This window comes from Oncorhynchus masou, chromosome 5 (assembly GCF_036934945.1).
Source record: "Oncorhynchus masou masou isolate Uvic2021 chromosome 5, UVic_Omas_1.1, whole genome shotgun sequence".
In the NCBI taxonomy this organism is placed as follows: domain Eukaryota; kingdom Metazoa; phylum Chordata; class Actinopteri; order Salmoniformes; family Salmonidae; genus Oncorhynchus; species Oncorhynchus masou.
Genome location: NC_088216.1, coordinates 20,393,200 through 20,503,334, shown reverse-complemented (window position 1 = coordinate 20,503,334; position 110,135 = coordinate 20,393,200). Strand labels below are relative to the sequence as shown.

The 110,135-nt window shown below is 44.1% G+C and overlaps 3 protein-coding genes across 7 annotated transcripts; 2 read left to right on the top strand and 1 right to left on the bottom strand.

Annotated features, from left to right (window-relative positions):
- The first annotated feature begins 4,545 nt into the window (after positions 1-4,545).
- LOC135536653 (germ cell-specific gene 1-like protein) lies at positions 4,546-24,127 on the top strand. The gene is made up of 5 exons (XM_064962914.1): positions 4,546-4,834; positions 9,530-9,577; positions 21,948-22,106; positions 22,698-22,809; positions 23,833-24,127. The coding sequence occupies exons 1-5, from the start codon at positions 4,546-4,548 to the stop codon at positions 24,125-24,127; spliced, it is 903 nt and encodes a 300-aa protein (XP_064818986.1).
- Positions 24,085-56,206, bottom strand: LOC135536595 (transmembrane channel-like protein 5). 5 transcript variants are annotated; one of them, XM_064962905.1, is made up of 21 exons: positions 55,923-56,206; positions 55,144-55,325; positions 54,335-54,591; positions 50,172-50,249; positions 48,560-48,676; positions 48,050-48,152; positions 45,670-45,751; positions 44,982-45,242; positions 44,644-44,792; positions 37,903-38,047; positions 36,922-37,074; positions 35,607-35,782; positions 34,051-34,126; positions 33,841-33,938; positions 33,581-33,676; positions 32,981-33,056; positions 29,885-30,018; positions 29,302-29,475; positions 27,314-27,392; positions 26,957-27,040; positions 24,085-26,613 (listed from the first exon to the last, which is right to left on the bottom strand). In XM_064962905.1, exons 2-21 carry the CDS (start codon positions 55,218-55,220, stop codon positions 25,924-25,926), a joined length of 3,105 nt encoding a protein of 1,034 aa, XP_064818977.1. In that variant the 5' UTR covers positions 55,221-55,325; positions 55,923-56,206; the 3' UTR covers positions 24,085-25,923. The 5 variants fall into 5 exon arrangements, with proteins under 5 accessions (XP_064818977.1, XP_064818956.1, XP_064818970.1 ...); XM_064962884.1 differs by having other exon boundaries at positions 55,144-55,318; XM_064962898.1 differs by having other exon boundaries at positions 55,144-55,315.
- Positions 56,207-56,762: 556 nt separating this feature from the next.
- On the top strand, positions 56,763-93,572 carry LOC135536664 (BOS complex subunit NOMO1-like). Its single transcript, XM_064962921.1, is given in 46 exon segments — positions 56,763-56,895; positions 57,519-57,786; positions 58,337-58,485; positions 58,799-58,954; positions 61,110-61,195; positions 61,328-61,473; positions 61,674-61,821; positions 62,110-62,286; positions 63,474-63,619; positions 63,873-63,987; positions 65,203-65,300; positions 65,379-65,562; positions 68,415-68,545; positions 68,848-69,003; positions 69,190-69,268; positions 69,451-69,644; positions 71,126-71,204; positions 71,207-71,365; positions 72,070-72,159; positions 73,027-73,072; positions 73,154-73,254; positions 73,659-73,765; positions 74,025-74,097; positions 74,330-74,482; positions 76,115-76,252; positions 76,546-76,635; positions 76,782-76,887; positions 77,080-77,230; positions 77,357-77,534; positions 77,852-77,993; positions 78,352-78,483; positions 78,794-78,930; positions 80,968-81,055; positions 81,247-81,310; positions 81,403-81,498; positions 81,680-81,981; positions 82,944-83,103; positions 83,455-83,581; positions 83,887-84,000; positions 84,223-84,350; positions 84,652-84,793; positions 85,022-85,216; positions 87,664-87,765; positions 91,435-91,554; positions 91,818-91,910; positions 92,098-93,572. Coding segments are annotated over 46 exon segments (5,994 nt in total). The 5' UTR covers positions 56,763-56,879; the 3' UTR covers positions 92,230-93,572.
- Positions 93,573-110,135: the final 16,563 nt, after the last annotated feature.

Below are 110,135 nucleotides of genomic sequence, written 5' to 3'. Positions count from 1 at the left end.
GCTAGGGGTCAAAGGGCAGCTGTCTGGTTCATGTTGTAGCTGACCCCTGATTCCTGTATCGACTCTGTTACCTGGTATCCGTTCTTAATGATCTGGCTAGTTCGTCTCATCCTCATTTTGTATTTATTTATTTTATACTTTTTTAAATTTAACTAGGCAAGTTAAGAACAAATTCTTATTTACAATGACGGCCTACCCCTGCCACCCAATGGGAATCCCAATCGCAGCCAGATGTGAGAGAGCCTGGATTCAAACCAGGGACCGTAGTGACGCCTCTTGCAGTAAGATGCAGTGCTTTAGACTGCTGCGCCACTCGGGAGCCTGGTCATTTACTTCAAAGGGACTTGATCAAATCAGTCGCTTCACTGGACAGTGAGCAATATGGATCTACATTCAATATTGGAAAAATAACTAGCACAAAAACATTTTTTTTTAAAACAGCAATTTCCACTCTCACACCCAATGTCCCACAGCACATTAAAACCCCATACACAATCCAATCAAAACACAACTGATCACCGATAACGATGAGAGTCTATAGGGAGGAGGTCAGAAACCTGGTCGTGTGGTGCCAGGACAACAACCTCTCCCTCAACGTGATCAAAGGAGATGATTGTGGACTACAGAAAATGGAGGACTGAGTACGCCCCCATTCTCATTGACGGGGCTGTAGTGGAACAGGTTGAGAGCTTCAAGTTCCTTGTTGTCCCCAACAAACTAGCATGGTCCAAACACACTAAGACAGTTGTGAAGAGGGCATGACAAAGCCTATCCCCCCTCAGGAAACTAAAAAGATTTGGCATGGGTCCTCAGATCCTCCAGAAGGTTCTACAGCTGCACCATCGAGAGCATCCTAACTGGTTGCATCACTGCCTGGTATGGCAACTGCTCGGCCTCCGACCGCAAGGCACTACAGAGGGTAGTGCGTACGGCCCAGTACAACACTGGGGCCAAGCTTCCTGCCATCCAGGACCTCTATCAGGCGGTGTCAGAGGAAGGCCCTAAAAATTGTCAAAGACTCCAGCCACCCTAGTCATAGACTTTTCTCTCTGCTACCGCACTGCAAGCGGTACTGGAGCGCCAAGTAGAGGTCCAAGAGGCTTCTTAAACAGCTTCTACCCCCAAGCCATAAGACTCCTGAAGGGCTACACAGACCCCTCTTTTATGCTGCTGCTACCCTCTGTTTAAAATCAATCCATAGTTAACTCTATCTACATGTACATATTACCTCAACTAACCGGTGCCTCCGCACATTGACTCTGTACTGGTACCACCCAGCATACCACTGCTGGCTTGCTTCTGAAGCTAAGCAGGGTTGGTCCTGGTCAGTTCCTGGGTGGGAGATCAGATGCTGCTGGAAGTGGTGTTGGAGGGCCAGTAGGAGGCACTCTTTCCTCTGGTCTAAAAATGAATAAATGCCCCAGGGCACACTGCCCTGTGTAGGGTGCCGTCTTTCGGATGGGACGTTAAGTGGGTGTCCTGACTCTCTGAGGTCATTAAAGATCCCATGGCACTTATTGTAAGAGTAGGGGCGTTAACCCCGGTGTCCTGGCTAAATTCTCAATCTGGCCCTCAAACCATCACGGTCACCTAATAATCCCCAGTTTACAATTGGCTCATTCATCCCCCTCCTCTCCCCTGTAACTATTCCCCAGGTCGTTGCTGCAAATGAGAACGTGTTCTCAGTCAATTTACCTGGTAAAATAACGGATAAATAAAAAATAGCAACGCTTGTTATTTTACTGCTGCTGTTGAATTATTTGTTACTTTTATTTTCAATTTTTTTTCTTAACATCTTAAAGCATTGTTGGTTAGGGGCTTGTAACTAAGCATTTCACTGTAAGTTCTACACCTGTTGTATTTGGCGCATGTGACAAATACAACTTGATTTGAACTCAACAATCAGCCTGTGACAAACGAACACTGCTCTAGAAGCTGATTCTAAAGCGCCCTGCACACCCAGTCAGACAGTTTGATTTCGAGGGTCTGGAAAGTGCAGATTATACTAATCCTTAGTCTCTATCTGTTGAGAGACTAATTCTCCTCCATCTATCAGCTTCAAACGGAAGTCACCAGCATCCAAACACAAGTGAAGTCCCATGTTTATGGCTGTGAACCAAAGGGCAATCTATTCCCTATGTCACGCACTGCTTTTGACCAGGGCCCATAGGGCTATGTAGGGAACAGGGTGCCATTTGGGATACATCTCATGTCCGTGCTTACGATGTTGCTCCTCTAACCTCTTTGGAAACACATGTGCTTTAAAAATAACGGCAGGGCTGGTGGATCCAAAAGATGTCATGCAATGTCATGATCTCTATGCAGTAATCCGCTTGTCATAGACACTCCTGCATAACATAACGGCCACCGCTTAAGCTCTTTTGTATGTGTGTGTGTGTGTGTGTCCATTTGTTGGGCTATAAATTGCATGGGTATTTAACGTGAGGTCTCAGGGTTGACAGCTGTTGACATGGATTGAGCATTACTCAACCGAATCATCATATTTCACTGCCTGATCTCCCCTGCGTCAATGTATCCATTTTGCAGTATATTTAAGCTTTGCATGTGTTGATGATTGATATTTGCGTGTCTAGGACATTTTGACCCTTTCTATCTTTATTGAAAATGTGTATCAAAGCTTAGAGCCAAACCTGTAAGAAAGCATTTTTGTCTTGTTATATGTGCAGTTTATTTGACCTCAATGGAAATATGAATCCATCCTGACACGTACAATTGGCCAATACATGTTCCATTTCAACGTATGTCCCTAACATGTTATGTAAGCAGAATGCATGGAATATGGGTTATACAACAAGGGGAGTAGGGTGACTGATGGGATGGAATACTAACCAAATCAGTTCTGTATGGAATGAATGACGAGTGCTTTGAACCAGTGGGCGTGGCTAGGACCTACAGTACCTACTGAATATAGGCTATGTACAAACCTGTCACTGACTGTCTAAACATTTACTCCACCACAGGAGGTTGGTGGCACCTTAATTGGGGAGGACGGGCTCATGGTAAAAGCTGGAGTGGAATAGTATCAAATATATTGAACACGTGGTTTCCAGGTGTTTGATGACATTCCATTTGCTCTTTCAGCCATTATGAGCTGTCCTCCTCTCAGCAACCTCCTGTGTACTCCGCCCTAACCCCAATCCACGTTTCCTTCCATTTGTCTGTCTGTTACAACTACTGTAAAGAGTCTATAATACCAAGCTAAGCCTTTTGAAATGTTGAAATAATGCCCCATGAGTACTGCAATCTAGATATCTCCCTCTGTCGTCAGTGGTGATGCTTCATGATCACAAATGTATCAGAAGAACTGTTGTGTCCCACCAACCTCACACACACACACACACACATTTTGGGTGAAGTATCCTGGCTTTCTGTTGTAGCTTATCCAATCGGAGTCTCATGTAAGCGTGCTGTCTCTCAAGCGTAGTAATGAGAAGAGCCGCTGTGCCACTGCCTCTACCAAACCCAGTATCCCAGATTATTGGGAAAACAAAATTGCTTATTGAACATTTGTGACAGGCACACGAAAAAAAGGAAGGAAGGAAGGAGGATGCATTATGACGAAAGAAAATCAAGTAATACACACATTGGACTTTTTCATGTCCAATAAGTAATTTGTGTCTATTTCACAATATGCTGTGATGGTATGTTGGCTTTTACACAGTCAGAGGGGAGAGGGAGATCGAGTGAGACGTTTGAGTGATTACCCAATTGCTGTCGATGTGGCCCTTCAATTAGAACAGAGCCCTCTTTGCAGAACATTATGGACTTTATGGCACCACGTAACTCGTTGACGTCTTCATGGGAACACTGAACAATGGCTATCTAGATAGTCTTTATGATAGGCTTGTCTTGTATGTTGTTTAGACTTGATCGTTTTGTCATTGCCAATGGAATAGTCCCAAAAGTGCTAATCCTACCCATCTGGCACTCCACCCCAGACAGGCACAGTCAAACAGTCCAAGTACTGTTCTGAAATATAAGAAATACTATTGATCCTATTCCCAGTCTGATGCTATGGTTTGATTATTGCTCACACAAAATGAAATATGCTATCAATGAACTGTAATCTCATCATCTCTGAGAGAGGGAAAAAAATAGAGAGAGGGAGAGAGAGAGCGGCTCATCACAGATTGAAGGCGAGCATCACCGATACAAATCCCACAGATTTTGTGCGAACAAGCTCTTCAAATCTTTTGACGTGACAATCCTTCACCGAATGGATGAGGGTCATTTCAGGGCGCTTCGTGTGAAAATGATCTAATGGCTAACGACTCGAACAGATGATAATGGTGGATTGAAGCTAAATTCAAACTCAGATTTTGCCGTCCCTCAAATCGGGTAGGGAGAGTAATTTCAATTCAACGGGTTGGAGTGCCAAATTATGTATTTTATTGCCGACATGTTGCACATCAGCTGAAACTTATTTTCGGTGGAGTTTGACCAGTTTTTCATTACCTGTTTTGATTCATATTGGATGGATGTTGAGTGGGTGAGTTATCTATTAAGTGCAGATATCTATGGACAATGAAGACCACTCGCAAGTGCAGGGCACTGCTGTCCGTTAGTATGAATCTTTTAGCACTATTTTTCTCAATAACTGCTTTCATCACAACATACTGGTGCGTCGGCACGCAGCGCGTCCCCAAGCCGAAGTGCACTAAACTTCGTACGCACAACTGCATCGATTATGGAGTGAACGAGACGGACCCCAAAGTAGTGGTGTACAGTTGGGAAACGGGGGACGACCGGTTCCTATTCAGACAGTTCCACACCGGGATCTGGTTCTCCTGTGCGGAGAATATCCATGATGAAGGTGAGGTGATGTGTTGTTGTTAAATTACGTTGTCCCGTCTAGTTGTCAATTAATTATAGTGAGGTCTCTGGAGTGTAAAATCTAAAATTATATGGATATTTACAGGAAGGAGGTTTGCAGGTTGTGTGTGTGTGTGTGTGTGTGTGTGTGTGTGTGTGTGTGTGTGTGTGTGTGTGTGTGTGTGTGTGTGTGTGTGTGTGTGTGTGTGTGTGTGTGTGTGTGTGTCAGTGCCATTCAAGAACACCCTATACATTCAGAAATAGACAAGGGTCTATAAAGGCTTGATTGGATTGTTACACACACACACACACACACACACACACACACACACACACACACAGTTATGTATAATTGCAGCTATTAAACTCTGCAGTCCTTGCTATAATTCCTTGGTTGTGTCATTATGGGAGCCATTCTCATGTGTCATCATCTTGTGTCACCATAGTAACTAAGCGTCAGTCTCCAGATGGGACAAAAACATACATATTATCTAAAAGTGCAAGCTAAGGATATTTACAAAGTTATGAGTTTTTTAGGGTAATCACCCCCAGTTTATGTAGGCAGACGCCACTAGTCAAAAATGGTATCTTGAAAAACGAGTTGTCCTCTCTGGCATGAAGTATTGGATAGCCTAAAGAGCAGGTTATCCCGGCATTAGAATCATTGGAACATGGGATGGTAGTTTCGAGTTATGGTACAGTGAACCCTTGGTAAGAAGCATAATGCTTTTAGAAAAGGTCCCTATTGGCTCTGCTAGTACTTCACCGTAGCATTTCTTTTCTTACAGGTCTATAGGGTACTAGTAATCTACCCAAGCAGTCTCTCTTCTTACAGGTCTATAGGGTACTAGTAATCTACCCAAGCAGTCTCTCTTCTTACAGGTCTATAGGGTACTAGTAATCTACCCTAGCAGTCTCTCTTCTTACAGGTCTATAGGGTACTATTAATCTACCCTAGCAGTCTCTCCTGACAGGTCAATAGTGTGTCAAGTAATCTAGCCTAGCGTTCTCTCTTCTTACAGGTCTATAGGATACTAGTAATCTACCCTAGCAGTCTCTCTTCTTACAGGTCTATAGGGTACTAATAGTCTACCCTAGCAGTCTCTCTCCCTACAGGTCTATAGGGTACTAATAGTCCACCCTAGCAGTCTCTCTCCCCACAGGTCTATAGGGTACTAATAGTCTACAGTAGCAGTCTCTCTCCCTACAGGTCTATAGGGTACTAATAGTCTACAGTAGCAGTCTCTCACCCTACAGGTCTATAGGGTACTAATAGTCTACAGTTGCAGTCTCTCTCCCTACAGGTCTATAGGGTACTAATAGTCTACAGTTGCAGTCTCTCTCCCCACAGGTCTATAGGGTACTAATAGTCAACAGTAACAGTCTCTCTCCCTACAGGTCTATAGGGTACTAATAGTCAACAGTAACAGTCTCTATCCCTACAGGTCTATAGGGTACTAATAGTCTACCCTAGCAGTCTCTCTCCCTACAGGTCTATAGGGTACTAATAGTCTACCCTAGCAGTCTCTCTCCCTACAGGTCTATAGGGTACTAATAGTCTACAGTAGCAGTCTCTCTCCCTACAGGTCTATAGGGTACTAATAGTCTACCCTAGCAGTCTCTCTCCCTCTATAGGGTACAGGTCTATCTATAGGGTACTAATAGTCTACAGTAGCAGTCTCTCTCCCTACAGGTCTATAGGGTACTAATAGTCTACAGTAGCAGTCTCTCTCCCTACAGGTCTATAGGGTACTAATAGTCTACCCTAGCAGTCTCTCTCCCTACAGGTCTATAGGGTACTAATAGTCTACAGTAGGTCAGTCTCTCTCCTCTACAGGTCTATAGGGTACTAATAGTCTACCCTAGGTCAGTCTCTCTCCCTACAGGTCTATAGGGTACAGGTAATAGTCTACCCTAGAAGTCTCTCTCCCTACAGGTCTAGGGTACTAATAGTCTACCCTAGCAGTCTCTCTCCCTACAGGTCTATAGGGTACTAATAGTCTACCCTCTCTCCCTACAGGTCTATAGGGTACTAATAGTCTACAGTAGCAGTCTCTCTCCCTACAGGTCTATAGGGTACTAATAGTCTACCCTAGCAGTCTCTCTCCCTACAGGTCTATAGGGTACTAATAGTCTACCCTAGCAGTCTCTCTCCCTACAGGTCTATAGGGTACTAATAGTCTACAGTAGCAGTCTCTCTCCCTACAGGTCTATAGGGTACTAATAGTCTACCCTAGCAGTCTCTCTCCCTACAGGTCTATAGGGTACTAATAGTCTACAGTAGGTCAGTCTAATAGTCTCTCCCTACATGTCTATAGGGTACTAATAGTCTACCCTAGCAGTCTCTCTCCCTACAGGTCTATAGGGTACTAATAGTCTACCCTAGCAGTCTCTCTCCCTACAGGTCTATAGGGTACTAATAGTCTACAGTAGCAGTCTCTCTCCCTACAGGTCTATAGGGTACTAATAGTCTACAGTAGCAGTCTCTCTCCCTACAGGTCTATAGGGTACTAATAGTCTACAGTAGCAGTCTCTCTCCCTACAGGTCTATAGGGTACTAATAGTCTACAGTTGCAGTCTCTCTCCCTACAGGTCTATAGGGTACTGTGAATGTCTGTAACAAGAAGTAAAATCGTCACACAGCTTTACTCTTGAGTCTAAACAAATGCACAAGGTGGAAGTGCAACAGCTGGATCTGATGACGTGCCCGCGTAAGCGTGGTTACCATGTTAATGACAACACCATTAAGTCAAAGGTGTCTCTGGAGATTATATACGTAGCTAGATTAGTTACACTGAGTCTGACTCAATCAAGAACATTTTGCAACATTCCCACCTTTAAAAGAGGGGAAATGGCAGCTTTCCCATCTCCAAACATCGGTCTTGACTTCCAGGTTCTCCAACAGTAGTGACATCAGGATCAGAGCCTCTGGTTGGAGACAGTAGACCTGGTCTGGTGATGGCATATTAAAGAGACATTAAGAACAGACATAAAGCGTCAGAGTTTATGTGAGAATAAATATTGGGAGCGTGTTGTCTCATCAGGCCTGGGTCTGGGACTGTACACACACACACAAACACACACAATCACACACACACACACACACACACACAGTTGAGTTGACTAATGAGGATTACATAACGCCCTTGATGAGTTTTTCCTCTAAACAGCTGTCACCATCTTCCTGATACCTGATTAAGTTTTAGATTTACGACAAATCCAGCAGCTGCAGCGGGCGGCTACAAGCGACAGCGGACGGAAGAATAAATCACGCCTGGAAGAGGGGAGGAAAGGAGGGAGAAAAAAGTGTATCATGTTATCACGTCTTGATCAAGGGACATAAGGTCTTATGGGGTCCCTGAAGGTCCCAGTAATGTCCAGGAAGAAGAAGTGCCAGAAGGATGTCATTTGGGAAGGATTGAACTGGAAGCTCTGTGGGGATGGTCAAGTCATTGACCTCTGTGACCTCCGGCTGCTTGTACTTGACCACGCTGTGCCTTTTCTCATGCAAAGGACACAATGGTTGAACTTTTAACCACCCACATGACCTCTAAAATAGCTTCTACCGATGCATTAGACTAGGATAGGCAATAAATCAAATGTATTTATAAAGCCCTTTTTACATCAGCCGATGTCACAAAGTGCTGTACAGAAACCCAGCCTAAAACCCCACACAGCAAGCAATGCAGATGTAGAAGCACAGTGGCTAGGAAAAACTCCCTAGAAAGGCAGGAACCTAGGAAGAAACCTAGAGAGGAACCAGGCTCTGAGGGGTGGACAGTCCTCTTCTGGCTGTGCCGGGTGGAGATTATAACAGTACATGGCCAAGTTGTTCAAACGTTCATAGATGACCAGGAGGGTCAAATAATAATAATCACAAGTGGTTGTGGAGGCAACACGTCAGCACCTCAGGAGTTCATTTCATTGTGACTCTCTCATGATCTTTTGCTTGTTTCTGACCTCTTGATTTGCAGTTTTGGCTCTTGGCTTTGCTCATGCTAAGCACACAATAGTATTTCTTCTTTTGAACAGCCCACAGGGCACTGATGTCATTTCAAAGTCTAGTTTTGATTGACATTTGGTTGAGTTGTCAGCTATTGTGAATTCCCTGTGAGATTAACAAAACATTTCACCATGACATTGGATTTAGGGTCAAAGTTGAAATTCCCTGACATTGATGACGTTCTGCAAATCCAATCAGTTTTCCACATAGATGTTTTGTTGCTGAAATGACTTTGACGCATTTATATTTTGTTGTTGAAATTACGGGGGAACAACGTTGATTCAGCCAGTTTTTGTCCAGCGGGTACTATCAAGTAGACCAAATAATCGGAATGACTTGTGTGTGCCTTGAAGCTGCTATTTAATCTCTATTGTATGCCAAGCTCGCAGTGTGTCTCTTCTTGAACTGTTGAACCTCACCTAAAATAGATTATACATTACTATCAAGTAGGCTAATAGATACTCTGAATGACTTGTGGCTAGAAATCAGTGAACTTTACTTCTATTTGATTTATGGGCTTTTCCCTTTTTCTATGCCAAGCACGCAATGTTTCTCTTCTTGAACTTTTGAACTTCCCCAAATCAGGAAAATCAAGTCGTCTAGACACGATACTCTGAGTGAATTGTGGCCCTGAAGAACCCATGCAAGGTATTACAGCTTGATGTGAAACTCCATTTTCTCCATTCGTTCCAGGTGAGAAATGCAGGAGCTTTATCGATCTGGCTCCGGCTTCGGAGAGAGGTGAGTGATCACTGCATACATCAGGAGGTAAACACATCTGCTATAGAGCTGTACATCACCCGTACCAGGAAGATTACTTGTAGAGGGAGAGCAGGGGCAGACTGGGACCAAAAATTGGCCCTGGCATTTCTAACACACCGGCCCATTTTCAGGCCCCCATTATTAGCCAGATAATAATCATTTTGTGAAAAGAAGAAAAAAAGTTAGACAGACCCACTTGACCCACTAGGCAAAAAATGCAAAAATGCCAGATGGCCAATCCACCCCTGGGGACAAGGATATTTTTATGACTACAGATAGCAACAATATAATAAACACATTTTCAATTACATGTCTACAGTAGAAAAGAAGAGAATATCTACTTTATTTGTCAACTCCTAATATTGAGCAAATTACACTCCTTGGAGCTAATTACAGTCACTGGAGTATCTGAGATAGGCTTTTGAAAAGGCTACCAGTGCAGCAAGTGCTGCTGGTAAGCTTTCTTGACTTGGACATTCACTTTTGCCAACACATGGCTAACCTTTGTTTAACCAGCTAAACAGCTCTTAGTCAAAATAATGAAAAACTATCTACCAAATCTATTCATCTTTTTTTTTTACTTCTCCTTGCCATTATCATTCCCCTAATGATAAGACAAGACAGCACATGTTTTGCTAACGTATGATGGGGGTCCCTGGGTCGCCGGTTTGCCTGGGAGGGGGTCCCTGGACAAAAAAAAGATTGAAGACCCCTGGTCTACAGGGTTGCATAAAGTATAAAAGGATGTTGAGCTATACTCTTGCAGTATGAAGGGGTCTGCATCCTGTCTCAAATGTCATCTTGAGTTGTTCAAATGTTATAACTGTCATATGACACCACCATAGAGGAGATGTTTGCAGGGTACAGTGGCTGTCATGACACCACCATACAGGAGATGTTTGCAGGGTGCAGTAGCTGTCATGACTCCACCATAGAGGAGATGTTTGCAGGATGACTCCACCATAGAGGAGATGTTTGCAGGGTGCAGTGGCTGTCATGACACCACCATACAGGAGATGTTTGCAGGGTTCAGATGCTGTCATGACACCACCATACAGGAGATGTTTGCAGGGTTCAGATGCTGTCATGACACCACCATACAGGAGATGTTTGCAGGGTTCAGATGCTGTCATGACACCACCATACAGGAGATGTTTGCAGGGTACAGTGGCTGTCATGACACCACCATACAGGAGATGTTTGCAGGGTGCAGTAGCTGTCATGACTCCACCATAGAGGAGATGTTTGCAGGGTGCATGACACCACCATAGGCTGTCATGACAGGGTGCAGTGGCTGTCATGACACCACCATACAGGAGATGTTTGCAGGGTGCAGTGGCTGTCATGACACCACCATACAGGAGATGTTTGCAGGGTGCAGTGGCTGTCATGACACCACCATACAGGAGATGTTTGCAGGATGCAGTGGCTGTTATGACACAACCATACAGGAGATGTTTGCAGGGTGCAGTGGTCATGACACCACCATAGAGGAGATGTTTGCTGCATGACACCACCATAGAGGAGATGTTTGCAGGATGCAATGGCTGTCATGACACAACCATAGAGGAGATGTTTGCAGGGTGCAGTGGCTGTCATGAGATGTTTGCACCACCATAGAGGAGATGTTTGCGGGAGATGTTTGCAGGGTGTTTGCAGGGTGCAGCTTTCATGACACCACCATAGAGATGTTTGCAGGGTGCAGTGGCTGTCATGACACCACCATACGGGAGATGTTTGCAGGGTGCAGTAGCTGTCAGGACATCACCATAGAGGAGATTTTTGCAGGGAGATGCAGTAGCTGTCATGACTCCACCATAGAGGAGATGTTTGCATAGATTTTGCAGATGTTCATGACACCATCATACAGGAGATGTTTGCAGGGTGTAGAGGCTGTCATGACACCATCATACAGGAGATGTTTGCAGGGTGTAGATGACTCCACCATAGCTGTCATGACACCACCATACAGGACAGATGTTTGCAGGGTTCAGATGCTGTCATGACACCACCATAGAGGAGGAGATGTTTGCAGGGTGTTTGCAGATGCTGTCATGACACCACCATAGAGGAGATGTTTGCAGGGTGCAGTGGCTGTCATGACACCACCATAGAGGAGATGTTTGCAGGGTGCAGTAGCTGTCATGACTCCACCATAGAGGAGATGTTTGCAGGGTGCAGTGGCTGTCATGACACCACCATACAGGAGATGTTTGCAGGGTTCAGATGCTGTCATGACACCACCATACAGGAGATGTTTGCAGGGTTCAGATGCTGTCATGACACCACCATACAGGAGATGTTTGCAGGATGCAGTGGCTGTTATGACACAACCATACAGGAGATGTTTGCAGGATGCAGTGGCTGCTATGACACCACCATAGAGGAGATGTTTGCAGGATGCAATGGCTGTCATGACACAACCATAGAGGAGATGTTTGCAGGGTGCAGTGGCTGTCATGACACCACCATACGGGAGATGTTTGCAGGGTGTAGAGGCTTTCATGACACCACCATAGAGATGTTTGCAGGGTGCAGTGGCTGTCATGACACCACCATACAGGAGATGTTTGCAGGGTGTAGAGGCTTTCATGACACCACCATAGAGGAGATGTTTGCAGGGTGCAGTAGCTGTCAGGACATCACCATAGAGGAGATTTTTGCAGGGCGCAGTAGCTGTCATGACTCCACCATAGATTAGATGTTTGCAGGGTGTAGAGGCTGTCATGACACCATCATACAGGAGATGTTTGCAGGGTGTAGAGGCTGTCATGACACCACCATAGAGGAGATGTTTTCAGGGTACAGTGGCTGTCATGACACCACCATAGAGGAGATGTTTGCAGGGTGCAGTGGCTGTCATGACACCACCATACAGGAGATGTTTGCAGTGTGTATAGGCTTTCATGACACCACCATAGAGGAGATGTTTGCAGGGTGCAGTAGCTGTCATGACTCAACCATAGAGTAGATGTTTGCAGGGTGTAGAGGCTGTCATGACACCACCATAGAGGAGATGTTTGCAGGGTACATTGGCTTACATGACACCACCATAGAGGAGATGTTTGCAGGGTGCAGTGGCTTACATGACACCACCATAGATGAGATGTTTGCAGGGTGCAGAGGCTGTCATGACACCACCATAGAGGAGATGTTTGCAGGGTACAGTGGCTGTCATGACACCACCATAGAGGAGATGTTTGCAGGGTGCAGTGGCTGTCATGACACCACTATAGAGGAGATGTTTTCAGGGTACATTGGCTTACATGACACCACCATAGAGGAGATGTTTGCAGGGTGCAGTGGCTGTCATGACACCACCATACAGGAGGTGTTTGCAGGGTGCAGTGGCTGTCATGACACCACCATACAGGAGATGTTTGCAGGGTACAGTGGCTGTCATGACACCACCATACAGGAGGTGTTTGCAGGGTGCAGTGGCTGTCATGACACCATCATACAGGAGATGTTTGCAGGGTGTAGAGGCTGTCATGACACCACCATAGAGGAGATGTTTGCAGGGTGTAGAGTCTTTCATGACACCACCATAGAGGAGATGTTTGCAGGGTGCAGTAGCTGTCATGACTCCACCATAGAGGAGATGTTTGCAGGGTGTAGAGGCTGTCATGACACCACCATACAGGAGATGTTTGCAGGGTGTAGAGGCTGTCACCACACCACCATACAGGAGATGTTTGCAGGGTGTTTGCAGTGGCTGTCATGACACCACCATACAGGAGATGTTTGCAGGGTGCAGTAGCTGTCATGACACCACCATAGAGGAGATGTTTGCAGGGTGCAGTGTGGCTGTCATGACACCACCATACAGGAGATGTTTGCAGTGTGCAGTGGCTGTCATGTCACCACCATAGAGGAGATGTTTGCAGGGTGTAGAGGCAGTGGCTGTCATGACACCACCATAGAGGAGATGTTTGCAGGGTACAGTGGCTGTCATGACACCACCATACAGGAGATGTTTGCAGGGTACAGTGGCTGTCATGACACCACCATACAGGAGATGTTTGCAGGGTGCAGTAGCTGTCATGACACCACCATAGAGGAGATGTTTGCAGGGTGCAGTGTGGCTGTCATGACACCACCATACAGGAGATGTTTGCAGTGTGCAGTGGCTGTCATGTCACCACCATAGAGGAGATGTTTGCAGGGTACAGTGGCTGTCATGACACCACCATAGAGGAGATGTTTGCAGGGTACAGTGGCTGTCATGACACCACCATAGAGGAGATGTTTGCAGGGTGCAGTGGCTGTCATGACACCACTATAGAGGAGATGTTTGCAGGGTACATTGGCTTACATGACACCACCATAGAGGAGATGTTTGCAGGGTGCAGTGGCTGTCATGACACCACCATACAGGAGGTGTTTGCAGGGTGCAGTGGCTGTCATGTCACCATCATACAGGAGATGTTTGCAGGGTGTAGAGGCTGTCATGACACCACCATAGAGGAGATGTTTGCAGGGTGCAGTGGCTGTCATGTGTTTGCAGGGTGCAGTCGCTGTCATGACACCACCATAGAGGAGATGTTTGCAGGGTGCAGTGGCTGTCATGACACCACCATACAGGAGGTGTTTGCAGGGTGCAGTGGCTGTCATGACAACATCATACAGGAGATGTTTGCAGGGTGTAGAGGCTGTCATGACACCACCATAGAGGAGATGTTTGCAGGGTGTAGAGTCTTTCATGACACCACCATAGAGGAGATGTTTGCAGGGTGCAGTAGCTGTCATGACTTCACCATAGAGGAGATGTTTGCAGGGTGTAGAGGCTGTCATGACACCACCATACAGGAGATGTTTGCAGGGTGTAGAGGCTGTCACCACACCACCATACAGGAGATGTTTGCAGGGTACAGTGGCTGTCATGACACCACCATACAGGAGATGTTTGCAGGGTGCAGTAGCTGTCATGACACCACCATAGAGGAGATGTTTGCAGGGTGCAGTGTGGCTGTCATGACACCACCATACAGGAGATGTTTGCAGTGTGCAGTGGCTGTCATGTCACCATCATAGAGGGGATGTTTGCAGGGTGCAGTGGCTGTCATGACACCACCATAGAGGAGATGTTTGCAGGGTACAGTGGCTGTCATGACACCACCATAGAGGAGATGTTTGCAGGGTACAGTGGCTGTCATGACACCACCATAGAGGAGATGTTTGCAGGGTGCATTGGCTGCCATGTCACCACCATAGAGGAGATGTTTGCAGGGTACAGTGGCTGTCATGACACCACCATAGAGGAGATGTTTGCAAGGTGCTGTGGCTGTCATGACACCACCATAGAGGGGATGTTTGCAGGGTACAGTGGCTGTCATGACACCACCATAAAGGGGATGTTTGCAGGGTGCAGTGGCTGTCATGACATCACCATAGAGGGGATGTTTGCAGGGTACAGTGGCTGTCATGACACCCCCATAGAGGAGATGTTTGCAGGGTGCAGTGGCTGCATCAAGTTTGAACTGCCTTCTGGTATTTAGTTACTTTGCTTGCCTTTGTTGTTCCAATTGAGGAAATGACATTATGACTCAATATTTTTTCCCCCTCATGTAAATTAAATATGAATGTACCACATCATTAAAGTTAAATTTGATGAACTTTAATTATGTCTGAATTTGGATATTACACAGTGCAGATAAAAAAAACAATATGAAGTGTTTAGCTGTTACCAATGTTGCAGATTGATGTAATGCATGGAGCAATAGGATTGGTGTAACTTTCTTTGTTAATATATTATAAAGTAAGGAAGGCAGAATAGGTTTAATTGAGCTTCGAAATGAAAAATCCATCCATATGCTTCTACTGATTGTTGTTAATGAAAATTCTGGAGAAAGTTATCCTGTGAGACTTATAACTACAGTGAATGCTTTTATATCGGATTGTCTATCTGTAGGCTTTGGTCTAGTTCTTACAACTTGTTCTGTATCTCTGGTATACCTTTTCCATATTCATTCAACCTGAACTTTGAGATCACAATAGTTGATTGATTTGTTGACTATATCAGCCTTCATGTACTGGAGGTAAAATAAACTCCCTATTCCAGACGTACTGTGGCTTATGTTCTCAAACAACCTTGGCATCATCCCCTGTGTTGTCAGGGACACATGATGTGGGGTTGCTATGGTCACACCCCACTCTGTCAAAGGAGAAGGTTATGATAACAGCTGTGAAATGATCCATGCGCAAATAATGCAGAATGACAACCTATCAAAACGAGATAGAAGCTCTCATACTTCCGCGAGTCATAATGTGTCTCCCCTAGAAAGTGTTTGCTAAACAACTCAATTGAAACAAAACAGAAAAATGACATGGATTGTACTGTAGTTCATATAGCCTACTTTATTTATTACCGTAGCAATAAGTACAACACTTACTACACTCTGCTCACAAGAATAGTTACACAGAACGCTGTACAGGGTTAATACTGTCTCCAAAGTTAAGTACCACCAAACCTTGTTCTAAAATTCCATTACGAAATAAGACACTGTCTCAGTCTCGGGACATTCCTCCCCCAACCGCATCCCCGCCACCGCCCCTGACCCTCCGTCCTATCCCGTTGAGAGCGTCTCAGGGGAAATACTGGCACCAGCCAATGTTCACTTCCTGCAAAGAAGTGTCAAGAAGGATTAATAGCAGACTGGCGAGGTAGGAAGAGATGTCTGACTCCAACCTCCCGTAACGAGACAGTGTGAGACGCTCTGGAAGGTCTGAGAAGATTCCTGAAACTTTTTGCGTCCGAGAAAAAATGACATGAATTGGTTTGGAGTGGCCTGTCGGTCCTGAGATATGTTATCAACAGGTCTGTTGTCAATATGGATGTCAGAAATGTTGTCAGAGATGTGAGATAGGCAGAGACCAAAAACACAAAAAATACAAATGTGTACCTGAGTTTAGGTTAAGTTCGGACACAATCATCAAACATGAGTAATTACTTTTTAGGGAATAAAACGTTTAGTGTCCATGACAGGACTTCAAATAGGTGTCATGTCTTGTTATGTCTGTTCCTGTCCTTTCTCTTCACTCTGTCTCTCTCTGCTGGTCTTTTTAGGTTACCTTCTCTGTCTCTCATTCTTCAGCTGTTCTACATCTCCCCTAACTAGCTCATTCACTCTTTCTCACCTGTTCTCTCTTCCCCCTCTGATTAGGTCTCTATTTCTCTCTCTGTTCCTGCTACTTTCAGTGTCTGATTCTTGTTTGTGTTTTTGATGCCAGAAGCAAGCTGTCGTCTCGTTTGCTTCCACCTTGTCCTATCCTGTCGGAGTCTGCCTGGCAGGTGCATCCTGCACTATACTACGTTCTTTTTGTTCCATTGTCAACGTTGGAAGAGGATTTATGCCATTCCTGTTTTTCATTAAAGAACTCTGTTTTCTGTTAAAACCGCTTTTGGGTCTTCACTCAAGTACATAACAGAAGAATCAGACCAAGAATGGACCCAGCGGCTCCGGACCCTTTTCACTCCGCCATCGAGATCCAGGGAGCGATGCTAGGCAGACACGAGGAGGAATTGTCTGCTGCTCGACATGCCGTTGAGACCCTGGCCGTCCAAGTCTCCGACCTCACAAGACAGGTTCACCAACTCCACCTCGATCCACCGCCCACTTCCAGGGTTTCCGAGTCTCCGGAGCCCAGGATCAACAACCCGCCCTGTTACTCTGGGGAGCCCACTGAGTGCCGCTCATTCCTCACTCAGTGTGATGTGGTGTTCTCTCTCCAGCCCAACACTTACTCCAGGAGCGCAGCCCGCATCGCCTACGTCATTTCTCTCCTTACCGGACGGGCGCGTGAGTGGGGCACGGCAATCTGGGAGGCGAGGGCTGAGTGTATTAACCAGTTTCAGGACTTTAAGGAGGAGATGATACGGGTCTTTGACCGTTCTGTTTTTGGGGAGGAGGCTTCCAGGGCCCTGTCTTCCCTATGTCAGGGGAATCGATCCATAACGGATTATTCTATTGAGTTTCGCACTCTCGCTGCCTCTAGTGACTGGAACGAGCCGGCTTTGCTCGCTCGTTTTCTGGAGGGTCTCCTCGTCGAGGTTAAGGATGAGATCCTCTCCCGGGAGGTTCCTTCCAGTCTGGACTCCTTAATAGCCCTCGCTATTCGCATAGAGCGACGGTTTGATCTTCGTCGCCGAGCTCGTGGAAAGTAGCTCGCGTTCTCCGTTGCTCCCCTCTCCACATCACTGCCACCTGCCGCATCACTGCCACCCTCCTCCGCCGGCTCGGATGCTGAGCCTATGCAGCTGGGGGTATCCGCATCTCGGCCAAGGAGAAGGAACGGAGAATCACCAATCGCCTCTGTCTCTACTGCGGCTCCGCTGGTCATTTTGTCACCTCATGTCCAGTAAAAGCCAGAGCTCATCAGTAAGGGGAGGGCTACTGGTGAGCGCAACTACTCAGGCCTCTCCTTCTGGATCACGCACTACCTTTCCGGTCCATCTCCGCTGGCCCGGTTCATCTGCTTCCTGCAGTGCCTTGATAGACTCTGGGGCGGAGGGCTGTTTTATGGACGAGACCTGGGCTCGGGAACATGACATTCCTCTCAGACAGTTAGGGAGCCCACGGCCTTGTTCGCTTTAGATGGTAGTTCTCTCCCCAAGATTCAGCGTGAGACGCTGCCTTTAACCCTCACTGTCTCTGGTAATCATAGCGAAACCATTTCTTTTTTAATTTTTCGTTCACCTTTTACACCTGTTGTTTTGGGTCATCCCTGGCTAGTGCGCCATAACCCTTCTATTAATTGGTCTAGTAATACTATCCTATCCTGGAATGTTTCTTGTCATGTGACCTGTTTAATGTCTGCTATCCCTCCTGTTTCCTCTGTCTCTTCTTCACAGGAGGAGCCTGGCGATTTGACAGGGGTGCCGGAGGAGTATCACGATCTGCGCACGGTGTTCAGTCGTTCCAAGGCCACTTCTCTCCCTCCACACCGGTCGTATGACTGTAGTATTGATCTCCTTCCGGGAACTACTCCCCCGGGGTAGATTATACTCTCTGTCGGCTCCCGAACGTAAGGCTCTCGAGGATTATTTGTCGGTTTCGCTCGACGCCGGTACCATAGTCTCCTCCTCCTCTCCCGCCGGAGCGGGGGTTTTTTTGTTCAGAAGAAGGACGGGTCCCTGCGCCCATGCGTGGATTATCGAGGGCTGAATGACATAACAGTTAAGAATCGTTATCCGCTTCCTCTTATGTCTTCAGCCTTCGAGATCCTGCAGGGAGCCAGGTTTTTCACCAAATTGGACCTTCGTAACGCCTACCATCTCGTGCGCATCAGGGAGGGGGACGAGTGGAAGACGGCGTTTAACACTCCGTTAGTGCACTTTGAATACCGGGTTCTTCCTTTCGGCCTCGTTAATGCTCCAGCTGTCTTTCAGGCACTAGTTAACGACGTCCTGAGAGACATGCTGAACATTTTTGTTTTCGTTTACATGGACGATATCCTGATTTTTTCACCGTCTCTCTCGATTCATGTTCAGCACGTGCGACGCGTCCTCCAGCGCCTTTTGGAGAACTGTCTTTATGTGAAGGCTGAGAAGTGCACTTTTCATGCCGCCTCTGTCCCTTTTCTCGGTTCCGTTATTTCCGCTGAGGGCATTAAGATGGATCCCGCTAAGGTCCAGGCTGTCATTGATTGGCCCGTTCCTAAGTCACGCGTCGAGCTGCAGCGCTTTCTGGGCTTCGCTAATTTCTATCGTCGTTTCATCCGTAATTTCGGTCAGGTGGCAGCTCCCCTCACAGCCCTTACTTCTGTTAAGACGTGCTTTAAGTGGTCCGTTTCCGCCCAGGGAGCTTTTGATCTTCTTAAGAATCGTTTTACATCCGCACCTATTCTTGTTACACCTGACATCTCTAGTCAGTTTGTTGTTGAGGTTGACGCGTCAGAGGTGGGCGTGGGAGCCATTCTTTCTCAGCGCTCTCTCTCTGACGGCAAGGTCCATCCTTGCGCGTTTTTCTCTCATCGCTTATCGCCGTCAGAACGTAACTATGATGTTGGTAATCGCGAACTGCTCGCCATCCGCTTAGCCCTAGGCGAATGGCGACAGTGGTTGGAGGGGGCGACCGTTCCTTTTGTCGTTTGGACTGACCATAGGAACCTTGAGTACATCCGTTCAGCCAAACGACTTAATGCGCGTCAGGCTCGTTTGGCTCTGTTTTTCGCTCGTTTCGAGTTTGTTATTTCTTATCGTCCGGGCTCAAAAACACCAAGCCTGATGCTTTATCTCGTCTCTTCAGTTCTTCTGAGGTCTCCACCGACCCCGAGGGGATTCTCCCTGAAGGGCGTGTTGTCGGGTTGACTGTCTGGGGAATTGAGAGGCAGGTAAAGCAAGCACTCGCTCACACTCCGTCGCCGCGAGCTTGTCCTAGGAACCTTCTGTTCGTTCCCGTTCCTACTCGTCCGGCCGTTCTTCAGTGGGCCCACTCTGCCAAGTTAGCCGGCCACCCCGGCGTTCGGGTACGCTCGCTTCCATTCGCCAGCGTTTCTGGTGGCCCACTCGGGAACGTGACGCGCGTCGATTTGTCGCCGCTTGTTCGGTCTGCGCGCAGACTAAATCTGGGAACTCTCCTCCTGCCGGCCGTCTCAGACCGCTTCCCATTCCCTCTCGACCGTGGTCTCACATCGCTTTAGATTTCATCACCGGACTGCCTTCATCAGCGGGGAAGACAGTTATTCTTACGGTTGTCGATAGATTCTCTAAGGCGGCTCATTTCATTCCTCTCGCTAAGCTCCCTTCTGCTAAGGAGACGGCTCAGATCATTATCGAGAATGTTTTCCGAATTCATGGCCTTCCGTCTGACGTCGTTTCCGACAGAGGCCCGCAGTTCACGTCTCAATTTTGGAGAGAGTTTTGCCGTTTGATTGGGGCTTCCGTCAGTCTCTCGTCCGGCTTTCATCCCCAGTCTAACGGTCAAGCCGAACGGGCCAATCAGACTGTTGGTCGCATTTTACGCAGTCTTTCTTTTCGTAACCCTGCGTCTTGGTCAGAACAGCTCCCTGGGCAGAGTACGCCCACAACTCGCTTCCCTCGTCTGCTACCGGTCTATCTCCTTTTCAGAGTAGCCTCGGGTACCAGCCTCCGCTGTTCTCATCTCAGCTCGCCGAGTCCTGCGTCCCCTCCGCTCAGGCTTTTGTCCAGCGTTGCGAGCGCACCTGGAAGGGGGTCAGGTCGGCACTTTGCCGTAATAGGGCGCAGACTGTGAGGGCCGCTAATAAGCGTAGGACCAAGAGTCCTAGATATTGTTGCGGTCAGAGAGTATGGCTCTCCACTCAGAACCTTCCCCTTAAGACAGCTTCTCGCAAGTTGGCCCCGCGGTTCATTGGTCCGTTCCGTATTTCCCAGGTCATTAATCCTGTCGCAGTGCGACTTCTTCTCCCGCTATCTTCGTCGCGTTCACCCGGTCTTCCATGTCTCCTGTGTTAAGCCCGTTCTTCGCGCCCCGCTCGTCCCTCCCCCCCATCCTTGTCGAGGGCGCACCCATCTACAGGGTTCGTAAGATTTTGGACATGCGCCCTCGGGGCCGTGGTCATCAGTACCTAGTGGATTGGGAGGGGTACGGTCCTGAGGAGAGGAGTTGGGTTCCCTCTCGGGACGTGCTGGACCGTTCGCTGATCGATGATTTCCTCCGTTGCCGCCAGGTTTCCTCCTCGAGTGCGCCAGGAGGCGCTCGGTGAGTGGGGGGGGTACTGTCATGTCTTGTTATGTCTGTTCCTGTCCTTTCTCTTCACTCTGTCTCTCTCTGCTGGTCTTTTTAGGTTACCTTCTCTGTCTCTCATTCTTCAGCTGTTCTACATCTCCCCTAACTAGCTCATTCAATATTTCTCACCTGTTCTCTCTTCCCCCTCTGATTAGGTCTCTATTTCTCTCTCTGTTCCTGCTACTTTCAGTGTCTGATTCTTGTTTGTGTTTTTGATGCCAGAAGCAAGCTGTCGTCTCGTTTGCTTCCACCTTGTCCTATCCTGTCGGAGTCTGCCTGGCAGGTGCATCCTGCACTATACTACGTTCTTTTTGTTCCATTGTCAACGTTGGAAGAGGATTTATGCCATTCCTGTTTTTCATTAAAGAACTCTGTTTTCTGTTAAAACCGCTTTTGGGTCTTCACTCAAGTACATAACAATAGGCACCTGCCAAATGCAGTCCTATGATTTATGGACGAACAGATGGGTGAAGCATATACACGATCAAAGAAATCAACCCTTTTCTCCACAACCATCACATATCCTTATGAAAATATGATCAGTGATTCAAATTCGACATCATATCGCGGTTATAGAAAAATCTCTCACTGATTTCCAATACCCTTAACAACTGTTAATGCTTTTGCTTTGTCTGTTGCAGGTGTCCTATGGCTGTCGGTGGTCTCTGAGATGCTCTACATAGTCCTGTTGATAGTGGGTTTCAGCCTGATGTGTCTAGAACTGGTTCACTCCAGCACCAGCAACATGATAGATGGACTGAAACTGAACGCCTTCGCTGCAATCTTCACCGTCCTCTCAGGTACAGAGGTTGAAAACCACCTCTACAAGACGGCACAAACAGATCTGGCACCCAGGCTATTGTTTCGTGTGTAAGGGTTGGGAGTTCTCCCAGGCCTCATGACCTGACCAGGAAAAACTCCATGGCGACCATAGAGCCCAGATTTCTTTCTGTTCATGATACATTTAGATTTTTGTTGAATTGCATAGATTACGTCATATGGCCAGGGGGAAAAACGCTGTTGAGTCTGGTCTGGGGAAAACTCCCGGACCTTTGTATGCCTAATTGGTGAAGCAAAGTAAAGAAATACATGTATACAGTACTATGCTGTTGCCACTAGTAGACATTGAACAAGTCTAACACGGTGGTGAACATGATGAAAAGCGAAGCTAGCAAGGAGAGAAGCTGGTTTTGTAGGTCTTGATCAGGAAATAAACTGCAGCCTCTCCCAATGAAGAAGCATCAGCTATCAGAGAGGGATTTTGAAAAGTTATCCTAGAGGTCCTAAGGTCCTAGTGTGTGTGTGTGTGTGTGTGTGTGTGTGTGTGTGTGTGTGTGTCTCTACATGTACACTCAACATCTAACTGTATACCGGTATCTGTGTATTTTTAGGGCTCCTGGGTATGGTGGCCCACATGATGTACACACAGGTGTTCCAGGTGACAGTCACCCTGGGCCCTGCAGACTGGAGGCCCTATAACTGGGACTACGGATGGTCCTTCTGGTAGGGAACACACACACACACACAATCCCACGTCACCCTTTGTAGCGTCACACTTCTCTAATGAAAACCCCAAAGCTCTCATGTTACCGGGCGGATTAGGCTTTGGTGTCCCAAAGCCCCAATATATATATATATGGTCGATGCGATTGGAAAATTGCATAAGGGGATCAAGGGTGAAGTGTAGCCCACAAAGACATATGTACACTGTATGTTCAGAATTTTAATCTTCCAGGCTGAACATCTTAAACCTTGTGACATAGCTCTGGATTATAACATGTGCAGTGAGTGAATATGGGAGCTACAGTGTATAGACTAATGTACAGTAGTGGCCTATTACATTGGGATCTACCCAGATTGACATTCCTACCCTGTCGGGACTGACGGATTGACAATAATCTTGCAAAGCTTCCATTTTTACACGGGAATAATAATATTTACAAAAAGTATGCCAGAAATCCCCAAACTCAAAGTGATTATATGTTTTTCGCAGTGTTTTGCAGTGTTTCATAAAAACATCCTATTTCTTAGTGTAGTACAGTGCCTTGCGAAAGTATTCGGCTCCCTTGAACTTTGTAACCTTTTGCCACATTTCAGGCTTCAAACATAAAGATATAAAGCTGTATTTTTTTGTGAAGAATCAACAACAAGTGGGACACAATCATGAAGTGGAACGACATTTATTGGATATTTCAAACTTTTTTAACAAATCAAAAACTGAAAAATTGGGCGTGCAAAATTATTCAGCCCCGGTATTTAACGTTTCTTAGCTTTTTTAGTTTCAAGCCATTTGTTTGTTTTAAACCATTTGTTTGTTTTAAAGCCACTTATCATTTGTTTTTCATTCAAAGAGCAGCCCTGTGAACTGACCATGAACAGCGAAAGGCCTAAATATGCAGACTGCACCTTCAATTGACTCCTCCTTGCCTTTTCCTCTCTCTGTCCCCATAATTTCCCTCTCCTCTATCTGTTGTGCCTATTTCCTCACTTCTCTCTCTTCTATCTTTTCCATTTCCTGTTTTCCAGCATGGCCTGGGCATCCTTCACTTGCTGCATGGGTGCATCAGTCACCACCCTCAACTCCTACACCAAGACTGTCATCGAGTTCCGACACAAACGCAAGACCTTCGTGCAGAGCATCCGAAAGGAGCAGGCGCGTCAGGCGTTGGGATACTACCGCGATCACTCCCTGCGCTCCATATCCCAAACCGTGGAGGTGTACACACAGACGCCGTATAGCAGTGGTATTAGGACGCACGTACCGGCCGCGTCGTTAGACCCGAGTGACGTATCAGAGACTCTGGGGGAAGACCAGTGCTGAAGGGAGGGATCCCAGCGGGGAAAAACTGGTTACAACTGGTTCACACGATGTCGCAGTTATGTCATTTTTAACCTGTTTCTGGTTGTGCTGATGTTATTTCATCGTCATTTCAACTCGTTTTGCTCACCAGGATGTGTCAAAAGTAAATGTATGAAGTCAGTGCTATCCAATTGTGGTCCGTCACCGGTGTTGGGTCTTTTGGGGATTCTGTAGAAACTGAATCCGTTCTGATTGAATTCATCACTGCCTTAATTGAGCCAGGATATTCACTCCCTTGTTCCCAGTTTGGGCGTTGATAGTCATGGAAAGACAGCCGTGTACACACTGATCATACAACTAGATGATCTGACACACAAGGAAAGCAGCAATCAATAACAATAGCGTTTCACCCTCCCCTGTTTCAGTTAAAAGCTGAGGAATCGAGCTGGAGAAATGTAACCACTCTCAAATTCAGAGACAGAACTATGGATGCAAGGACTGAATATCCATGATATTGACATTATAGTTTTAACCATGTTTTGAGGCTGTGTAGTGTTTGTTTACATTGACTTTGTTTACAAACATTGGAGTGAAACAAGCTTCTATTTTGGGTTCTAATGGGGTCAGACAGTTGAACTAAGCTGATGAGGCATTAATGTTATATTCTTCAAGAATTAATGGGTATATATCATTCATTTGTAGGTTCAAAAATGGACGCCCATTTAAACAAGATTTGTAACAAAATGCCCTCTGATTTTCCTGGGACACCATAGGACTGTTTATGCGATGTTTTTGCATGCTATTAGCCTTACTAAATTTGGAATTAGGAAGGGGGTGACAAACTGCATTTAACTTGTATTTTAAGAATGTGCACTGCAAAATATAGCTACAAGTGTTTGCAGCGTATACCGTGCCTATAACGCATAACTATATAAATGTAAATAAGTGTCACAAAGCAGAATGTTTTTGATCTGTGAAATCACTGTAAGATGTGTATTATTTTCCATTTGAAGTTACATATTGTTTGTTGCCTCAGTGGTGTGTTTACTGCACATTACTCAGTATCGGATAAAACAAAAACTGACCACTGGACACCAATGTTACTTGAGTACAATTATGACCAATGACTGTGTATTCTATTTAAAGTACTTTGTGCTTATAGGGATTAAGGATTCTGCAATGAATTACTCAATAAACAAATGTATTCCATAGCAAACTCAGAGTGTTTCATTTTGTACAGAAAATATTTGCTGTAGTTTCTTTCATTATGTTCTATATCTGTTTTTGCTTTGCTCTGAGAACAATAAGTGACTTGGATGTATTATCAAAGTATATATTTGATATCTACTCAAGTACCTATTCATTGATGAACATCTAGACCAGGTTCAATCCCTACCACTAGAGGACAGTGCTGTGCATAGAGTACCATACAATTTTATAGTATTTACAATTTAATACGGATGAGAATATTCCTACATTTATACAACATTCATCGACAGTATTTTACAGACTAAGCACATATAATGTATACATACAGTACACAAATATTTTAAATATTCAAACATTTTTTTTACAAAAACAATGTGTTCTTTTATCAAAAGGGAATACATATATCAGATGTATCTTTTCACACCCCATTGGCTACACTCTTTTATGGTCCAATAGAAACAGTCTACATAGAGGTGGTCCTGCCCTCTCTTGATGCCATTCAGAATCTTATTGCATTTCCTCTTACATTTCTCAGCTTTCTACAGCTGGTCACATTTCAATTTTGCCTGCCCCCCCCTCCCCCCAAGTGGTTCAGTTCTCGGTCATGCTTAGTATCTGTCACTGTACTCCTCCTCTACCTGTTGCCGGGCTAGCATGGCCTGTATCAGAGCACTACCGGTGCCTGACGCATCTGGGTGCTGTGAAGAAGCAGGCGCCCGGTAAAACTCGCTCTCCTCCTCCTCTGCTCTCTGCCTGGCCTGCATGACCTGCATCATCGCACTGGGTGTTGATGACACTGGGTGTTGATGACACTGGGTGTTGATGACACTGGGCGTTGATGACACTGGGTGTTCTGAATGAACTGGTGTCCGGTAAAACTCGTCCTCTTCCTGCTCTGACTCCGCCCTCTGCCTGGCTTGCATCACCTGTATCATCGCACTGGGTAACGCGTTTACTGGGTTCTGTGACTGGACTGGCGCCCGGTAAAACTCGTCCTCATTCTGTGACTCCGCCCTTTGCCTGGCTTGCATGGCCTGTATCAGTGCACTGGAGGGCGCAGGTGTTTGGTCTGCAGGAAATGGCACCCCGCGATAACTGGCTACATTCTGGTCCTCTGCGTATTGCCTGGCTAGCATGGCCTGCATCATAGCACTCGATGTCGTAGAGACTGAGTGGCCGGAAGGCATAGGCACACCGAAAGAGCTGCTGCTGTCACCATTCTCTTGCTCCAACCGCTGTCGGGCAATCAGAGCCTGGAGCATGCCAGTGGAGGATTCATTTTCCTGTCTTTTCCTGACCTGATTGAGAGAAAGGGTCATCGTTCAAGTATGCCATTTGAAATAACATTGGAGTTTAGCTATTTATTGTAAGTTAGATCGTCTCAAGGTTAAATACGATAGTCTCAAGGTTACGTTAGATCGTCTCAAGGTTAAATACGATAGTCTCAAGGTTACGTGCGATAGTCTCAAGGTTAAGTTAGATAGTCTCAAGGTTAAGTTAGATAGTCTCAAGGTTAAATACGATAGTCTCAAGGTTAAATACGATAGTCTCAAGGTTACGTTAGATAGTCTCAAGGTTAAATACGATAGTCTCAAGGTTAAATACGATAGTCTCAAGGTCATTTCTCTTTGATCCTCTCACCTGTTTTTTCTTTTTCTGTTTGTTCTGCTTGGATTTCTGAAGGTTCTGTAGCTTCTCCAACAAGAACGCCTTGTCCTTCCCTTCCTAATAAAGGGAGTGAGAGAGAGAGAGAGAGAGAGAGAGAGAGAGAGACAACCAGAGAGAGAGGGAGTGAAAGAGAGAGATAGAACGTTCTAGACAGTCAATACAATTCATAAAAACAACAAATGAACAACATCAACACTGCACATTCAAATGAAATCAGCTAAATATATTACTCCGGAACTTCAACAACATCATAACGTAGACACAACCACTTCAGACACAACAGCTCTGATGGACGAGACACGTCGGACCAGACAGCTCACTAGAACTCACATTAACAATCTGCTGTCTCAGTAGAATGATAAGCAGCTGGCGTCCCTGAGTGATCTGCCTGAAGATGTAAATGAAGACACTGTGGAAAGGAGGTCAGTCAGTGAGTTTGTATTACAGTATGTGAAAGGGCAAAGTAGGCACACATAAAGTGCCACTAGATTGTATTTGAAGGCTTGATCCGGTAGACAACGCTATAAAAGCTGAATGTATTGCTTGATAGGACTTCAGCGTTGGGCCAGTAACCGAAAGGTCGCCGAAAGGTCACTAAGCTGACTAGGTGAAAAATCGACCGATGTGCCCTTGAGCAAGGCACTTCACCCTAAGTGCTCCTGTAAGTCTATGGAAAAGAGTGACTAGCAAAATGTACAAATCAATCTTTTGACAAACAGCTCAAACGATCAATAATTTCTAGGAATCATGATCAAGTTAAGTTTACGACTTATATGCCTTATATCACGTTTTCAAGACAACTGTCACTTTACCGTAAGACTGTGCTTTAAAACCTGTTAAGGCTCGGGACAATACTGCCCCCTTTGGATGAATTGCGTGCCCATAGTAAACTGAAAAAAATCTGTCCAAAATTGCTAATATATGCATATAATAATTATTATTGGATAGAAAACACTCTAAAGCTTCTAAAACCATTTGAATTATGTCTGTAAGTATTGCAGAACTCACAGGGCAGCCAATCTCCCAAACTAGTTTTGGAAACATGAAAGTTGGGCCAACTTTGACGTCATTGCCCCCACCATTCCCAACCAGCTATGGATCTGGAAACACTTTCTATGTCTTCCACTAGATGTCCTCATTCAGTAGAGTGTTTAATTGTGCAAACCCCGCGAGCTTTGACCCTTTGGGAGGCAAAAGAGTGGGTGTTGCAAGAAAATACATCCGCGTTCGGGCGCGAATTGTACACAGTCATTCCTCTGTTCCAGATTGTCTGAGAAGAATTGCTTTTGTCCGGTTGAATCGCCAATTGTTTTGTACGTTTATAACATCCTAAAGCTTGATTCTGCACTTAGTTTGACCAGTTTAGTCGACATATAATATGTAATTTTGAAGTTTTGATGCGCAACTGTTCGGGACCAGAAGTCATTTTGGATGCATTTCAGCTGATAGTGGTAGTATATGCTAATACAAAGACACACGACTTGAAACAAAACGATGTATTGGGTAAGTATGACTCCTTCCACTACATTCTGATCGAAGACCATCAAAGGTAAGGGAATATTTATGTTGTAATTTTGTATTTCTGTTGACTCCAACATAGTGGAGAAATATTGCTTACGTCTGAGCGCCGCCTCAGATTATTGCATAGTGAGTGATTTCTTTAACGTTAAAAATAAATGTGACAAAGCGGTTGCATTAAGAAGCAGTGTATCTTTCTAACTATATGTAGAACATGTATATTTAGTCAAAGTTTATGATGTGTATTTCTGTTATCTGGCGGAGCTATCTATAATTTCTCCGGACATTTTTGAGGATTTTCTGAACATGGCGTCAATGTAAACGGAGATTTATGGATATAAATTGCATATTATTGAAAAAAAAACATAAATGTACTGTGTAACATGTCCTATTACTGTCATCTGATGAAGATTTTCAAAAGGTTAGTGAATTATTTTTCTTTTAATCCTGCGTTTGTGATTGCATCTTTTGTTCGACAAAATGGCTGTCTATCGTCTGTGTCTTTGTGGTGTTTTGACATAAATATGTGCTATGTTTTCGCCGTAAAACATTTTAGAAATCTGACTCGCTGGGTAGATGAACAAGGTGTTTATCTTTCATTTGAGCCATTGGACTTGTTAATGTGTGGAGGTTAAATATTTCTAAGAATATTTTTGCATTCTGTGCGCCACCTTTTGAGTTGAGCGGGGGGGGTGCCCTTGGGGAACCTGTACCGTGAACACGTTAAAACTACTTGTTACCTTCATAAACACAACTTTAACCCAACATAACCACCTCAACATGAACAAAGAGGAACTCACAGGATGATGAGAGAGACCAGGAAGTAGAATATCTCACTCCTGATGACGTGCTGGTAGATCCAGACAGTCCACTGAAACGCATCCACCCTGTTCAAATCGTCCATCCAGATCTGTATTGCACTGAAGGTGGTGTTGAGGCCCCTGAAGGGCCCACACTTGTCTGAGGGGGGCAGACTGGGGGAGGGATCAGGGGAGACATGGCAGTTTGAAATGCTTAGGTCAGAGAAAAGGAGCCAAAGTCAACCAACTTTCAATCATCCAACTTTCAGCACATTTTCAACTTTCTTACTAGAAGGTTTAAGTATAGTGTCATGCTTTTGAATAGCTGCTAATCAAACTGCATGATTCCACGGACTATCTCAGCCCCTAAAATTAAACCAAATCTGAATCAAGTTTAGATCTTGGTTATCAATTAATGACAGACTCCAGTTCTTCTGAACAAGCCATATTTATCCAGAACTAGATGGAATCTGAACCACTCCATATATCTACAGGTGTTTGTTTGGCCTTGCCTTAATCTATGACAGCCTTAACATAACATAAATCCCTAGATTAGCCTCGCCCTGACCGCTCATACACCTACGTCCACACGGTGTAGGCCACCATGGATAGAGCCCCCACGAAGGAAGGGAAGAAGAGGATAGCGATGAAGATGGTTTGCATCTGAGCCGCCCTGCCGGCTCGCCTGGGGGGCTGGCAGTTCTGGGTCAGGCTGACCTGGAGGACACAAAGTATAGACAGGGCATTACAGAGCTGGAGAGGGAGATAGAGAGAGGAGGAGCCTGGTGACGGTGTCTTGGCAACGGCACGATTTGATGAACAGGTAAACAAACAATGACCTTTGACAATAAGGGAGAACTGAGAGTAACAATTAACCTGCACCTTAACCAGGAATAAAGTAATTATTAATTTGTCAGGGAGGTATTTATTTGTATTTTATTTCACCTTTATTTAAAGTTACCTCTCTGGACTTCATGTTACACATAACATGTATGTTTTGTTCAATAAAGTTCATATTTATATCCAAAAACCTCAGTTTACATTGGCACGTTACGTTCAGTAATGTTTTGTTTCCAAAACATCCGGTGATTTTGCAGAGAGCCACATCAATTTACAGAAATACTCATCATAAATGTTGATGAAAATACAAGTGTTATGCATGGAACTTTAGATAAACTTCTCCTTAACGCAACCACTGTGTCAGATTTCAAGAAAGCTTTACCGGAAAAGCACACCATGCAATAATCTGAGTACAGCGCTCAGGCAACAAAACAAGCCATACAGATATCCGCCATGTTGTGGAGTCAACAGAAGTCAGAAATAGCATTATAAATATTCACTTACCTTTGATGATCTTCATCAGAATGCACTCCCAGGAATCCCAGTTCCACAATAAATGTTTGATTTGTTCGATAAAGTCCATCATTTATGTCCAAATACCTCCTTTTTGTTCGCGCCTTTAGTACACAATCCAAACTCACAAGGCGCGGGCAAGTCCAGGCGAAAGTTCAGACGAAAAGTCATACTGCAGTTCGTAGAAACATGTCAAACGATGTTTAGAATCAATTTTTAGGATGTTTTTAAAATAAATATCCAATAATGTTCCAACCGGAGAATTCATTTGTCTGTAGAAATGCGATGGATGCAGGTCGCTCTCACATGACCGCGCGTGATCAGCTCATGTCACTCTGGCAGATGTCTGACTCATTCAGCTCTCATTCCCCCCTCCTTCACAGTAGATGCATCAAACAAGGTTCTAAAGACTGTTGACATCTAGTGGAAGCCTTATTAGGAAGTGCAATATAACCCCATAGACACTGTATATTCGATAGCAATGACTTGAAAAACTACAAACCTCAGATTTCCCACTTACTGGTTGGATTTTTTTCTCGGGTTTTTGCCTGCCATATGAGTTCTGTTATACTCACAGACATCATTCAAACAGTTTTAGAAACTTCAGAGTGTTTTCTATCCAAATCTACTAATAATATGCATATATTAGCAACTGGGCATGAGTAGCAGGCAGTTTTCTCTGGGCACTCTGGGCACCTTATTCATCCAAGCTACTCAATAATACTCAATATTTACAATGACGGCCTACCAAAAGGCAAAAGGTCTCCTGCGGGGACGAGGGGCTTGGATTAAAAATAATAATAAATATAGGACAAAACACACATCACAAGAGAGACAACACAACACTACATAAGAGACCTAAGACAACAACAAAGCAAGGCAGCAACACATGTCAACACAACATGGTACCAACAACATAGTAGCAGTACAAAACATGGGAGAAACATTATTGGGCACAGAACAACAGAACAAAGGGCAAGAAGGTAGAGACAACATTACATCGCGCAAAGCAGCTACAACTGTCAGTAAGAGTGTCCATGATCGAGTCTTTGAATGAAGAGATTGAGATAAGACTGTCCAGTTTGAGTGTTTGTTGTAGCTTGTTCCAGTCGCTAGCTGCAGCAAACTAAAAAGATGATTGACCCAGGGATGTGTGTGCTTTGGGGACCTTTAACAGGTATCATGTTATTGTATTTGATCAACTAAATCCTTTATTGCAGACACCTTCCACTTGTAGTTTTCTTTCTTCAGATGAATTGATGAACATGTAATGATTTCCCTGTATATACCACAGGGGAAACAACCTCTTAATTTCCAGGACACTCATATATGTTTCCTCATTGTATTGGAAAATCCTAGTGACCATCGCTACCATCTATAAATAGAGCTAATTCCATGCCATTCAACCGTGTCATGAAACATTCAGCACCCTCTTCAGAAAAGAGTAACACGAGCCTGGCCCATTCTGCTATGGCATGGTATTTAGGGCAGTGAATCAACACCAAGGTTCAGCTTACTGTCACCTGAGTCAGCCATGGTCCTGTGTGGCTCAGTTGGTTGGAGTGCTGCGCTAGCAATAACAATTCCTGCAGGGGTCACTTGCCATACTAAAATGTACTCACTCTCTGTACTATAAAATACTTTTTTCACTGTACTGAATATGTACTCACTGCTTTGGATAAGAAGTGTCTGCTAAGGGGCCTATATTATCTACCATAATGAACAGGTTACCTTCTTTAGGTAGAAGAACCATACTGAACAGGTTACATTCTTTTGGAAGAAGAACCGTACTGAACAGGTTACCTTCTTTAGGAAGAAGAACCGTACTGAACAGGTTACCTTCTTTAGGTAGAAGAACCGTACTGAACAGGTTACCTTCTTTAGGTAGAAGAACCGTACTGAACAGGTTACCTTCTTTAGGAAGAAGAACCGTACTGAACAGGTTACCTTCTTTAGGTAGAAGAACCGTACTGAACAGGTTACCTTCTTTAGGTAGAAGAACATTCTTTTGGAAGAATAATCGTACTGAACAGGTTACCTTCTTTAGGTAGAAGAACCGTACTGAACAGGTTACCTTCTTTAGGTAGAAGAACCGTACTGAACAGGTTACCTTCTTTAGGTAGAAGAACCATACTGAACAGGTTACATTCTTTTGGAAGAATAATCGTACTGAACAGGTTACCTTCTTTAGGTAGAAGAACCGTACTGAACAGGTTACCTTCTTTAGGTAGAAGAACCGTACTGAACAGGTTACCTTCTTTAGGTAGAAGAACCGTACTGAACAGGTTACCTTCTTTAGGTAGAAGAACCGTACTGAACAGGTTACCTTCTTTAGGTAGAAGAGGATGAAGAACTTGATTATCTGTATCACTGGGAGGAGGGGAGAGAAGTAGATTCCGATCCTGCAGACAGAAAAACACGGTTATAAGAATTGACCATATCTCATCCACAGTACTGTGTTATGTTTTACTATGAAAATAGATGGAGCTATAGATGAACAGAGATTAGAGTCGAGGACAGCACAGTTCAGTACAGTAGAGTACATTAGAGCACAGTACAGTAGAGTACAGTAGAGTACAGTAGAGTACATTAGAGCACAGTAGAGTACAGTAGAGTACAGTATAGTAGAGTCCAGTAGAGTACAGTACAGTAGAGTACAGTAGAGTACAGTAGAGTATACAGTAGAGCACAGTACAGTAGAGTACAGTAGAGTACAGTAGAGTACATTAGAGCACAGTAGAGTACAGTAGAGTACAGTATAGTAGAGTCCAGTAGAGTACAGTACAGTAGAGTACAGTAGAGTACAGTAGAGTATACAGTAGAGCACAGTACATTAGAGCACAGTACAGTACAGTAGAGTACAGTACAGTAGAGTCCAGTAGAGTACAGTCCAGTAGAGTACAGTGTAATGAAATAACGTCAGTACCATGCCAGGGTCTGTGCATAGATCAGGTCAAGGACATTCCTGGCAACGTCAAACTCTGGAACTCCCAGGCTCTGTATGCATTTAGTCCCAATGACACTGGTGGAGAAAAGAACAAAGGAGTTACAGAAGAGCATTTTTCACTGAAACCTTCCCTCCAAACAGAAAGATGAGTTACAGTATAGAATTCTACTGCATACTGTAGCATGTTTAGCTTTAAGTGAACACGTTATGGGAACATGTGTTTTGAAAATGCCACTCACTTGCTCAAGAACTCTCCAAAGAAGGATCCTAACATTATGAAGAGGAAGTCCATAATAACCAGTCTGTACAAGGCTTGTCCTACGATGGACTCCCAGCACTAAGACAAACGATTGGAAACACAGTGGTGAATGAACACACAGTACATATCAGTGACAATCAAAAACATTTTTGAAAGCATGCATGTGATTTGGTTTAATAAAAGGACTTACTGAAAATGTATTGGCCACATCCTTCATCCAGTAGTAGCAGAGAATACCTAGAATGGACATCTTGAGAATGACATTTCTAAAAAAGGAAAAAGGAATTCAAAACATCATTCAAAACATCAGTCATTGTACAGTATATGACCGTTTTGTTTTTTCCTGATATTGTATTAAGCATATTTAGTCTTTACTGTAATATTTAATTCATCCATTACTTTAAATTGATCATTGAGCAAATAGTTTTGATCAATCGATTTCAATATACAGTACCAGTCAAAGGTTTGGACACACCTACTCCAGGGTTTTTCTTTATTTTTACTATTTTCTACATTGTAGAATAACAATGAAGACATCAAAACTGTGAAATAACAAATATGGAATCATGTAGTAACCAAAAAGTGTTAAACAAATCAAATGGTATCAAGAATATTCATATCCTTGCTTCAGGTCCTGAGCTACAGGCAGTTAGATTTGTGTACGTCATTTTAGGCAGAAATTGGGAAAAAGGGTCCGATCCGTTGACATGAAGGTCAGTCAATCTGGAAGATTTCAAGAACTTTCTTCAAGTGCAGTCGCAAAAACCATCAAGCGCTATGATGAAACTGGCTCTCATGAGGACCGCCACAGGAAAGCAAGACCCAGAGTTACCTCTGCTACAGAGGACAAGTTCATTAGAGTTACCAGCCTCAGAAATTGCAGCCCAAATAAATTCTTCACAGAGTTCATGTAACAGACACATCGCAACATCAACTGTTCAGAGGAGATTGCGTGAATCAGACCTTCATGGTCGATTGCTGCAAACAAACCACTACTAAAGGAAACCAATAATAAGAAGAGACTTGCTTGGGCCAAGAAACATGAGCAATGGACATTAGACCGGTGGAAATCTGTCCTTTTGGTCTGATGAGCCCAAATGTGAAATATTTTGTTCAAACCGCTGTGTTTTGTGAGATGCAGAGTAAGTGAACGGAGGATCTCTGCATGTGTGGTTCCCACTGTGAAGCATGGAGGAGGATTTGTGATGGTGTGGGGGTGCTTTGCTGGTGACACTGTCAGTGATTTATTTAGAATTAAAGGCACACTTAACCAGCATGGCTACCACAGCATTCTGCAGTGATACGCCATCCCATTCTGGTTTGCACTTAGTGGGACTATCATTTTGACCCAAAAACACCTCTAGTCTGTGTAAGGGCTATTTGACCAAGAAGGAGAGTGATGGAGTGCTGCATCAGATGACCTGGCCTCCACAAACACCCGACCTCAACCCATTTGAGATGGTTTGGGATGAGTTGGACCGCAGAGTGAAAAGGAAAAGCAGCCAACAAGTGCTCAGCATATTTGGGAACTCCTTCAAGACTGTTGGAAAAGCATTCCCTGTGAAGCTGGTTGAGAGAATGCCAAGAGTGTGCAAAGCTGTCCTCAAGGCAAAGGGTGGCAACTTTGAACAATCTAAAATATTTTGATTTGTTTAACACTTTTTTGGTTACGACATGAGTAGGTGTATCTAAACTTTTGACCGGTAGCGTATGTATTTTTAAATGTGTTTTGTATCCATCTCTAACCTGACTATGATGGCATAGACCTGCATGCGAGGGTTGGAGTAGTGTTCTATCTTTTTGAACAGAGAGTAGAAGAGAGGGATGACCAGATTGATCAGGGACACCACAAAGGGGAGGAGGAGAGTAGCGGCCTCCTCCAGGAGAGTGCCGGAAGCTTTGTCCGCTGACTGCCTCGTCCGCTGGAAAGATACCATAGTAGGTCAGTTTGTTCTGATCTAAGGACAGTTTTGTGTTTCCCCCATGTTAAAAAGAGGCTTTGGAGAGGGTGAGCTGTTCATAGATCAGTGCCTAGAAGCAACCAGCCTGGAGAAAAGATAAGACACTGAAGTCTGGACATAATCAATCACAGCTTTAGCAAGATAGTTTTCCATTTGAGATTTACCCCGATGTTTTACACAAAAGGCTCAGATTTTTCTGTTTCCATCTACGAGGGCCGGTACCCATGTCTCACTGGGCCATGGCTCCAGCTGACTTGCTTTGAATTGGAGCCAAGGCCCTGGGTACTTTTCAAGCTACCATTTACATAACAATGGCTAACTGTGGACTTTAACACCTTGTCACAAAGCAACAGTCTTGATGATGCAGATGTTGTTGATTCTGCTCTCCCCAAGTCTTTATCGTCACACTCCTGATGGAAACACAAACACTTGAGCTTACATTAACAATAAATCAGTGGTGACACAATGGTGTAGGGTAAGTCTTAGGTGCTCCCGAGTGGCGCAGCAGTCTAAGGCACTGCATCTCAGTGCCAGAGACATCACTACAGGCACCTTGGTTTGAATCCAGGCTGTATCAGAACCAGAGGTGATTGGGAGTCCCATAGGGCGGCACACAATAGTTAAATGAAGGTTAAATTGGAAAAAATAATAATAATTTGGTGGAAGTGTAGCAATGATGTCACACTAACACCGTTATAAAGACCAGACCTTGTACAGCAAGGAAAGTAGTACTGTATTGATGCTATATGATTCAGATATGCTCAGGTGCACACAGACACAATGACACACTTTGAATTACTGTATACAAGGGTATGTCTTATACCACGGTCATCGACTCTAGTCCCGGAGCTACACATTGTGCAGGCATTTGTTTTAGCCCAGCACTAACACACCTGATTCAACTAATCACCGCCTGGTCGTCATCATACTTAGATGGATCAGGGTCAGCTGATCCCCGGATCATACATTAACAACACAAGCTTTATAAGGAAGCAACGTGCCATCGTGTCACAACGTTCATGTAAGGTCTCCCTTGGGAAAGAGTTCTTCTGACCTCAATGGGAATTCCTGGTTATATGAAATAATACAATGTACCATACCCATGTGTCATATTGACACAGGAAGTAGACACTGGCGCCACAGCCCAAGGCCATGCCCGTGGAGAGGAGCCAGGTACCCAGGAAGACCCCATAGTGCTTCAGCCTCTCTGTCAGAGGTAGCAGGGCCACCTGGACCTTTTCTGATAAGGACTCCTGGAGGGGAACGGAAACATTATTTCAAAGTTATTTCACAGTTGGTTATCTGAGAGAGATCCTATTTGGGCCCCCTAACAAGTCAGAGAGCAGAGTATTCTATATATGGAAGAGCAGATCAGTACTGAGTCACAAGTACTGAACATTTATCTAGTCTCTCAAATGTGGGATTTGTTCAGCGATATTACATTCTTTCTTGTAACAAAGCTACAGTTATGATTTGGCCATGAGGTCAACAAAGCTACAGTAATGATATGGCCACGAGGTCAACAAAGCTACAGTAATGATATGGCCACGAGGTCAACAAAGCTACAGTTATGATTTGGCCATGAGGTCAACAAAGCTCCAGTAATGATATGGCCACGAGGTCAACAAAGCTACAGTAATGATCTAGCCATGAGGTCAACAAAGCTAAAGTAATGATATGGACATGAGGTAAACAAAGCTACAGTAATGATATGGACATGAGGTAAACAAAGCTACAATAATTATATGGCAATGAGATCAACAAAGCTACAGTAATGATACGGACATGAGGTAAACAAAGCTACAGTAATTATGTGGCAATGAAATCAACAAAGCTACAGTAATTATATGGCAATGAGATCAACAAAGCTACAATAATGATCTAGCCATGAGGTCAACAAACCTAAAGTAATGATATGGACATGAGGTCAACAAAGCTACAACAATGATACGGCCATGAGTTCAACAAAGCTTCAGTAATAGTTTATCAAAAACAGTGACATTAGTCACTTGTAAAAGCCTGATAACTGGCCAGCTCACACAAGATTTGGTTCTGGTTTCCGAGATTACAGTGAAAGTGACCTTGAGTTGGATGCGCAGATTGTTCTTGCGCTGTCGTACGGCTTTCTCGTTAGTCACACTGAAGTCCCAGCTACACAGGAGCTGCCAGGCTCCACCCAAGCCTGAGTCTGCAAGGACATACTTCTTCCTGAACGAGCTGGCCATGCTGCAGAGAGAGAGAGGGGAGAGGTCAACAATCCACAAAAGTGGAGACAAATTTGACCCCAATAACTACCGTGGGATACGAGTCAACAGCAACCTTGGGAAAATAATCTGCATTATGATTAACAGCAGACTCATACATTTCCTCAGTGAAAACAATGTACAAATATCAAATTGGCTTTTTACCAAATGTTTTACCGACAGACCACATATTCACCCTGCACACCCTAATTGACAAAGAAACAAACCAAAACAAAGGCAAAGTCTTCTCATGCTTTGTTGATTGAAAAAAAGCATTTGACTCAATGTGATATGCGGGTCTGCTACACAAATTTATAGAAAATGGTGTTGGGGGGGAAAAACATACGACATTATAAAATCCATGTACACAAACAGTGCATACGGTAAAAATTTGCAAAAAACACACACATTTCTTTCCACAGGGCCGTGGGGTGAGACAGGGATGCAGCTTAAGCCCCACCCTCTTCAACATATACATCAACGAATAGGCGAGGGCACTAGAACAGTCCGCAGCTACTAGAATCTGAAGTAAAATGTCTACTGTTTGCTGATGATCTGGTGCTTCTGTCACCAACCAATGAGGGCCTTCAGCAGAACCTACATCTTATGCACAGATTCAGCTAAACCTTGGCCCTGACAGTAAATCTCATTAAGACCAAAATAATGGTGTTCCAAAAAAGGTCCAGTCGCCAGGACCACAAAAACAAATTCCATCTAGACACAACCAGTGAAGAACAAACACCATTGTAAATACAACCCATATTTATGTTTATTTATTTTCCCTTTTGTACTTTAACATCGCCACAACACTGCATATAGACATAATATGACATTTGAAATGTCTTTATTCTTTTGGAACTCATTTAAGTGTAATGTTTACTGTTCATTTTGAATCCAAGATGACGTAGCAGTCAGACGTCTTTGTCTTGTCTCGTCCCATGTATATATATTTTTATATCTTTTTCTTCGGATTCTTTTTAATATTTTTCCTAAACCTCAACTTCAAAATACTCTCCTGCAACCCGCCTCACCCAATGTGGTGTGGATCTGTTTTTTTCTAAAGTATTTCTATTCACCTCCGAACTAGAATGCCTCAACTGAAGCTAGCTAGCTATCAGTCAGCTAACCCTTAGCGTCATGAAAATCAACAAAGTCACAGATAATTAACTGACCAACACCTTCTGTCCTGAGAATTGCCCCACTGAAATGGTTCAATTATGAAAAATGCATATGGAAAGTTTGGAAGTTCTTTGCAATGCCTTTACGCACAGCAGCGGTTAGCTTAATTAACACGCCGCACATTATTAAATTTAAATTTTCAGATATTTAATACAGCCTAATCTCGGAAAGCTCTAGCCAGTTTGTACAACGCGTTTCAAACCAGAGCATCCCCGAATTCCGATTGCAAACTCTGAACTCTTTCATCTGGATCATGGTAGCTACCTAACCGCAACCCGGGTTGACTACTCCTGGCTAACGTTTCCGTCCCGTAGCAAGCACCAACTAGCCTGGGGCTAGCCCATGCTAGACCCATCTCCCGGCTAGGGCTCCTGGGCTACTCCTGAAGCCCACTCCTCGGCTACAATATCCGGACACCTTCTACTGCCGGTACGGGGCACGGAACTCCGCCAATTCTTCACAACTGGAATATCGACATAATCTGCCCGAGGATCCCAACAGGCCCCTCAGGCTCGACATCCCCTGAAGGACCATTCTGCTAACCGCGGCCTGCTAGCTATCTATAACATATATGACTGTTCGCTGATCCACTGGCCAGTTTCTCGCACCACTATACCCATTTTGCCAATTGGACTTGGACCCTCTGCTACTTGGAATCCCTACTAATTCCATGACTGGTCTATCGACGTCACAGCACGAGAAGGTAAAAACAGACTTTTCCCCCATCGCGACGTCCCTCTAAGGTCCTTATGCTAGCTTGCTAGCCTCGGCCTGCTAACCGCTAGCTTGCTAGCACCGGCTTGCTAACTGTCTGAATCGCCGTGCCCCCAGCCAGCCCAACCACTCACTGGACCCATACGATCACTTGGCTTCGCATGCCTCTCCCTAATATCAATATGCCTTGTCCATTACTGTCCTGGTTAGTGATTACTGTCTTATTTCACTGTAGAGCCTATAGCCCTGCTCAATATGCCTTAACCAACCATGTTGTTCACATATGCGATGACATCACCTGGTTTAAACGTCTCTAGAGACTATATCTCTCTCTTCATCACTCAATGCCTAGGTATACCTCCAATGTACTCTCTTCCTACCATACCTTTGTCTGTACATTATGCCTTGAATCTATGCTATCGTGCCCAGAAACCTGCTCCCTTTACTCTCTGTTCCAAACGTGCTAGACGGCCAGTTCTTATAGCCTTTTGCCGTAGCCTTATCCTACGTCTCCTCTGTTCCTTTGGTAATGTAGAGGTTAATCCAGGACCTGCAGTGACTAGCTCCACTCCTACTCCCCAGGTGTTCTCATTTGTTGACTTCTATAACCATAAAAGCCTTGGTTTCATGCATGTTAACATTAGAAGCCTACTCCCTACGTTTGCTTTATTCACTGCTTTAGCACATTCTGCCAACCGAGATGTCTTAGCCGTGTCTGAATCCTGGCTTAGGAAAACCAGCAAAATCCCTGAAATTTTCATCCCTAACTATAACATTTTCTGCCAAGATAGAACTGCCAAAGGGGGCTGTGATGCAATCTACTGCAGAGATAGACTGCAGAGTTCTATCTTACAATCCAGGTCTGTGCCAAAACAATTCGAGCTTCTACTTCTACAAATTCACCTTTCCAGAAACATGTCTCTCACCGTTGCCACTTGCTATAGAGCACCCTCTGCCCCCAGCTGTGCCCTGGACACCATATGTGAATTGATTGCCCCCCATCTATCTTCTGAGCTCGTGCTTCTATGTGACCTAAACTGGGACATGCTTAACACCCCGGCCATCGTACAATCTAAGCTTGATGCCCTCAATCTCACACAAATTATCAATGAACCTACCAGGTACAACCCCAAATCCGTAAACACGGGCACCCTCATAGATATCATCCTAACTAACTCGCCCTCCAAATACATCTCTGCTGTTTTCAACCAAGATCTCAGCAATCACTGCCTCATTGCCTGCATCTGTAATGGGTCTGTGGTCAAACGACCACCCCTCATCACTGTCAAACGTTCCCTAAAACACTTCTGTGAACAGGCCTTTCTAATTGACCTGGCCGGGGTATCTGGAATGACATTGGCCTCATCCTGTCAGTAGAGGATGCCTGGTTATTCTTCAAAAGTGCCTTTCTCACCATCTTAAATAAGCATAGTCCATTCAAGAAATATAGAACTAGGAATAGATATAGCTCTTGGTTCACTCCAGACCTGTATGCCCTTGACCAGCACAAAAACATCCTGTAGCGTTCCTCATTAGCATCGAATAGCCCCCGTGATATGCAACTTTTTAGAGAACTTAGGAACCAATATACACAGGCAGTTAGGAAAGCTAAGGTTAGCTTTTTCAAACAGAAATGTGCATCCTGTAGTACAAACTCAAAACAGTTCTGGGGCACTGTAAAGTCTATGGAGAATAAGAGCACCTCCTCCCAGTGTCACGTTCTGACCTTTATTTCCTTTGTTTTGTCATTATTTAGTATGGTCAGGGCGTGAGTTGGGGTGGGCAGTCTATGTTTGTTTTTCTATGATTTGGGTATTTCTATGTTTCGACCTAGTATGGTTCTCAATCAGAGGCAGGTGTCATTAGTTGTCTCTGATTGAGAATCATACTTAGGTAGCCTGGGTTTCACTGTGTGTTTGTGGGTGATTGTTCCTGTCTCTGTGTTTGCACCAGATAGGGCTGTTTTGGGTTTTCACGTTTCTTGTTTTGTTTTGTTCGTGTTTATCTTTGAATTAAACATGAATCAGAATACCCACGCTGCGCTTTGGTCTGCCTCTCCGTCAATGGAAGAAATCCCTTACACCCAGCTTCCCACTGCATGAGGCTAGGAAACACTGCCACTACCAATAAATCCACTATAACTGAGAATTTCAAGAAGCATTTTTCTACGGCTGGCCATGCTTTCCACCTGGCTACCCCTACCCCGGTCAACAGCCCTGCGCTGCCCACAGCAACTCGTCCAAACCCCTACAAATCAGCCTGGCTAGACAGTCTGGACCCTCTCTTTCTAAAATTATCTGCTGAAATTATTGCAACCCCTATTACTACTAGCCTGTTCAACCTCTCTTTCATATTGTCTGAGATTCCCATAGATTGGAAAGCTGCCGCGGTCATCCCTCTCTTCAAAGTGGGAGACACTTTAGACCCAAACTGCTACAGACCTATATCTATTCTACCCTGCCTTTCTAAGGTCTTTGAAAGCGAAGTTAAACAGATTACCGACCATTTTGAATCTCACCATACCTTCTCCGCTATGCAATCTTGTTTCAGAGCTGGTCATGGCTGCACCTCAGCCACGCTCAAGGTCCTAAATGATATCATAACCATCGATAAGAGACATTACTGTGCAGCCGTATTCATCGACCTGGCTAAGGCTTTCGACTCTGTCAATCACAACATTCTTATTGGCAGACTCAACAGCCTTGGTTTCTCAAATGATTGTCTTGCTTGGTTCACCAACTACTTCTCCGATAGAGTTCAGTATGTCAAATCGGAGGGCCTGTTGTCTGGACCTCTGGCAGTCTCTATGGGGGTGCCACAGGGTTCAATTCTCGGGCCGACTCTCTTCTCTGTATACATCAATGACGTCGCTCTCGCTGCTGGTGATTCTTTGATCCACCTCTATGCAGACGACACCATTCTGTATACCTCTGGCCCTTCGTTGGACACTGTGTTAGCTAACCTCCAGATGAGCTTCAATGCCATACAACTCTCCTTCCGTGGCCTCCAACTGCTCTTAAATGCAAGTAAAACTAAATGCATGCTCTTCAACCGATTGCTGCCCGCACTTGCTCGCCCGTCCAGCATCACAACTCTGGATGGTTCTGACTTAGAATATGTGGACAACTACAAATACCTAGATGTCTGGTTAGACTGTAAACACTCCTTCCAGACTCACATTAAACATCTCCAATCCAAAATTAAATCTAGAATTGGCTTCCTGTTTCAGAACAAAGCATCCTTCACTCATGCTGCCAAACATACCCTCGTAAAACTGACCCTTCTACCAATCCTCGTCATCGGCGATGGCATTTACAAAATAGCCTCCAACACTATACTCAACAAATTGGATGCAGTCTATCACAGTGCCATCCGCTTTGTCACCAAAGCCCCTTATACCACCCACCACTGTGACCTGTACGCTCTCGTTGGCTGGCCCTCGCTTCATACTTGTCGCCAAACCCACTGGCTCCAGGTCATCTACAAGTCTCTGCGGTAAAGCCCCACCTTATCTCAGCTCACTGGTCACCATAGCATAGCAGCAGGTGTATCTCACTGGTCACCTCCAAAGCCAATTCTTCCAGTTCTCTGCTGCTAATGACTGGAACAAACTGCAAAAATCTCTGAAGCTGGGGACTGTTACCTCCCTCACTAGCTATAAGCACCAGCTGTCAGAACAGCTCACAGATCAATGCACCTGTACATAGCTCATCTGTAAATAGCCCATCCAAACTACCTCATCCCCATACTGTGTTTATTTATTTATCTTGCTCCTTTGCACCCCAGTATCTCAACTTGCTCATTCATCTTCTGCACATCATACCATTCCAGTATTTAATTGCTATATTGTAATTACTTTGCCACCATCGCCTATTTATTGCCTTTACCTCTCTTATCCTACCTCATTTGCACATGCTGTATATAGATTGTTCTACTGTATTATTGATTGTATGTTTGTTTATTCCATATGTACCTCTGTGTTGTTGTATGTGTCGAAATGCTTTGCTTTATCTTGGCCAGGTCACAGTTGCAAATGAGAACTTGTTCTCAACTAGACTGTCTGGTTAAATAAAGGTGGGGAAAAAAGAAAGAAAATAAATGTGTATTGTTTATTTCAGTTTTGTTTATTTTCTATTTCACTTGCTTTGGCAATGTTAACATGTGCTTGCCATGCCAATAAAGCCCTTGAATTGGAATTGGAATTGAGAGAGAGAAAGAGAGAGAGACATACAGAAGGAGACGGACAGACAAAGACAGAGAGACAGACAAAGACAGAGAGACAAACAGAGACCGAGAGACAGAGAGACCGAAAGAGAGACTGATCACCCCTATCCACAAAAATGGAGACAAATTTGACCCCAATAAAGCCCCTTGAATCGAATTGAGAGAGACAGAGAGAAAGAGAGAGAACAGGGGTCCCTTTACTGCACTATTACAACATGAAGGAAAGGTTCAATAAATATCATGAAGGTAAGATGTAAATGTCATGGCATTGTGGATTTGATTAACATCATACATGTGAGATCAACTGGCTTTGATAAATGATTTACTGGCACTTGAAACCAATGAAGAAGCACATGGAAACCAAACCATGCATGACAGAAATGACAGTCCAAAGCAGAGTTCATAGTGGTCAATACAATGTTACTGTTACATGATCACTGTGCAGTCCCATCCAATACTGACCTGTAGATGAGGGCGGCTCCACACAACACCATGTAGGCTGCTACGGTGAAGAAGTAGGCCAGCTGCATGTTGTACTCAGACCGGCCCCCTGTCCCTTGTGTTTTATTACTGTAGCCGCCATAATACATCACTGTGTGGCTGAAATAACCCTGTGGGGAAAATAGATACATCAAAATAAAACATTTTTACCACACAGTAACTGTTCACTGTATGCTGACTTTACAGTACGGGGTGTCGTATAACAAATATGTTGATCAGATTCGTAGCGTATGCTGCTATGGAATGATTCACTCAAAGGCCTCTACCAGAAGTAGCGTGAATAGTAACCAACAACAAACCGCTCCGGTCAGTATCTCCAGCCCTTTGAAGCTGACCCCAGCGGGGATGTCTGGCGTGGGGTGATAGATGAGCTGGGGGATGGTGATGAAACCAAAGTTGACCAGGAAGGAGAAGATGTTGAACATCAGCAGCCATTTTAGGAACTTGAAGTAGGAGAGGACCCCCGTGCCAAATTTACCCCCGACCTCCTTCATGGTACCCCGCCACAGTTCCAGGGTCTGCTTGGCTAAAGTCATGTTAGCACCGCACCTGCGGAACGCCTGAGGGGGAAGACTGGTCTGAGAACAGTGGTGGGGGTCTTGTATGTCACAAATGCACTGTCATAGATTTCATAGCACAGCTGTCAAAGAATAGGTGTACTTGTCAATAGAGGATGTGGATGATGGAACAGTAATAATGTTCAATGTAAGTAGAAAGTTATTGTATTGTCGCCTGCATGGTGGCAGTCTGTTTCTGCTTTTGCCAATGTTCGCTGAATGCAGAGACAGAATGTCACCCTGGCAAATTGTATTGCACATGAAAGGCATAATGATTTAGTGATAGCCAACCACAGGAAGCGTTGCACTTTGCCATAGTCTAATAGGACACTGCTTGTGCAGTACAAGGACACACAGGAAGTAAAGTTGGGCATCAGGACAGGAGGACACACAGAGAGACACAAAGATGTCAGAGAGTCAAACTGCTCACCAGTGAGATAGTCTTTGAACAGTCCGCAAAGCAGTTCAGTTGCCGGGACTTTTTGAATGATTTCAACGCCAACACTTGGCCCCTAGGAGATATGAGATCAAACAAACATAAAGATTACAGTCTGATACAGTTATGTAGCGTATGATAATAACATACGCGCATCACAGCGTTATCTCTTCATAAAAATATATGACCTGTCAAAAGTTGCACAGTGCTCTTGGCTGGCTGTGTGGCTGTAAACTAAAGTTGCACAGTGCTCTTGGCTGGCTGTGTGGCTGTAAACTAAAGTTGCACAGTGCTCTTGGCTGGCTGTGTGGCTGTAAACTAAAGTTGCACAGTGCTCTTGGCTGGCTGTGTGGCTGTAAACTAAAGTTGCACAGTGCTCTTGGCTGGCTGTGTGGCTGTAAACTAAAGTTGCACAGTGCTCTTGGCTGGCTGTGTGGCTGTAAACTAAAGTTGCACAGTGCTCTTGGCTGGCTGTGTGGCTGTAACCTTTGGACTTGGCCGATGCGATGATGGTAAACACTTCGTCCTTACCTGCATACCGCAAGAAGGTGTGTGTGTGTCTGTGTGTGTGACTATTCTCCCCAATGATCTCACATCGCAAGCCTACATAACTGCACACTCGATGCCCAACCTACCCTTGTACATAGTACTTATTTTACTACCCCTGGTAATAAGTTAAACTTTCCATAGTAAAACTGAAAGAAAACAGGCACTTTTTGACCTATGACGGTGACATGACAACTATACAGTTGAAGTCGGATGTTTACATACACCTCAGCCAAATACATTAAAACTCAGTTTTTCACAATTCCTGGCATTTAATCCTAGTAAAAATTCCCTGTTTTATGTCAGTTAGGATCACTGCTCTATTTTAAGAATGTGAAATGTCAGAATGATTGTAGAGAGAATGATTCATTTCAGATATGATTTCTTTCATCACATTCCCATCGGGTCAGAAGTTTACATACACTCAATTAGTATTTGGTAGCATTGCTTGAAATTGTTTAACTTGGGTCAAAGATTTTGGGTAGCCTTCCACAAGCTTCCCACAATAAGTTGGGTGAATTCTGGCACATTCCTCCTGACAGAGCTGGTGTAACTAAGTCAGGTTTGTAGGCCTCCTTGCTCGCACACGCGCTTTCAGTTCTACCAACGCATTTTCTATAGGATTGAGGTCAGGGCTTTGAGATGGCCACTCCAATACCTTAACTTTGTTGTCCTTAAGCCATTTTGCCACAACTTTGAAAGTATGCTTGGGGTCCATTTGGAAGACCCATTTGCGACCAAGCTTTAACTTCCTGACTGATGTCTTGAGATGTTGCTTCAATATACCCACATGAATATCCATCCTCATGATGTCATCTATTTTGTGAAGTGCACCAGACCCTCCTGTGGCAAAGCACCCCCACAACATGATGCTGCCACCCCCACGCTTCACGGTTGGGATGGTGTTCTTCGGCTTGTAAACCTACCCCTTTTAACTCCAAACATAACAATGGTCATTATGGCCAACCAGTTCTATTTTTGTTTCATCAGACCAGAGGACATTGCTCCAAAAAGTAAGATCCTTGTCCCCATGTGCAGTTGCAAACCGTAGTCTGGCTTTTTTATGGCGAGTTTGGAGCAGTGTCTTCTTCCTTGCTGACCGGCCTATCAGGTAATGTCGATATAGGACTTGTTTTACTGTGGATATAGATCGTTTTATTTCCTCCAGCATCTTCACAAGGTCTTTTGCTGTTGTTCTGGGATTGATTTGCACTTTTCTCACCAAAGTATGTTAATCTCTAGGGGACAGAATGCGTCTCCTTCCTGAGCGGTATGATGGCTGCATGGTCCCATGGTGTTTATACTTGCATACTATTGTTTGTACAGATGAACGTGGTACCTTAAGGAGTTTGGAAATTGCTCCAAGGATGAACAAGACTCATGGAGGCCTACAAATGTTTTTCTGAGGTCTTGGCTGATTTCTTTTGATTTTCCCATGATGTCAAGCAAAGATGCACTGAGTTTGAAGGTAGGCCTTGAAATACACCCATAGGTCCACCTCCAATTGATTAAAATGATGTCAATGAGCCTATCAGAAGCTTCTAAAGCCATGACATAATTTTCTGGAATTTTCCAAGCTGTTTAATGGCATAGTCAATTTAGTGTATGTAAACTTCTGACCCACTGGAATTGTGATACAGTGAATTATAAGTGAAATAATCTGTCTGTAATCATTTGTTGGAAAAAATACTTGTGTCATGCACAAAGTAGATGTCTTAACCGTCTTGCCAAAACTATAGTTTGCTAACAAGAAATTTGTGGAGTGGTTGAAAAATGAGTTTTAATGAGTCCAACCTTAGTGTATGTAAACTTCCGACTTCAACTGTACCTGATGTGTTTCTTGTCATCAAAGCTCATAGGGAGGTCTCGGATGGCCTTGATTCTGTCCCTCGTTGACATAGCAACCAGCTCTTGAACCAAGTTCTGTTCCTCTGTTGGACAAAGACATGATAAGACAGATCTGTGAGGTTATTAATCATAGTATGCCTTTAAAATCAGAGCTGTAATATAATACAAAAAATTATAATGTAATAATACATAATATAATGTATAATATATGAGTTTGTCATTGTGATTCAGGATAAGAAGTGATGTAGGCTTAGGATTGAGCTATAAAGTCATTATATAGTAGGACATGTCTTATACATCAATCAGTGAGTGTATCCAGAATATGACTTCAATGGATAACATTGTCCTGAACCGATTGAAAAGAGAAACATCATATTTCTACAGGGAGAATGGACAGGCATTCTCAACGGTTGTTGTGCCCATAGGAATACAATTCTAGTAATTGAATTTCTATGGCTGTGCCCTAGGCTCTCCCTTCTTCATCCCTCACCATTCTCCATCTCATTCCTGATGTCGTCCTCAGAAAGGCCCAGATTGCCCAGAGCAGCCTCTCCTACAGGGAATAGACTCATCTTCCCCGACCCCCTGAACCTCATCGGAACATGACCTGGGAGACAGGAGGACATCTAATTAAACACAGCTGACAGCCTAGCTATTACTGGGGAATTATGAGCCTAATAACGTGTGTTGAACAAATAGAAAGTCATCCATCATAGGCTTACTATCAGCACTAACAATACGGCAGATATATAATATGTTAAGCTAATAGAAAGCACTACACATCCTATTTATTCATTCCAGATCATGTCCACCCATTGACTTGGCAAACACAATTCATTCCCATAATTCCAGTGCAAACAAGTGAATTTACAAAGAACGGCATGCACACACAACTTCCAATATATCATGGTTTATTGGTTCACGCAATGACACGGTCCTTGATTGCACAGGGAAGTGGTTTTGGGTGGCTTGAAAGGGGAGACCCCCAATCACATTGCATGGGTGTGTTGTGAGTCAATATTTACAATGTGTAAATAAGCATTAGCCGCTGATGATTAACTTTGATTAAACCAAATGAAATAGAGGTGGTTAACAAAAGGTTTCCAAAAGGTTGTCCCCATAGCAGAACCCTTCTTGGTTCCAAGTAGAACCATTTTAGGATGCAGGTAGAACCCATTGGGTTCCATGTAAAACCTGAATCCAAAGGGTTCTCCTATATGCAAAGGGTTCTCCTATGGGGACAGCCAAATAACCCTTTTAGGTTATAGATAGCATATTTTCTTCTAAGACTGTACTATGTTTCACATCTTTTTGCCAAATGCAGTAGCATGACTAGCTGACAATGAAAGAAGATGAATGTGCAAGTAGAGGTACTGGGGTGCAAAGGAGCAAAAAATAAATAACAATATGGGGATGAGGTAGTTGGGTGGGCTATTTACAGATGGGCTGTGTACAGGTGCAATGATCAGTTAGCTGCTCTGACAGCTGATGCTTAAAGTTAGTGAGGGAGATATAAGACTCCAGCGTCAGTGATATTTGCAATTCGTTCCAGTCACTGGCAGCAGAGAATTGGAAGGCGGCCAAACGAGGAGTTGGCTATGGGGATGACCATAGCAAACACCTGATCATCAGTCCTCGTGATCAGACCGTATTAACTGGATTGTGTTCATTAGGCAACAAATGGAAGAAAACAGACTGAAACAGGGAGGGACTACCTGGACTTGTCCAAAAAGAAATGCTCATTGTAACGTTTCGTTGAAAAATGTTTTGCCCTAATCAGTACAGCCCTGTAAACTGTTAGCATCGTAGTTTCCCGGGTTGGTATTTTTCTGCCAACTTCCTTGTGCTGCCTGTTTACCTTTGGGTAATGTTTAATTAGACATTGGATCGTCAAATCATCATCTTAAGGATCTGACCCTTTTTTTTCAATTTTCGCCTAAAATGACATACCCAAATCTAACTGCCTGTAGCAAGGATAGTGCAACAACTAACCTCAAAGGTTTTTATGATCAAAGGGACCAACTGAAAGCTAAAGAAGTAAAGTAGGGAGGTAAATAGAGAATAATCTACTGTATGTGCTTTAAAAGTGGTTTGAACAGTACCTGAAGTTGCAGATGGAAGTCGTACAGGAGGCGTTGTGTCATAATGTGTTGCCTGGTCGATCTGGTACCCGCTGTGATCTGAACATCATGGAGAACGAACACTAGATTCATTAATTGCATCCATCTAATTTTCGAACGTTGCTATGGGCACAGCCAAACAACGGAAGTGATGGATTCGATTTCTGCTTTACTTACTTAGTGCAGCATGCACGTGGCACATATGCTAGAGTCAATTATTTGAAGGAGTCAATTTGTAGAGTATAAGAGTCAAGTAAACACGTGTAAGTGTAATTGTATATGTATTTCATTCAAGTTCTCAAACGTTAGATTTGAGAATAACAATAACTATAACGATAAACTATAGTCTACATAACTATAAAACGTTGGTGAGCATCCACACTAGATGAAAGTTTATCGAGTATTGTCCTGCACCTGTCAATCAACTGATCAACGCATTCTACTGCACAATGCCTATTAATAAGGTGGTAACACAAGACCATTCACGATGTCATAAGCACAGATACTGGTTCAGACCATTCACGATGTCATAAGCACAGATACTGGTTCAGACCATTCACGATGTCATAAGCACAGATACTGGTTCAGACCATTCACGAGGTCATAAGCACAGATACTGGTTCAGACCATTCACGAGGTCTAACGCACAGATACTGGTTCAGACCATTCACGAGGTCTAATGCACAGATACTGGTTCAGACCATTGACGAGGTCTAATGCAGATACTGGTTCAGACCATTCACGAGGTCTAACGCACAGATACTGGTTCAGACCATTCACGAGGTCTAATGCACAGATACTGGTTCAGACCATTCACGAGGTCTAACGCACAGATACTGGTTCAGACCATTCACGAGGTACTAACCATTCACGGGTTCAGACCATTCACGAGGTCATAAGCACAGATAAGGGTTCAGACCATTCACGAGGTTATAAGCACAGATACTGGTTCAGACCATTCACGAGGTCATAAGCACAGATACTGGTTCAGACCATTCACGAGGTCATAAGCACAGATACTGGTTCAGACCAGTGCTTTCATGGTGTGTTCATTGTCATAGTGACAACTGCAAATAATACTTGTACATCTAGGCCAAATGAAAATGAATATAGCAACTCGTATTTAAATGTAGCAAGTGAACAACAAACGCCGAGCCTGCACATATTTTACAGCATCTCAATGCCTCGTTGCTCAAGTGGTTTGCAAGTGATTTCCATTTTTGTAATGGTTGTCAATTCCTTTGTGTCTTATTTTTTCACTGTGCTCATCTAGGCTATGTCCTGTACAACTATTTGCTATGCATCAGTGCAACAATGTTATAATCATAACAGGCCAAACGTGATCAACACACCAACACACTTTCTCTCTTCAATTTTACCCGAAATTGATTTTCTGTGCTGTAGGCCTGTTTTACATTCAGCAATTAGTAAAAGCGAGCCTGCTTCTTTCCCCGAATAGGCTATTAGGCTTTGTAAAAAAAAGTATAAATGTCCTATAGCTTTTGTAGCCTATAGCTTTCCTAGGATTTCACCAGAAGAGGAATCGCCTATTGCAGAGGCTTGCTGGAAAAGAGAGGCTCGTGATGTGTAGCTGAAGTAAGAAGCTAAATATTAGCTAGATATTGGGCCATGCATTAGCTAACTATTGGAGCTATAGAGAATTAGCTAACAAATTAGAGCTAAATATTTACCCGTCAAAGTCCGTTACAAGTTTATGAAATGGCAAATCTGCAGTACGTTCCTCCAGGTTATGCACTGTGATTCACGGGCACGCAAAGTTCCATTATTGATTAGGCATAGGACTATATTTTCAGACAAGATGATTATCACACCTGGGCTACAACAACACAGTGCAACGAGGAAGGTATTATTGTTATGAAGTGAGGTCACAGTTATTGTTCTATAGGCTGCAAACTGCAGTGATGTAGGGTCATTTGAATAACCGCTCAAACGTCCTGTTTTGTTTCATTTCGAAGTAACCGCTACAGGCTATAGGCCTGATTATGCAACCATTTGGATCAGTTCAGGTCTATTCTCGACGGTTTAGAAGTACAAGAAATGTACATTAGCAGGCCACTCATATGGCGTATTTTGTCAGGATGTAGCCGGGTGTTAAGATAGGCTTACTGTAGGAAAATATGAGCGTCTCCTTTCCAACTCCCCGCTCGTAAAGCTGTAACCTATTTTACATTCAGCAAGCAAGTGCACGCGTGCATCTATCCTCCAATAGGCGGTTAGTAGGAAGGTCGAAATAAGGGTCCAAAAAGCTTTTGTACTCTTGTCTTTTCCTGGGACTCCTCAAGATTTAAGAGGAATAGCTGTGTGTCAGTGGAGAAGCCAGGTGCGTAATTGCACAACAGAACAAAGACAGACAGACTCGAGATGTAGCCTGTAGCCTAAATAGAAGTGTATGCATATTATACCATTATTTATAAGCTCACTGTAGTGAATATATCCAGTCAACGTACAAAGCAAAATAAAAATAGTTGATCAGATAACGAAATCATAGTTAGCTCTACACTCGGTGCGCTCCCTCCCAGTCCCCGGGTTTGCAGGTGGAAAAGCTACCATATGTTTAGGTTTTTTAGGGACAATAAATGTATCCTACCACAACATAATGTGATGAAGAATGTTATTGTTTTCAAGTGACTACAAAACTGTAGCCTAGCCTGTAAACTGCAGTGAATAGCCTATGCCATTTGAAAAACCGCTCAAAAGCCTGGCGCTTTGAATACATCCCGGTAATCATTTCAAAATAACTGCATCATGCCTGCCTGATTGGTCAACCATTTGAATCAGTTATGTTTTTTTTCTCTGCTGTTTAGTCTACAAAGTCCAGGCACATAAGGCAGGTAATATGTTGTATTTTGTCAGGCTGTTTCGCTATCAGAAACATGCAATTGCAAGGAATTTTAGTGGAGCACATATGAATTATGATAAAGCACGAACGTGGAGGAAGTTGTATCACAAGATGTTGGCGGTACCTTAATTGGGGAGGACAGGCTCATGGTACTGGCTGGAGAGGAATTAGTGGAACGGTATCAAATACATCAACACATGGTTTAATGCTATTCCAATCGCTTCATTCCAGCCATTATCATGAGCCATCCTCCCCTCAGCAGCCTCCACTGATGCTGTATCAATAGTTTGAGCGTTTGGCTTCCGTGTTTTAAAAGCGTTCGAAAAGTAGGTGGATATGGTACCTATAACAACATTGAAAACACAAAGAATTAACCAAACAGAAGGCAGGAAGTAAGAGAGGAAATTCAAAGTCACTTAGCAACACAGAACCTGAAGACCAGCCACACTGAAATACTTCTCCATTCCCAACCTGGACTCAGGGGTAGACTTAACATAGTAAAGTAAATCAAGACACTCCTATTAGTACGATATGTTACGTTTCATATGGTACCTTATGTATTCATTTGTGGATGTCTATCAATTTCATATGATATGTTACAAATGACAATTCGTAAGATATGTTCCGAATTGCAATTCAAACAATATGTTATGAATTGAGATTTGTACAATGTTACAAATTGGCAAAGCATATGATATGTTACGAATTCCAATTTGTTGTTGCTAACATTAGCTAGGTGACTAAGTGGCTAATGCTAATATTAGCTAGACTAGGGGTTAAGTTTAGGGTTGAGGTTAAAGGGTTAAAGGGTTTGGCAATGAGGCCCTTTATCTACATCCCCAGAGTAGGATGAACTCACTCTACGTGCAGTTTGAAGGAAGTTGCTAACTAGCACAATTGCTAACTAGCATATGCGCTATTGCTACTAAGCATTGGCTGCGAAACAACCTCAAACTTCCTTTATACTGGACTTATGTAAGCATACCAAACGTAACATATCATACTAATTTGAGTGTCACGGTTATATATTTACTATGTTACGTCTAGTCTATGCGACCAGGCTGCCATTCCAACAAAATCATGGCCATACTATTCTCTCAGAACCCGGAACCAAATCTTGGAGGAGAGACTAACCTTACTACAGCACAAGAGATCATATTTCTCTGATCTGTTTACAATAGAATCTCCCATCAGAAAACGTGTGTACTGCCATTACATCGGTGTGTGGCTGTACATTACTTGTTTCTATTGTCTAATTAATCAATTAAATCAAACATCGACTTACTGAGGTCATGCTGCTGCCATCGTGGGCTCTCCGACCGGGAAGGAAGGAGACCCATGGGAATGCTGTCTCTGCCCCTCCAGCTCCCCTCCTGCCACCCGCCCCAGGGCACTCTCTCCTGGGCATCGTCGTAGCTGGACTGGACCCCTCCTGGGAGCTGCTGAAGATCGGACCTACCCCTCTCACCCCCGGCTCCATCATCCCTGGGGTAGGGGTTACCATGGGGGTTACTGTGATGGGATTGGGATTTCCTAGAAGGACTTGCGAGAGAAGGACAGAGCAGATAACATTACTGGTGTGTTGTTGTATAAACCCTGCAGTCAGTCAGTCCAACACCTTAATCATTACTCAAAACGTTGCTGATGGTGTTCTAAGAATCATGCTACAATATTATTGTAGACAATAATGTTTTTTTTTCTGAGGCGCTATAAAGTGAGTCTCTTATAAGAAATACCATAGCTTCCTGTTACAATATGTGATGGCACTGGCATTATAAAAAATCTGACACCAATTGAGAGATTAGAGATGATGTGACCAAGCACAGTGATGGTTTACATTTCAATATACAGAACAAAAGATCCTCTCAGAATTATTTTCTAATACTGAACCATTATGTTTTACTTCACTTCTCATATTTGTGTTATTTGTGCACTCTCCCCAAAAAATGTTTAAGAGCTGTCCGTCAACATTTCACTCAGGCCCTCTACCCATTCAGGCCCTCTACCCATTCAGGCCCTCTACCCATGTACCCAGTTAAAGCAGTATTATAACAAACATCCAAACAACACAATCGTACAAGTTGACACACATACCTCCTATCTATCTCCAGGGTGTCACTGTCATGATAGGCAGGGTTGTTATATCCTCCAGTGTTGTTGTAGTGCGACATAGGGATCCTTGGCTTGATCTTCTTCTATAGTGGTTAACCCGGCGGTGATTTCTGTCCTTCTCTTCTTTAGTCCCCTGGAGGTCTGAAAGGTCCTCCTACTGTATTCTCAGTAAAACAATTAGTGAGAATCAGCTTGCCATTATATAAAATGAGAACTGGAAACGAGACATAAACGTGCCACTAGCAACAAGACCCGCTTGGGTATAAAGAAGGGGCAAATACAAGACTTCTGAGACCATGCCTCGATGCTATTCCCATCTTCCTTTCACAAATAAAGCTGTGCTATCTAATACACATCACATGTTTTGGATTGAATGGCTGTCTTCAGTAAGTTATTTAACTCCCCTGTCCTATCCCTGTGTATATCATTATTTATTAACACAGGGATATGGTTTCTGTTTTGCCATGGTCTGTGCCTCAGTGCTGCCCTATGGCAGTAAAGTAGGCAAAGTAGAAATAACAAATTCCCGAGCAAACAAAGTCTGGAAAGAGATCTGACTAACAAATATGTTGACATGGTAGTTTATTGTGGGGAAAAAAACAGAAGTTATATGTGACAGTGAATCTTTGTGTTGTCAAATTAAGAGAAATATAACCATGTTCCAAATAATAATAGCATACATTGCTGTTAGATACAGTAACAATTTAAAACTATTGTATCAAACAATTGTTTAAAATAATAAATCCACCATGTGTAATTACCTTGTTAACGTGCTGCTTATTCAGGGAAATCTGCTGGCTGCTTGAACAGATGTTGCAGGCCGAGGATGCCTCCCCTTTTCTTTATAATCCAGGTTTGAAGTGCCAACTGTGGTAACTAGAGTGCAGCTCTGAGAGATCTACCTTTGTTGAACTTTATCACGGTGTGTCTGTCAGACTACCCGGAACTGTGCACTTGAAATAAAAGGTAAAAGTCCGGTTGTTCTAAATGCCGTATGCAAATCTAATAGGCTGCTATGGTTGGCATAATGACAAGTATTTCCAAATGATTCCCATAGGACGAGAAAATGAATTGTCATAATAAGATATGGGACGGCCAAGGGCTCAACTGTGTTATTACGAATGTGCAATAGGATAGGGAATTGCAATAAAGAGCCATAATGATTCACTTTCGTCTTCCGACTCTATTTAAAACACAATGTCAAAAAAAATGTTGAATTCTGTGAATAACAGCATAATAAACGATTAAATTGTTAGTTGGACATTTTTATTATTTCATATTCAAATAATATGACCCCATTTTAAGCGTTAATAATTATTGATGCTCCATCATTTAAAATGTTTATGTTGGTGGCATTTGAGGACAGTAGAGCGCGACAAATGTTATATAAATATAAAAGCAAGCTAACTAGTTATACAAATAAACGTCAAATTGTTGGTAGGGTCGTTTGTCAGTATTTAATTATGATTAAACTCCAGTCATATCCAACATTGAATAAGCACGATTGTTGTGTATAATTGTGGGAAAGCATGCTGTGCCGATCTAGTATTTATACATCTAGCCTCCAAAGTTGCGTCGCTTTGGGATTCAGGAAAGGGAATGCGGTTTTGTTTTCCTTCTGCTGACTGACAGCCAACGTCAGCTAGCTACGCTAGTTAGCTAACAAAGTTGTTCATTAAACTTTCTTTGACATTAAAAGTGCACGAGGACAACTGAAAATGGAGAGAGACTCAGGTAACTAAGCAAACTCAATTTCATATGACCTTCTCAGCAAGTAAGTTGGTAAATGTAGCCAGTTATCTAGCTAGACAAGTCAGGTAAACTTTCCTAATGCTAAAAAGCTACCCAGCCAACGTTAGCTAGCTAACGGTAGCTATCTAACTTTTAGCTGAAACTGAGCCAATTGTCATTGTTATTGAAAGAAAACTTCCCTTACTCTTTGAGTTGTATGACATTAAATAGGAACAGTAACTTGGTTGCTGAAGATATAAGCCCCTGAACAGGCAGTTAACCCACTGTTCCTAGGCCGCCATTGAAAATAAGAATTTGTTCTTAACTGATTTGCCTAGTTAAATAAAGGTAAAATAAAATATGTTTTGATATATGTAATTATTGAGGTGTGGTTGTTGTAGTTTTTTCAAATGTACCTGTGTTGCAATGACTGTATGGCTACACCATTTCCTGTGCATTCACAGCCAAATAGTTTTGTGAGTTCAACAGTATGATATCAATAAAGTGTATTGCATTCAAGTACTGCTCTTTAAACCCTACATTTTACTCTCACTTTATGAACTTTAACCCCCAGCCTCTTCCCCAAAACATTTCTTTGTATTTTTTACTGTATTTCTCTCTGACAGTGTTCCACAATGACCGTCTGGGAGCACCACGTAACCCACTATTGGACCAGCTCCCCAGCTACCAGTCTCTGCTGTACCACAGAAAGCCCTCCGCCTCGGGCAGTACCAAGCGCCGTGGCAGCTCACGGACCAGGCTGGGCTCCTCCAGCAGTGGGAAATGGGGACAGACCACATTGGCCAGACAGCATGAGGAGAAACACAGGACTCAGACCCTACAGAGACCAGTCAGGGAACTGCCCAAACCTATGGCGGAGAAACGCAGAGACAAGTCAGATCTCTAATATGTCTTCATGCAGTGTTATACTGGTGTAAAATGTTGTATTGTAATGATAATATGAAAAGGATTGCACTGTGTAATAACATTTGTATACTATGTAACTGTATATGTTACAGGATGTCAGAGATTATGTTTTTCACTGAGTCTTACTGTGTTGGAAATAATTGGTTATCTGCCTTCATTGCCTTCACTCACTGTAGGGGTCAGCAGTGCATAGTTATTGCTCTGCAGGCAGTGTTTAATTTCCTCGTATCAATTTGAGACATTACTGGATTAGTGAAGGAATGCTCTCTGAATCTCTCCTAGAGATATGGCTATTCTTAGGCCTTAGGCCAATAACAGAACACACCATTCACTACAAGTAGGCCACAATTTCATGAGCATAACAATTGGGTCTAGATATGGTTATGTTCATGTTTCATTGAGTCTCTTTGTCGAAGCTCTCTTGCTGTGATGTTAGTATTCTTGAAAAAAGCTTAGTATGTTAACATTGACTGACTGATTGATTGCTTAATATATTGACTGATTGATCATCTGACAGGGACCAGCGTTTGGAGCAGGCCAAGGATCTGAGCAGTTGGAGCCAGTGGAGACAGGGCACCAGACGGACCCTGAGGAGGCTAACGGAGGATGGGTTTGAGATGCTCAGCAACCTGGAGCTCTGGAGGGGAGACATCCATGTCATTGAGGGTAAGAGAGTGGTTGCCAGTGACAAAACAACCTGTTACTCCAAATTACTTCTATTGACATCAATACATGATTTATGTCAAAGGCTTAGTTACACGAACAAAGCTCAAAATTGGATTCGTGAAGGACAAAGGCAGAGTTTCCACAGAGATTATGTAATATCGCTGATGAAAATTGGGCAATTAAAAGTTCTTGCTCACTTGTGTGTCTTCTGTTGGAAGCATTGAAAGATATGAGTGCGTTGATGTTGATCTTTTTAAGATCCGGGATGGTATCTAAATCACTCATCCTTTCCCTTCTCTGTGTCCCATCACAGGGATGTTTGGCACAGGGATCCTGTCCTACTTCTCCTTCCTGCGTTTCCTGGTGCTGCTCAACTTCGTCATGTTCCTGCTCATGTTCGGCTTCGTCATGCTGCCCATCATCACCGCCCCCCATGCCTCAGGGAACACCACCTTCATCCACGTAGATGGTAACACAGGCCTTTACGTGTTATAGAGTAACTGTCAAGATAAAGGAAACGCACAGGCCCTTTAAAACTGCCTATGCTCCTTTGAGACCCGTCTGTCAAAGTCACTTCTTCTAGCCATGGTAGCAAAAATAATTTTTATACATGACTAAGCACGATGAATTAACTCAGGAACCACACCTGTGTGGAAGCATCTGCTTTCAATAGACTTTGCATCCCTCATTTGCTGAAGTGTTTCCTTTATTTTGGCAGTGACATGTACATCACAGGAGGTTGGTGGCACTTTAATTGGGGAGGACAGGCTTGTGGCAATGGATTGAGCAGAATGTGTGTAATGGTATCAAATACATGGTTTCCATTGTTTGGTGCTATTCCATTCGCTCAGTTCCAGCTATTATTATGAGCCGTCCTCCCCTCAGCAGCCTCCACTGCTGTACATTAATTCTATAGTATTTATGTAAACTGTAGGTCAGTAAGAGATTAACACCACATTCAACCATGTTGTCATGAAGGTTCAGTTAGAGAGGAGAGATATGGGGCATGTAGCTGTTCTGCGACATCAAGAGCATCAGTCATCTTTACATTAGATTATGAATGTTGTATTGTTAATCTCATCTATGATATATATATATATATATATAGTGCCTTGCGAAAGTATTCGGCCCCCTTGAACTTTGCGACCTTTTGCCACATTTCAGGCTTCAAACATAAAGATATAAAACTGTATTTTTTTGTGAAGAATCAACAACAAGTGGGACACAATCATGAAGTGGAACGACATTTATTGGATATTTCAAACTTTTTTAACAAATCAAAAACTGAAAAATTGGGCGTGCAAAATTATTCAGCCCCTTTACTTTCAGTGCAGCAAACTCTCTCCAGAAGTTCAGTGAGGATCTCTGAATGATCCAATGTTGACCTAAATGACTAATGATGATAAATACAATCCACCTTGTGGATACTGTCACAATCAAGTCTCCGTATAAATGCACCTGCACTGTGATAGTCTCAGAGGTCCGTTAAAAGCTCAGAGAGCATCATGAAGAACAAGGAACACACCAGGCAGGTCTGAGAACTGCAGAGATCTACAGCTGAGGGGAGACTCTGTCCATAGGACAACAATCAGTTGTATATTGCACAAATCTGGCCTTTATGGAAGAGTGGCAAGAAGAAAGCCATTTCTTAAAGATATCCATAAAAAGTGTTGTTTAAAGTTTGCCACAAGCCACCTGAGAGACACACCAAACATGTGGAAGAAGGTGCTCTGGTCAGATGAAACCAAAATTGAACTTTTTGGCAACAATGCAAAATGTTATGTTTGGCGTAAAAGCAACACAGCTCATCACCCTGACCACATCATCCCCACTGTCAAACATGGTGGTGGCAGCATCATGGTTTGGGCCTGCTTTTCTTCAGCAGGGACAGGGAAGATGGTTAAAATTGATGGGAAGATGGATGGAGCCAAATACAGGACCATTCTGGAAGAAACCCTGATGGAGTCTGCAAAAGACCTGAGACTGGGACGGAGATTTGTCTTCCAACAAGACAATGATCCAAAACATAAAGCAAAATCTACAATGGAATGGTTCAAAAATAAACATATCCAGGTGTTAGAATGGCCAAGTCAAAGTCCAGACCTGAATCCAATCGAGAATCTGTGGAAAGAACTGAAAACTGCTGTTCACAAATGCTCTCCATCCAACCTCACTGAGCTCGAGCTGTTTTGCAATTAGGAATGGGAAAAAATTTCAGTCTCTCGATGTGCAAAACTGATAGAGACATACCCCAAGCGACATACAGCTGTAATCGCAGCAAAAGGTGGCGCTACAAAGTATTAACTTAAGGGGGCTGAATAATTTTGCACGCCCAATTTTTCAGTTTTTGATTTGCTAAAAAAGTTTGAAATATCCAATAAATGTCGTTCCACTTCATGATTGTGTCTCACTTGTTGTTGATTCTTCACAAAAAAATACAGTTTGTCTTCGTTTGAAGCCTGAAATGTGGCAAAAGGTCACAAAGTTCAAGGGTGACCGAATACTTTCGCAAGGCACTATATATATATATATATATATATATAGATATATTCAATTCATTGTTAATGGACTTCTAGATAGATGTCATACCAATATTATATTGTTGCTTCTGTTGTAAACCACAGGCTTCGAGTGCAGTAACTACCCCAGCACCTCTCGCCGTGGCCTGGTGGTTTTCCACCAGCACATCACAGACCTCCTCTCAGGGGCGGTACAGACTACCCTCCTCATATACCACGCCCTCTTATTCATTTAATTCAGTCACTCATTGTACGCCTGCATAGCACTGTAGATGATGTTCTGGGACTGAGAATGACTCCCTTGTTTGTTTCACATCTTAAAGGGCTTTCTGGAGCAGACCTACCTCTTCTATGGTTACTACAAGGTAGAGACCATTCACTTCCCTAAGTTCACCTACAACCTGCCTCTGGCCTACCTGCTGGTCACCATAGCCTACCTCTTCCTCAGTCTCATATGGATAGTCAAAAGGTAAAACGTGCCCTATCTTACTGTATTCAGACTTGTCAATTATACTAGTCTTTTGGATAAACCACTCCTCAAAAGGCATCTTCTCAAACATGCACATGCTGTTCAATTGTTTTTCACGGTCATGTAAGTCATATACTGTTATAGAGATACTTAAGTTTTTTAGCAATTTCCAAATCTGCATTTCTCGTCGTTCCTCAAAGGTCTGCGACTGGCTTCAAGCGTAAACTGGTGCAGGACGAGGATCGCTTCCAGAGCTTCTGCAACAAGATCTTTGCCGGCTGGGACTTCTGTATCGTCAACGACAGTGCAGCCAGGCTCAAGAGGAGCAGTCTTCTTTATGAACTGAAGGTGAGGTGTCAGAAGTCAGTCGATAGTATAGGTTGACTCAAAACAACAGGGAGATGTGATTCAACACTATTGACAAAGTGAATTGAAGTCCTCAGTTCACACATTCCAGTTACAGCCATATAATGTAACAGAACTGTATTGGTTCACTTCTGTTTACTACTCACTTTTCAACAACTCCTTTCAGAAGAAGCTGTGTTTATTTGTTTATTAATATATTCAGTATAAGTGCTTATAACTGCATATAATGGAGATCCTATATTCATTCCTCTGTCCTTTCTATGTCAACAGACTGATTTGGAAGAGGAGCGCATCAAGCAGAAGATGGCAGACAGGACACGGAAGGAGAAGTGTAGGATCTACGTGATCCGACTAATCCTGAATCTGTTTGTGATTGCTGTACTGGCTGCCTGTTTCTACTCCATCTACATAGCCACCAACTTCTCCCAGAAAGCACAGATGACTAAGGTAACTAGGCAAGTCAGTTAAGAACATGTTCTTATTTACAATGACGGCCTACCCCGGCCAAACCTGGACGACGCTGGGCCTATTGTGCGCCGCCCTATGGGACTCCCAATTACAGCCAGATGTGATACAGCCTGGATTCGAACCAGGGTGATACACCTTTAAACAGCAATGTTAGTTCAGTTTAGTTTAATTTGATGTGTACTATGGAAGCTTAAAGCTGAATTGCAGCAGCACATACAAGAAAACAAATGTAAATCAATGATCAACATGAAATGAGTTGAAGCGTGACTGGAGGAGGAGCATCTTGGTCACAGCCAGGGAGGATAGTCTGTCAGAGACAGGTCTGGAGTCTCCTCAGCACACCTTGCTGTCCCTGATGTCCTCAGCATATCCTTATGGACTGTAGGTAGCTTGTCAATAGACATATGCTTATTTTAGATCTGATACATATGTCTAAGTTTAGCACAGGTGTGTCAAACATGCGGCACACAGGTGGTCTGAGTAAAAACTGAAATATATAATTTTATTATAATAGTTACCCGTCCCGGGGAAAAAAATGATATTAATCGCCATTGAAATGACTAAAACCAAATCTAAACTGTAGAATTGATAATGGACTTACATTTATAGTGTCTTCACTCCAGCATCCTAAAAGTCATCGAAATGAAAACTAGACAGTCAGGGAGCATTGACGAGACGGAATGCGGCCCACGGGGAAAAATTAGTTTGACACCCCTGGTTTAGCACAATTGTTAGTTTTTTTTGTTTGTTTTGTTTTATTTATCTACGCAAGTTAGTTAAGAGCAAATTCCTATTTACAATGACGGCCTAACCCAGACGATGCTGGGCCAATTGTGTGTCGTCCTATGGGACTCCCAATCACGGCCGGTTGTGATACAGCCCAGGATCGAACTAGGGTCTGTAGTGACGCCTTGTAGCGCTGAGATGCAGTGCCTTAGACCACTGGCCACTCGGGAGCACAATGGTTGTTTTTTTTCTTTTCGTTTATCGATTTTACAAAAAAACAAACATCAACACAGAACGACACTGACACGTTCAACAATTTCAAAGGTTGAGGGATGAGCACAATGGCTGTTCTATTGAAATGAATGCTCTCTTCCTCAGTACTGTATACCTAATGGCATGTGTCTTTTCTGTTTTACTTCAAACATGCGTTGTCATAACAGGTGAACTTCATCCTGGACCTGATCTATGAGTATCTGCCTTCCATCGTCATCACCCTGTCCAACTTCATCACCCCCCTCATCTTCTCCCTCATCATCCAGTTTGAAGACTACTCCCCCGCCTTTGAGATCCGCTTCACTCTCATGAGGTAAAAAACAGGGCTGGGGTTGTTTTATTTCTATTCGGTCATTAAATTTTTCAGTTTACTTCCTGAATTGATATGAAATTTACCCCAACCCTGGCAACCAAGCACTTTCTTCTGTGAAAATCAATGAATGATGCTCTTGATGTTTCACACCGATTCCAGTTTGCATACTGATGTAGCACCCTGGTATTGATGAATAGATTTTTGCATTTTAACACCAATGTAATTTCTTTGTAATGTCATAATCTTTCCACAGGTGTGTGTTCATGCGCCTGACCAGTATCTGTGTGCTTCTCGTCTCCCTCTGGGGTCAGATCACCTCTTGCCAGGAAGACAACTGTGTCTGCGGGTACAACCACATCCTCTACCCGGTGAGTGGAAGTCAAAGGTTACCGTAGATATACAATACCAGTCAGGTTTCTTTATTTGTACTATTTTCTACATTGTAGAATAATAGTGAAGACATCAAAACTATGAAATAACACATGGAATAATGTAGTAACCAAAAAAGTGTTAAATACATTTTAGATTTTAGATTATTTAAAGTAGCCACCCTTTGCCTTGATGACAGCTTTGCACTTTCTTGGCATTATCTCAATCAGCTTCACCTGGAATGCTTTTCCAACAGTCTTGAAGGGAGTTCCCACATATGCTGAGCACTTATTGGCTGCTTTTCCTTCACACTGCGGTCCAACTCATCCCAAACCATCTCAATTGGGTTGAGGTCGGGTGATTGTGGAGGCCAGGTCATCTGATGCAGCACTCCATCACTCTCCTTCTTGGTCAAATAGCCCTTACACAGCCTGGAGGTGTCTGTTACTTGAACTCTGTGAAACATTTATTAGGGCTGCAATTTCTGATGCTGGTAACTCTAATGAACGTATCCTCTGCAGCAGAGGTAACTCTGGGTCTTCTTTTCCTGTGGCAGTCCTCATGCGAGTCAGTTTCATCGTAGCGGTTTTTGCGACTGCACTTGAAGAAACGCTCAAAGTTCTTGAAATATTCCGTATTGACTGGCCTTCATGACTTAAAGTAATGATGTACTGTCATTTCTCTTTGCTTATTTGAGCTGTTTTTGCCATAATATGTACTTGGTCTTTTATCAAATAGGGCTATCTTCTGTATACCACCCCTATCTTGTCACAACACAACTGATTGGCTCAAATGCATTAAGAAGGAAAGAAATTCCACAAATGAACTTTTAAGAAGGCACACCTGTTAATTGAAATGCATTCCAGGTGACTACCTCATGAAGCTGGAGGTAGTCACCTGGAATGCAAAAATCTATTAATCCAGCTGGTTGAGAGAATGCCAAGATTGTGCAAAGCTGTCATCAAGGCAAAGGGTGGCTACTTTGAAGAAACTCAAATCTAAAATATATTTTGATTTGTTTTACACTTTTTTGGTTACTACATGATTCCATATGTGTTATTTCATAGTTTTGATGTCTTCACTATTATTCTACAATATAGTAAAAATATTGAAAAGCCCTGGAATGAGAAGGTGTGTCCAAACTTTTGACTGGTACTGTACATATTGATATTGGACGTTACTATGATCTCATATAATTCTACCTCTGCCTATAGTGTTGGGAGTCTCGCGTGGGCCAGGAGATGTACAAACTCATGATCTTTGATTTCATCATCATCTGTGCCGTCACTGTCTTTGTGGAGTTCCCTAGGAAGTAAGTAATCTTTTCTCTTCTCTCCTCTTCTCTCCTCTCCTCTTCTGACAGTTCTCTTCCTCTCTCCCCTCCCCCCAGACTCATAGTGGACTACTGTGACTGCGGCCTGGCCAAGTGGTGGGGCCAGCAGGAGTTTGCCATCCCCCAGAACGTCCTGGGGATTGTGTATGGCCAGACCATCTGCTGGATCGGGACGTTCTACTGCCCCCTGCTGCCCGCCATCTGCACCATCAAGTACTTCATCATCTTCTACATCAAAAAGGTAACATACCATAGAAATATTAGACAGTATCAATGTACTGGTATAGGTGGGCCGATGGCCATAATTGTAGTTCTATGTAATACAGTACAGTAAAGGCATCAGGAAGGTACAGAAACTAAAACAGGAAGCAGCCGTGCTCAGGTCTGTTCAACGCTGGTCCGACCAATCGGATTCCACCCTTCAAGATTGCTTCGATCATGTGGACTGGGATATGTTCCGCATAGCGTCGAACAACAACATTGATGAATGCGCTGATTCAGTGAGCGAGTTTATTAGCAAGTGCATCGGTGATGTTGTACCCACAGCGTCTATTAAAACATTCCCCAACCAGAAACCGTGTATTGATGGCAGCATTTGCACAAAAATGAAAGCTCGAACCACTGCTTTTAATCAGGGCAAGGTGACCGGAAACACAACCGAATACAAATAGTGTAGCTATTCCTTCCGCAAGGCAATCAAACAAGCTAAGCGTCAGTATAGAGGCGAAGTAGAGTCGCAATTCAACGGCTCAGACATGAGAGGTATGTGGCAGGGTCTACAGTCAATCACGGACTACAAACGAAAAACCAGCCCCGTCGCTGACCACGATGTCTTGCTCCCAGACAAACTAAACAACTTCTTTGCCCGCTTTGAGGACAATACAGTGCCACTGACACAGCCCGCTACTAAAACCAGCAGGCTCTCCTTCACTGCAGCCAACGTGAGTAAAACATTTAAACAGGTTAGCATTCGCAAGGCCCAGACGGCATCCCCAGCCGCGTCGTCAGAGCATGCGCAGACCAGCTGGCTGGTGTGTTTACGGACATATTCAATCAATCCTTATCCCAGTCTGCTGTTCCCACATGCTTCAAGAGGGCCACCATTGTTCCTGTTCCCAGGAAAGCTAAGGTAACTGAGCTAAATGACTACCGCCCCATAGCACTCACTTCCGTCATCATGAAGTGCTTTGAGAGACTAGTCACGGACCATATCACCTCCACCCTACCTGACACCCTAGACCCACTCCAATTTGCTTACCGCCCCAATAGGTCCACAGACGACGCAATCACACTGCACACTGCCCTAACCCATCTGGACAAGAGGAATACCTATGTGAGAATGCTGTTCATCGACTACAGCTCAGCATTTAACACCATAGTACCCTCCAAACTCGTCATCAAGCTCGAGACCCTGGATCTCGACCCCGCCCTGTGCAACTGGGTCCTGGACTTCCTGACGGGCCGCCCCCCAGGTGGAGAGGGTAGGTAACAAGAGCTCCACCATGCTGATCCTCAACACTGGGGCCCCACAAGGGTGAGTTCTCAGCCCTCTCCTGTAATCACTGTTCACCCATGACTGTGTGGCTATGCATGCCTCCAACTCAATCATCAAGTTTGCAGACAACACAACAGTAGTAGGCTTGATTACCAACAACGACGAGACAGCCTACAGGGAGGAGGTGAGGGCCCTCAGAGTGTGGTGTCTGGAAAATTACCTCACACTCAATGTCAACAACACAACTTCAGGAAACAGCAGAGGGATCAGCCCCCTATCCACATCGATGGACAGTGGAGAGGGTGGAAAGTATGAAGTTCTTCGGCGTACACGTCACGGACAAACTGAAATGCTCCACCCACACAGACAGTGTGGTGAATAAGGGGCAGCAGCGCCTCTTCAACCTCAGGAGGCTGAAGAAATTTGTCTTGTCACCAAAAACCCTCTCAAACTTTTCCTGGGGCGGCAGGGTAGCCAGGTGGTTAGAGCGTTGGACTAGTGACCGGAAGGTTGCAAGTTCAAACCCCCGAGCTGACAAGGTACAAATCTGTCGTTCTGCCCCTGAACAGGCCGTCATTGAAAATAAGAATTTGTTCTTAACTGACTTGCCTGGTTAAATAAAGGGAAAATAAAAATAAAAAAGATGAACCATCGAGAGCATCCTGTCGGACTGTATCACCGCCTGGTACAGCAACTGCGCCGCCCACAACCGTAAGGCTCTCCAGATGGTAGTGAGGTCTGCATAACACATCACCAGGGGCAAACTACCTGCCCTCCAGGATACCTGTGACGCCACCCGACGTTACAGGAAGGCCAAAAATATCAAAGGACAACAACCACCCGAGCCACTGCCTGTTCACCCCGCTATCATCCATAAGGCAAGGTCAGTACAGGTGCATCAAAGGGTGGACCGAGAGACTGAAAAACAGCTTCTCTCTCAAGGCCATCACTTACATTGAGTGGCTGCTGCCAACATACTGACTCAACTCCAGCCACTTTAATACTGGAAAAATTGATGTAATAAATGTATCACTAGCCACTTTAAACAATACCACTTTATATAATGTTTACATACCTTACATTACTCATCTCATATGTATATACTGTACACTATAGCATCTACTGCATCTTGCCTATGCTGTTCAGCCATCACTCATTCATATATTTCTGTGTACATATTCTTATTCATTCCTTTACACTTAGTAGTTGGTGTGAAATTGTTAGGTTAGATATTACTGCATGGTCGGAACTAGAAGCACAGGCATTTCGCTACACTCGCATTAACATCTGCTAACCATGTGTATGTGACAAATAAAATTTGATTTGATATGTATGACTGTATGTTTTTGGTTGTAGCGTATGGTTTTAGCTGGATCTAAACCTCGGGTTACATACTCTAGGTAACTGATTGAGTTGAGCGATACTGTACCTCATAAGTCATAGTGTAGGTCAGGATATTTCCTTATCCTAATTCCTTCACCCAATTGATAGAGAAAAGGAATATCCCATACCTGTGTGCATTATGTTGACTGAAATGACTGAAAGGGAATTCTCACCCACAAATATGTTGATGAATGTATGTATTGTCTACCCTGCAGGTGACCCTGGTGAATAACTGCCGCCCGGCCACCCGTCCGTTCCGAGCTTCCAGCTCCAACTTCTTCTTCCTGGCTGTGCTGCTGATTGGCCTGGCACTGGCCTGTGTACCTGTCACCATTGGCATCGCACAGTGAGTACATGGCAGCAGTTAGCCTACCATGCATGCATCTTTATTTCCATAGATAACCATCAATATGGCTAGTTGCACTGAAACTCACCATGCACCAATCTCATAACCTTTTCACACTGATGAGCCTATCTGATCTTAGCTTAGCTGTACTGCTCTACTGTTGCTAAAACTGGGCTGGAAAGGAAATATTTGAGTCCGCACAGTACAGTTTGGCTTGGCACCATAGTGTGAAAATAGTATCAATCTGCTCGTAGATCAGTTGTTGGGTACATAAACTAACCCTCCCGTTTCTCCCTTATCAGGATCAGCTGTTCCCAAGCCTGTGGTCCCTTCGTTAACTACACCACATCCTGGGAGGTGCTCCCCCGGACGGTGTCCCAGCTGCCTGCAGGAGCACGCACGTTCCTCCTGGCCATCTCCTCTGAGGCCTTCGCCGTCTCCCTCTTTGTCATCACATGGTACGGGTTCCGGCCAATGATATCACTCCTGTCTACGGTTCATTGTCATTTGATATTCAGGCCGATAGATTGTGCTTTCAGCCAATCAATCAATAAAATATATTTATAAAACCCTCTTTTCATCAACACGTCACAAAGGGCTATCAAAATTCTGCTTTGTTAACCGTTGTCTCTTTCCTCCCTCAGCCTGGCCATGTTTTATGTCATTGCTCTAGCTGGAGCGCACAAGCGAGTGATCAACCAACTGAGGGAACAGCTAGTCATGGTGAGTAGCTATAGTAACCAGTGTACATGGCTGCACAACTCTACTGCACAGTAGCTTCATAGGACTTAGCTGTAGGGACAGGATTATTTTCCTGACCAGAAAAAATCTAGGTACTAGTTATCTGGCATAACATTGTTATAGGGTTAATTTAGGCACTAACCCTCTTCTCCCTGTTCGGCCAGGATGGGCGAGACAAGCGTTTCCTGATCCAGAAGCTGTGTCAGGCCCAGAGGACCTGTGCTATTAGATCCACAGGTTCGGGATTCCAGTCCCACTCCTCAGACAGAGTCAGCCCCAGCTACCGCTCCAACTCTGGGATCTTCCTGGTCCAGCCACCCCCGGACTCTGCTACTCATGTCTGAATTGCTAGGATTAGGCCCTTGAGTTTTACCTGACTAAAAAACTCAGGGCTCTTGATATTACTTGTAACTGGCTGTTTACTGGCATACACTATAGGTGCTGGCTTACCAGACATATATTAAGTCTAGACCTGGACTACAATGCATGCTCAATGGAGAATCTCCATTAAAATAGCTTTTTAGTCCAGGACCAGGCTCGATCTGTGTCTAGGAAACCAGCCCTACCACTGGCAGACACTAGATTTGAGGAACACTATGCAACTGGGGGATTCGCTTTGCCTATCAAGGCTCTTTTGGTTTTGATCCAACGCATGTTGAGATCTGTGAATGTTCAAATGTTTAACAAGCACAATGTTACAATATTGGACCAATAGTTTGAACTCAAGGCTGGCAAAATAGCTATTTACTGCCTTTTGTGGAGAATTTCTTGTCCTGTTTGTTGCTTACTATATGTAGCCTACCATAAACATTACTATATGTGATGTCATGATGATAATTCTGCTGACTATTACCTTTTTCCTTCCAAGAAGGACTCTTATGACAATAACCACTATAAAGCTTTGAATTGCCCTTCTAAGTAATACAAAAAAATCAAAGCTGATCCCATATTGTTCCACTCCAAAGCCTATAAACACTAAACATTCTTCTTGCACTTTAAATGTGACCTTTCTTGTTTATATTTTAAAGGTATACTGTATTAATTTGTGTAAATTTATATTCCTTAATCTCTTGTTTACTATTTCCATTAACTCTTTAAGTATTAACTTTTAATGACCATGACATGCTACATGTGATTTAATATTTCAAAATGTATTTGAGATCTACTGTCCCAACTTCTGCTACATACCAAACTGAACTAATACTTTTGTACTGTACTCTGTGTCTACTGCCTGTGTTCCATAAAGGGGGAGTGTTGTTTTATCCATTGCAAACCTTTGTTTATGAGTGAACTGTTACATTTGAATCAACTAGTAAGATGTCATTTTGGCAAAAGTTTTATAATTCCAAAATCTGTGTGTTATTCATTGTTATAAACTGGGTGGTTCAAGCCCTGAATGCTGATTGGCTGACAGCGGTGGTATATCAGACTGTATACCAGGGGTTAGACAAACCATGTATTTTTACTGCTCTAATTACTTTGGTAAACAGTTTTTAGCAATAAGGCACGTCAAGGGTTTGTGGTATATGGCCAACTCCGCTTTGCGTGGTGCATAAGAACAGCCTTTAGCCGTGGTATATTGGCCATATACCACACCCCTTCGGGCCTTATTGCTTATTGAATTGTGGCTGGAAAGGGTAAATAAATAATGCAAGTATTTAAAACATGTTATTTCTTGTCATACTTTGTGTGAATATAACTAGTTTAATTTGTTCAGTAGGCAAACCCAAAAGACAAGATTCTGTTCATATTTGAATAGACACCCAACATTTTCAAAAGTACATACTTAATCCATGTCACCTCCGCACCAGCAGGTGTCGACGCCTCCAGAATAGGTAGCTACTGCTCCTTCAACAGCGCAGTGTATGGAACCGGAGGCAGCGTGCACTGTCAATTCGGTTGTTCAGAAAAATCTTCTGGCGAATGCTTGGAATAACGGAACCGGCAGACATGGCAGTGTTCTGGATATTATTTGGAATCATCTGCTGCCAGTTTATTACAGTGTCAGCTGATGACATTGTGGTGGCCTGCGGAGGGTTCGTGAAATCCGACGTTGAAATCAACTACTCGCTGATCGAGGTGAGTGCAGAGACGGCCTACTACCTTAGTAGGCGGAGACAGGATATTGCTGGGGGTCTTGAGTGGTGAAAAGACAGTTGAGTTTGAATGAAATAACATTACCCCCAAGGTGGCTAGTAAGATGGTCTAGCTAACTCTGAGTAGCCACACTAATCTCACGAGCCATCTCTGATCTATGTTGCTGGTTTCTCGTGCACAACAATGTCGAAATTCAGAACTTGTTAGCGAACTAGTTAACATTGCATTGTACTAACTATCTATCCTTACAAAACACATCAGAAACGCAATAACTTGCAGCTATTTAAAAGTAGCTAAATGTGTTTCACTGATTTTTAAGTCCTTTACATTTAAAACTCCGAGCGAATGTTTACATAGTTTACGCACTGGCCAGCTAACGTTAGCTAGCTTGCTAAAGTTGACTTAGCTAGTTGCCAGAGTCCACTTAAACCCCACTGCATTGACGAGGTATTGCACCATCCACACACCATTTACAATAATAGGATTACTGTTTCGTCAAATCATCTCATACTGGACCACCTTCACCCTAATGACTGCCGGTGCAAGTCATTCACGTTAGCTAACTAACTACTTGACCGCAAGAGCCTATAGTACTGTCCAACATGCATGGCATTAAATCATGCTTTTGCCTTTTTGGTTGTGTTTGTGCATTGCTAAATACATCTCGTCTTTCTTGTCTCTCACAGATTAAAGTGTACACCAAACAAGGGTCTTTGAAATATCAGACGGACTGTGCTCCCATCAATGGATACTTTATGATTCCCCTCTATGACAAGGTAATGAATGTATTGATCCGAGTAGGCAGGCGTTTCCGTACGTTTGATACGGTTTAATTAATTCCATTCCAGACATTACAATGAGCCCGTCCTATAGCTTCTCCCACCAGCCTCCTGTGGTATTGATACATATGAAAATGCAATAGTAGTAGTATGGCATTGGTTTGTCTAAACCTCAGACTGTTTCCCTGGTTACTTCATGGATATCAGTCTGAAAGAAGTCGCTGTAAGAAAGACGCAATAGTCTCTACAAGACAGAATGTTGAATACAATTCTATTTAATCATACTTCACCAGTTGTCCGTAATCTTGGTCCTTTTGGCGGTATCAGAGATGGGGTAGCCACAAGAAAGGGCTGTTTACCCCACTTTTTGCGGCAGCGGTTCTGTTGCTTGTATTTCCCACCTCCTGGCGCATTTCACGTGATGCGCAACGTCAAACAATAGCCGAATGTAGCTTAATATTGTCGACCAAAGCACAGTTACCTCGCAATCAGCTGAAAGTGCTTGTGAAATTTGCCAGCTGATTGCGTGGGACAAAGTTCAGTCTCTGCTTCGGTTAAACTCGGCATTGTTGACATATTGTGCAGCGTCGCATGTGAATTGAGTCAGCATTGAAATACAAACCAACATGCAGCCCAGCGTACTGGAAGTCGGGTTAATAGCACTACTCTGGATATTTTGTCTGAGATTACCTCCTTTTATAAGGGACAAAATCAGTGGACAACAGGCAAAGTACGTTCAAATTAAGTTTATTCAACAGTTTGACTTGTGATGGGACTGTTAGAGCCTACATTTTAGAGATGAGTCTTCCACTCTCGGATTCATAGAGGCAGTTCTGCTAATATTTGACTCTGTCTTATTCACAGGGAGATTTTGTGTTGAAGATTGAGCCCCCTCTTGGGTGGAGCTTTGGTAAGGAGAATTTCATGTGTATTTGTAGCTCTTGTGTATTGCCAGCAGTGCTGTAACATAACACTCTCTGTGTTTTTGCAGAGCCCACCAGTGTGGACCTCTATGTGGACGGCGTCAATGATATCTGCACCAAGGAGCAGGACATCAACTTTGTCTTCACTGGCTTCTCTGTCTCTGGAATGGTGAGAGGAACTCTTCTTCAATAACCCTTGTGGGGATGGTGCTGGCTAAAATACATTTACATTTGAGTCATTTAGCAGATGCTCTTCTCCAGAGCGACTTACTGGAGCAGTTAGGGTTAAGTGTCTTGCTCACGGGCACATCAACATATTTTTTTATCTAGTCAGCCCGGGGATTCGAACCAGCGACCTTTCTGTTACTGGCCCAACGCGCTTAACCGCTAGACTACGTTCTACCCCCCCAAAGACTCAATACATCACTATTTACTGACTAAACAGAATGGCACAGAGATCTGCCACTTTTTTAAATGGTTGTTTAGTGTTAGTACTTGCCGGATCTACAGTATGTGCATTTCTGAAATAATTGTTTACTTTGTTGTGGCGTTAATGTGTTTTGTATGTCCCAGGTGCTAAGTAAAGGCCAACTCCTGGGCCCAGCTGGGGTGGAGATCAGCCTGACCAGGGAGGGACCAGGAGAAAAGCTGCAGACTGTGCTCACTCAGCCTGGAGGAAAGTAAGGGACCGCTCCTCAAACTCTTAACAGCGTTGCTTTAAACTACAAGGCAATATAACTACCCCTTACAACACAAACAAACCCCCCAACACACTTGCTTTTCTTTCAGTAGTGGCAACTCAAGCCATTCATCATATCAATGCTAATGTTTTTGTACACATCCGCTGTTGTTTTGTATCAGGACAATATACGTGTGGGTGTTGGGGGGGGGGTACAAGCACTAGGCTTCTAACACAGACTGTTTTGGGTCATTTCACAGGTACACCTTCTCCAAAGTACTTCCTGGATATTATGACATCATTGCTTCTCATCCATCCTGGACCTTGGAGCAGGTGATTATTTTTCTGCAGGGCTCATGATCTCAAGCCATCTCAAAGTGCAGCTGTAGGTGTTATTGGCACAGTTTTAGGTGGATGCAATTGGAACTCAACAATCCTATTGCACAAGTAATATAAGCAAGTAGAGTAAGAACATAGGTTCTACACAGGTAGTGTAAACTATGCAAAAGAATTAGAGCAGAAACGTCCAAATGCTTCACAATCATTTTGCGTTGTCTTTCCACAGAGCGCTACGTCAGTGCGTGTGTCCAGTGCCAATGCAGCGGCTGCAGAACATCTGGTGGTGGGAGGGTACGATGTCTCTGGGGAGGTCCGGAGTGATGGGGAGCCCATGAAAAAAGTCACCTTCCTCCTCTACTCTGCCACAGTGAAGAAGGAGGTCAAATATATTTGTATTTAATTGAATGGCAAATTGAAAGAGCGGTGATGTCCAGTCTGCTGTATTTCTGTACATATTGTGATACACTACAGTGATATTTTATCCTTAATGTTGGCTGTCTATGAAGCTGGGCATTTTACCTCATGAATGGTTAAATTATGATATACAGTGAGGGGGGGGTATTTGATCCCCTGCTGATTTTGTATGTTTGCCCACTGACAAAGAAATGATCCGTCTATAATTTTAATGGTAGGTTTATTTGAACAGTGAGAAACGAAATAACAACAAAAAAATCCAGAAAGCGCACGTCAAAAATGTTACAAATTGATTTGCATTTAAATGAAGGAAATAAGTATTTGACCCCCTCTCAATCAGAAAGATTTCTGGCTCCCAGGTGTCTTTTTATACAGGTAACGAGCTGAGATTAGGAGCACACTCTCTTAAAGGGAGCGCTCCTAATCTCAGTTTGTTACCTATATAAAAGACACCTGTCCACAGAAGCAATCCATCAATCAGATTCCAAACTCTCCACCATGGCCAAGACCAAAGAGCTCTCCAAGGATGTCAGGGACAAGATTGTAGACCTACACAAGGCTGGAATGGGCTTGTTGATGCTATTATTCGTAAATGGAAGAAACACAAAATAACTGTCAATCTCCCTCGGCCTGGGGCTCCATGCAAGATCTCACCTTGTGGAGTTGCAATGATCATGAGAACAGTGAGGAATCAGCCCAGAACTACACGGGAGGATATTGTCAATGATCTCAAGGCAGCTGGGACCATAGTCACCAAAAAAACAATTGGTAACAGACTACACCGTGAAGGACTGAAATCCTGCAGCGCCTGCAAGGTCCCCCTGCTCAAGAAAGCACATATACATGCCCGTCTGAAGTTTGCCAATGAACATCTGAATGATTGAGAGGACAACTGGGTGAAAGTGTTGTGGTCAGATGAGACCAAAATGGAGCTCTTTGGCATCAACTCAACTCGCCGTGTTTGGAGGAGGAGGAATGCTGCCTATGATCCCAAGAACACCATCCCCACCGTCAAACATGGAGGTGGAAACATGCTTTGGGGGTGGTTTTCTGCTAAGGGGACAGGATAACTTCACCGCATCAAAGGGACTATGGACGGTGCCATGAACCGTCAGATCTTGGGTGAAAACCTCCTTCCCTCAGCCAGGGCATTGAAAAAGGGTTGTGGATGGGTTTTCCAGCATGACAATGACCCAAAACACACGGCCAAGGCAACAAAGGAGTGGCTCAAGAAGAAGCACATTAAGGTCCTGGAGTGGCCTAGCCAGTCTCCAGACCTTAATCCCATAGAAAATCTGTGGAGGGAGCTGAAGGTTCGAGTTGCCAAAAGTATAAAATCAGCATACTTTTTCCCCTCACTGTAGTAACCCAGACGGATACATACAGTTTTTACTCAAAATGGGAATTTCAAGTTTCAGATATATGTAATACTTATCTTACATCCAGGCTGTATCACAACCGGCCGTGATAAGGCGGCGCACAATTGGCCCAGAGTCGTCCGGTGTTGGCCGTCATTGTAAATAAGAATTTGACTTGCCTAGTTAAATTTAAAATATATAAAATTCCCTCTAATATGTGTATTTCTTGTGTTTCCTAGGACGTCAGTGTCTGTAACACAGCCCCAGTGGATGGAGCCGAGTCTGGAGATGACTCCCTGGTCTACCTGTGTAGCGCCCTGTCCCGAGAGGATGGCATCTTCTCCTTCCCCTCACTGGCCAGCGGAGACTACACTGTGGTAAGATGGCCGCCACAACACACCCGTGTTGTTCACACTGCACTTATCCCATGGCAAATTAGCCCTGGGCTAAGAAAATGCTTATTCAGCACATATCACTCCCAGTTAATGTGTGTTGCTGAAATAGCGCTGTTGGTGTTCTTAGGTTGTCTTTCATGTGTAAAATATCCTTGGGATCTGGAAGGCTCTGTTCAAAACTCTATACAGGCTCTATACAAAAATAATGTATTATGTACTTAGTCTGGTTTCTTGTCCTTCACTTTGACTATGTTGGACTAATTTGTCTGTTTCAGATTCCCTTCTATAGGGGAGAGAGGATCACATTTGACGTGGCGCCTTCCAGAATGGACTTCAGGGTGGAGCACAACAGCTTGAAGCTGGAGGTAAGTTTACAGTGCTCCAGCTTCCTGCTTGGCTGCTATTTCTGGGTTAAAATTGTACAGCATTGGCCTTTGTCATGTGATTCACAATCATTGGTACTGTACATGACCCTGGAGGTGTCGTGTTTTGTGTTTCTCTCTCTCTGTAGCCCATCTTCCGTGTCATGGGTTTCTCTGTGACCGGCAGGGTTCTCAACAGCCTGGAGGGGGACGGGGTACCTGACGCCACGGTAACCCTCAACAACCAGATCAAAGGTAACCATAGTGACATCCACCACCCCATTTCTCTTCTATTATCTGTGTTCAAATTCGGAGGAGAAATATCAGAGATGACATTGTTGGATTAACGTGGAGACATGCTATGTTCATTTGCGTTGGGATTGTCCTTCTGCCGAACCCCTTCTTTCGCTCTCCCTTTTCCTCCCTCTCTTTCTTCCCTTCTAACAGTTCTGACCAAAGAGGACGGCTCCTACCGCCTGGAGAATATGACCACCGGTACCTACACCCTCCGCACGCACAAGGACCTCATGTTTTTTGAGCCAATCACAGTGAAGATAGCTCCCAACACGCCTCAACTCCCTGACATCATCACTGCTGGGTGAGTTTCGACTTTCAATGTGTCCTATTGATGCCCCCATCTATAATCATAACATGCATCTGACATAACAGCTACGTGATGGTTTTGTTGAAGAATTATAAATGTCATTCTCATCCCCCTCTCCAGGTTCAGCGTGTGTGGTCAGATTTCTATCACCCGTCTGCCAGAGAGCCTGAAGCAGCAGGGGCGTTACAAGGTGACCCTCACTCCCCTGGGACAGGACAACACCGCCACCCGCACCACCGACTCAGACCAGCAGGGGGCCTTCTGCTTCCATGCCAAACCTGGAGACTACAGTGTTACCGTACGTTACAGAAATACAGCTTGTTCTGACTATGAGATGAATTGTCTGTATTTTGGTGGCTTTGGTTGTATTGAGCGAAGTTGCCCTTAGTCCCTTATCTAGGATCAGCTTAGCTGCTCTGAATTATATCCCTATAAGGGTGAAGAAAGCATACTAAAGTGATCTATGATCAGTGTCTATGGGCAACTTCATCCTACCTCCAGTCCTATTTACGTGAGATCAGCTCTTAGCGATGTTACCCTCAAAATACAACGAAAACAGATTTTTCCATTTACCTTGGCTGTACGTTTCATCCTGTCTTCCATCCTTCCCTGCAGGTGTCTCTTCCTGAGGTGGAGGTGAAGGCTGGCCTGGCCCTGCAGCCTGCTGCTCTGGAGGTCTCCCTGGTGGACAGGCCCCTCTCCGACCTCCTCTTCACCCAGTTCATGGCCTCCGTCTCGGGCAGGGTCTACTGTCTGGGTAAGCCTGCCCTGGAGTTCTCCCATTAGTCTATGACTCACTCTGAACATTTCCTGTTTAGATGTCAAGTAGGAATAATTCAAGGTTAACAATAACCCCTTAGGGAGAAGTAACTCCTATTCAACAGGAAACAGTGGGGTGCATTTTCTGTTTAATGAAAACAGTCATGGTTAAAAGTGCTTTTCTATTAGACAGACTGTGTTTTGATGCCTAACTGGGTCATTGTCAGGACAAACGCTGAAAACAGTCAATCTGAATACTCTATTAGTCCTAGCATTCTCGTTAGAAAGCTAATCAGTGACGGTCTCATTTTCACGGCTTTGCCACTTTGAATAACCTTTGACCTCTTGACCCCCAGCGAACTGTGATGACCTGTCGGTGACCCTGCAGCCGGTGAGTCGTCAGGGGGAGAGGAGGAGCGTGCTCCTCTCAGGGAGCGGTGACACCTTGGAAATCTCCTTCGACCACGTCCTGCCTGGCAAATACAAAGGTACGGACCTCCTGGGTCATGTTCATTGGGGCAAAAGGTATTAAAAATAATAATAACAATAAATTGTTGCTATGGAAAACAAACATGTATTTTTGGACATGATCTTTTTAGTAGCTCCTCGTTTTTTCTGTTATGTGTCTGAACAAGTAAGTATGTTATAGGATGGTCAATGTTGTCAGAGAAGAAATCCATACACTAAAGCCAGGCTGTACTCCAGTCTGTACTCCAGTATCTCAGGCTAGGTTATGTATGTCTTGTCCTTATGTCAATATTGTAGCAATGTCTGACGCTCTGCTCTCCTCCCTCCCAGTGAGTATCTCCCATGAGGAGTGGTGCTGGAAGCTCAAGTCAGTGGAGGTGGAGGTGCTGGACTCTGACGTGCTGGGAGTAGAGCTCAGACAGATAGGCTACATCCTCCGCTGCTCCCTGTCCCACGCCATCACACTGGTCAGTAGTAACACAGGGGAGGGCTGTGTGTAGGGGACAGAGAGAGTGTGTCTTTAGGTTTGTTCATACGTGTAGTTGTGTGCATGTGTACTGTTATATGTTCCTGCGTGTATTTCTGTTTATGCTTGTTATACACTACACGGCCGAAAGTATATGTATTTGGACACCCCGTAAATCAGTGGATTTGGCTATTTCAGCCATACCCGTTGCTGACCGGTGTATAAAATCGAGCACACAGCCACGCAATCTCCATAGACAAACATTGGCCTTTACTGAAGAGCTCAGTAACTTTCAACGTGGCACAACAAGTCAGTTATTCCAAATCTGTCCTACTAGAGCTGCCCCGGTCAACTGTAACATGCTGACCACACCGCCCACGTCATGTGCGTTGCAAAATAAATGTACACGTTATTCAATCAATGCACTCACGCTGCTTGCGCGCGTCAACGAGCGTCTTCATAGCCAGGCGCTAAAATAGAACTTGGTTCTTTTTGTGAAGCTTGACATGCTGCAAGTCCCGCCTCTCCCATCTCCTCATTGGTTTTTAGGAGCATATACCAAACGTGGGTGATTGAAAGACAAACTGAGGTCCACAGTCCAGTTGGTGGTGTAATGCACCTTAAAGTTGATTGCCAGCCGCTATATAAAGTCCGAAGAAGAAGCCTGAGGAGATCGGTTTACCCTTTTATCTGTGGATTAATTGTCGGAGTAGATGACCTTGTGCATTTCAAGTAAAATTACAAACCAATGTTTATATCCAAGCTAGCAACAGCAAGCTAGCTAACTAAATTGCTGTGAATGTTTTGTGTGTTTCGACCTGTCCCCAAATGAATATAGTTGGTTCAGAGTTTGTTTTGATATTTCAACCTGCATATGCTTATCGTGTCTGGTGTGAATGGACAAAATCAACATGCGTGCGCGCGGTCTAGTCCACATGTAAGTCCTGTTATTGTGAAGTGGAAACGTCTAGGAGCAACAATGGCTCAGACACAAAGTGGTAGGCCACACAAGCTCACAGAACGAGACCGCAGAGTCCTGATGCGCGTAGCCCTTTTAAATCTGTCCTCTGTTTTAAGCACTAACAACCGAGTTTCAAACTGCCTCTGGAAGCAACGTCAGCACAATAAAATGTTCATCAGGACCGTCATGAAGTGGGTTTCCATGGCCGAGCAGCCGCACACAATCCTAAGATCTCCATGTGCAATGAAAAGAGTTGACTGGAGTGGTGTAAAGCTCTCCACAATTGGCCTTTGGAGCAGTGGAAACGCGTTCTCTGGAGCGATTAATAATGCTTCACCATCTGGTGGTTCGACGGATGAATCTGGGTTTGGTGGATGCCAGGAGAACGCTACAAGCCCCAATGCATAGCGCCAACTGTAAAGTTTGGTGGAGGAGGAATAATGGTCTGGGGCTGTTTTTGATGTTTTGGGCTAGGCCCCATAATTCCAGTGAAGGGAAATGTTAACGCTTCAGCATACAAAAACATTCTAGACAATTCTGTGCTTCCAACTTTGTGGGAACAGTTTGGGGGAGACCCTTTCCCTTTTCAGCATGACAATGCTCCTGTGCACAAATCGAGGTCCATACAGAAATGGTTTGGCGAGATCGGTGTGGAAGAACTTGACAGCCTGCACAGAGCCCTGACCTCAACCCCATCGAACACCTTTGGGATGAATTGGAACGCTAACTGGCTGCCAGGCCTAATCGCCCAACATCAGTGCCCGACCTCACTAATGCTCTTGTGGCTGATTGGAAGCAAGTCCAGCAGCAATGTTCCAACATCTAGTGGAAAGCCTTCCCAGAAGAGTGGAGGCTGTTGTGGCAGCAAAGGGGGGACCAACTCCATGTTAATGCCCATGATTTTGGAATGAGATGTTCGACGAGTAGCTGTGCACATACTGTTGGACAGCTGCTCTGATAAGAAAGAGTATGAGTGAATAGTTCGACCATAATGGTTCTCAAATAGCTCGTACGTTATTTTACATAATCGTGGTTGCTGGTGTGAAAGTCTAAATGAGTGTGTATGTATCTTGGCAGGAGTTCTTTCAGGACGGCAGCAAGCCTGAGAACGTTGGCGTCTATAACCTCTCCAAGGGGGTCAACCGCTTCTGTCTCTCCAAGCCTGGTGGGAGAAACTCCTCTTCTTTTCACTTGTCTTCGATTCTCTTCAATATCCTTACTGAAAGACCTCTTTGGAAAATAAAATGTGTCTTTATGAGACTAACCTAGGGTAATATAGGTTACTGGTAGATACATGAGTAAAATAAATAAATGTGTATATAATGCTTATTAATCATCTAATCTTGCCTTTGCCAGGTGTGTACAAAGTGACTCCTCGATCTTGCCACCAATTCGAACAGGACTATTATACCTACGACACGTAAGGGTGTTCTATTGGGTCCATTTCTATGTTTTCCTTTTACATAGCCCCACCAAAGTGAATGACTCTACTTGTCTAAATGTCTCCTTCAGGTCAGCCCCCACTATCCTGACCCTGACTGCAGTGAGACATCACATGACTGGCCTAATCACCACTGATAAGATCCTGGATGTCACGGTCACCATCAAGTTAGTCCCTGTCATCTCCAAAAAGTTGGAGATTTACATGCATTTCCAGAATTAGCGTTTAAGCATGAAATTACTCGATTGTTTTTCTAAATATGACAACAACAACAAAAAAGATTATCACGGTGTTCCTCCTGTAGGTCGTCCATAGTTTAACCTAAACACTGTTTGTGTCTTCCATCAGATCCTCCATAGAGTCTGAGCCAGCTCTGGTCCTAGGCCCTCTGAGAAGCCTGGAGGAGCAGAGACAGGAGCAGCAGCTGCAGGAGATCGAGCTGCGGCGCCAGGAGAGGGAGAGACGTGCCCAAGAGGCTGAGGATGGAGGTGACAGCCAGCCCCCCATCCAAGAGAGAGCTGATGAGCTCACCAGCCCCTTTCACTACGAATTTTCTTACTGGGCCAGGGCTGGGGAGAGGATCACTGTGACTCCCTCCTCCAAGGAGCTGCTCTTCTATCCGCCGGAGATTGAGGCTACTATCACTGGAGGTCGGAGTTCACTTCCTTGTTATCCTCTTCTTTTGTGTTATGTTATTGTGTGTGTGTTTTTGGTCTGTGGTGTCTGTCTGCATATCTTTCTGTGTGGTGTGTATTGGAAATTATAACCAAAGGGGAAAGAGACTAGATTCTTCAAACAACAATTATATTTAATAAGATTTGCAGAAAATGGATCAGTCAACAATCCGCACAACAGTGCAGAGTTAAAAGCTCTCCGCTTTTATAGAAAGTACAACCTCTTGTCTACATGGCAGTTTAGCAGATGTGTGTAAACAGGGGCGGAACATAATGTGTACAAGGCGATTGGTTTGTCTTTGCAGATTTTAAGATGGCTCGAGGTTGCTAGCTCGAGGGCTCAACCGTCTAACTGCATTCATCACAGCTCACAGATAGTAAAAACACGAGATGTCTCACATGCTGGGGTCACACCCAAACGGATCTTCGCTATATGGGGCGGCAGGGTAGCCTAGTGGTTGGAGCGTTGGACTAGTAACCGGAAGGTTGCAAGTTCAAACCCCCAAGCTGACAAGGTACAAATCTGTTGTTCTGCCCCTGAAAAGGCAGTTAACCCGCTGTTCCTAGGCTGTCATTGAAAATAAGAATTTGTTCTTAACTGACTTGCCTAGTTAAATAAAGGTGTAAAAAAAAAAATAAAATACGCCCAGTCTTGTGACTGAGTCACACAAAGACACATTTGTATCAGGTTAGAAGAAAATGACACTTAAGAGAATTGTCTCTTGCTATATGTTAAGTAGTATCACACGGGATAGCATAACTCATTTAGTAATTTTCTGTCTCTACATTTATATATGGTAACTCCTATTCTCTGCCCCTACCAGCACCCATCCACAGAGATCTGTCTAGGGCGTATGGTGGACATCACCGGCCATGAAGCTCTGTCTGTGTCCAGTGGTAATCTATATGCCTTCTCTTATTCTGTCCCCTTCTCACAGAGTCTTGTCCAGGGCGTGTGGTGGACATTGCGGGGCGCGCTGGTCTGTTCCTGGAGGGCCAAGTGACTCCAGAACTGCAGGGGGTGGAGATCTCCATCACCGAGAGAGGAGCCAAGGCCCCCCTCATCACGGTCGCCACCAATGAGAACGGGGCTTACAGGTATACATGGCTATCCCCTAACCACAACCTCGGTCACTGCTGTGTTAGCCGTAAGGCTAGCATGGCCTACTCATCCTTGCCCTAGGCATCAGGCAAAACATCTTGCAAGCTGGGGTTTCTTGTTCAAATCATGCTCTTGTTGTTTTTTTTAACAATACATTTGACCACTTTGCGTCTTAATCTAGTCACTTGAAATGTCTACCATGTTACATATTTGTTGCTTTAGATTAGCTTCAGGCAGGTTTTCTCATGGTGTTTGGTAAATGCTCCTTGATTGTGACATTTGTCGGAAACGTACAGTAATACAAGTCAATCTAAATGACTCTCTAATGGTTGTTTCTCCCTCCCCAGTGTTGGCCCCCTGCACAGTGACCGTCACTATGACGTCAGTGCCAGTAAGGAGGGCTTCATCCTCAGCACTGTAGAGGGAACCCAGGGAGACTTCAAGGCTTTTGCGCTGGCTGGAGTCACCTTCAAGGTACAGAACACATACTACTAGCGAGCTCAGTGGAAAGAACAGGCCATTTATTAGCCTTTGTCTTGTTGGCAAAACAGTTTTTTGTTGAATTAGTAACATTATCCCTCCTTCGGTAGGGTGATGGTTGTTTAATAAATACTTGATGAGTCTGTTCTGCGAATGTATTGCCATTAAACAGTGTTCTTTTGGAATTTTGCCTTGGTGTCGAACTGCAACTTAAATATAGTTTTTGCTGCGGCAGTGTTTGTATAGTCTTATACAGTGTGTTCATTGTAATATCTCCTATCTTTCTCTGTGTGTCGAAGATCAAGTCAGAGGATGGTCACGCTCTGTCTGGAGTCCTGCTGTCTCTCAGTGGAGGATCGTTCAGATCCAACCTGCTCACCCAGGACACTGGTGTCCTCACCTTCAACAACTTGGTAAGGACCTTGATGTTGACTGAACTCAACACCTACTTCATCCCTGTATTATCCTCCTCCTGAATGATTGACTATTAAACACACCGGGCTACTAGGTTGAAGTCTATATTCTGTGTGATGTGAACTGGTGCTAATTTGGATTGGTGCAGCAACACTGCAGGTGGCATTGATTGATTGCATCTCATCTGTTCTTCCTTTCTATCCCTCCATCCCTCCCCTCAGAGCCCAGGGCAGTACTACTTCAAGCCCATGATGAAGGAGTTCAGGTTTGAGCCAGCCTCTCAGATGATCACCGTCGAGGAGGGACAGAACCTCAGCATCGACATCACCGGATTCAAAACCGCATACAGGTACTAGAAACGGGCCAATCAAATCGATCTTTATCTATGTAGCACTTTTCATAGAAAGTGAGTGAAACCCAATGAGCTTTAAAGTAACTTCAAAAATGTAGTAAACAAGGCAGAATGATGTTCAATTCCCCCCCAGCCATCACTAGCCACTTCTATGTATTGTAACAAATCTTATTCAGGCGTGTTCTTGCTGACTTACTTGACAAGGAGCTTAACAGTCCCATCTCCAAATGGCGGTGTGTGTAATTATTTGTCTGTCCTATCGATCCCCAAAATGGCTGGTTTACTGCTTCCTATCTAGCTGCTACGGGGCAGTTCAGTCCCTGAGTGGAGATGCTGAGAGGGATGTGTCAGTGGAGGCAGTGGGACAGGCAGAGTGTAGTATCTACAGCGAGGACACAGTCACTGACGAGGAGGGACGCTTCAGGCTCAGGGGCCTGCTGGTGAGTCGGGCCTTTTTGAGTCTTCATAAGGGCTACATAAAGCAGTTATAAAGCCTGTATACAAGCACATAAAGTAGTTATGAAGCTGACGTAACGATACAACACATTTGTAAGAGTAGTGTTTGTGCAGAATGAGTCATTACGTTTGATACCCCCAAACACTGCTTTTGCAATTGCTAATAGCTCAGCTATTATTTTTGCGTTGCTAACTTTGAGCTTCTCTCACAGCCTGGCTGTAGATACCTGATCCAGCTGAGAGCACAGGGCAACGACCACATCGAGAGAGCCCTGCCTCAGCACCGCTCCATAGAGGTTGGGAGCACCGACATCGTGGGAGTCAACATCATCGCCTTCAGGCAGATCAACCAGTTTGACCTGAGTGGGAACATCATCACCTCATCAGAACACCTGCCCACCCTCTCTGTAAGATCCCCTCACTACAATACCCATAACCTCATCAGAACACCTGCCCACCCTCTCTGTAAGATCCCCTCACTACAATACCCATAACCTCATCAGAACACCTGCCCACCCTCTCTGTAAGATCCCCTCACTACAATACCCATAAAACCTCACCAGAACACCTGCCCACCCTCTCTGTAAGATCCCCTCACTACAATACCCATAACCTCATCAGAACACCTGCCCACCCTCTCTGTAAGATCCCCTCACTACAATACCCATAAAACCTCACCAGAACACCTGCCCACCCTCTCTGTAAGTTCCCCTCACTACAATACCCATAAAACCTCACCAGAACACCTGCCCACCCTCTCTGTAAGATCCCTCACTACAATACCCATAAAACCTCACCAGAACACCTGCCCACCCTCTCTGTAAGATCCCCTCACTACAATACCCATAAAACCTCATCAGAACACCTGCCCACCCTCTCTGTAAGATCCCTTCACTACAATACCCGTAACCTCACCAGAACACCTGCCCACCCTCTCTGTAAGATCCCCTCACTACAATACCCATAAAACCTCACCAGAACACCTGCCCACCCTCTCTGTAAGATCCCCTCACTACAATACCCATAACCTCATCAGAACACCTGCCCACCCTCTGTAAGATCCCCTCACTACAATACCCATAAAACCTCACCAGAACACCTGCCCACCCTCTCTGTAAGTTCCCCTCACTACAATACCCATAAAACCTCACCAGAACACCTGCCCACCCTCTCTGTAAGATCCCCTCACTACAATACCCATAAAACCTCACCAGAACACCTGCCCACCCTCTCTGTAAGATCCCCTCACTACAATACCCATAAAACCTCATCAGAACACCTGCCCACCCTCTCTGTAAGATCCCTTCACTACAATACCCGTAACCTCACCAGAACACCTGCCCACCCTCTCTGTAAGATCCCCTCACTACAATACCCATAAAACCTCACCAGAACACCTGCCCACCCTCTCTGTAAGATCCCGTCACTACAATACCCATAAAACCTCATCAGAACACCTGCCCACCCTCTCTGTAAGATCCCCTCCCTACAATACCCATAAAACCTCATCAGAACACCTGCCCACCCTCTCTGTAAGATCCCGTCACTACAATACCCATAAAACCTCATCAGAACACCTGCCCACCCTCTCTGTAAGATCCCCTCCCTACAATACCCATAAAACCTCACCAGAACACCTGCCCACCCTCTCTGTAAGATCCCGTCACTACAATACCCATAAAACCTCATCAGAACACCTGCCCACCCTCTCTGTAAGATCCCTTCACTACAATACCTGTAAAACCTCATCAGAACACCTGCCCACCCTCTCTGTAAGATCCCCTCACTACAATACCTGTAAAACCTCACCAGAACACCTGCCCACCCTCTCTGTAAGATCCCCTCACTACAATACCTGTAAAACCTCACCAGAACACCTGCCCACCCTCTCTGTAAGATCCCGTCACTACAATACCCATAAAACCTCATCAGAACACCTGCCCACCCTCTCTGTAAGATCCCCTAACTACAATACCTGTAAAACCTCACCAGAACACCTGCCCACCCTCTCTGTAAGATCCCGTCACTACAATACCTGTAAAACCTCACCAGAACACCTGCCCACCCTCTCTGTAAGATCCCCTCACTACAATACCTGTAAAACCTCACCAGAACACCTGCCCACCCTCTCTGTAAGATCCCTTCACTACAATACCTGTAAACCTCACCAGAACACCTGCCCACCCTCTCTGTAAGATCCCCTCACTACAATACCTGTAAAACCTCACCAGAACACCTGCCCACCCTCTCTGTAAGATCCCCTCACTACAATACCTGTAAAACCTCACCAGAACACCTGCCCACCCTCTCTGTAAGATCCCCTCACTACAATACCTGTAAAACCTCACCAGAACACCTGCCCACCCTCTCTGTAAGATTCCCTAACTACAATACCTGTAAAACCTCACCAGAACACCTGCCCACCCTCTCTGTAAGATCCCGTCACTACAATACCCATAAAACCTCACCAGAACACCTGCCCACCCTCTCTGTAAGATCCCCTCACTACAATACCCATAAAACCTCATCAGAACACCTGCCCACCCTCTCTGTAAGATCCCCTCACTACAATACCTGTAAAACCTCATCAGAACACCTGCCCACCCTCTCTGTAAGATCCCCTCACTACAATACCTGTAAAACCTCACCAGAACACCTGCCCACCCTCTCTGTAAGATTCCCTAACTACAATACCTGTAAAACCTCACCAGAACACCTGCCCACCCTCTCTGTAAGATCCCGTCACTACAATACCCGTAAGAGGACTAATGCTAAAACGAGTTATATCCATCTAGAGTCCTCTATTTAATTCTGTGGCTCCATATAATTGTATTTCTCCTCCTGTCCCGTGCAGGTGAAGCTGTATAAGAGTGACAACCTTGACAACCCCATCAACAGTGTGTCTTTGGGACAGTCCCTCTTCTTTCACTTCCCGCCTCTGGACAGGGATGGAGAGGTATGGACGTGCTATTAGTATGTAAGGTGGTATAAGGCGGGCTAGAAATGTGTGTAGCTGATAGCCAAGGAAGCATCATTACTGCCTTCCTAAGACCTGAAGCACTGCTGTACCCAACCCAGAAATGTCTCTTCTGGGTCAGTAATATTACTTAAATCAAATCATAACTTATTTAAGTTGTATTTAACAAAATCGTAATACACTTCCCAGAAACGAAAAAGAATCTAAATAATATCAATATTTTATCAATTAAAGCAGAAGACAACAGAGAAATCGAGAACAAAATGAATCTGTTTATTTTGGGATTGTCAGTTTAACAATGCACAACATATAGAAATACATTTTCTTAATTAAGTTTTCAGGATATAACAGTCAATAGTAAAGGTCTTCACTCTCTGAAAATTCACTATATATATTTTTTTCTTAGAGTAACACCAGATCAGATTTCAGCATGTGACACATTTATCTACACTGTAGATAAATGGGTGTGGTGGGGTTCCGGCCCCACGGAACCCACCACCTAAGCCCCATTTTGATCCAGAAAAAAATAACTGTTAATTACTTACATTGCCATCTGTAGTATAGAAGTCAAACTTAACTACTGAGTCTTTACAAACCAATCACAAGCATATTATGGCTTAACTATACTGAACTAAATATAACATGTAAAGTGTTGGTCCCGTGTTTCATGACCTGAAGTAATAGAGAACCCAAAATGTTCCCATACGCACAAATAGCTTATTTAGTTCAATTTTTTTGCACAACTGTATTTCTATCCCTGTTGGTGAACATTTCTCCCTTTGCCAAGATAATCCATCCACCTGACAGGTGCGGCATATCAAGAAGTTGATTAAACAGCATGATAATTAGAGAGAAAAATGAAGGAAGAAGTGTGCACTTTACATGTTGAAGTAGACACTGGTGTTATGGTATTAATAAACCACTTTCTCACAAATCCCTAGATATTTCACGTCACACCCAAAGTCAATTCCATGCGTTTAGAGGAATATGTTGTACGCCTCCATACATCATACCACAGTCCCAACTTCTGAATCCGGTTCAGACCACCGCCGTTGTCAGTCCTGTGCCGTCAACCCGTTTCCAGGTCCCTTCCTTCTCTCCGTCAGTCAGACCGATCCAGATGCATTGGTCAAATACCTGTTCCTCTTGGCTGTTTACGATCACCAGGTCTGCTTTTCTCGCCAGACAGTCACGTCTGCTCTCATTCCAGGATGTCTGTTCGATCGTGATGTGGTAACAGCGGTCGGCTTTTATAAATGTATAAATGTCTCTCTCCCTCTGAAGGTTGGCTGTATAAATGTGATAGATAGATAGATGATCCCAGCCAGTAGGAGAAGACCCAGCAGCCCCAGACACGCTGTAGCAACAACAAAGGGTCTCCTCCATGAGCTCTCAGAACCTGAGAGTTCAGGTTGTGGTGTGCTCCCTGGGGTAGACACGTGTCAAGACACGTGTCTGGAGTTTCATAATTGCGCTGTCTATGGACCTCTTCATAGGCATTGGTGCCATTACCAAACAGGTCCTCTGAGTGTTCAGGCTGTGGTGTGTTCCAATGGGTCACTGCAAGTTCGGAGGCATGTCTGGAGTTTCATAGTAGGGCTGTTCGTAGACATTGTCATAGACGTCAGCTCCATTATCTTCATTGGTAAAAGTGGTCCGGGACATCTCCATGGTCTACCGCTGTCTCTGAGAGCTGTCAAGTGAGTATATGAAGATGTAAATTGAAAACAGGCTAGCTGTAACAATTTAAATATCAACTGTCTCAGCCCCAAGCAAATTTAGAGAGTTTCCCAAACTCCTGCTCCTTCCTTTTCACCTTTCTGCAGATGTGTACCCTCTGTTTACTCCCAAATATACATTACATCACCAAAAGTATGTGGACACCTTGTCAAACATCTCATTCCAAAATCATGAGCATTCATATGGAGTTGGTCCTCCCTTTGCTGCTATTACAGCCTCCACTCTTCTGGGAAGGCTTTCCACTAGATGTTGGAACATTGCTGCAGGGACTTACTTCCATTCAGCCACAAGCATTAGTGAGGTTGGGCGAATAGGCCTGGCTCGCAGTTGGAGTTCCAATTCATCCCAAAGGTTGATGTCAGGGCTCTGCAGGCCAGTCAAGTTCTTCCACACCGATCTCGACAAACAATTTCTGTATGGACCTCACTTTGTGCACGGGGGCATTGTCATGCTGAAACAAGAAAGGACCTTCCCCAAACTGTTGCCACAAATTTGAAAAGCACAGAATCGTCTAGAATGTCATTGTATGCTGTGGCGTTAAGATTTCCCTTCACTGAAATTAAGGGGCCTAGCTCAAAACAAGAAACAGCCCCAGACTATTATTCCTCCACCAAACGTTAGTTGGCACTATGCATTGGGGCAGGTAGTGTTCTCTTGGCATCCGCCAAACCCAGATTCATCTGTCGTACTGCCAGATGGTGAAGCACGATTCATCACTCCAGAGAACGCGTTTCCCCTGCTCCAGAGTCCAATTGTGGCGAGCTTTACACCACTCCAGCCGACGCTCGGCATTGGGCATGGAGATCTTAGGATTGTGTGCGGCTGCTCGGCCATGGAAACCCATTTCATGGCGCTCCCGACGAACAGTTATTGTGCTGACTTGGCGGTCCTGTTCTGTAGACTTGTGTAGCCTACCACTTTGTGGCTGAGCCGTTGTTGCTCCTAGCCATTTCCACTTCACAATAACAGCACTTACGGTTGTCCAGGGCAGCTCTTGCAGGGCAGAAAGTTGACGAACTGATTTGTTTGGAAATTAGCATTCTGTGATGGTGCCACGTTGAAAGTTACTGAGCTCTTCAGTAAGGCTATTCTACGGCCTATGTTTGTATATGGAGACGGCATGGCTCTGTACTCTATTTTATACGGGTGTGGCTGAAATAGCCGAATCCACAAATTTTGAAGGGGTGTATATGTGTATATATATATATATATTAGTCCAAACATGGGTCATATTCCATAACATTGATTTTACACCACAGACTACAGGTTGGGTATGCTTGACCAGTGAGGATGGGGAACGGCTGGGGCTCTCTTACTCTCTTAATTTCCTTTTTTTTAATCATTGATATCAGTTATTTTTGGCTTGCAATGCTTTTTGATTTGTTTTTGTTTACAGTGTTGATGTTTTTGCTCATTATGTATTTTTTCCCTCTAGTTTTTGGGGGGAGAAAAAAAATTCCATTTTACGACTCGTGAAAAATAACTACATTTATCTTTTTTTTAAATCAAATGTGATGCCACCTGAAAACTGTTATTGGCAGAGAGGTTTGAATCTCTCTTTATTGGTCCATTAACTTAAACTTCACCCATGTAAAACCTGCTGATTTAGAATGTCTTGTGTAAATTGTTCTTTCAACCAGAAACTAACTTTCAGAAAATTACACTGCTCACATCTGTCACACTTATACAGTGTTAGTTTCATCAGCTGTTGTACAGTAAATATGACAGAAAACACAGGAAAACGGGATTTTGACAGCACTGGGCCTTTTAATGGTTGCTATTCGCCTGATAATAGAAAGTAGTGTATAGGTTTATCCAGTGGTTCTGGGTCAGTGGAATTAACATTACAGAGGATGTTGTCATCACCATAAATATACTTTTTGTTGTGTGTCCTCTCCCCCAATACAGACCTATGTGTTGATGCTGCACTCCACACTGTCTCGCTCCCAGTACGACTTCTCTCTGCCCCAAGTCTCCTTCACCTCTACAGGCTACCATAAGCACATCACTTTGACCTTCAACCCCAATGTAAGTACACAGTACCTACTCCGCCAGGGCTGAATCCTCCGGCTAGAAGTTCTCCGCAGCCACACATCTAAGATCAGCTTGTCCTGTCCACATTCTAACCTTATCCATTATGTGGGAAAGCACAAAACAGAAACTTCATCCTAGTTCGGAAACAACTAATGTAATACATTTAGAATATTCTCATTACAGTGATAAAAAAAGAGCCTGCATTGTGTGTCTTCTGAATAATGAATGAGAACCCAATGTGATGTTCTCCATCACAGCGTAAAGTTCCTGACCAGGACGTAGCCCAGGGCTCCTACATAGCTCTACCCCTCACTCTACTGCTCCTGCTGGCAGCCTACAACCATGAGAAGGTACACTGCCTCCACTCCTATTGCATAGCCATGTATCATGTATCCAATGTACTGTAATTGAGTGGTCTGGTAAATGTTCAAGCAGACTTCCTATTGCCTTTGTATTATGGCATAAGTGTGTGTGTGTGTGTGTGTGTGTGTGTTTTTATTTATTTATATATATATATAACGCCCTGTCTCTCCCCAGGTGATCCCCCTGCTGCTGCAGCTGGTGAGCCGTCTGCAGGGGGTGCGTAGTCTGAGCCAGGCCGGTGGGGACAACGCTGCCCTGGACGAGGCCAAACGGCAGGCCAAGAGACAGAAGACCCGACGCACATGATCCACAGACCTAACATCGAGCATGTAAACTACCCCAACAGGAACCACAGACATGTTGTGTCTGAAATGGCACCCTGTTCCATGTATAGTGCACTACTTTTGACCAGAACCCTATGAGAGTAGTGCACTATGTAGGGGATAGGGACATTTCAGGGGCAGCCATACTGTACCATAGCTTACCGTACTATACCCATAGCCAACCAGGCTCTGGACTGATGTTACCAGCATGGGTTCTATGGAAGGGTCTATGGAAGACTGGCTGTGTTCTGTGGGACTCCTTTGTTTTATAGAACACTCATCAGAAATATTAAGAAGAATCCATTTTGTCAATATGTATATGAGCCATTGTTGCTTTTTTTTTTTACATTTGTAATGAATGAATTGAGGAAAGAAAAAAAAACACTATGAAGGTCTTATGGTCTTAATAAGGGAGGTGGTTATGTCTATGTTGGTTCCATGGGGATTTTGGGGTTCAGGGTCACGCTTTGTGGTAACAATGCATCATGAAAGCTTTATAACTCGTTATAAAAGTGACAAACTGTTCATGACCAGTAATTTACTATGACGTGCGGTGGCATTCATTTCAATCACGTCCAATTCAGCCAACTGTTCAAGTCACTGCATGTGTCATAAGGAGGGCCAGGAGGTTTTTTTCCTGACCAGATGTTGGCCTATAAATGGTTCCTGGTCAGATCACATGGTCTGAAAATAACCCTGGCCCTAGTATGGAATGGTTTGTCATAATGGTCCTGAATTGTTATGTAATGTTTCTATAATGGGACAGGCTGTGGTAGTTTGAAGCATGGTGGGTTTTATGTGTTGGTGTGTCCGTTTGCTCAGGGAGAGTGGGTGGGTTGAGGGTGGGGGAGGTCTAAGGGTTTGAAAGGGTTAGGGTTAATCATTACAGTAACAAGATAAGACATTAAGATTTCGGGTAGGGAGCTGTAGGGGTATAACTATGTTAGTGATAATTATTAATTTATTAACATTTTATCTGATGTGAGTGATGAGCAGTTTGGAAGCAAATTTATTTTACGGTGTGTTTGATTTTTTTGAGAAAATAAACGGTCTGATTTCAAAGTATGCAAGCTATCTGAAGGCAAAGGCAACCAGGTGTAAATGTATCAGACAAGTATCTACTACGTACAAGGAGATATTTTCTCAACAAATTTTGTGACGAATCCCAACTTTCACTTTAGAAGTCAAATCTTTACAGGTTTTCCCATTGACATCATTGCATGACTAAGGGAAAACTCACTTGTAAGTTTAGGATATGCAGTACAATGTTTGTCTTGACCTCACGTTGCCTTAAGCTAAAATAAAATATGTGATAATCGTAAATAATTACTGAAGAAAATGTAATTGGTTCATCCAAGTTTCTCCTCGTGTGGTAATATTAATGCTGAATGTGAAATGGAACCACCTGAACCAATCTCTTGTTGTACGCTATTCTCCTGTTCTTAGTTAGTTATGGACAATTTTTTAAAGAAAAAGATGAACAGGCCAATGGCTATTTACTGAGTTGAAACAAATTCCAATTAGGTTATGGTTGCCGGAGAGAGTCGGGTTGAAGAGTCTGATCTGTGTGAAATTAATAATAAATCAAATCTGACATGGGAAAATGTGCTCCTGTTTGGCTCAGTTGGTAGAGCTGTGTGCAACTGTCCTGGGTTCGATTCCCCCTGGAGCCATGCAACAAATGTATGTAGCTTTGGACAGAAACGACTGCTAACGGTTAGAGCGTTGGGCCACTAACCAAAAGGTCGCCTGGTCGAATACCCTAGCTGACAAGATGAAAAATCGGTCTGTGCCCTTAAGCAAGGTACTTAACCCTAATTTGCCTCAGGGGCGCCGTACTACTGTAGCTGACACTGTAAAACGACACATTTCACTGCACCTACCAAATTGTTGTATACCCTGAGTGTACAAAACATCAGGAACGTCTTCCTAATATTAAGTTGCACCCCTTTTTCCCTCAGAATAGCCCCAATGTTGTCGTAGCATGGACTCTACAAGGTGTCGAAAGTGTTCTACAGGGATGCTGGCCCATGTTGACTCCAATGCTTCCCACAGTTGTGTCAAGTTGGCTGGATATCTTTTGGGTGGTGGAACCATTCTTGATACACATGAGGAACAGTTGAGTGTGAAACCAGCTGCGTTGCTGTTCTTGACTCAAACCGGTAGCTTGGTACCTACCACCACACCCTGTTCAAAGGCACTTATCTTTTGTCTTACCCATTCACCCTCTGAATGGCACACATACGCAATCCATGTCTCGATTGTCTCAAGGCTTAAAATCCTGAATTAACCTGTTTCCTCTTTTACTACACTGATTGAAGTGGATTTAACAAGTGACATCAATAAGAGATCATAGCTTTCACCTGGTCAGTATGTCATGGAACGATGTTCCTAATGCTTGTACACTGTGTGTATATACGTTGTGTTGTGGTGGTGTTGTGTCATGACTATGTCTCCCGGGGGCAGTGTTGGGTAAGGAAACGATTGAATGATACAGTCAAGGCTTCTTTTCTACAATATGAGAATCATGTCCTACTCACTGTTTATCATATATGCATAGTCACTTTACCCTTAACTACATGTACATATTACCTCAATTACCTTGACTAACCCTTACCACCGGACATTGACTCTGCCGATACCCCTTGTATATAGCCTCATTATGTTTGTTTTCTTACTTTAGTTTATTTAGCAAATATTTTCTTAGTCTTCATTCTTGGTTAAAGGCTTGTAAATAAGCATTGTACGGTGAGGCTGTCGTATTCGGCGCATGTGACAAATCAAATTTGATTCAATCAATACACCCTGTCACTACAAAGATGCAGGTATCCTTCCTAACTCAGTTGACAGAGAGGAAGGAAACCACTCAGGGATTTCACCATGAGACCAATGGTGATTTTAAACCAGTTCCAGAATTGAATGGCTGTGATAGGAGAAAACTGAGGATGGATCAACAACATTAAAGTTACTCTACAATACTAACCTAAATGACAGAGTGAAAAGAACAGGTACAGCATGTGTTCGTTCCATTCCCACCATGACCAGCCTTATCCCTGGTCCCCTGCACTGCTGACCTCTCCCTCAAGCTTACAGCTTCCACACTGACGGTAGAGCTGATAGCCCTCAGCCAGACATGGCTTCAAATAGCATCCAAAATGTTTCAAATGCTGTCGAAGCTTGCCCGGCCCAATGAAACCAATGGAATAGCCCCATAAGTGCAAACCCTGCCCATCTGTCATTCCAGGCAGGCTGGAGCAAATGCTAAGTCAAAGTACATCAAATATTTTGAATACTATTTGGACCCAGGTCTGTCTGATGGTCCTCAGCCTGTGAAAATGATGGCTGGTGTCTGAGAGCTCTCTCATTGCTCCCCTCCGTCCCAGTCTACATTCCAAATGGCATCCTATTCCCGATTTATAGTACACTACTTTTGATCAGAACCCATAGGCTTGCCCATAGGGCATTGGTCAAAATAATGCAATATGTAGGGAACAGGGTTCCATTTGAGATGTAACTCCACAGTCTGCAGGGCTGTAATGGTTTGGTGGATTAAACTGCTCTCCTCTCTGGACTACTGTAATTCCCCTCTGAAATACAGCCTATTAGTCACCGTGGGCAACTCCACTCCCTCTCTGTCCGTCTGTGTCTCAACTGACATCATATTCCCTTTATAGTACACTACTTTTGACCCAGGGCCATAGGATTCTGGTCAAAAGTAGTGCACTAAATAGGTAATAGGCTGCTTTTTGGGGCGCAGACTCTGTCTGTGTCAGAGCAGGAGAGGAGATACAAACCATCCCTGGGTTAGTGCTGAGAGGAAGCATGCTGGTAGGAGCGGTGGGATCTGGTGATGTCATCGTGTCATGTAAGTCTGCAGCAGCCCAGAGTAGGACACGAGCTAAACACTGTTTCAATTCTGCTATGGTTTTTGTTACTTTAATTAACTATCAAATATCCTCGATGGAAAATTGCCTGTTGTATCTGTTTATCTTTTTCATTTTCATGCATTTACAGTGCTGAGAGGGAGCATGTTGGTGGGAGAGATGGGATCCGATGATGTCATCGTGCCGTGGAAGTGCAGTTATGTTCTGCACAGTGTGGTTTTATTACTCTGATTAAGCTATCAAATAGTGTGGGTGGATAACGACACTGCATATTAAAGAAGAGTAGCGTTTATCACCATTTGCTCTTCATCTATTTACATATAGAATTGCATGATGGTGACACTTTTCAAATTGCACGGGGTAATTTTGAACATCTGTCTCTCCCATTACATCGTAGTTTTTGCCAAAGTGCTACATGACGTGCATGCCTCAGACGACCCCTACTCACACACGCACGCACACACACACACACAGAAACCAGCCCTGTTTGCCTCAGACGACCCCTACTCACACACGCACGCACACACACACACACATAAACCAGCCCTGTTTGCCTCAGACGACCCCTACTCACACGCACGCACACACACACACACACACAGAAACCAGCCCTGTTTGCCTCAGACGACCGCTATGCCCACTGCCAGCCAGCATTCGGTGCTCCGTCACACTCGGCCTCACACCCTCCTACACAAACGCACACAGACACACACACACACACACACCACCCAGTCACCAGCTGCCTCTCTCTCTCACTGACTCACTCAGTCCCAGTCAGTCACAACACGTTCACCCAGACACAAGTCATCGCAGGGAAAGGGAGGGGGACACAAAACACTGACACATTAATACCAAACCAGACACTTGAAGAGAGAGCCATGGAACTGAGTGGAGTGAAGTGGAGACATTAGTAGCATCCCAAATGCATCCCGAATGGCACCCTGTTCCCTACAATAGCACTATGTACTCTGGTCAGTAGTGGACTATATAGGGAATAGGGTGCCATTTGGAATTAATATTAAATATTCATAGAAGGATGATGACAGACAGACATGACTTGTAGAGGGGTTGATCAGGGGAGGAAGGGTAATTGTATCACCAGCTGCCTCTGATATTGAGATGGCGCCGACAGAGATGGTCGCCTCGCTTCAAGTCCTTAGGAAACTATGCAGTATTTTGTGTTTTTTATGTATTATTTCTTACATTGTTAGCCCAGAAAATCGTAACTGTTATTACACACAGCCGGGAAGAACTATTGGATACAAGAGCGACATCAACTTACCAGCATTACGACCAGGAATACGACTTTCCCGAAGTGGATCCTTTGTTCGGACCTCCACCCTGGACATTGGATCTAATTCCAGAGGCTGACCCAAAACAATGTCGTCGCCGCAGAAGGAGCGGCCTCCTGGTTAGACTTAGAAGACGAGCACACAACCCACCTTTTCAGAGCATGTTAGTTGCCAATGTCCAGGCTCTTGTCAGCAAGGTGGATGAAATTAGGGCACGAGTTGCCTTCCAGAGAGACATCAGAGATTGTAACATTCTCTGTTTCACGGAAACATGGCTCAATCAGGATATGTTGTCAGAGTCGGTACAGCCACTGTGTTTCTTCATGCATTTTGCAGACAGAAACAAACATATCTCTGGTAAGAAGAAGGGTGGGGGTGTATGCCTCATGATTAACAGCTCATGGTGTAACAATAACAACATACAGGAACTTAAGTCCTTTTGTTTACCTGTCCTAGAATTCCTTATACTCATGCCGACCGCATTATCTCCCAAGAGAACACCTTGACTGCCCTGAAAGAACTTCACTGGACTCTATGTTACCTGGAAACCATATATCCTGAGACTGCATTTATTGTAGCTGGGGATTTTAACAAATCTAATTTTAGAACAAGACTACTTAAATTCTACCAGCACATTGACTGTTGTACCGGCTTGAGCAAAACACTGGTCCACTGCTACTCTAACTTCCACGATGTATACAAGGCCCTCCCTTTGACATATCCGACCACGACTCCATCTTGCGTCCTACAGGCAGAAACTCAAACAGGATGTACCCGTGACTAGAACCAGTCAACGCTGGTCTGACTAATTTGGAATCCACACTTCAAGATTGTTTTGATCACATGGACTGGAAAATGTGAAATGGATTTGCAATTCAATGGCCCAGGCACGAGACGTATGTGGCAGGGTCTACAGGCAATTACGGACTACAAAATGAAAACCAACAACGTCACGGCCAACGACGTCTTGCTTCCAGAAAAGCTAAACACCTCCTTTGCCCGATTTGAGGATAATACACTGCCACCGATGTGGCCCGCTACCAAGGACTGTGGGCGCCCCTCTCCTTCTCTGTGGCCGAAGTGAGTAAGACATTTAAACGTGTTAACCCTTGCAAGGCTGCTGGCCAAGATGACATCCCTAGCCGTGTCCTCAGAGCATGCGCAGACCAGCTGGCTGGTGTGTTTACAGACATATTCAATCACTCCCTATCCCATTCTGCTGCCCCCACATGCTACAAGATGGCCAACATTGTTCCTGTACCAAAGATGGCAAAGATAACTGAACTAAATGACAATCACCCCGTAGCACTCACTTCTGTCATCAGGAAGTGCTTTGAGAGACTAGTAAAGGATCATATCACCTCCACCTTACCTGCCACCCTAGACCCACTTCATTTTGCATTCTGCCCCAGCAGGTCCAATGACGATGCAATCGCCATCACATTGCACATTGCCCTATTCCATCTGAACAAGAGGAATACCTACAGGGTATGTAAGAATGCTGTTCATTGACTACAGCTCAGCATTCAACACCATAGTACCCTCCAAGCTCTTCATTAAGCTTAAGGCGCTGGGTCTCAACCCCGCCCTGTGCAATTGGGTCCTGGACTTTCTGACGGGCTGCCCCAGGTGGTGAAGGTAGGAAACAACATCTCCACATTGCTGATCCTCAACACTGGGGCCCCACAAGGGTGCATGCTCAGCCCTCTCCTGTACTCCCTGTTCACCCATGACTGTGTGGCCATGCACGCCTCCAATTCAATCATCAAGATTGCAGACGACACAACAGTAGTGGGCTTGATTACCAACAACGACGAGACTGCCTACAGGGAGGAGGTAAGGGCCCTCAGAGTGTGGTGTCAGGAAAACAACCTCTCACTCAACATCAACAAAACAAAGTAGATGATTGTGGACTTCAGAAAACAGCAGAGGGAACACCCCTCTATCCATATCGACGGGACAGTAGTGGAGAAAGTTTGAAGTTCCTCGGCGTACACATCACGGACAAACTGAAATGGTCCACCCACACAGACAGTGTGGTGAAGAAGGCGCAACAGTGCCTCTTCAATCTCAGGAGGCTGAAGACATTTGGCTTGTCACCTAAATCCCTCACAAACTTTTACAGATGCACAATCGAGAGCATCCTGTCAGGCTGGATCACTGTCTGATTCAGAAACTGCACCACCCTCAACCGCAAGGCTCTCCAGAGGGTAGTGCGGTCTGCACAAAGCATCACCGGGGGCAAACTACCTGCCCTGCAGGACAACTACACCACCTGAAGTCACAGGAAGGCCAAAAAGATCATCAAGGACAACAACCACCCGAGCCACTGCCTGTTCACCCCGCTATCATCCAGAAGGCAAGGTCAGTACAGGTGCATCAAAGCAGGGACCAAGAGACTGAAAAACAGCTTCTATCTCAAGGCCATCAGAGAGCTAAACAGACATCACTAACACAGAGAGGCTGTTGCCAACATACAGACCCAAATCACTGGACACTTTAATAAATTCATCACGAGTCACTTTAAATAATGCCACTTTAATAATGTTTACATATCCTATGTTACTCATCTCATATGTGTCATGACGTTGCAGTCTTTGGGTACAGCAAGCCCCATCCCCCTCTTCCTGCCTCCCCCTTGCCTCCTTCAACTAGGCTGCTGTGGTCCGAGAGAGGTCGTAAATTCGTGAGGAGAAGACCCTACCTCATGGCCACACAGTATAGAGAGAGAGAGTGAAGTTTCATAGAGAACAAAGGAATTTCTTCCACCTCACCGAACTTGAGGTCCGAACAACGTTTACCTTCCGGAGAAGACTGGGCTCATGAGACTGGTGAAGAATCCAGCTACGAACTGGTCCGTCTGTTACAACTTGGGGAGCTCGTGGGAGATGGCGTGGCAACATTACCATAACTGCTGTTTTATATAATAGCCTCAGATATGAGGTTTACATCTAATTGTTGTATAAGATGAATGAGTGAGTATGATACTGTTTGCAAAATTGTGTATTGTGATTTTGGACTGTTTAATGAAGGAAACTCCAATTATTCCCTTTTGAGTTTAACTAAATCAGAGGACCGCCCATGAGCCCAGTTAGGGTCAGGCATCCTGGGACAGCCCCCTTTCTGCAATTCTGAATAAAACCCCAATTTTGAGAAATGCTCAATAGACCATGTTTCTCCCAATCACGGGAGGACAAAGGTTGCAGACCATTGCTGAATCGTTTAACCATACCACGTGGTTAAACTCTTAGACTATCGATACCGACAGAATAAGAACAAGTCTTTGATATTAATTACTCGTCTGCAGCTAGGAATTTGGTATCATTGAACGCAAAGAACGACAACCGCCGAAACATCCATTCTACAACAACATGAATGAATGTCACTCTGAACTATCCACTATAATCACGACAGAGAGATGGACAATTCTACAAAAGAAACAAACTTTTCAACAGCGATCAAGACGACACACTGAGTGTATATATATTGATTGATTTCAATTGTTCCCGAATGAGTGAGCGTTCATGTGTAAAGGATTAACATTTCCATTGTTATAATTATTAACTCTGTAGTGACTTCTTAGTTGACCCCCACTTCCCTTTTGTCTAACAAGCCGCCATGCCGGTTTAGCCCACTAGGGCACATTCTCCAATCCTTTCTTGTAACCATATTTACTTTGTTGTTTTGTTTATGCATCTCTGTGAATTACTTAGTTGGTGATAAATAAATGATTTAAGACAATTGATGTATGGATGACTCATAGTGAAGACTGGGTTCGTGCAGATAACCAACAATTTACGACGTTTGGAATGAGACTAATATGAGGTAAAGTAAATTATTCATTAATCAGAATACTATTTGATCAGATATAAAATATCTGAAAAGTTATTTTAGGAAATAACTTTGTCATCTGAATATTTTCCTTGGTGCCCCAACTTCCTTGTTAATTACAGTTACATGATTAATAAGTTTGATCGTGTAATACTAATTACAGAGAATCTTTGATAAAAACTAAGTCTTCAATTTAATGATAGTAAAGACACGACATATGTATATACTGTATGTCATACCATCTATTTCATCTTACCTATGCCGCGCGGCCATCGCTCATCTATATATTTATATGTACATATTCTTACTCCATCCCTTTTATATTTGTGTGTATAATGTAGTTCTTGTGGATTTGTTACAAGAATTTCGCTACACTCACATTAACATTTGCTAACCATGTGTATGTGACCAATAAGATTTGATTTGATTTTTATTTAACCATGTCTACATGACAAATAACATTTGATTCTACCGCAAGGCTGACTGGATGGCATGCTAGTGTCAGAGGAGGGCAGAAAGAGAGTGTGTGTGTGTGTGTGTGTGTGTGTGTGTGTGTGTGTGCATGCGTGAGTGTGTCCCTCTGTGTCTGTCCGTCTGTGCGGGCGTGCGCTCACTCATTTGTGTTTGTGTGTGAGTGTGTGTATATGTGTGTGTGTGTCTATATATGTGTCATGACGTTGACCTGGGGGTAGGTTTGTGACGGTCATAAATACCTCTTCCCCCCCTTTTTCCTCTCCCCCTACCCTACTGATGTTACATTTGCAAAACCCATGGTTAACATAGAGATTCTGGGAACATCAGAAGGTGGGGGAAATGAACTATATTCTGGTAATCCGACCAACGGAACATATGCGGTGGGACTTAATGAATATGATGTCAGTTCCGTTGTCATCAATGATAAGATGACAAACTCTACAGTGGAAAGTCTACACATCAGAGTTATCGGATTCACATGGAATTGTTGTTCAATTTAAATGTTTGAATATGAAATTATTCGTGATGGGATGAAATGTGATTTTAGCTTCTAAAAGGTGAGATTTTAGTTTTCATAAGGTAGGGCTCTGCTCAATCAGTGGCCCGCCCCTGTGAAGGGACATGGGCTATAAAACTCTTCAAACACGCCCTCCTCTCCCTTCCTATATAAGTCCTTGACGACAATATAACCTTCTGTTCCGAGGATGTAGGACGATGGTCCGATGTCAGAATGGTTCCGATAATAACTACAGAATGAAGCCAACATCAGCGTGAGCTTTGGTTGCGAATTGTATGAACTTTGAACTCTTATTCACTACAGAAGTGATACCTCCTAGCCGTTGAGTTCGCATCAGCAGATGCAAACGTAGGTTAGGAAGGAACAGACAGAGTATCCCTTCTACCACACAACGACGTTACTACAAAGTATTCAATTGACAACCAGAGACATTCTTCAAAGGACTCGGTTGGGCAACATGGCCTTCCATTTACCACCAACCTACCGAAGCGCAGCTCAGAGTAAATATTTATTGCATTTTCCTTTTCCAAATGGGCGGTATTTTAGAATGCATAAGATACTGTATTTACCATAGCACAGCTTCGGCCTTTGTTCCTCAGTCTTCCCACTCCTTCACTCAAACCCAGCCCTTTTCTTTTGTGTAACAAGCTGTCATATCCGTTCCGCCCGCCAGGGACGTTTTCCTTTATGATGTAATTTGTAATCAAGTTATGATTTAATTATGTGTGTGTAATTCTGTGTGATTAGTTAGGTATTTAGTAAATAAATTATTAAACCCAATTTTGTATTGCAGATTCAAAATGTTAGCCAGGGTTCATGCAGATAACCAAGAATTTACAACAATGAGACTGAATTAAGATGACGATTAATATTGACTCCTATTGATGTAAAATATTACTAGGTCTTTAAGAGTTTATTCGGAAGATAACAGCTCTATAAATATTATTTTGTGGTGCCCGACTCTCTAGTTAATTACATTGACATGATTAGCTCAATCAGGTAATATTAATTACGGATAAATTATTTTATAGAATATCATGTCATATTACTTAATCCGGCATAGCCAAAGACACGACATATGTATGTATGTGTGTGTGTATATATGGGTGTGCGTGTGTATATGTGTTTGTGCAGATGAGACAGAGTGTCAGTCCAGATCAAGGGTAGTAGGAAATTTGTTCTGTCACCCAGATGAAACCCAAAGCCTTTCTTTACAAGACTGTTGTGGTTATGTCATTACTTCGAGCAGACATTGCCTGGATATAGTGCACTACTTTTAACAACGGTTCTGGGCAAATGTAGTGCACTATATAGGGAATAGAGCGCCATTTGGGATGCAGACAGCTGTGGCCGACAGCTTCCTGGTGTTTCTGTACACTGTGTGGTTTCTGTTGTGCATCACTCATCCTTAGAAAAGACAAGTTCCTTTTCAATGTTTGACTTTATCAGTTTCAGAAGGTAATCGGAGATGTAGTCTTATCTAGCTGTCTTAAGATGAATGCACTAACTGGACAAGAGGGCCTGCTGAGTGACTAAAATGTAAATGTAACATGTACATATGAGCTAAGCGACAGGAGATGAATGGAGGAAGGACACTGTTCAGTGTGATGTCTGGATATCATTTCTTTGCTCTCTGACAGTTTTTGTTGGGAAATTCAGATGGGCGGCCTAGCTGGGATTAAAATGAAGTTTATCCCTGTCAGAGTCCCCCAGATAGAGCCTATATAGCCAGACAGCATCCATTTCATACTGATTCTTCTCTCTCTCTCTCTTTCTCTCTGCCCCCCTCCCCGCGTGTCGACTCATCCATTTGAGCCACCACACTCTTCCCCTCCTACCCACACAAAACCATGCAGGCCCATCATCCTCTCTGTTTGAGAGAGAGTCAGGCTGTTCCTTAGCCTACTGTGTCAGGTGAAAGAACCATCTGCACACCCCACTCTCCTCCTCCTCATCCCCAATTATCTCTCCTCCGGCATGGCTGACCCCGACCGTCACACCCAGCCACGGGGCCACACCACCCTGCCTCGCCGGCTCAGCATCCGAGCTTCGCCTCACCGTTCCTGGTGTCAGCCAGGTGAGCGTTCCCCCTCTCTCCATCCCTCCAACCCTCCATTCTGCCCTTCATGCTCTGCTAACTAAACCCCGCTCCCTGGCCCAGCCCGGTCGGATCAGATAAGGTTTCAGTCCCCTCTCTCTTTCTTTCTGTGTGTGTGTGTATGTGTACACAGCCTAAGCCTCATGCTTCTCTCTCCCCAGAACACTGCCTAGATGGATGTAATCTGTATGGTCAGCAGGGCCTGGCTAGCTTGCTGGCTGAATGACTGGCTGACTTTCTGTCATTGTATAGTTGGTTGGCCTGACAAACAGCAGAGACAGAGAGACAGAGGTGTGTGGCCATGTTCATCAAGTTGGATGAGTCCTTGAGCAAAATCAGGACAGTAGTACATTGCCCTGCAGGCAGAGCCCTGAGGACTCAAACAGTAAGACCCCACGCTTGATGTGTCTATGAGCCTGGAATACCAAACTCAGAGGCTGTTTACACAGGCAGCCTAATTCTGATATTTTGACCAATTAGATCAGCTTTTTTGGCAATAACTGGGCAAAATATCAGAATTGGGCTACCTGTGTAAACTAAGACATAGACACACCATGGTATAGAATATTTTGGGCCATATTTTTTATTTTACCTTTATTTAACTATGCAAGTCAGTTAAGAACAAATTCCTATTTTCAATGACGGCCTAGGAACAGTGGGTTAACTGCCTGTTCAGGAGCAGAACGACAGATTTGTACCATGTCAGCTCGGGGATGTGAACTTGCAACCTTCCGGTTACTAGTCCAACGCTCTAACCACTAGGCTACTCTGTCACTGTACTACATAGTAAATCTACTGAGTAATACATGATATGGCCTCAGAAATAGTGACAGATTATTGATACACATTCATGGATGTAAAGGCCTGTTGGTTATGAGTTCAGAAACCTCTGCTGCTGCTTTTTTCCATGTGTCCAGAGTGGACTCCTTGGCCCCGTGGATCCTGGCCTTGGAGAGTGGACTCCTTGGCCCTGTGGATCCTGGCCTTGGAGAGTGGACTCCTTGGCCCCGTGGATCCTGGCCTTGGAGAGTGGACACCTTGGGCCTGTGGATCCTGGCCTTGGAGAGTGGACACCTTGGCCCTGTGGATCCTGGCCTTGGAGAGTGGACAACATGGCCCTGTGGATCCTGGCCTTGGAGAGTGGACAACATGGCCCTGTGGATCCTGGCCTTGGAGAGTGGACAACATGGCCCTGTGGATCCTGGCCTTGGAGAGTGGACAACATGGCCCTGTGGATCCTGGCCTTGGAGAGTGGACAACATGGCCCTGTGGATCCTGGCCTTGGAGAGTGGACAACATGGCCCTGTGGATCCTGGCCTTGGAGAGTGGACAACATGGCCCTGTGGATCCTGGCCTTGGAGAGTGGACTCCTTGGCCCCGTGGATCCTGGCCTTGGAGAGTGGACACCTTGGCCCTGTGGATCCTGGCCTTGGAGAGTGGACAACATGGCTCTGTGGATCCTGGCCTTGGAGAGTGGACACCTTGGCCCTGTGGATCCTGGCCTTGGAGAGTGGACAACATGGCTCTGTGGATCCTGGCCTTGGAGAGTGGACAACATGGCCCTGTGGATCCTGGCCTTGGAGAGTGGACAACATGGCCCTGTGGATCCTGGCCTTGAAGAGTGGACAACATGGCCCTGTGGATCCTGGCCTTGAAGAGTGGACAACATGGCCCTGTGGATCCTGGCCTTGGAGAGTGGACAACATGGCCCTGTGGCTCCTGGCCGTGGAGAGCTCCATAAGTACAATTTCCTTAAATTTTAGCAGCCATTGTTGCAATGGTAACTGATGAGGTGGAATCCACCTTTGTACAGTCATTTTCTTAGCAGGGAGATTGGTTCCTGCCAACCACACTCTCAGTTGGCGTTCTGATAAGTGCCAATCAGAGTCATCACAATGCAACATCCCTATTGGATCTAATGGCAGTATTTTATAAGTACAGAGATGACATCGTTGACTTTCCCCCAGAATTCAACCACCCCCGGGCATTTCCACAGCACATGAGGAAAAGTACCAAGGTCCCCTGTGGTGCAGAACTCACATAATGCCGATGGACTAATACCCATGTCATGAGAGAGGTTCTATTGCAAATGTTTTAATTCGTTAATTGGTGGTTGGGGTTTCTAGTTGATCCAAATATACTTTTCCATACTGTATCCTGATTTATTTGTCTGTCAGCAAGTGTAAAATATTTTTCCCACACAGTGGATAGAGTTAATGGTTTTTGTGCTGATAGAATTAATTGCCTATAGATATTAGAAACAACTCATTTAGAGGGGAATCTGTCCATTAGAAGTTTGACCAATGGGTGTAGTGCGAGTTCTGCTCCCAGGGAACCCCATAGGCTCGCCTGGATAGGCGGAGTTGAAGGTAAAGACAAAATTAGGAACCTGGGACATTAAAACACAGGCAGATTTCCTGCAAACAGAGGAGTCCACTCACATTGTATATGTCTATAACTATAAACTATAAATAAAATCTAACTATAAATACCCTTCTCAGACCAAGAATCTGATATAAACGGGTTCTCACACGCTATGAATTCTTTATTACGCCATATTGGAGAGTATGAATTCCATTTAAGATTAGATCTCATAAGCTTCTCTGTAGCTTTCCAGACCGTCACTGAATATGCCATAAGAGGTCCAAACAACAATGCACATTTTTTAGGAGTCAATCCAGAAAATCATTTGTATTTGAATCTAATTGGAGAAACTATTGACTCTTCTATAGCATGCGAAGAAACAGAATCCTCTGGGTCTAACCAGGTCTTCAGGAAATGTATTTGGAATGATAGGAGATACACTTTTAGATTTGGAGCTGCAAGTCCACCTGATGTTTTTTAATCACTTTCTCCCCCAAATGAACTTCTTCATGACAGAGTCAAGTTTAGACCAATAGTCTATAGGAGGAGGCAGTGGTAACATGGAACTCAGAGGGAGGACATTCATTATAACAATTGAGATTCTAGCATGCAAAAAAGTGGCCATAGCAGACCATCTTTTTTAAATGTCTTTTTGGATCTTTTGAAAGGTTTCTAAGTAGTTCTTCCTGCAGGTAGTGTGAATAGATGGGGTTATGGTGATACCTAAGTAGCTGATTTGTTTCTTCGCTGGGATCATGGGTGGTAGTTGCACGCTTCACATAGCTGAGTTAAGAGGTAGTGGAACTGATTTGAACCAGTTGATCTTGTAAACAGACAAAATAGACATTATTGGCTGGAGGGATTTCTGAGCGTCAGCGAATTAGAGCAGTATGTGATCTGCATACAGAGAAATTGCTTGTTCAATTTGATGTATGCTTTGTGCCAGCGGTTCAAGAGGGGCAACCTTGTTAAATATCCTGGTTGTATGATGAATGGGTAGTGCCAGTAGATATAATAGAAGAAGGATTCACATACATGGTACAGATCCTATGGATGAATCGAGCCCCGAAACCAAAATGTTCAAGAACAAGCCATAAATATTCCCACTCTAAGCGGTCAAAGGCTTTCTCTGCATCTAGTGATAACACAGCACACGGGGTATCCAGATTGGTCGCCTCGGCAACCGCATGAAACAGGCAGCGCATGTTCTCGGCTGCTTGACGACCCATAATTAACACGGTTTGGTCAGGATGTATGAGCTTGTTAATGACTTTCTCTAGGCGCATGGCTAGAACTTGTTTAATTTATTTTTAGATTTACTCTTGTAGCAGTAGAAATATCATTTTAAACAAATAGGAGAATAGGTAAATTAGCATTATTTTGCATTTAGGAGGACTCATTCAGGGTCCCCAGTAATTTGCACTGAATAGAATGTAGTCAAACACAATAACATTATTCCATTGAACACAAGTCACTCAAACAGTAGCCTACCTCCGGATAATCAAAACAGGCTATCATGCTTCATAATACAATTCTCTAATACTAGTCATATGTTACTGTGATTGGAGATAATCAAATTAGAAAAAAAGACAAGCATTTAGGCCTCATCTCCTCTCTCACTCACTCACTCACTCACTCACTCACACACACACACACACACACACACACACACACACACACACACACACACACACACACACACACACACACACACACACACACACACACACACACACACACACACACACACACACACACACACACACACACACACACAGAGAGAGAGAGACTCGCCCTTCACAGCCCAGTGAGTGTGGGTGTATGATGGGTAATGATGATATTGTGAGACACAGCGACACATTGTGGTGATTATGATTAGATGTGTATACCTTTTCTGAATGATTGAATTAATTAGCGAGGACAGGGAAATTAATATTCAGTCGAGTGGTAGGGTAAGAAAGATGTGTGTTTCATATGTTGTGTTTGTGTCTTTGCACGCATTTGTGTGTGTAGGTGTGTGGAAAACTGCATGGCTGTGTGCATGCATCCATGTGTGTGTGTGTGAGTGTTGGTCCGTGTATGACCCTCACTAACCTCCACTGTCTGATAGCCTGGGGGAGATAATGATGACATAGTGGGGATGGGTTGGGCCAGTGTGAGAGCACTGGAGGGCAGTGGAAAGCAAATGACTGAAAGTAGAAAATAGCTGGAGTGGAAATGCCAGGATTGACTTGAAAATTGGCTTGTGTGTGTGTGTGTGTGTGTGTGTGTGTGTGTGTGTGTGTGTGCGCGTGCGTGTGGTAGGTGTGCATGTGTGTGGTGTGTATATGTGTGTGTGTGGGTGGCAGGGTAGCCTAGTGGTTAGAGCGTTGGGCTGGTAACCGGAAGGTTGTTCCTAGGCCGTCATTGAAAATAAGAATTTGTTCTTAACTGACTTGCCTAGTTAAATAAAGGTAAAATATATATATATACATATGGTGGCTACCAAAGTTATAAAGCTATTAAAGTAAAATGTACATCCTCTGTCTAGCTTTGCTCTCTGTCCCTCTCTTGCTCCCCATCCATCCTTCCCTCTCAATCTCCCTCTCCCTCCACCCCCCCCTCTCTCCCTACCTCCCTCTTCATGCCATCTCTTACAGTGAGCAGTGTATCACTTGGCCCAGACTCATGGTGGTGAATAATACATCAGGAGACCAGAGAGGAGAGATGGAAAAAGATATGGAGAGAGAGAGAGAGAGAGAGAGAGAGAGAGAGAGGGGGATGGAACGAGAGAGAGAGAGGGATGGAGAGAGAGAGAGAGGGATGGAGAGAGTGAGGGATGAAGAGAGAGCTGGAGATGAAGTGATCTCTGGCCTGCTCCTCTCCTTCCAGGGCCATGGGCTCTCAGCAGCATCTGGTTGGGGGCTGAGTGGAATACTGACTACACATATGTGCATAACAGTGGAGGCTCCTCAGAGGAGGAAGGGAAGACCATACTCAGTGAATTTCATAAAAATGTAAATGCTAAATCATTAAAAAAGTTATTATTTTTTAGATAAAACTATACAAAATATAGTCACGTCACATATAATTGATTAAAACACACTGTTTTGCAATGAAGGTCTACAGTAGCCTCAACAGCACTCTGCAGGGTTGCACTATTGAGTAGCCAGAGGACAGCTAGCTTCCTTCCTCCTCTGGGCACATTGATTTCAAAACAAAACCTATGAGGCTCATGGCTCTCACCCCCTTCCATAGACTTACACAGTATTTATGACAACTTCCAGCCTATCAGAGCTCTTTCAGCATTAACTGACATGTTGTCCACCCAATCAAAGGATCAGAGAATGAGCTAGTACTGAAAACATGAGCTACAGCTAGCTAGCACTGCAGTGCATAAAATGTGATGAGTAGATGACTCAAAGAAAGAGAGAGAGACAAAAATGTTGA

What these genes read in the sequence shown, in the direction of transcription:
- LOC135536653 (XM_064962914.1), top strand. Translation starts at nt 4,546, where the DNA reads ATGAAGACCACTCGCAAGTGCAGGGCACTGCTGTCCGTTAGTATGAAT. An exon ending in GGCTCCGGCTTCGGAGAGAG is followed by an intron (nt 9,578 to 21,947) that starts GTGAGTGATCAC and finishes TGTCTGTTGCAG; the next exon opens with GTGTCCTATGGCTGTCGGTG. An exon ending in AATCTTCACCGTCCTCTCAG is followed by an intron (nt 22,107 to 22,697) that starts GTACAGAGGTTG and finishes GTGTATTTTTAG; the next exon opens with GGCTCCTGGGTATGGTGGCC.
- LOC135536595 (XM_064962905.1), bottom strand. Translation starts at nt 55,220, where the DNA reads ATGTCGCACTACAACAACACTGGAGGATATAACAACCCTGCCTATCAT. An exon ending in GGAGCCGCCCTCATCTACAG is followed by an intron (nt 38,048 to 44,643) that starts GTCAGTATTGGA and finishes CTCTCTCTGCAG; the next exon opens with CATGGCCAGCTCGTTCAGGA. An exon ending in CTGGTCTCTCTCATCATCCT is followed by an intron (nt 27,393 to 29,301) that starts GTGAGTTCCTCT and finishes TCCTTTCCACAG; the next exon opens with TGTCTTCATTTACATCTTCA.